This window comes from Gopherus evgoodei, unplaced genomic scaffold, assembly GCF_007399415.2.
Source record: "Gopherus evgoodei ecotype Sinaloan lineage unplaced genomic scaffold, rGopEvg1_v1.p scaffold_35_arrow_ctg1, whole genome shotgun sequence".
NCBI classification, from domain to species: Eukaryota; Metazoa; Chordata; order Testudines; family Testudinidae; genus Gopherus; species Gopherus evgoodei.
The window spans coordinates 1116425-1260603 of NW_022060027.1; the positions used below are offsets into that span (position 1 = coordinate 1116425).

Sequence of the window (144179 nt, forward strand, 5' to 3'; positions counted from 1 at the left end):
AGGACTCCAGTCCTGGGAGCTGATTGGTGGAACTCCAGGCGTCATTATTGATTCGCTGCTTCTATATTAACCAATCAGAGGATGAGGAAGTCACCTGTGCAACTGAGTTTTCCTTGTTTAGTGCTGTGTCCCCTGTGCTATGTGCTCCTACTGCCTGAGTCTGATCTGGTAACCTGACCCTGCTGCCTCTGGACACCTGACTCTCTGTCCACCCTTTGGCACTGTCTCGGATACTGATCTCCTGGTAGACTGACCTGGCCTGGCTTTTGGCTTCTGACCCCTGTTCATACCACTTGACTTGACTGCCCATGTCCTGCCTGTGACAATCTGCATGGGCTATGTGCTGGGAAAATTGACCCAGGTACGCAACTGCTCCCCTCCTGAGCACACTCGAATGGGCTGCAAGCAATCAGGCAGACAACCAAGCCCTGAAGGCCTGCGTTGTCCAAGTGACCTCAGAGAATCAACTATTACAGGACCAAGTAAGACAGCTGAATGCAGAAAATGCCGTAATCCAGAGATGGGCCAAGGAGCCCTGTTCTCCCATACATCTGCCTTAATGGTTTCATGATAACTGCCAGCGATTCCGGGAGTTCATAACCTGGCCGCCTTGGAGCTAATACAGCAGCTTCATCAGGCCCAGCAATGAGGAAACACCTTTAAATGGTAAGAGCAGACTATAAATGGTATACCGACCAGCATCCACAGCAAGCCCCACTTAATCAGTGGGACAAAAGGTATGGCTGTCCATGGAGCATCCCTGTATAGAGAGACCCACTTGGACACTGGACTTTCACTTCAGTTGCCCCTTTAGCCGTGGGGTCAGGTCTTCTCTCAGCTCCTAGTGGAACCATGTGGGTGGTGGGGCCTATCAGAATGCATCTCAGAATCTATATAGAGCATAGTAGTGTTTGGACGCTTAGTTCAGTCAAAGCCCAGTCCTAAATTAGGAGTCGGGAGTGGGAGGAAAGAGGACAGGACTGAGGAGTTGAGGGCTGGAATAGGAGGGAAGCTGTGGTTGGGGACTGAGGGATGCCAACAGAGCTGGTGCTGGGGGTGGAAGCCCAGAGCTGGGAGAGCAGAGGGCTGCAGGCAGTAGTACTGTTTGTCTCACGGGGACCCTCTGCACAGCTCAGTCCCAGGGCCCCTACCAGTCACTTGACATATGTGGTGTGTGCGAGGTCATGCTGTGCAGAGGACACCATTCAGAGCCCTGGGTAACACTGAGCACGATGCAGCAACTGATTCCCAGTGGGCCAGATCTGGCTTTCAGGTGGGCCCTCACTGCCTCAGGGTTCCATGCAATTGTACAGTTTGCAGGTACCTAATGCCACCACTAGCTGCAGGTCAGGATTGAGGCCCACTGGCAGAGAAGTGGGGCTGGAGATCCCATGGATGGCTTAGCAAGAAGTTGTTGGTAGTGACTGAGGGGTCCTGGCAGCACCGTGTTTGTGGGGTCAGAGCTGGATAATAAGCAGCGACAGGTCCAGATAAAATGGTTACTCACCTTCTTTCAGAGTAGCAGCCATGTTAATCTATATCCACAAAAAGAACTTGTGGCACCTTAGAGACTAACAAATTTGTTTGAGCATAAGCTTTCGTGGGCTACAGCCCACTTCATCAGATGGGCTGTAGCCCACAAAAGCTTATGCTCAAATAAATTTGTTAGTCTCTAAGGTGCCACAAGTACTCACCTTCTTGTAACTATTCTTCAAGATGTGTTGTTCACATCCATTGCAATCAGTTATTCACGGTCATTGGAAACTTTTCCCTTCGCAGCTGCTTTCAGTTCGGGTAGGGAGCCCCCTGGAGTGACATCTTCATGGCACTCAATATATGACTCTGCCAACCCAACTTTCCTTCAATTCCCTCTTGCCAGCTATTCCAATAGAGGGGAAGGAGGGTGAGTATTGGAACGTGTGTGACAGTGCACCCCATAAAGCTTTAGGGAATGATGCTTATGAATGTATATATGATATAACTGGAATATGTTTTATGCTACATATGCCATGTAACATGTCTCTGTAAAGGTTATGATCTACTGAATACATTCCTCCTATTTGTAGGCATGTATGATTTTTGTATTCAAAGTTATAATATTGGCTGTGTACTTGCTTGATTTTAAGTAGCCTAGTTAGAGCATTTGGTCAGCTTCTTGAGAAAGGAATGTGCAAATTAAGTGCCCAGTCAAGAACCACTTAAGCCAACAATGAACATGGAGATGCTAATCCACATCTGAGCTTTCCCAGGACTGTGGCTTGCCTGGTAAGGAACTTGGTCATGCATGGACATGTGACTTGCCCATGTGACTCAAATTCCATTTTACACAGAGGAAGCGAGGGATCTTCACCTACTAGAGAAAGTCTATTTAAACCCCTGGAAGACCCGTCTGTTTTGTCTTCAGCTGGCTCAAGAGAGAGCCTCTCCACCCCCAAGGATACCTGAAAGAAACTAGAACAGAGGACAGTAAGTGCAGGGGGTATGAGTGATTGCTGGACCCAAACTAGAGGGAGACTAGTCTGTAAAAGGAAGCTTAATGGAACACCAATGAGGGTGAGATTGTATTTGTATTCAGTTTTATTACTGTATTAGAGATAGATTTGTGTGTTTTATTTTATTTTACTTTGTAATTCGCTTTGTTCTGTCTGTTACTACTTGGAAACACTTAAATCCTACTTCTGTATTTAGTAAAATCACTTTTTACTTAACCTGAGGTATATATTAGTACCTTGGGGGGAGAGAGGGCAAACAGCTGTGCATATCTCTCTATCAGTGTTATAGAGGGTGAACAATCTAAGAGTTTACACTGTATAAGCTTTATACAGGGCAAAACGGATTTCTGTAGGGTTTGGACCCCACTGGGAGTTAGCATCTGAGTATTAAAGATAGGAACACTTCTTAACCTGTTTTCAGTTGGGCCTACAACTGTTAGGAGGCAAGATTCAGACGTGGGTCTGGGTTTGTAGCAGGCTTGTGAGTCTGACTCAAACCAGGCAGGGCTCTGGACTCCCAAGCTGGCAGGGTAAGGAAGCAGGGGTAGAAGTAGTCTTGGCACATCAGTTGGCAGCCTCAAGGAGGTTTCTGTGATCCAACCTGTCACAACATGAACAACACATTTCAAAGAACAGCAGTTACAAGAAGGTAGGTAACCATTTTTTCTTCTCTGAGTGCTTGCTTACGTCGATTCCAATCAGGTGACTCTCAAGCTCTCACCAGAAGTGGGGTTGGAGTTAAGGCACCTGTCAGGGTTCCCTCCCCACTCTGAGGTACAGATATGGGGACCTGCATGAAAGACCCCCTGTAGCAATGCCTTCTCCCAGCCCCTCCACAAACGCCGTCAGAGAACTGGTTGAGCCCCAGCCTCCTCCGCCAGCATTTGCTCTATACCCCTTCCACAGAAGGTACACTGCGGAGGTAGTGGTGGCCCCCCTAGTTCTGCCTCCACCCACAGATCATCACATCAATCACATGGCGGCAGGGGCCCCAACCCCTGTTCCTCCTGTACTTGAGGGACAGGGTCAAAAGGCATAGAAAAAAAAACCCCAAAAACCCAACCTTTGAAGTGATAATTGAGATGACCCATAAAAGGTGTGAGGAGAAATTTGGGTCGTCTCAATTATCACTTCAAAGGCTTTTTTTTTTTCCTGCTGATGATAGCTCATCTCAGTTGATTGGACTCTTCCAGTTGGTATGCATACTTCCACGTTTTCATGTTCTCTGTATGTATAAATATCTTCTGTCTGTGTGTTCCATTCTATGCATCCAAAGAAGTGAGCTGTAGCCCACGAAAGCTTATGCTGAAATAAATTTGTTAGTCTCTAAGGTGCCACAAGTACTCCTATTCTTTTTGCAGATACAGACTAACACGGCTGCTACTCTGAAACCTGTTATAAGGAATGTAGTTGTCTAAAGAATATCCTTTGTGTAAAAGAAGTGTTATCTTCCCCTCTCTTCCTTTCCTGACTACATAAATGAGCTCTGGGTCATGGCCTCTTCCTCCCTCCCCTAAAACAGCTGATTAAGGGAACTTGTAGCAACAATCACCGCAAAGAAATGTATTTTCAAGGTAAAGATGTGTGTATAATATGTGTAATTCTGTAATCAGTCAATAGGGATGGGTATAATCATAATATGGGTATTTCTATGACTTAATAAGGGTTTTGGGGGTGTTGTAGTGGATGTAGGCATTTATATACTAACTTAAATAAAAAGAGTGTGCTGTAACTAATTCAGTGCTTATTCGACAATTGGGTCGAGGGGAACAAGCACCACAATAAAGAAGCCCATCTACTCAATCCACCTCTGGGTCAGCCTGCTTATTCTTCTTCTAACAATACTTAAAGTTGCCTTTGCTCCTGTATTAATTATTGCCAGCAACCACTATATCTTCCCTTCTGTCCCCTCTTTCACATAAGATTTGCCAATGATATGGGGTTTTAATTTGGCTACTAACATTTACCTTTGGGGACAGGGGTTGCTAAGGGCGAGGCATTTTTACTGAAATGTGGAGCCACCTTAACAGGGAGCTGCCAATTTTGTCTGAGCCAATTCTGGGGATAACAAGCCATAAAAACTCACCTGCAGATCTTCTGTACCTGTTCCCATGGTCTCAACAGCCTTAACTTCTGGGTGTAGTGTTGACTGTGATCTAGTCCTTACCATCAAATCACTTAAAGCAGCTAGCAAAGTCTTCAGAGGTTGCTCATCCAAACAGGCCATATTTGCCCCTCTTTCCTGAAGTTTATCCCATACCGGTGCGTGCAGTGATCCCCCACTAAACACTCCACATCTCCTACCATCCCATCCTCGGGCTTATCTTATTTCATGGCAACTACCACGTCCTATCTCGGTGTGGTTAGAGTCATTATAGCCTGCTTGATTGCTGTAGGAAGCCTCAGTAATCACTTTCCCAGAAGAACTACCTGCTCCACTTACTACCCTTTCTGCCTCCCGAGCTGCTTTAATCAATTCAACCTGATCTCAATCCATTCAGGATCCTATGAACACCTTAATAGGTTTCCTGAAACCATCATAGATCAAATCTGCCAGCTGTTTCTTCTTCATACCAACCTAATACAATAACCTTGTACAATAAGCCATAACAGATTCTTTTTCATTCTGATGTGTTAACAAAGCTGTCCTTCTCAATTCAGAGGGGGTCAGAAAGTATCGGGCTACCCTCTGGATAACACCATCTCTGTCACCTTTGTTTAACTCTCCCTCATTTTCTGTCATCAAAGCTGTTCCTTCCATAGAGCCAGCGCAAGTTATTATCAGTTCTCTTAAATCATCAGGTTCTAAATGTTTTCTAACCATATATTCCAACAGCCAAGACAAACACATTCTCTTAGTCAAAGATCCCATTTGTTTAGCCAGTGCCTATTTTTCAGTTTCAGTCAGAGGACAATTTACTTCCTCTTGCATTTGGCGTGAAGGCTGGGGCATTTTTGCTACCACTACTGGCTGGGCTACCGGAGGCCCTGGAAGGGGCTCCTCTTCCTCTTCCATCTGTATATTTATTCTTTCCATACACATATGGGTTAAAGTTGTTATCTGCTGAGCCTTGGTTACATTTGGTGGTACAGCAGTTTGCAAATTTCGTTTCAGGCTTTCATTCTGCAATTTTAGTTTTTCCAATTCCTGTTCCAAACTTTCTTGCACAACATCTCACTCCTTTACAAGCTCATCTGCAGCACAGTACATAGCACAGATGACATGTGCTGCTGTTTGGGCTTTCTTGGGAGTGTAACTCTTTCGATACCCCAACAGTAAGTTGTCCAAAACTTTCTCATGCAGTGTGGGGACTGCATCAGCCAGACATGGATCAGACCTCAAGCTTTTAAACACCGGTATTAACAAACACTCATCAACCACACCCGGAGGCTTCAGGGCATCCCCTTACTCCTCTGGTTTGAAGACCCTTCCCTTTCTGTGTTTGCAAAACATCATCAACTCCAGGAATGACCAATACAACCCCTCTCACCGGTATACTTCCCTCTCTTTGTACTGTAACTAAATATGGCCCTGAATTAGAATTAACATAAGTGAGAACTGATTCAGAAAAAAATATTTAAATTGGTTGTTAAACACCAGTCATTCAGAAAAGCAAGCTCTTAACAGACAACCAGTTCAGAAACAGTTTGTTTCAGTTTAAAGATTTTTTTTTCTTGGACACAACAGTAACCATCCTCTGCTACCAGATCTTGGCACCAGGGGGCTGCTACCCCTGAAATGGATCTTCAATGGCTCCCAGTGGAGCAGATTACTGTCATACCAGTGGAAAAAGGTCCACTCTAATTATCTTGCATATACAGCAGTTTATTGAGAAGGAATTACATAAGTGGTAAAGGGTTACATTAAGCACATAATTCTTGTTAGACATTAAGAACTATACATTAAGAGCTCTACATTCCTCTTAGCCAGCCTCTCCTTCACAAACATACACAAACAGGCCCTGCACTAGCTTCCTGCTTGGCAAACAGAGAAGGTGGTTACTAATTCTATGAACGGCTTCTTCCCTCCAGGTCTGGTCTCCTCATCCCTCTGGTCTGTCTCGGGTTCCCTCGAGGCAAGGTCTTGGCTCCCTGGAGACCCCTCTGGCTCACAGTCCTACTCAAGCCCATGGAGCAGAGTTTTGGCTACTCTGTCTAGCAGCATTGTATCTTAAAGAATTAATTAAGGTATCCCAACAGTAATTTAATTTGCTTGATTTTTATACTCTTTTTCCTCAAAGGAGTCACATGTCTTAAAAGCATGCCCAGTGTAGGGGGGCGTTTATTAATTTTTACCCAATTAATACTTTAGGAGGAGACTGCAGAGTGGTGCCAACTGAACATTACCCCCGATTCTCTCCCTTATCAATTATTCACTTCAGTCTCCTGCATGATGTCCTTCAAGAGGGTGAGATGCCCCAGTCAGCCCATGCTCCACTCAGGATGTTCTACATATGTTGTTTGCTTTGAAGTGGACATATTTGCTGACCCAAAGATCAGTATTGATCATATACACACTATGGAGCCAGTCAGTTTCATCTCTGGCATCTGCTTGATGCTAAGAGAAGGATTCTGCTCCCAGAATCCTCTTTCACAGTTCATTCATGTCAAGCCATGTTCTCACACCATTCATTCAGCATGGTCATACCAATTTGGCACCATCCTAACAGTCTGTGCACTAAAATACACAATTGTATGTATGTACAGATCAAATGAAGAAAGAATACACTAAGGTTTAAGAAAATGAAGAAAAACAGAAGTGAAGGCACTAGCCGACTAAGCGTGCTGGACTGTAAACTAAAGACGGTGGCCTTTCAGCTATTACCAGCCAAGGGGGACACTATACATGAGTTCACTCGTAGGATGAATTACATATGAGTATGAGCTTGTCAGGATTGTTTCACGATACTACCATCTCTGTCCTTGCATTTTTCCTGATTTTTATCAGCAGTGAGATTATTTATTTGTTTAAATAAGTTATGAAGGCATGGTCAGAATTTTACCAATAGCAGCTGGCCAACGAAACGCTGCCCTGGGAGACTGATAACAGACTTACTCATAGAAATACTGATTTTAGAAGTGTAATTGGATTTTTTCCTCTGCCCTGGCCTCCTCCCTGTCAATAATGAACAATTAGTGAAGGGTATGAGTAGGGTAAGGTATTTTTGTAGCCAGATTTATGTATTTTGTCCTGTTTCATAGACTTTAGGACTGGAAGGGACCTTGAAAGGTCATCAAGTCCAGTCCCCTGCCCTTATGGCAGGACCAAATACTGTTTAGACCATCCCTGATAGACATTTATCTAACCTACTCTTAAATATCTCCAGAGATGAAGATTCCACAACCTCCCTAGGCAATTTATTCCAATGTTTAACCACCCTGACAGGAACTTTTCCCCAATGTCCAACCTAAATCTCCCTTGCTGCAGTTTAAGCCCATTGCTTCTTGTTCTATCCTTAGAGGCTAAGATGAACAAGTTTTCTCCCACCTCCTTATGACACTCTTTTAGATACCTGAAAACTGCTATCATGTCCCCTCTCAGTCTTCTCTTGGTTCGGGCGGGGCACCAAACACTGTTTAAACAGCCGTGGCCCTTTGGAGCAGGGCAGAGCAGTGGCAAAATCAGCGGGGGCCCAGCCCTTGGTTCGGGCGGGGCACCAAACACAGTTTAAACAGATACAGGCCTCTCCGACTGGGAAGTGGGGGAATCTGCCACCCGGTTACAGGTGGCAGGGGGAACGCAGGCCCACCCACTCCTCTGCGTTTCAGCCCGGGGCCCTGGTAGCGGTTGTCACTTCTATCGGTGGTCAGTGGGGTCCTGATCGCAACACACTGACATGGGCAACGGTAGCTCTGCAGCCTGACTGGAGTCAGCTGCCCCCGGGCTACTTCCTAATTCCCCCTCTATTCCTACCTGGTCCGGGGCCTCCGTTCCGGAGACGTCCAGGACCATCGGTTCCTCCCAATCCGGGCTGGGCGGCAGGTCGGGTAGGGTTTTGGGGAATATGGGCCACGCCTGGTCTGGGGGCTCCTCGGGGCTGTAGTAGGGGCAAGGCAGCTCTGGCAGCTCCTGGTCTCGACCTCTGGCTTGGGCAGCCTCCCAGTCACGAGTGGCGGCGGGCACGTCTGCTCCTGCCAGTGGCCGACCCGCAACTGAAGGCTGGGGCCCGGCTTTTATTCCTCCGGGTCGCCGCCTGACCCTTTGAGGGGCGGGACTTCCGCCCAGCGGCCCCTCCCCCATGGATGACTGACTGGGCTCGACCCTCTCTGAGTGGGAGGGGAGCCACACCGCCTCGCTACAGTCGGTCAGTGCCATATAAGCATATTAGGTAATCAACTACATTGCTTAGGGGTGTGAAAAATCTACACCCCTGAGCAACATGGTTTAACTGCTTTAATCCCTGATGTAGACAACGCTAGAGTGTTCGAAGAATTCTGTCAACTCAGCTACCACCTCTTTGTGAGGTGCATTAATTGAAGCAATGGGAAAACCCCTCCCATTGTTGTACTGAGTGGCATCTATTCCACTGTAATGGTTTATGTGGAAAAATAGCCTAGACTGAAGACCCCATAACAAAAGCAACCCACAATCAATGGAACAGACATAACTCAGCTGCTTCCCCTTCCTCCTCTGCTTGCTGCTGCTTCGCTTGTTCTAGTCTGTGACAGAGTGTAAGTAGCCTAAGAGTAGCCCATAGAGTTAGCTTAACATTTTACTTTATTTAGCAGTAACATAAGGACCCTACAGGTCTGTATCCTGTAAAACATTGGCTTGAGCAGTTAGCCCAAGGCTCTGAGGCCTGTGAGTTTTGGCACAGCTAAAGGGCCCGGCAGTCTCCCTGAGTTTTGGGGAACTGGGAAAAGTATGTTTAAGGTAAAGTTTGTACCAAGTAACTGCAAAAACATTGAACTGATACTAGGCTTGGATATTTTAGGATGAAATGATGGTAAATGCTTAACCGTGAACTTGCGCTGGTCACAGATTCACGTATCTCGTAATAAGCTCAAATCATTAATATATTAACCTATAGAATAAAGACATCCCAACATAGCTAAGGTGAAGAAGTTGGATATAAACAAACAGAGCTGGGCATTTGAATGAATATTCATGGCAGCCCCAGGCCCTATAATTGGCCAGACCGCCAGGGAAGAAGGGTCAGTCAATCTGGATCTGGACCTTTGGAGTCATTTGGCATGCCAGGGACAGGGCTAGACCTTTGTCGCTTATCACCAGATCCCCAACCAAAGGTGACAGTATGTGAGTATATATGTCAGGAATGGTGCAAATTATCTCCTTGACTCTATTTTGGATGTCTCTTCTTATGGTTTAGAGCATTTATGTCTTTCATAATTGTGCTAATAAAATTGCTTAAAGACGTGTTTTATCCTCAGTATGATATCCTCTGTGGTGCACACCGGGGTTCCCAACCAGATATTGAACTTGGTAACCTTGATTCTGTTGTGCCTGATTCTGGGACTAGAACCCTTCAATCACCCAGCTTTTAAATTCAGTATTAATTCGAAATCATTAATAATCAATAACCACTTAGAATCAGGCAACATAAGGCTGACTCATTACTCTGTGCATGTTGTGTGTCCCCACATGGGCCGAACAAAGAAAGTAATTGGCTGAGGACTGGCTGGTTAACCAACTAGCAGGTGATTTATCTAGGTACATTTAAAAGAGACAAGATGAGATATGTAAGATGGAAAGGCAGGAAGGAAGGGTCAGAGAGGCAAGGTTCCCCAACCTTTTGTGCCTAAGAGGAAGATTTTTATGTTGTATGGGATAAAGGACTTGTATAGCACATTGTAAATAAAGCACTTGGTGGTGAATCTGCACATTTGTGTGTGAGGACTGTTTGCAGAGAAGAATCCAGCATGAGGAAGGTCTGGTTTGTGTCACAGGCCTATTGATGGAAATGGGAGAGCAGCAGAGGCTAAGAGGGCAGGAATTTTCACTTTCTTGACCTGAGTCTCCACTCCTTATAGTACTTGTATGCCGGGTTTACAATAATGAGATAAAGCCCTCACAATTCAGCCAAAGCAAGCTCAGGTTTCCCCTGCACTCTAAAAGAATTGTCATTATGAATGATAATGAATAGTCATTGGGCCAATGGAGGGAGGAGGGAGAAAGAGTTTTCAGCAGATTGGCCAGGCTTCCATAAGGTTTTATGAAGTTATGCTAATAGGTTGTTGTCACGTAGGACTAGGGTTCTCAGCATGCATTACACAGTTTTGTCAAGAAATCAAAAAGGTAACGTGACTGAGTATATGAAGCTTATGCAGTGTATAGACTGGAAATATACGTCCCATTTCCATAACCTATTTTTATAACTGTATACAGTGCTTTTAACCAGATATGTCTTTGTTTATTTAAATAAAAGTAATGATATTATAATGGAAACCACAAGAACGAAACATAATGGAATATTACCGACAGATGAACTTTGTACTATGAAATAAATAATGCATAGAATCTTCTAACTGCAAATGGCACAATGACAGCAACATAATACAGTATTGTCTTTGTTGATTATCAGGACAAATATTATTACCTTCTGTAAGTATGTCATCTTGGAAACCTGGAATTGATACTGTCTAGAGCTTTGATCACAAGAGTCACATTTGCTAATGATTGGACAATGATTATGCACCCACCAGCTGCCAAAAGAGGCATATAATTTATCTATAAAATTCTGTGGAATTGTAAACCAATTTGGACCAGTGTGAGTTGCAGCTGCTGGACCGAGAAATTGGCAAGTGATTGCCTTTCTGTTTGTACTGATTAATCTTAGGTGTCTAATCTTTAATTAATAAACCAAATACATTTGACTATTTGCTATCTCATCAATCAGTATCCTAAATACAACCCATAATTGTAATTACAGACTGTAGAGCCTGGTGCTTACAGCAAGTACATAAGGAGTGGAAGACCCAAGATCCAGTATCTCCGCTTCAATGATTAAGTATTTTATACAAAAGGGAACAAATTCAACAGGAGAGAGTGCGAGGAATCCATAACAGAATGTCCCATAGTCCAGTGGCTAGCAAATTGTGTGCCAAGGTAGAACAAACCAGTGCAAATCTTTCCACCACATGGAGAGAGAGGGGGCACACAGGCAGGAATTGAACAAGGGTCTTCTGTAGTCCAGGTGAGTGCTCTGACCACTTGGCTGAATGTTATACCAGATTGCTTTTTCCTTGGCCATCTTGTGAATCTAGTCCTGCTTCGCTTCTGTCAAAGTGTCCAATATCAAAATGAAAACGTTTTGGGTTGAAACTATTTTTTTTTTGATATTTCAAAAAAGTTTAAATTTTGTTGGTTCATTCAGAACTATTTGGTGAACTCAACATGAATGTAAAAATAGTTTCAGGTTGACCAAAACAGATTTTTTTTTGGCAAATAAACTATTCACAATAAAGAAAAGAAAAAAAGAAAAGAAGCTTGCTCAGATCTATAAACAGTGACTGATGGTCTGGTGTCAAAGGCTGCATACAGGTTCAGTATGACATGGAGTTCATATTTGTGCCCGAGGGAATGAGAAAGTTACCATTTAATGGCACTAGAGCCATCTCGGTGCTGTGCTCTGGTATGAACGCTGATTGTAAGTCATCAAGGATGTAGGCTGATGTCACTTCATGTATGAGTTTGGTGGTTTCTGCTTTCTCAATTATTTTTCTCAGGAATGGGAGGTTGGAGATGGACAATTAGAGAGGTCATCACAGTCAAGTGTTGGCTTCCTGAGGGTTTGGTGAAATGTCATACTTTTTATGGAGATTTGTAGGAGTGCTTCTCTGAAGGAAGTATTGACTATTTCCATTAACAATGGGCACAATTCTTCTGCAGTGGCTTTTACCATCCATGAGGGATATAACCTTGCCTCAGTGCAGGGGACTGGACTAGATGACCCATCGAGATCCCTTCCAGTCATACATTTCTATGATTGCATGTTAAATAGATCTAATATTATGTAAATGATCTGACAGGTGTTTATCTAACCCGTTCTTAAGATCCTGTAATGATGGAGATTCCACAATCTCAATAGGTAATTAGTTCCAGTGTCTAACTTCTTTTAGCGTTAGGAAGTTTTTCCTCATGTCTAAACTAAAACTCTCTTGCTGAAATTTAAGCCCATTACTTCTTACAGTGGTATCAGTGGTTATAGAGAACAGCTTATTATCCTCATTTTTATAAATAACTGTTTTCATACTTGAAGACCATTATCAGCAGAAGTCCTAGTTTTCTGGGATAAAATCCCCCAAAATTATCTGATAAAAAATAAAAAATTCCGAGTTTTTCCTTAATTAAAATGAAATGCTGAACTTCATTTTCCCTAGCCACTTTACCATATCACACCATGCCACTTTTACTTCTGCAATGCTGCTGTTGGCAGTGCTCCTTTTGGAGCTAGGCACTCTCTGCTTGGCCTTCAGAGCTGGGCAGCTGGAATAAAAACTAAAGGTTCTCTGTAAAAATACAAATTCTGTGTATTTCCACATTTCTCCATGGCAAATGTATTTCTAGGATCCCACGTTCTCAGTCTCCCACACTCAGTCTGGTCTTCTCCAGACTAAACAAACCCAATTTTTCAGATTTTTCCTTAGAGGTCATGTTTTCTAGAACTTAAATCATTTATGTTGCTCTCCCCTGGACTTCCTCCAATTTGTCCACATCTTTTCCAAAGTATTGTGCCCAGAGTTTGAAACAGTCTTCCAATTAAGGCCTTATCAGTGCTGAGTAGAGTGGAAGAATTATTTCTTGTGTCCTCCTTATAACATTCCTACTAATACATCCCAGAATGATGTTCCTTTTTTTCCCCCAGCAGTATTTTATTGTTGACTTATGTTTAGTTTTGGGTTCTCCATAACCCTCTGTTTCTTCTCTGCAGTATTCCTTCCTAGGCAGTCATTTCCTGTTTTGTATTTGTGCAACTGATTATTCCTTCCAAAGTGTAGTACTATGCATTTGTCCTTTTTTCAGTTTCATCCTATTTATTTAAAACCACTATTCCAATTTGTCAAGATCATTCTGAATTCTAATGCTGTCCTCCAAAGCACTTGCCACCCCTCCTAGCTTAGTATCATCCATAGACTTTACAAGTGTACTCTCTATGCCATTGTCCAAATCATTTATGAAGCTATTGAATGGAAGTGGATTCTGAACAGATCCCTGTGGGAGCACAACAGGTAATGTCCTTAAATTTTTTCAGCCTTCTTTTGCTGCATTATGTGTGATAGAGACAAATTCAGTAGTACAGTCTGATTGAAGAGGAATTTTCTTTCCCAATTAACTCAATAGATACTTATAAAAACCTGTGAATGGCCATACTGGGTAGACTAATGGTCCATCTAGCCCAGTATGCTCTCTTCTGATAGTGACCAATGCCAGGTGTTTCAGAGGGAATTAACAGATCAGGACAATTATCACGTGATCCGTCCTCTGTCATCCAGTTCCAGCTTTTCATAGTCAGAGGTTTAGGGATATGCAGAGCATGCAACTGCATGTCTGACTGCTTTGGAGAATAGCTATTGATGCACCAATTCCCCATGAACTTATCCAATTATTTCATGAACTCAGTTATGCTTTTGGCCTGCATAATGTCCTCTGCATTGATTGTGTGTTGTGTGAAGAAATAATTCCTTATATGTGTTGTGGAAGAAATGAACTCCACTCTCAGTTTGGAAGCAACAAAATCAGGACATGCAATTTCAAGGGAAGAACACAGCTGACAGAGAGCATCTCTGCCTCAGTTTCTCCAAAGTACAAGCAAAATCACACAAGCATCTTTTGTAATCTTTAAAAACATCTGCATTTTATTTGGGCTATTTGCTATCCCAGTATTTTCTCACTTTCTCTTCTCAAACATCACTATATCAAGGCTGGGTCACACTGACTATCCTGCTGTTTTCCACTCGCTTCTGACGTAAGTCCTGCTTCTACAGGTCTCGCAATATTAGGCTAAAACTTGACAGAACAGTTGCTCTTTCTCTGATACTTAAATGGCTGCACTTAAAACCTTTCTTTCTTTCCCTGCTTCCACAGTGTTTTAAACCAGCTGACTGTTAATTTCATTGGGTGATCCCTGTTTTTTCTGTTATTTGAAAGGGTAAATAGCACTACCTCATTCACTGTCTCTCAGCCATTCCTGATTTTATAGACCTCTGTCATATCCCCTCTTAGCCATGGTCTACACTGGTCTCAGAGTGTAGAACAGCGATAAATGGGTCAACCTAAGATATGTAACTTCAGCTACGAGAATAGAGTAGCTGAAGTCAATGTATTTAAGTCTACTTACTGCAGCATCTTCACAGCGCTGAGTTGACTGCTGCCACTCCCCCATCGACTCCGCTTGCGCCTCTCGCAGCGGTGGAGTACCAGAGTCGACGGGAGAGTGCTTGGAGATCAATTTATCGCATCTAATTGATCCCTGATAGATTGATCACTACTCACCAATCCGGCAGGTAGTGTAGACGTACTCTCAGTCATCTCTTTTCTAAACTGAACACTCTTAATCTTTTTAATCTCTCCTCAGACAAAACGTGTTCCATACCAATAATCATATGTGTTGTCCCTCTGTGCAGCTTTTCCAATTCTAATATATCTTTTTTTTTTCAGATGGGGCAACCAGAACTACATACAGTATTCAAGATGTGGGTGTACCATGGTTTTATATAGGGGGACTATCATAGTTTCTTCCTTATTATCTATCCCATTCCTAATGGTTTGCAACATTTTGCAAGATTTTTGACTGCTGCTTCACACTGAGCAGATGTTTTCAGACAACTATTCACAGTAACCCCAAGGTTTCCCCCCCTTTTTTTTTGAGTGGTAACTGCTAATTTAGATCCTATAATTTTGTTTGTTGGAGTTATGTTTTGCAATGTTCATTGCTTTGCTCTTATCAACATTGAATTTCATCGATCATTTTTAATAGCTTAGTGTAATAAGATGCCTTCATATCTCTTTGCAGTCAGCTTTAGACTTAACTATTTTAAGTAATTTTGTAACCATACTGTTCACCCCCATTTTCATATACTATTATGAAAATGTAGAACTGGACAGGTCACAGTACAGATCCTTGGGAGATCCCCATTATTGACTTCTCTCCATTGTGAAGACTGGCCAGTTATTCCTAACCTTTGTTTCCTATCTTTTAACCGGTTACTGATGCATGAGAAGACCTTCTCTCTTATCTCATGATCACTTATTTTGCTTAAAAGCCTTTGCTGAGAGACTTTGTCAAAGGCTTTCTGAAAGTCTCAGTACACAGCATCAACTGAATCACCCTTATCCATATGCTTGCTGACTCTGTCAAAGACTTCTGACAGATTAGTGATGATTTCACGTTACAAAAATGATATTGATACTTCCCCAAACATATCATGATCACCTATGTGTCTGAAAATTGATTTATTTTACAATGCATCTGGTACTGAAGTTAGTTTTACAAGCCAGGATCATCTCTAGAGCGCTTTTTTTTTTTTTCAAAATCAGCATTACATTAGTCATTTTCCAGTCATTTGGTACAGAGGTTGGTTTAAGCAGTAGGTTTCATACTATAGTTAGCAGTTCTGCAGTTTCATATTTAAGTTCCTTCGGAATTCTTGGGTGAATATCATCTGGTCCCGATGATTTATTCCTGTTTAATTTATCAATTTATTCCAAAATCTCTGATATTGACGCCTAAGTCTGTAGCAGTTCCTCAGATTTGTCACCTAAAAAGAATGTCTTTGGTGTGCGAATCTCTGTCATATTCTCTGCTGTGAAGACTGTTAGAAAGGATTTATTTAGCTTCTCTGCAACCTCTTTGAGTTCCCTTTTAGCACCTGGATCATCCAGTGGCCTCACTTGTTGTTCGGAAGGCTTTCTGCTTCAGATGTACTTAAAACTAAATGTGCTGTTAATTTTTCTGTTTTTTGCTAATTGTTCTTCAAATTCCTTTCTGACCAACCTAGTGATGGTTTTACACTTCCCAGAAATTATGCGCCTTTCTATTTTCCACAATAGGGTTTGACTTCCAATTCTTAAAGGATAGCTTTTGTTATCTTAAATCACCTCTTTTACTCTGTTATTTAGCCATTGTGGCATTTCTTATTTTGGTCCTCTTACTCTTTTATTATTTGGGGTAATAATTTAGTTTGAGTCTTTATTACAGTGTTTTCCGTGCAGCATGCAAGCATTACACTCTTGTGATTCTTCCTTTCATTTCCATTTAGGTAGTTTCCTCATTTTCAGTTAGTTCCCATTCTTGATGTTTAATGCTACTGTGGTAGGTTTCTCTGGTATGTCACCCCCTGAATGGATGTTAAATTTCATTACATTATGGTCACTGTAACTTAGTGGTTCACCTATAGTCAGCTCTTGGACCAGATATCGAGCTCCACTCTAGGACTAAGTGAAGAATTGCCTCTCCCTTTGTGGGTTCCAGGACTGTCATTAAAGGTGTCATGAAATTTATCTCTGCATCCCTTCCTGCGGTGACATATTCACAGTCAATATGGGGATAGTTGAAATCCACCATTATTGTTAATTTTTCTGTTGTTGTAACCTCTATAATCTCCTTGAGCAGTTCACAGCCACATCACCACCCTGGTCAGGTGGTCAATAGTATATTCCTACTACTAGAGTCATTATTCAAGCATGACATTTCTATTCACAGATATTCTATGCTACATTCTGATTAATTTAAGATTGTTACTGTTGTGACAAAGTTCCTCCTCTACCTTGGTGGGTCCTGCGCTTATTGGCAGATTTGCACACCTTAGTGATCTTCCCCTCTGATGGAACCCACAGTCTGGATCAACTCCTCCTGTGTCTGATCAGGAATTAGGAGGTTTGGGGGGAACCCAGGCCCGCCGTCTACTCCGGGCTCCAGCCCAGGGCCCTGTGGATTGCAGCTGTCTATAGTACTTCCTGTAACAGCTGCATGACAGCTACAACTCCCTGGGCTACTTCCCCAAGGCCTCCTCCAAACACCTTCAGGACAGGAACTTCCTCCTGGTGTCTGATAACACTTGTACTCCTTAGTCCTCCAGCAACACACCCTCTCACTCTCAGCTCCTCGTGCCTCTTGGTCCCAGCTCGTCACACGCCCACCACAAACTGAAGTGCTCTCCTTTTTAAACCCAGGTGCCAATTAGTCTGCCTTGATTGGCTACAGGTATTCTAATCAGCCTGTTTGCCTTAATTTGTTCTAGCAGGTTCCTGATTACTCTAGTGCAGCCCCTGCTCTGGTCACTCAGGAAACAGAAAACCACTCATCCAGTGACCGGTATATTTGCCCTCTACCAGACTCCTGTACCCCACTGGCCTGGGTCTGTCACACTGTATATGACTCTATGCTTTCTTTCACATATAGTCCAATACTCACAATACAACCTATTCTTTGATTCCTATATATTTTATACCCTGTTATTACTATGTCCCATTGATTATAATAATTCCACCAAATTTATGTGATTCTCTATTATATCAATAGCCTAATTTCATACCAGGTACTCAAGGTCATTCATCTATTTAGACTTCTAGGGCCTGGTCTACACTACGAGTTCATATCGAATTTAGCAGCATTAAACCAAATTAACCCTGCACCTGTCCACACAGTGAAGCCCTTTATATCGATATAAAGAGCTTTTAAAACCAATATCTGTAATCCTCCCCGATGAGGAGAGTAGTGCTGAAATTGGTATTGCTATTTCGGATTAGGGTTAGTGTGGCCGCAATTTGATGGTATTGGCTCCAGGAGTTATCTCACAGTGCACCATTGTGACCGCTCTGGACAGCAATCTGAACTCACACTGGCCAGGTAGACAGGAAAAGCCCTGTGAACTTTTGAATTTCATTTCCTGTTTGCCGAGCGTGGAGCACCGATGAGCACCGGTGACCATTCAGTCCCAGAAACAAAAAAGAGCTCCAACTTGGACCACACAGGAGATACTGAAGCTGATTTCTGTATGGGGAGATGAATCTGTTCTATCAGAACTCTCTTCCAAAAGACAAAATGCCAAAGCATTTGAAAAAATCTCCAGACAGAGGCCACAGCAGGGACTCAACACAGTGCTGTGTGACAAGCGTAATGGAAAGCCAAAAAATCAAATGGACGCTCATGGAGGGAGGGATGTGGGAGTGAGGACTCAAGCTATCTCACAGTTCCTGCAGTCTCCAAAAACCATTTGCATTCTTGGCTGAGCTCCCAATGCTTGAAGGGTCAAAAACGTTGTCCTGGGTGGTTCAGGGTATATGTCATCAATCCCGCCCCCCCGCCCCCTGTGAAAGAAAAGAGAAAAAAAATTGTTTTTCGCCTTTTTTCAATGTCACCGTATGTCTACTGGATGCTGCAGCAGATGCGGTGCTGCAGCTTTACACAGCAGCATCCCATTGCCTTCCCTTCCTGATGGCAGATGGTACAATATGACTGGTACCTGTCATCATCATCATCCCGTGAGTGCTCCTGGCTGGCCTTGGTGAGGTTGGCCAGGGGAGTCTAGGTTAAGCTTTGTCTCTTGAAGAGTCAGTCCTGCTTGGAATATCATAGCAGCTGGAGGCTGCCTTCCCCGTTTTATCTCAGTAATGTCAGTGTTTCTTATTCATGCATTCTTTATTACTTCATCACACAAATGGGGGGATAACTGCCATAGTAGCCCAGGAGGGGTGGGGGAAGAGGGAAGCAACGGGTGAGGTTGTTGCAGGGGCACCCCATAGAATGACATGCAGCTCATCATTTCTGTGCGATGTCTGGGGCTCTGACCCAGAACGGCTGTCCTCCCTGGTTCTTTAGTAGGCTTGCCTGATATTCTAGGCAGGACTGACTCTACTTTTAGACAAAACGTAAAGAAGGGAATGACCTGGGAAGTCATTCCCATTTTTGTCCATGCGCCCCCAGCTGACCTTACCGAGGCCAGCCAGGAGCACCCCTGATAGCAGCAGATGGTACAATATGACTGGTAACCATCATTGCCAATTTCCAAAGCAGCAGATGGTGCAATAGGGCTGGTAACCATCTCTGCTAACTTGCAAAGGCAAGTGAATGCTGCTGTGTAGCACTGCAGTACCTCATCTGTCAGTAGCATCCAGCAGACATATGGTGACAGTGAAAAAAGGCTGAATGGGCTCCATGGTTGCTGTGCTATGGCGTCTGCCAGGGCAATCCAGGGAAAAGAGTGTGAAATGATTGTCTGCCGTTGCTTTCACGGAGGGAGGATTGACTGACGACATTTACCCAGAATCACCCGTGACACTATTTTTGTGCCATCATGCATTAGGATCTCAACCCAGAATTCTAATGGGTGGGGGAGACTGTGGGAACTATGGGATAGCTATGGGATAGCTACCCACAGTGCAACGCTCCGGAAATCGATGCTAGCCTCGGTACGTGGACGCACACAGGCAAATTAATGTGCTTAGTATGGCCGCGTGCACTCGACTTTATACAATCTGTTTCCAAAAACCGGTTTCTGTAAAATTGGAATAATCCCGTAGTGTAGACACACCCTAGCATTCACATATAAGTGCAACCCACATACCTCCTGGGTGTAGTGTTCTGTACCATCTAGGGGTGGGGGGAGAGAGAGAGAGAGAGTGAGACACAGAGATAGACCGCTCTAAGGCTTTAGTTAGGAGCCAGTTGGCTTTTTCCAGAGGCCTCAGGTTTGATCCTGTCTGCCAATGCTCAGGATTTGTTGGTGTTACATAAGCTTTTATAACATTTCTCAGTATTTATTTGTCTGCCTTCATGTAATGTGATTGAATGAGACTCTTTTTCATTAGTCTGATTCCTCTTCCGTTCCTACCTTTACTTTATCAACATCTATTCTCTCATCTTGTCTGGTATATAGAATATCACTCTTAATAAAGCTTCCCCTAAGGGATATTTCTCTCTGAACCATGTGTCTCTCCACACCTGTAGGCTTTTTCCCAACCTTAGTTTAAAAACTCATCCACTACCTCTTTAATGTTATGTGCCAGAAATCTGGTTCCATATTGGCTTAGGTGGAGGCTCTTCCTTTCCCAAAAGGTTTCCCAATTCCTAATAAATCTAAATCCTTTCTCATCCATGTATTGAGATTTGGCAGTTCTGCCTCTCTAACTGGCCCTGCAAATAGAAATGGAAGCATTTCAGAGATTTGTTTGATCTTATCATCAAAATAAGCTGACAGCTCTTCATGGTGGTTGATGTTTGGGTTGGGTGCCTGGGCTACAAATTCTGGGTTGATTAGCCAAGTGGCTAGGCAGAATAGCTCTGCCAGCCATACCCCTGCTGTCTTCACTGCAGGGGAGTAGAAGGGTCATTTCACCTCTCTTGCTGCAGAGGCCTAGTCCTTTCAGTGTTGTTTATGTTGTTGGCAGAGGGATTCAGAATATTTTTGCACTAATGGCATTTTAATTTTATGCCTGTGCACTTCATCTGTAGCAGTTTATCTGTCAATGACGATGGTCTTACTGGTTGGCATTGGGGGAGGTGACAGCTTGGGACTAAGGCATCTGAGAATGGTCATTAGGTGATTGTACTAAGTTATCAGCACTTTGGCCTTGTAATTGTGGTGCTTGTTCTCTTAGGGTAAGTTGAAAACCTAGAGAGTTCAGGACTCTTCAGGGGTGACCAGCTTTGACTGTTTGCTACCCAGATGTAGGAGGAAAGACTCTGACCTCTGCTTGTATGAGGAGGTGATCAGATTAGGAGAATGGTACATTGGGGACAACTTAAATGTCTAGTCTTAGACTGATGCTTGGATTCACCATATGTCTGGGGCCATGTGTAGGTCCAGAGACTTTCTGGGAGAGTCCCATGTGGACTAGATCACATAGTATGGTGCCATTTGTATTGCGTAAGTTAAGCTAGCTGTCCCTGAGGACAAGAAATATAGGGGATACCACTGCGGTGCTGGGTGGCAGCTCTGTGAGTTCCTCCTAGGTTGACAATGTTTCCATTTGGAGGGCTGTACACCACTATGAGACTCTCACCCTTGATCCTGCAGATTATATGGATGCAGTCACATGTTTGTCTCTTCAGACACGTCACCGTCACCCACCCATTCATCACCACTGGTGGAGGTGTGTAGTGCGCATGTAGCTACATGCCACAGTCACATGCACGTCGCATTCAGTATGCACTGTGAAGCTACATGTCAGAGAAAGGATCTGGCAGTGGGAAAAGTCATCAGTGGCACTTTCATTGCCACAAGAAAAGGCTCAGGGGAAGGGGTCGGAGACACCTTTCTCCTCTGCCTTCTGACTGGCAGAGCCTCTCCCTACTGTCAAACTTGGATTTTTTCCCTGTGGTGAAGAAGTGTTCCAGCAGCAGGGAGCTGGCAGAGCCCTTCCCTGCTAAAAATAGCGATGTAGAAAGGTGGCATGTCTTGGGCAAGTAGAGAGCTGTATACGGTATGTACTTAGATATATACCCTCATCCTTCAGGTGTGTCTTTGCTTCATGTGCCTAAGCCATGCCTCATTAGCTACTATTTATACCTGTCCTAGAACACAATGTAGAAATAAGGGGGAAATGTAGACACATCAATAGTTCAAACATCTTCTATAGCAGAAGAGGAACAAGACCGCTACCCCACCTCCTCTGTGCTGCACTTACCTGTGAAGGGTGAAATTGTTTTCAAAGACTCCTGAATGCTGCTGGTGGCAGCTGAGCTCCTGTTATCCCTGCTGGCAGGGGGTGAGGTGTACATTCAGTTGAATATAGACCCAGATTATAGTTATTAATCAGACATGAATCTGGTCCATTCATTGTACAGAAATATGTTGAAATTAAGTTAGTAATAAACGATGTTATTTTGTTTCCAAAGACAATGTTAACCAATGATGGTATGAGACAGTTCCGGGTTTTCCTCAGTAAAATCCTCAAAGTCTGTATCAGAAACTTCATGTTCTTTAATGGCTATGCAGATATCAGTATTTGCCAAGAAGCTGAACACTTATTTTATGGAAAACATACAGATAAGATGGCACCACAAACAGTAAACAGCTCATCTTTTTTTTTCTCCCCCAAAGAAACAGCTCATCTCTTTTTTTCTTCCGTTACTTTGGTTCAGTTTGGTCAACAGTGCTATAATGTACAGGGGGCTTTAAATTAGACTGATCAACAAAATTGAACCTCACTGCCATTATAAATTTATTCCTATTCAATTGAACAAATTTTCATTGATGTTTCTTTGTGGGAATTTTTAAAGAACGGATAAACATCACCTGAGAATGAACAATTGCAAAATGTGAACACAGATCTGCCAGTTTCATTGAAAAATGTCACCTGCCCTTCTTCGTAACTAATGTAAACTACAATTTTCTCCAGCTTTTTCTGCACCGTTACCTGGGTCCATGGGTCTGTTTTTGCCCAGTAATCATTCCCACTCAGACCCAGAGCCCAGAATCCCTCTTTAGGGGACAGGGAAAGTTTTCCTTTTCTCTCTATGGATTTTCTGGCCACTCCCAAGTCCCAGTCAGTGCTGCTCCCGACATCCACCACCCAGGAGTGCTCTCCAGAGGAGAATCTTTCAGATCCCAGCACACAGACAGTTGAATCGAACCTCTCTGGGTTTGGTGGAACATTTTGAGGCTGGGCTTCATGTTTCAAACTGTTCTTGTCATCAGAAATGGAGAGGTTGGGATGGGCTGTTCCTGCATCAAGAGTGATGTTTTCTGAAAAGAGAGATTGGGTTTTTAAAAGCACTGGTCTAATATCAGTCTGAGTGGGGATAAGGGGATGTTTACAGGGTGGACTCCATCCTGCACTCTCTTCAAGGTAGGAGTTTTGCCTAATTGACCCCTGCTTGACAATGTTTTTGTTGTATGGAAATATTTCAGATATATGAGCATTGTGTGAGGTTCACATAAAACTGAAAGTGATTCTGAATTATTTAGGTGACATTGAAATTCACAAAATAATGCCTAACTCTGCATGTATCTAAATTACCTAGGAATCTAGGTTTCCATCACTGAAGTGCCCAAAGCGCCTTAACTTTGTCAGCTGGCCATGTACTCAACCAGCTAAGTCCTGGCAATGCCTAGCAGTTTGGTACCTAACTCATGCTCACGTCCCAGCAGGATTAACAAAAAAAGGGGGCTTCCCTGCCTAAACTGCCCCTGTAGCCTGATCCAGTAGATGAGTGCTGATTCTGATCTCACATCTGTGTAAATTAGGAGAGACTCTACATAGATCTATGAACTTACACTGGTGTGAAATTGGTATGTGGACAGCATTAGTTCTTGGAAGAAAAGTGGAGTTTGTTACCTATTTTATTGCGAACCTTTCTCCATTCTGGAATCAGAGTGAGAGAAAACAGACATTGAATTAAAAGAAATCCATACTAAAGATTTTTGTGAATCTCAAAATATAATATTAAAATGAACATAAAAAATCTCCCTAGAATGCACACACAGACAGATGTAGTACACCATATGTACATGTGGGCGTTGCTGAACTCCTATGATTAGAACCTGAACAGGGATCTTGGTCTGCCTAAGAATGGCTTTGTCTGTCTTCCACCTCAAGCCAATGCCTCATCTCATCATGTAACCCACTCTTTTTTGGGTGTGACTCATAGACTGTACGGTCAGAAGGGACCATCGTGATCATCTAGTCTGACCTCCTGCACACTGCAGGCCACAGAACCTCACCCACCCACTCCTGTTACAGACCCCTAAACTCTGGCTGAGTCACGGAAGTCCTCAAATCCTGGATTAAAGTATTCAAGTTACAGAGAATCCACCATTTACATTAGTTTAAAATGGCAAGTGACCCCATGCCCAGGTCCCATACTGCATAGGAAGGGAGGGGGGGAGCCCAATAAAACAAAAAAGAGGGTTTCTGCCAATCTGAACCAGGGGGTAAATTGCTTCCCATTCCCAAATATATCAATCAGTTAGATCCTGAGCATGGGGGCGAGACCCACCAGCCAAACACCTGGGAAAGAATTCTGTGTAGTAACTCAGAGCCTTTTATCTAGTGATAATTGAGTGTTGGAGATATTTGCTATTTCCAGGTAAAGATCGGCTGCATGTTATCAAAGATAGTTTCATCATACCATCCCCTCCATAAACTTATCAAGCTCAGTATTAAAGTCAGTTAAAAATTTTTACACCCACTGCTTCGCTTGGAAGGCTGCTCCGGAGCTTCAAACGTCTGATAGTTAGAAACCTTCATCTAATTACACATCTTAACTTGTTGATGGCCAGTTTATATCATTTTTTCCTTGTGTCCATATAGGTGCTTAACTTTAAAAAACTCTTCTCCCTCCCCAATTGTCAAAGACAAGGTGACACCTGTTTGTCTATACAGACATAAGAGCTGATAAAGTTACTGACCTTTTGTAACTGTTCTTGAATATCTGTTGCACATGTGCATTCCATGCTTGGTACATGCATGCCATGCGCAGAGTTGCTGGAAAATTTTCCCCCAATGATACCCATTGGGGAAACTTGAGCATCCTCTATTGCAACATGCTGGTAGCTCTAGTATGAAGCATCCATTCAACCCCAGACCCTCTCAGTTCCTCTTACTGCAAACTCTGAGGTAGAGGGCTATAAGGGCGGGTCATGGAATGGTCATGTGCAACACATCTCAAAAGACAACAATTACGAAAGATTAGTGTCCTCTGTTTCTTCTATGATTGCTTGCACATGTGAATTACACTTCTGGTGACTCCCCAGTGGTAATAAAGGTGGAGTGATAGGACTTCACATACATACAATCTATAGTACAGCTCAACCGCATCTGGCATTGTCCATAGAATAATGGGTGATTACCTAGTGGGAGGAGAAAGTGTGCCCCAATGACCAGGTTGCTGCTTTACAAATGCCCCGGATAGGGATTTGTGTTAAAAACACCATTTAGGATGTATGGTATCTTGTGGAATGAGCCGTCAGGTTCTTTGGCGGAAAAATACCTGTCTGTTCATAACAAGCATGGCTACATGAAGTTACCTAAGACAAAATTCTCTGTGAGGCGATTGGGAAACCTTTCATTCTGTTTGCCATAGTATTTTTGTGGACCACTGAAATGGTTTAGCCCTGTCTATATAGAATGCTAGTCTCATCTAACGTCCAAAGTGAATAGTCATTCTTCATTCTTATTTGCATGAAGTTTTGGGTACACGGATAAGTAAATTGCTTCATTGCTATAAAAATTTGAAACTCCTTCAGGTAGGAAATTTGGATGAGGGCACAAGTATTCCTTATCCTTAAAGAAGTCTGTATATGGTGGCTCTGATGTAAGGGCATGGAATTCAGAGCCTCTCCTGGCAGAAGAGATGGCAATTAGAAAAGTCATCTTCCAGGAGAGAGGTATAGGAAGGAGTACATTTGCAAAGGCTCAAACAGTGAATACAAGACAGTGTAGACAAGAACAGGTTTTCTCTTAATTGAGGGTACAACCTTTCCAGGCTTTTAAGGAATCTGGTTGCCATGTCATTTAAAAAAAAACACAACAGAATGGTTATCCATGAGGGTGGAATGCTGATATTGCTGCCTGATGGCCCTTTAAGAGGAAAGCTAGACTTGTCTGCATTGATCTGTAGGCCTAGGGCCTTGAATGTTGACTCAATGAGTCAAACACTGGACACAGCCTGAGCTTTAAACCTGCCCTTGACTAGCCAGTTATCCAGGTAATGGTAGACCTGCACTCCTAATCTCCTCAGGAATGTTGCTACAAAAGCCATACATTTTGTGAACACCTGAGGAGCTGCAGACAGGCCAGATGGAAGCACCATGAACTGTTTATGTGAATGTTTCACTATGAACCTGAGGAATCTTCTGTGCCCTTGGCATATTGACTCATGGAAGTAGGCATTCTTTAATAGAGGGTGGCATACCACTCCCAGGGATTCAGAGTGGGAATAAAGGATGCCAGGGTGACCATGCAGAACTTTATCTTTTTGAGATATCTGTTGAGATGACACAGGTCTAAAATAGATATGAGACTTCCCTTGGCTTTTTGGAATAGGATATAATGGGAGTAGAAACCCTTCCCTCTTCAGTTCTGTGAACCTCGTCTATGGCTCCCACCTGAAGGAGAGATTGAACCCTCTGGACCAGAAGTTCTTCATGAGAGGGGTCCCTGAAGACGAACAAGGAGGGAAGGTGGAAAGGGGGGATAGAAATAACCTGGTAGATGTATCCGACTTCTATATTTCTCAGCACCCAAAGGTCCATGGTGATATGGGACCAAGCACTGAGGAAGTGGGAAAGGCAGTTTGAAAGCAAGGGAAAAATGGGGTCTCCCATCATGGGAATGAGCGTACAGCATCCTTGAGAGTCCAATAAAATACCTTATTTGAATTCCCTGAATGTCAGGTAGAAGGTGGAGGTGGTCTATTCCTATAACCTGTATTTCTTTTTATCTGCAGATCCTGATGGACAGTCCGGGCAGAATACCAGAGGGGTTGTTGAGGCCCGTAGTGTTTCCTGGAAGGGGCTGGAATGTACAACAGAAGAGACTTTAGGGTCGCACTTTAGACCATGGTGCGTTGTATCCATAAGCACCAAAAAGCGCAAGGATTCCTCAAAGGGCAGGTCCTGAACAGTCTGTTGGACCTCATGCAGAAGCCCAGAGGATAGCAACCAGGAACTCCTATGGATGGTCACACTGCCGAAGCCATGGACCTGGCAGTCAGATCAGCCATATCCAGAGCAGCTTCAAAAGAGGCCTTCGCCACTGATTTCCCCTCAGCCACTAGTGAGGAAAACTTTTGCCAATCATCTTGCGGCAGCAAGTCTTTACATTTCTGCATGGAGTTCCACATGTTAAAGTCACAGAAGCCCAACAATGCCTGCTGCTTTTCAGTCTTGAATTGTAACCCCTCAGTAGAATAAACTTTCCTAACAAAGAGGTCTGAACTTTTTGAGTCCATTGATTTTAGGGTTGTGTCCTAATGTTCCTACCTTTCTCTCTCATTGGCAGCAGATACCACTAGAAACCTGAGGGGGATGGGGAGGAGGAATAGGTGTAAAGGAACTCAGAACCTGGGGCAGGCACATAATACTTTCACTAACCCCTTAATGAAGTGGTGGGAAGGGATGCAGGATCTTCCACAACCCCTTAACTGGGTCCATAATGGCCTCACTGAATGGCAGGGTTACTTTAGAAGGACCTGCAGAGGCAAAATATTGACCAGGCTGTGGGAGAACTCTTTTACTGCCTCCATTTGTTCACCCAGACTTAAGTCCACCTCCTTTAACAACTCATGGTGAGCCTTATAGTCATCTGGGTGAGATGACAATGCCCCCTCCTGAAAGGGCCTTCCCAAGAGAGGAGGATGAGGATTCCCTTTCTCCCCTACTTGATTTACAGGATAATGTTGAGCTTGCCCTTGGAGCCCAGTCTCAGGCTTGGTACCAGAGTCAGAAGCACCTGGAATACACCTTGGACATTAGGAGAAAACCACATAGATTCCAAAAGGGCCACTGGAGTGGCATAGGACTCCAGTGGCCTCCTGGCCAACCACTCAGTGGTACTCCTGTGACTGGATCCATGGAAGGGTGGAAAGGTCCTGGAGGAGTAACAAGAGTGGCTTAGAAATGGAAAGAGTAGGACCCAATCTCCGACGCAGAAGAGGATGACTCTTCTCCCTCTGAACACAGGGTCCAGTTCCTGAGGGTGCCAGCGATCGCCGCAGAGGTGGAGAGGTCCGCCACAAGGCAAGCATTGCAGGTTTTCCCTTTGACAGTACGGAAGCGTGAGCTGTCATGGGTATGTGAGGATGGTCTGGTACCGAGCACTGTAACCATCCAGCTGCTTTCCCCATCCCCCCCAGCACAAATAGCAACGAGTCTTGTACTGCTGGAAACACTGGTAATGACATCAAGGGGAGATGTCTGGCAGCCACAAATGCCTCCGGCATAGACTCTTCTGTCTCCAGATTCAGTGGTAACTGCCAGAGTCGGTACCGGCTTCTGTAGTACTAAGGCAGAGATGTGCTTGAGTTTAGGCTGGCAGACATCGGTGCCGGGGTTCATCCTCATTTGGCAGTCTGCCTTTTATGCCCCCTCCTAGACACAGGGGATGGGGATTGGAGTGCCGGAAGTCTAATACAGTAAAAGAAACACTCTTTACTGATGGCGGGACACTCGATACGGAGTCTGACAGGCCTGGGTCATGTGGAGGTCTCAGTGCCACCTCCGTGAGCTGAAATTGTAGCTGGGCTGCCTGATCTTTATTCGTGCAACACTTAAAGTCCTTGCAAATTTGTCAACAGTCCCTGATATGAGCTTCCCCAAGGCACTCCAAGCAACTTGAGTGCGGGTATCTCGGGGCATAGCTTTATTACTAGAAATGCAGGGCTTGAAGCCCAATGACCAAGGCATCCCTCAGCATCAGGGAAGGATGGAAAAACAGATAAACACAGAAAATCTAACTAACAAACGAAACACTAGTAATTTTACTAATACTAACTTTTTACAATATATAAAGAACTAATTCCACTGAAAGAACTTGTGAATGCAATGAGAGCAGTTCCAATGACTGTCACAGGTGGTAAGAAGGAACAGAGAGGGAGTGGGGTCAGCGGGGTGCTTTATACTAGCACTATCAGCATGTGGTAGCAGATGGCACTTGAGTTGCCCCAAAGGGTATCAGGCATGAGAAAATTTCTGGAGACTGTAGGTGCGGCATGCATACACCAGGAGTGGAATGCACATATGCAAGCCCTTGAAGAAGAACCCTGTGTTGCTGCAGAGAGAGCACAGTGCTGTGATGGGATGGTGACTAATGTGACTCTGATTTCAGCCCAAACTGTTCACTCAGCCCTGCCCTGCACTGTTGGTGCCTCTGGATCTGCTCAACACCATGTGTGGCTGGGAGTCTCTGCCCAGGGACTCAACTGGGGGTGGATGTTCTTACCAAGCTTCTCATGCAGCTCCTGGCCTTCTGGAGCTAGAAGAAAAGGAGACCATTGTGGGTTCAGTATTGTCATTCTAAGCATAGTGACATGGGGTTATTCTCTGGGTACATCTACACTGCAGCTGGGAATGAGCATCCCAGTTTGGGCAGGAAGACAAGTGACAGCTCTGCTTGAGCCAGTGCTCTAAAAGTAGTTGGGTAGCCAGGGGTAGCATGTACAGTGGCCTGGGCTAGCTACTCATGTACCACTCAGACCACCTGAGTACATAGCCGGGCAGCTTCCCTGATCCACTGCCTCTGCCCCTCCAGCCACACTGCTTTTGTTATTGCACAAGTTCAATCTAACACGTGTCTGGCTACCCCAGCCGGGAAGCTCCACCCAGCGGCAGTGTAGACGTACCCACTGATCCAAGGGTCTCAGACCTGACAGGACGTGTCAGAATAAACTGTTCTTAATGAACAAAGACAAAGTCTCAGATCAGCCCTTAAACAAAGCCCACAAATTGCCCTGGTGCCAGTACCCACAGCTGATGCCACTGCCAGGAATGAAGGGAGGGAGCATCACACCCGAACATGTATCCCATAGAGAAAGACCTGCCCTGTTGCAGTCTGTCACCTGGCTTCCAACTTCTTATTCTGTGCCATGGAATCCCTTTGTGGTGCTGATCTGCTGATCTGTAACTCTAGGGTTAGTAGTGGGCAGCAGCTTAGCTGGGGAAGGGCTCCAGGAGGCTGTGTGGCACTGGACTCACCATCCATCCCTAGAGACATGGGGTCAGGTTCTGTCCTGGCTCTTGTGAGAATAATGTGAGTGATGGGTCCTCACAAAGCCCATACAGAGCATAATAGAGTTTGGAGTCTCTGTTCATTTGAACCCCAGGACTAGACTAGGAATGGCAGAAACAGGACAGGACTGAGGAACTGAGGGCTGGAATAGCTGGGAAGTGGTGGGTGGGAACTGAGGGATGCCAACAAAGCTGGGGCCAGGGAGGAACCCCAGGGCTGGGATAGCAGGGGGCTTCAGGCAGTGGGAATCCCTGCACAGCTCAGTTCCAGTGCCTTGACATGTATGGTCTGTGCAAGGTAGGGCAGGGAAGGGAGCAGGACTGGACAGGACTGTGGAGCTCAAGTCTGTATAAAAGGGAGGCAGTGAGTGAGCATTGAGGGGCACTGGCAGAGCCGTGTGCAAATGGGGAGCCCAGCACTGGCATAGCAGAGATTTTGCAGGTCAGAACTGAGATGTATCCACACACCTGCATGGAGGAAGTTTGCCTAGCACCTAACTTAGGGCTTGTCTAACTAGCTCCAGAATTCGTCATATGGGGATGTGATTTGCTTTATGCACCAAAGCGCTGCACGGTAACTGCCCACTAAACGGTACCTAGTTTGGCCTGAAGGGGTGAAACTGCCCCACATGGATGCTGCTGGTGCACACTAAATGGTACCTAGATCACACTGACATAGTCCTCTTCAAATATGACTATATAAACTAGGAACCTTTCAGTTCACGCCCCACAGTAGCCACACAGGATTGTTAAAGTGCAGCACTTTGGTGTGTGCTGCTGTTCACACCCTGTATTCTGAACCACTGGGCAATGTAAACCTAGCCTGAGTCCTGCCATTCCATATGCATTAAATGCACTCTCTGTTGTTAAGTACAATAGTGAAATGTGACCTGCAAACACTGCCACGTTTCCTTATTTCCAGGGCAGGGGGAGATGATCATGAAGGTGACAGTGCATGTGGTGATATTTCTATCACATTAGAGTAGAAAAGCGCAGATACACAGTTACTGGTGCTTAGTCAAGTACCTGCATCCAAGGTCTTCTCAGTCTCTGAAATGGGGAAGAAAAAAGGTTTAGAGCCAGAGACACATACTGGGTGGTGCTGTACACTCCCTAATGACTAGGATTAGTCACAGACATCCCACACCTACACTCCCAGCCCCAGTGCAGGAGCCGGCAGGTTTGTCAGGAGCAGGTCTGGTGGTTTGTGATATGCATCAAGAGGGCAGAGACATGGGGACTTTCTCACTCCTTAGCCCCTGTCTACACACACACTGGCACCAGTTTATCTAATTAGATTACAAAACATGCCTTGAGTTAAACTGGTGCAGGGCTGTGTGTACAACAGGGCTTAGGCTGGTACAGCAGGGCCAGTAGAACCATCAGGCGGGGTCAGTTACTCTACAGTGACCCCTCTGACTAGTTATGGAACAGAACTGATTGCTAGAGGAAACTCATCCGGCCCTCCCCAGCTGGAGGAATGGTGGCTGCAAGGGAGCATGGCAGAGGGGAAAGGAGATAAGAGGGGGATCCTCAGGGCTCCTCTAGGCTGTGATTGCCAGGAGAACCCCAGTCACTGTGCTGGCATGTTGTATCCATTCTCTGCACCTGTCATCTGTATTTCCCTGCATGTGTGTGCAGTGCCCAGCAGAACGGGACAGCACCTCTCAGCCCCATCACAATGCAAATCAATATTGTTACTAAATATTAACAAGTTCACAGTGAAATAAATTAGTTTTGTGGAGCTGCAAACCAGTGCTGCTGCATCTATTAGCACAGCTCAAGAGAGCAAAGGTCACAGATTCATAGAGTTTCAGGCCAGAAGGGACCATCAGATCATCCAGTTCGACCTGCTGTGCATCACAGGCCAGAGAATCTCACCCAGTTTCCCCTGCACTGAGACCAATAACTTGAGCTTAGCTACAGAAGCTTCCAGAAAGGTGCCCAGTCTGGAGCTGAAGTCATCAAGAGATGGAGAATTCACCACTGGCCTTGGGAGCTTGTGCCAGGGGTTAATCACCCTCCCTCTGTCCTGTGCATTCGACAGTCACAGGAATGGAATCGTCTCACATAGTGTCATCGACTTGCTTTTTTTTTCTCCTTTAAGGAGAAAGAGCCACTGAGCAATTGCCTAGGGTGGCAGAATCTGACCCAGAATTGTCACTGCAAACCCATCTCTCTGCTGCACCCATGTGCAGGGAATCTCACAAGCACTGACGGTTGGGTTTCCACTGCAAAATACACATTTGCCAACCTGTTACCATCAGTGTGTATGAGAACATGGGGGAGCTGAGGAACCACTAGATAGAGACCTCCCGGCTCCATCCCTTTCATTTCACTGAGCCCACAGATAACACCAAGCAGTCCCAGAGCTAACACATCTCAGTAGACAGAGCAAGAGATAGAGCAAGAAACCTACCATGTATGAACACAGGTGCCTTTTTAGAGAGTTTCTTCTTAAATGCCTTTTGCTTCACTGTGAGACAGAGACAGTTACAGGGGTGGAATCATCTCACATAGTGTCCTTGACTTTGCTTTTTTTTTTCCTTTACAGAGAAAGAACCACTGAGCAATTGCTCAGCATGACAGAATCTGACCCAGATTTGTCACGGCAAACCCATCTCTCTGCCACACCCATGTGCAGGGAATCTCACAAGCAATGACTGTTGAGTTTTCACTGCAAAATACAAATTTGCCAACCTGTTCCCATCAGTGTGTGTGAGATTTTGGGGGAGATGAGGAACCACTAGACAGAGACTCCTCCGGCTCCATCCCTTTCATTGCACTGAGCCCACAGATAACACCAACCAGTCACAGAGATCACACTACATTACAGGAGAGGGGGAGATGATCATAAAAGTGACTGAAGTCCATATATTGTTTGTGGTGATTTTCCTATTGCATCATAGTGTGAAAGCGCAGTCCTACCTTTACTAAGGGTTCTCCAATTACCTGATATCAGACTCTTTTCATTTGTCTCTGAAGTGGAGAAGAGAACAGAATTAGACACAAAGACGCACTGTGTGGTGCTGTGTGTCCTATAACTACTGGAGTTAGTTACAGACACCCCACAGCCACACTTCTAGCCCCAGTTCAGGAGCCAGCAGCTTTGATTGGAGCCAGGCTGGTGGTTAGTGATACACACCAACACACAGGGGCCCTGGGATTTGCAAAGCATCTAACCTTGATGGAAGACGTGGATCTGGATCCTGATACAGCTCTGACATTCTCAACCGCTCTGACTAAGGGAAATTTCTTTTCTGTATTACTAACAGCCCTTTGGAGCATTCAAGCTCCGTCCTCCAGGTGTAACTAGGGGATGGACGTGCAGAGGATTGGGGCTCACATATGGGATCTGACCTTGGCAACAAAGCATGGGACCATGAGACACTTTCTAGGAAGTGGGCCAGAAGAGCCTGCACTCCAGCAGTCATCCACAGAAAGTGGCTGGCCCCCTCTGCAGCATCAGAACAATGTGATTGGCATTAGATTGTCAAAGGATTGTCTGTTGATTTAGATATAAGAGCAGTTAACTCTGCTTCTGCTGCAGAGAGCTCAGTGCTGTAGTGGGACTATGGTGACTTTAATTGACTCCTATTATCTGTCACTCAGCCCTTCCTTGCTGTGCTTTCATTTCTTCTCAGCACTCCAGTCCGAGGCTGTAATGCGGTGGTGGATGATCTTACCATTCTTTTGGGGCAGGTCCTGGCATTCTAGGAAGTGAAGAAAAGGAGATCAGCATCTATCATTCCAAGCACAGTGACATAGGGCTCTTCCAAACTTTGGGGACATCACCATTACAGCTGGGAGTGAGCTTTCCAGTTTGGGCAGACAGACGTGCTAGTTTTGCTCAAACTAGTGTGCTAAAAGAGTAGCACGTGAAATATCTTGGGCTAGCTACCCAAGTACAAATCTGTTGGGACCTGTTGGGTACATAGTCAGGTGACTATCCTGGTCTGCTGCCCACAACTACACTACTATTATTGGCACACTATGTCAACAGCAGGGACCATGAGTATCGAATGCTCATCTACATGACTTATAGGAGCCAGTATCTTTCAACCTCATCCCTGTGACTTGTGCACAGTCCCCAGATTGTGAAGCTCGGCTCTGACAGAGGATTCCAGTCCTGAGTGCTGATTAGTGGAACTCCAAGAGCCCTGATTTGTTCCCTGCTTCTATTTAAACCAAGCACAGGGCCAGGAAGTTGCTTGTGCAGCTGGGTTCCCCTGCTTAGTGCTGCCTCCCCTGCGCTAGCTGATCCTACTGCCTGACTCTGACTCTTGGTAGTCTGCCCTGGCCTGGCTCCTGGCCGCTGACCCCTGTTCTTACCATTAGGCATGACTGCCCAGGTCCCAGTTGTGATGACCTGCACAGACCACATATGCCACTGGAGTGGGCCCAGTGTTGGCAGAATGGATCCAACTACCCAACTCCTGCCCTCTAGAGCATCAGACAATCTTGAGTGGTCACCCTCCTTCAGGCAGACAACTACATGCAGAAAACACCACACTCCAGACACTGCCCATGGAGCCCTGTTTTTCGATACATCAGCCTGAATAGTTAGATGGCAACTGCCAGCGATTCCAGGGGTTTATAACCAATGTTACCTTCTGTTCTTGAAGTGTCTTCAGTCTAGTGTGACCAGATGTCCCAATTTTATAGGGTCAATCCTGATATAAACCCAGCACCAGCCCAAATCTTGCAGAATCCTCTTCAATCCAAAGCCACTTCCAATCTCATAGAGAATATTAATGGTTTTCCTTTGTATTCTGGTCCAGTAAGCGAGGAAACCACCCCCCTGGAGGGCATGATTCAGGGACATGTGCTCACCCTCACCTTTTCACATAATACCTCACAGTGGTATTGTCAATAAATATATGAACCACTGAGTCACTGGTACAGTCCTGAAAATCATAACATGCATTGTAGATGGCCCGAAGCTCCAACACATCGATATGCAGAGATAACTTCTGCTCTGACTGTAAACCTTGGACTTTCAGCAATACCAGATGTGCTCCCCAACCCATAAAATAGGTGTTGGTGAAAACCGTTCTGGTTGGTAAGGGCCAGACAAAGGGAACACCCTGAAAAACATTCTTGAGATGCATCCAGCACTGCAACGAGTCCAAGGCCAGTGGAGGGAGATGGAACAATCTGTGTAAGATGTGAAGAGTTGGACAATAAACTGTGCTGAGCCACGCGTGAAGGGGGAGAATCTGCAGCCTAGTGAATTGGACCACCTGCATGCAAGCAGGCATGTGGCCCATGAGCCTAACGCAGATCTGAGCTGTCATGGAAGGCTGAGACTGCAGACTGAGGCAAAGGTGGCAAATCACCTGAAGGTGGTTGGTCGGCAGAAATGCTTTCAAACTTATACACTCTATTAGTCCAACTAATCCATAGGGACTAAATTCACTCTCCATTAGTAAGGATGATACTGAAATGTTAGCTAAAACATTGCAGTGTTTGTACATTTCTAGGGGAAGAAGAGATAATCATGAAGTTGACGTAAGTCCATATATTCCGCGTGGTAATTATCCTATCTTGTTATAGTATGGAAGAACGGACACAGTTTACTATCAGTCTTCCAATTACCTGACTTAGGGGCCTGCTTCTCTTTCTCCACAGTCTCTGAAATGGGAAGAGAAAAGAATAATAGAATCATAGAGTCATAGGAATGGAAGTAACCTCGAGAGGTAACCTAGTCCAGTCCCCTGCACTCATGACAGGACTAAGTATTATCTAGACCATCCCTGACTGGTGTTTCTCTAATCTGCTCTTAAAAGTCTCCAGTGAAGAAGATTCCACAACCTCCCTAGGCAAGTTATTCCAGTGCTTAATCACCCTGACACCTAGGAATGTCACTAGGAATGACATTAATGTCAGAGGTTATGGAGAACAAATCTGCTCCTTCCTCCTTGTAAACACTTTTATTTATTTGAAAACCCTTGCCATGTCCCCTCTCAGTTTTCTCTTCTTCACATTAAATAAACCCATATTTTTCAATCTTCCCTCATAGGTTATGTTTTCTAGACCTTTAATTATTTTAGTCGCTCTTCTCTAGACTTTCTCCAATTTGTCCAACTCTTTCCTGAAATGTGACACCCAGAATTGGACAGAATCCTCCATTTGAGGCTTAATCAGCATAGAGTAGAGCGTAAGATTTTCTTCTTGTTTCTTGCTTACAACACTCTTGCTAATACATCCCAGAATGATGTTTGATTTTTTTGGAACAGTGTTACACTGTTGACTCATATTTAGCTTGTGATCCACTATGACAAGATCTCTTTTTGCAGTGTTCCTTCCTCAGCAGTGATTTCCCATTTTGTTGTGTGCAACTCATTGTTCCTTCCTTAGTGGAGTACTTTGCATTTGTCCTTATTGAATTTCATCCTACCTACTTCAGACCATTTCTCCAGTTTGTAAAGTTCATTTTGAATTTAATCTTATCCTCCAAAGCTCTTGCAATGCCTCCCAGATTAGTTATGTCTCCAAACATTATAAGTGTACTATCTATGGCATTATCTAAATCAATGATGAAGATATTGAACAGAACAGGACCCAGAACTGATCCCCAGAAACCCTACTGGATCTGTTCTTCCAGTTTGAGAGTGAACAGCTGATAACTACTCTCTTAGCACAGTTTTACAAACAGTTATGGACCCACCTTATAGTAGTTCCATCTAGGTTGGAATTCCCTAGTTTGTTTGTAAGAAGTTCATGTGAGACAGTATTAAAAACTTTATTAAATTCAAGATACACCGAATTTACTACTTAGCCCCAGCCACAAGGCTTGTTACCCTGTCAAAGAAAGCTATCAGGTTGGTTTCACATCATTTGTTCTTGACAAATCCATGATGACTGTACTTTATCAGTTTATTATCTTCTAGGCATTTGCAGATTGATTACTTAATTCTTTGCTCCATTATCCTTCCAGGTACTGAAGTTAGGCTGACTGCTCTGTAATTCCCTGGGTTGTTCTTATTCCCATTTTTATAGATTGGCCCAATATTTGCCCTTTTCCAATACTCTGGAATCTCTCCTGTCTTCCATGACTCTTCAAAGATAATCGCTAAAGACTCAGATATCCCCTCAGTCAGCTTTCTGAGTCTTCTAGGATGTCTTTCATCAGGCCCTGGTGACATGAAAACATCTAACTTCTCTATGTAAATTTTAACTTCTTTTCCCACTATTTTAGCCTCTGTTCCTACCTCATTTTCACTGGCATTCATAGACTCATAGACTTTAAGGTCAAAAGGGACCATTATGATCATCTAGTCTGACCTCCTGCACAACGCAGGCCACACAATCTCACCCATCCATTCCTATAGCAAACCCTTACCCTATATCTGAGCTATGGAAGTCCTCAAATTGTAGTTTGAAGGCCTCAAGCTGCAGAGAATCCTCCAGCAAGTGACCCGTGCCCCATGCTGCAGAGGAAGGCAAAAAACCTCCAGGGTCTCTGCCAATCTGCCCTGGAAGAAAATTCTTTCCCGATCCCAAATATGGTGATCAGTTAAACCCTGAGCATGTGGGCAAGACTCACCAGCCAGCAACCAGGAAGGAATTCTCTGTAGTAACTCAGATCCCCACCCCATCTAACACCCCATCACAGACCACTGGACATACTCACTATGATAGACGACCAATCACAACTAACCTTTTAGGTGAAAACTGAAACAAAAAAATTCACTCAGCTCTTCTGCCATTTCCACATTTTCTTCAGAATTAGACAGAGAGATGTGCTGAATGATGCTGTGTACCCCAACATGACTGGGGTTACTTACAGACACCTGCAAAGCCACAGTCCCAGCCCCAGTGCAGGACCCAGCAGCTTGGATAGCAATGGGGCTGGTGGTTAGTGATATGTAGCAGCACGCAGGACATCTGGGATTTGCAAAGCATCTGACCTTGATGGAAGATGTGAGTCTGGATTCTGATACAGCTCTGACATTCTCAACATTCTGTCTAAGGGGAATTCCTTTTCTGTGTTACCAACAGCACTTTCCAGCTTCATAGCTACGCACTCCAGGTGTACCTAGGGGATGGACGAGCCGATGATCGGGGCTCAGAGCTGGGATCTGGCCTTGGCAACAAAGCATGGAAACGTGAGTCTGAGTCTGGTCTCTTGATCATCTCCATGTTTTAGGAAATGTCCCAGAAGAGCCTGCACTCCAGCAGTCATCTATAGAAAGTGGCTGGCCCCCTTCTCCTCCATCAGAACTATGTGTGCTTCTGTGGGACTGGGATGACTCAGATTTTGGCCCAAACTCTTCACTCAGCCCTGCCCTGCGGTGTTGCTGCTTCTGTATCTTCTCAGCACCATGTGTGGCTGAGATCCTCTGCCCAGGGGCTCTAATAAGGGTGGATGTTCTTACCAAGTTTCTCACACAGCTTCTGACATTCTGGGGAGAGAAGAAAAGGAGATCATAAAGAGTTTAGTGTCATCCTTCTAAACACAGTGACGTGGTGTTATTCCAAACTCTAGGTACATCTACACTGCAGTTGGGTGGGTGATACCCATTCGGACAGTCAGATGAGTGCTAGCTCTGCTCAGGCTAGTGCACTAAAAGCAGCTGGGTAGCCAGGGGTAGCACGTTCAGTGGCCTTCACTAGCTACTCAAGTACAAACCCACTCAGACCATCTGAGTACATAGTTGGGAAGCTACTCTGAGCCACAGACCCTTCTACTCCAGCCACACTGCTATTGTTAATGCACAAGCTCAATCTAACATGTGTCTGGCTACCCCATGTGGGAAGCTCTTCCCAGCTGCAGTGTAGAAGTACTCAATAAGCCAAATGTCTCAGAACTGACAGAACATGTCAGACAAAACTAGCAAAAAGTTCTGTGGCACCTTATAAACTAATAGATGTATTGGAGCATGAGCTTTCATGGTTGAATACCCACTTCATTGGATGCATGAAATGATCCATACTAACACGGCTACCCCTCTGATATCAGAAAAAACAGTTCTTAATGAAAAAAGACAAGGTCCCAGATCAGTCTTTAAATAGAGGCAACAAATTGCCCTGAGGGCAGCACCTGCAGCTGATGACACTGCCAGGAATGAGGGGAGGGAGCATCACACCAGACCATGTATCACATAGAGAGAGGCCTGCATTGCTGCAGCCTGTGACCTGGCCTCAGACCACCCATTTCTGTGCCATCCAACCCCTTTATGGTGCTGATTTACAAAACAGTGTAACTCTGGGGTCAATGGTTGAAAGACGCTTAACTGGAGAAGGGCTCAGTCGGGCTGTGTGGGCCTGGATTTATTGTTCACCCTCAGAAATGTGGCATCGTCTCCTGTCCTGGCTCTTTCACCTATAATGTTGGTGATGGGTTCCATCAGAGTAAACCTCACACAGCCTGTAGTAGGGTTTAGAATTTGTTCATTTAAGGCCCAGGGCTAGCCTAGGAGGGCGGCATGTGGAGGAAGAGCAATGCACAGGGAGCTCCGGGTGGGCATAGAAGGAATTTTACAGGTCAGAATTGAGATATATCCACAGAACTGCATTGAGGAATTTTGCCCAGACCCTCATTACGTCCCACTAATCCATATGCACTAAATTCACTCTCCATCATTAAGGACGATACTGAAATGTGAGCTGCAAACACTGCAATGTTTGGATATTTGCAGGAGAGAGGGAGATGATCATACAGGTGACTGAAGTCCATATATTGTTTGTGTTGATTTTCCTAGCTCACCATAGTGTGAAAGTGCAGTCATACATTTACTAAGGATTCTCCAGTTACCTGATTTCAGACTCTTCTCATTCTTCTCAGTCTCTGAAATGGAGAAAAGAACAGAATTAGACACAGAGACCCATTGTGTTATGCTCTGTGCCCCATAATTACTGGTGTTAGTTACAGACACCCGCAGCCACACTTCTAGCCCCAGTGCAGGAGCCAGTCGCATTGATAGCAGTGAGGCTGGTGGTTAGTGATATGTACCAAAACTCAGGAGCTGTGGGATTTGCAAAGCATCTAACCTTCATGGAAGATGTGGGTCTGGATCCTGACACAGCTCCGACGTTCTCAACCCTTCTGTCTAAGGACAATTACTTTTCTGTATTGTAACAGCCCTTTGGAGCATCAAAAGAACATAAGTATGACCCTACTGGGTCAAACCAAAGGTCCATCTAGCCAAGTATCCTGTCTTCAGACATTGGCCAGTTCCCAGAGTGAATGAACAGAACAGGTAATCATCAAATGATCCATCCCTTGTTGCTCTTTCCCAGCTTCTGGCAAACAGAGGCTAGGGACATCATTCCTGCCCATCCTGGTTAATATCAAAGGTACGCACTTCAGCTACAACTAGGGGATGGACATGCAGATGATTGAGGCTCACATCTGGGATCTAACCTCAGCAACACAGCATGAAAACGTGAGCCACATTTTGAGGAGTGGCCCAGAAGACCTGCACTGCAGCAGTCATCTATAGAAAGTAGCTGGCGCACTCTGCAGCATCAGAGCAATGGGATTGGCATTGGATTGTCTAAGGATCGTCAGACGATGTTGACATAAGAACTGGGAACTGTATCTACTGCAAGGAGCCCAGTAATGCAGTTAGACTGCAGTGACTTTAATTGAACCGATTATGGCCCAATGGTTCACTCAGCCCTGACCTCAGAAAAAACAGCCCCCCCACACCTCAGTCTTGACTGGAACACACTTTGAGCTCTTCTGGAGGACACCCTGCTTGCAGGTTCCAGTCCCAGAAATGCCCAGCAATATCTGTCACGCTGGCCCTCATTGACTCACGCACACCTGACTGCTTTATAAACCCAGCAGAGTCCCCTGCAATCCCAAGCCACTTCCAATCTCATAGAGTCTAATGATGGTTTTCCTTTGTCTTCTGGTCAAGTACACGTGAAAACCACTCTCCTGGAGGGCATGATTCAGGGACACCAACAACTTTACAATTCTGTGTGATTCCCTCCCCACCGTTTTCCCTGATCCACACGATTTCCTGGCTGACCCTCCACAATCCTTTCATTTGGTGGCAAGCATAAAGACCACCTTTGAAGAATGGTGGCACTACCTGGAAGGAACTTGTCATCCAGTCTAGATATTCAAAAAAAGAAACTTTTTTTCCTCTTAGGTGTGTGTGTGCACAGCACACCAGAGCTGGATAATTTTGCCTAGAAGTACCATAGAGGGATGATGCTTGCACCTCATGGCAGTAGCTCCTCCCCTGGCTATATGAGGTCTCACTAATGTGCCCCTCGCAATTCCTTTGCACCAGATGGCCAGAGATTAGTTTGATACAGAGTGTGTATTGTGGAATATATGTCTACATCATGTCTCAAAGAACCACTGTTAAAATAAGTAACCTTTTCTTCCTTGAGTAGATGCAGTTGTTCGTTCTACTTAGGTGACTTACAAGCAGTAAACCCCCTCTAAGAGGCAGAGCTTTGAATCTACCTAAACAAGGAGCACAGGGCCGCCCTACCAAAACGTGCATCCACCCTGGAAGATGCTGTAATGGCATATGGTTCATAAATGAATACATGGATGACCATATGGCAGCCTTCCAAATGTCCAATATGGAGACATCACTGACAAATACTATTGACATAGTCTTCACTCTCATTGAATAAGCTCTCACCTGGTGAGGGGCCACAGTCAAAGCTATTTCATAAACAGTCTTAATACAAGCTGTTATCCATTTGGAGATAGTCTGGGAAGAGACCACTTGACCTTTCATACAATTTGCATATGACACAAACAGGCAAGGCAAAGCATAAAATTATTTAGTCCTGTCCAGATAGAAATCTAGATATCATTTTACATCCAATGTGTGGAAACTCTGCTCCTCCAGAGATGAAGGCAGCTGAAGATAGAACAAAAGTAAATATACCACCTTGTTCAGATGAAACTGAGAAACAACTTTAGAGAAAAACGTTGGGTGTGGTTGTAGAGTCGTTTTGTTTTGGAAGGATTGTGTATAAGGAGGCTATGACATCAGAGGCTGTAACTCACAGACTCACCTTGACCTTGCACATGTTATAGCTACCAGGAACACAGTTTTCTGACACAAAAGTTGAAAGAGACAAGATGCTAGGGGCTTGAATGGAGGTCCCATCAAAGCTGCTAGGACCATATTAAGATACCATAGAGGAACTGGGTCTCAGACCAAAGGATAGAGATGAAAAATCCCTTTTAAGAAACTTGCTGCCATGGTATTAGCCATGCAGCAGCCATGTCGTGAGATGCAGGGAGCTGAGCACAGAATGGAAGATGCAGTAATGATTCTGTGTTAGTAGGTTGGGATGCAGAGGAAGGGGTATTGGAGGCTGAATTGACAATGCAAGAAGGTCAGAGAACGAATACAGCCTCGGCCATGCTGGGGAAATGAGGATCAGCTTGGTTTGGTCCACCACAGTTTGAACTTGACCTGTGGGATCATCAGGATCAGAGGGAAAGCGTACAGGAAAGCCAAGTTCCAGCTGAGATGGAACGCATTCAGTGGGGAACCTGGACTGAGGCCTCCTCAAGAGCAGAATAGATGGCATTTCCTGATGTCCCTTATAGCAAACAGTTGATCATTGGAATGCCCCAAGCTGTGACTCAGTGAAAACCTCCTGCTGAAATGGTCCATGAGCTGATTCTGGACCCCAGGCAAGTGGTTGACATCAGAGTGATCCTCTTCTTGATGTAGAACTGCCACAACCTGATTGCCTCTTGGCAGAGCACCTTGGAGTGTGCTCCCTCTTTCTATTCATATAATACCTCAAGGTGGTATTGTCAATAAGTATGTGAACCACTGAGTCACTGGTATGGTCCCGAAAAGCATAATATGCATTGTAGATGGCCCCAAGCTCCAGCACATCGATATGCAGAGAGGACTTCTGCTCTGACTATAAACCTTGGACTTTCAGCAACCCCAGATGTGCTCCCCAGCCCATAAGATAGGTGTTGGTGAAAACATTTCTGGTTGGTAAGGGCTAGACAAAGGGAACACCCCGACAAACATTCTTGAGAACATTCAGCACTGCAACGAGTCTAAGACCAGTGGAGGAAAATGGAACAATCTGTGTAAGGTGTGAAGAGCTGGACAATAAACTGTGCTGAGCCACGTGAGAAGGGGGTGAAACTTCAGCCTTGTGAATTGGACCACCTGCATGCAAGCAGACATGTGGCCCAAGAGCCTCAAGGACTTCTGAGCTGTCTTGGAAGTCTGAGACTGCAGACTTGAGGTAAAGGTGGCAATTCTCCTGAAGGTGGTTGGTCAGCAGAAATTCTATCAAACTCATAGGCACAATTAGGGCCCCATTGAATTCTATTTTCTGAGTGGGAACCAAAGCTGACTTCCCAGTATTTAGAATGAGATCCAAAGACTTGAGCAAGCACAGTGTAGTCTGGATGTGAGAAAGGACTTCGTCTCTGGACTTGCCCCAAGTAACAAGTTGTCTCGATACAGGAAGATGGGTATCCCTTTCTTTCTGAGATAGTCCATGACAATAGCAATAAATTTGCTAAAAATCCGAGGGGCAGAAGAGAGTTCGAAGGGAAGAACTGTGTACTGAAAATGGTACTCCCCCATGATGAACAGAAGGAATTTTCTGTGGCTGGGAAAAATTGGCACATAAGAGTAGGCATCCTGAAGGTCCAGGGCAGCAAACCAGTCGTTCTGAGACAACACAGAGAGGACAGTTGATAGAGTGACCATTCAGAACCTCATACACCTGATATATTTGTTCTGGTTACCAACATTGAGAATGGGCCTTACCCTTCCCTTGAATTTGGGCACCAGAAAGTACTGGGAATAGAAACATTGACACTGGTGTTCCAGCAGAGCCTCCTGCACCGCTTCCAACACTCACAAAGAGCAAACCTGCTTGAGAAAGAGTATATGGTGAGAGACGTCCTTGAAGAGGGGATGGAGAGCACCTGGATGTCATGACTTGATTTGACTGCACTTAGGACCCAGCTGTTGGTGGTGATGAGCCCTTACCATGTAAAAGCAGGCCAGATGGTCCCCAAACAGAGGGCGCAGGAGGAGCGAACAAGACCTACTCATGGTCATTGCCAATGACATCACTCTCACTGAAATATCCACGACATCCAGCCCGGACTGCAAAGAACTATTAGCTACCAAACAGCCTTCAGTGACATATGCTCAAAATTCCTCCCTCGAAGCCGCAGGCAGCTGGTCCGTGAATTTAGACATAGCCAAGTAGTTGATAAAGTCATACTTGGACAACAGCATCTGCTGACCGGCAATTCACAACTGCAAGGAAGAGGAGGTGTAGATCTTCCTGCTCCTTGTGATTCTGTATAAAAATGACTAATACACTAATGCAGTCACCATGGGTACAAAGTTGCAATAAATCTTATACAAAGTTTGTCATGTAAGGTATCACTATAATAGTTATTAATTGCTAAGTATGATTATCTCGTTTATATGCATGTATTATCTTTGTATCTGAAGTTATGAATATTTTCTAGGTATTTGTATCCCAAACACGTGTTTTGTTCTTCAGTGACACCCTCCAGATGGGTTTACATCAGGGCTAGTGTGTTGATGGCCCATCAAGGACTCTCCACTCTCACAATTGGCCATTGAAGAAAGCCATCTCGCCCAGTAGGCCTTTCCTGTGGATGCCTAGGACAGTGAGGTCCAATGGCCGCCTGCCTTCTGTGATTCAGCAGAACATGTAGGGGCATGTGATATGCTCATGTGAATCTGGACTCCATCATTGGCCAGTAACTTTCCACACACAGGAGTTGTGGCCTTTGTTTGGGACAGTAAATTTCCATGCACATAGCAGAGGATATAAAAGATATCTGAGACATCTCCATTTTGGCCTTCTTCTGCTCCAATTCTCTGGACTGTGGATTTATAAAAAAGGAGCATCTTGAACTATGGACTGAGGACCTTCCAATCATTTGGAAGTTACCAGAGAGACTTTTGCAAGCCAGCAGTCTAGTCCAACACTGTTACAAACCTCATACAAGGACTTTGCACTCATTTGTATGTATATGATCTTTTAATCATTTATAACTCTCTTCTCTCCTTTTATTAGTAATTCTTTAATTAGTTTACTAAGGATTGATTGACAACATGATATTTGGGTAAGATCTGAGATGCATATTGACCTGGGGGTAAGTGTTTGGTTCTTTGGGATTGCTAAGAACCTCACATCTGGTGAACTGGATTTTCAGTAATTTCTCACTATATTAGACCTTTTTCTCTGGATAGGAGCCAAGGGCTGGAATGTCTAAAGGGGACTGTGTTTAGTTTTTGGTTAACCAGAGTGGTACAGCAGAAGCTCTTTTGATACTGGCTTGGTGAGTCTAATTATAGAACTAACCATCAGTTTGGGAGGATTTTTCTGCCCTGATTCTTGCAGTCTGCCCTGAGTGTGGCATTCTCAGTGTGGTACATCCCAGGCATCTGGTCACACCCCTCAGGTCCATTTCAATAGATTCCTTCTCACTGGAGTGGACTTAAACCTCTTCTACAGGGCTTTATCATTCATCACAATTATGACCAGGGACTTTGAGGATGGATGGGAGTAAAAATCGCCAACCCCGGCAGCGGAAGGAAGTACTTTTCCATGCATTTTGCTGCAGGCAGCACCGAAGCTGGCATGCTCCAAAGAACCTTAGCAGGTTCAAGGAGCCCATCTTCAATAGGGAGGGCTACTCTCTCAGGATTGGCCAACCAAGGGGTCCCTGTCCCCGCGGTCTGAGTGAGTGAAATCTGTACAATCGTAGCCGCACTGCACCGTGGGTAAAACCCTTGGTGTGAGAGCAAGGGTGATTGAGGCAGTAGCCTGTGGGCTCCTTTTGTGTGTTGCACATCACTCTGATGAACCCGAATTTCCTTCTTGTGCAATTGGTGTGTGTAAAGTTCTCCTGTATGGGTAACCAGACGTCTAAGTCGGGACTGTTTCCTAAAGGAACACCGGCTAATTTTATGCATTTTAGGAATGGTCCAGACTCCTGTAAATTTCTGGAAAAATGGTCTAGGTTAACTCAGGGGAATCCCAAAACTCAGTGGCCACTGTTAGGATCTTGGGGCAAAGACTGAAGGGACGTCTTAAGAGACAAACTCGGACAACCTAAAACTAAATTGGCTAGAGGAGAGGTTGATTGTTTCATGCAGTGGTGGGAAGAGGCAAATCATAGGTGAACAGAATCAAAACTCTCCTCTCTCAAAGATTCAAATGATAAGTTAAAAGTTTTATTGGAATCCTCCTCTCCCACCACCAAACTGAGAGCTCCCCTTTACCCCGTTCTCCAAGAAGACTCGGATAGATCCAAACCCCTGCATCGCCTGTCTCAATACCCTTTAAATCCTGAAGCAGAGGCTGGCATTGCTACGGTCATGACTGCCATGCGGGAACAAGGCATTATTGTCCCCTGTTCCAGCCCCTGTAACACCCCTATCCTCTCAGTTCAAAAAACTGATGGCAAATCGTGGCAGTTTGTTCAGGATCTTTGAGCCATTAACTGCGTTGTTATATCCACCTTTCCTGTTGTCCCTAACCAAGCAATTATTTTGGCTTCTATCCAGCCAGGTGCAGCTCATTTTACAGTTGTTGATTTGTGCTCTGCTTTCTTTTCTGTCCCGGTTCACTTTGACTCCCAGTATCTTTTTGCCTTTTCTTACCAGGGGCAGCAGTACACACAGACCACGCTCCCCCAGAGGTATATTGAAAGCCCATCTTATTTTTCCCAAGCATTAGCCCCAGACCTTGCTGACCTTGTTTTCCCATCCGAATCCACACTAGTCCAATATGTAGCTGATATATTCCTCTGTTCCTCTTTATTGTCTGCTTCAGAAACTGATTCTTCAGTACTCCTTACTGCCCTACCAAACCAGAGTCACAAGACTTCTCACTCTAAGCTACATCTCTGTCAAGCCTCTGTCACATACCTTAGCTTTCTCCTCTCCCAGGGTTCCCGTACACTTTCTCCTGCCCACGCCCAAGTTATCTTTAGCTTTCCCCGATCTTGCTCCCCATGCCAGGTCTGAAAGCTTTTGGGCATGGCTGGATTTTGCAGGCAATGAATTCCCCAATATGCCTTCCTTGCAAAACCTCTCCAGGAACTCACTTGATTCTCTGTGCCTGACCCCATGCCGGGGCCTCCTGAGGCCGACTCTGCCTTTGTTTCCCTCAAACAAGGTTTGGCTTCTGCCCCTGCTTTAGGGTTGCCTAACTATTCTAAGCCTTTTACCCTTTTCTGCCATGAACAATCTGGGTGTGCACATGGAGTTCTCATTCAGATGCACTGAGACAAAAACTCCTAGTGGCTTATTTCTCTGCCACTTTGGACTCTGTTGCCCAAGGTTGCTCTCTACATCCTGATTCCCTTTGGTGTTTGCCTATTGGCACCTTTGTGGCCCCCTTTTCACTCTACCCATCTCTGGCTGCCCTGCTACATGGTGTTTTGCATGTTGGAAAGGAGGGGACGGTCTCTGCTGTAACTAAGGGAGGATGGTGGACCCCACACTTCAGCTCTTTTTCAGCTTGCCACTGTGCCGCCTGTACCACTTGCCAAAGCCACGATATTGGTAAATCTGTAAAAGTGGCCCAGGGGTTCTGGATCCTACCCCAAGCACCCTTCTTGCATTGGCAACTTGATTTTGTACAAATGTCTAAGTGTCAACAATATGAATTTATATTGGTTATGGTATGTTTATTTTCTGGTTGGACTGAAGCCTTTCCTTGAAGCAAGGCTGACTCACTGTCTGTTGCCAAATGTTTGTTAAATCATATTATGCCTGCCAAGGGAATTCCTGCCACTCTGTCCAGTGATCAGGGTACACATTTTACAGGACCACTTCTTCAGCACCTGGATTGTATATTATATATCACATACCTGTTGCACTGTCCCTACCACCCACAGAGCACAGGTGTACTTAAGATGAAATGGTGTACTTAAGAATAAGTTTGCTAAAATTTGTGACTCTACAGGGTTAAGCTGGCCAGCAGCCTTACCGTTGGCCCGTATGGAAATGCGATTTACTCCATCCCAAAGGCATAAACTGAGTCCTTTTGAAATTATTATGGGATGCCCCATGTGAGCTGTGGCTACCATTACTCCAGTCCTAGACTTGAACTTGACTCACAGTACGCTCCTTTAATATTGCAAAGAATTAATGCAAGCTGTAAGTCACTTCCATTCACAGGTTCGAGCCGCCTGGCCGACGGAGCCCACCTCTGATACTTGCCATGACCTCAAGCCATGTGATTGGGTCTATGTATGACACCATCATCAAAAACACACCTTAGAACCCCGGTGGAAGGATCCTCATCAGGCACTGCTTACTACCCAGACAGCTGTTAAACTATCTGGCTTCACAGCATGGATACATGCTTCGCAGTGTAAGAAGGCACCATCTCCAGTGAACCAATCATCACCTTAGGACCATGCAGAGTCAATTTTGACTCCAGAGGAAGACATAGAGGAACAGCCTGCAATACCTTACAATCTATGCTCTCGTAACGGTTGCCAGAAGCAGACAATGACCTAAAGCAAGGCCCCCCAAAAAAGCAGTAGTGACCTTAGCGCCTGCTGCCTGGTGGATGTAAAACCATGACTGCGGTTCCCTCAGTTGAGGCTGTCAGAACCAAAAGGGCCCTGCCTTCAACATGCGCCTCTGGTGGTGCCTATTCCTTGGCTGCTTTTATCCAGCAGCAAGTGTGGATAGCTCAGACACTTAATATCTCTAATTTCTGGGTCTGCAGCCACATACCAGCCCATTCTCAAGCTGGTGTTCCTGTCCTGGCAATCCCACTCAATTCCCCAGACCTCACTGGAGAACCTTGTCCATTTAACAAAACATGGAACAGCAATGATACTTGGGAAGTGGTGGGAATAAATATATCTAAAAGGATAAATGTGGTGGAGGGAAAAGGTCATTGGTGTTGGGTGTGTAATGGGACAGGGCTGGATCTGGGAAGGAGCAGTTGCCTTCAGCATATTGTGGCCAATAGTGTATGGAATTATTCAAACAAAACTAAAAAGTGGCAGGCCGGGTATGAAGATATGATTTTTTTTGTTAACCTAGACTCAAACAGAGAAATCAATCTCATGTTCCCCCTATAGTAACCTTAGTGAGAACAATACAGCCTTTCAATGCCATGTGAATAACATCACTCCTCATAAGAAGAATTACCTTGTGCCCTTTGGGGAATATTATTCCTCCTTTGCAGGGACCTACATGGCAAATGGGTGCAACTGACCCTTTCCAGCCTTGATAGGGCATCATTTGGTTTGTGGGACCAAAGCTTATACTGCATTACTAGCTAACAGGTCAGTTATCTGTTATCCCACCCGACTCTTCCCACAATTCCGAGTGCTAGAGTGCTTCCCACGAGAACGCCTCTGTAATTTCAGATGGAAAAGAAGGGATTTATCAGATGCCCAATGCTATGTAAGTAACATAAGCTCCTTAATCTGGGAAGAGGCCACTGGTGGTTTCTTTATCCCACATGGGGGAGTAATACACCACGCAAAAAGGCTCCTGAGGTTTCAAGCAGTAGTTGAAATAATAGCAAATGAAACCGGAGAAAGTTTAAGAGCCCTGGCCAAAGAAACAGGGGCGACCCAACAGATAGCCCTCCAAAACCATCAGGCATTGGACATAGCGCTGGCAGCCAAAGGAAGGACCAATGCTCTCATTGGAAAAGAATGTTGTGTGAATATACCTGACAACACCAATGAGGTAATAGATCACGCTAGCCACTTAGAACAGATCTCCTATCTTCCCCATGAAGAGCCAAGTTCTTTATGGAGGTGGCTAAGTAATCTGTTCAATTTATCTGACATAGGAAATTGGTTGTTTCAGGGAGCCCTGACTATCCTGTTTGGAATCCTAATAATTTTTGTTTGTTTTCAGTTAATCTCCTGTTGTATGCAAAATTGTGTAAGACATGCCACACAGATAGCTGCCCAAAACCAGAGTCCTAATATGATGATTTTAAATATTGCTGATGAACAAAGAGACAAAGAACAGTTGATATGTGGAACCCAGTAATTGTTGGTCATTGTGTAGCTTGACCAAAAGGAGGGATTGCGAAAGTAGAATGAATTAGATTGTAAAAGTAGACTGGATCAAAGAAATGCTATATGTTCCTTAAAGCAGGAATGGGGAATGTTGAAATAAAGTTGTCAGGAATAGAAACATTAAGGTAGGGAACCATGGGTCCACTTAAGCTAATGGTGGGACATTAGCAGGAGATAGGTAAGAGTTAATAAGGAAATAAGATATGTGTGTCTAGCCCCAGGTAAACTTATCAGTTCTGTTCCCTTTGTTCTCTCGTTAAGCTCCTTCCCTTTTTATCTGTATAAATAAAGTAGTTTAAGCCTGGCATGTCACTCACACATTATCTTGGTGTATTAGCAGAGCGCTTTGCTAATAAAACACAGTGATCTGACAAATTGTAAGTCCAGAGTCTAACTTTGACACTGTGCCAGAGCCAGATCCTACTCCAGGACTGATGGTCCCAGATATGATGTCTCCGGAGGCTCCTTGAGGGGAAGGCCAACTAGTACCTGGACCTACAATGGAGCACCAAGAAACCCCAGCAAAACTGTGTACATGTAGTGGCCCAGCACTGAGATAGCAGGGATTTTGAAGGTCATAATTGAGATATAGTCACAGAATTACATAGAGGAAGTTAGCCCAGTCTCTGATTAAGTCCAACTAATCCGTATGCACTAAATTCACTCTCTGTTAGTAAGTATGACACTAAGAGTGGTAATCATGAAGTTGACTCAAGTCCATATATTCCGCGTGTAATTTTCCTATCTTTTTATAGTGTGGAAGAACAGATACAGTTTACTATCAATTGTCCAATTACCTGACTTCAGGGTCTGCTTCTCTTTCTCTGCAGTCTCTGAAACGGGGAAGAGAAAAGAATAATAGAATCATAGAGTTGCAGGACTGTCATCTAGTCCAGTCCCCTGCACTCATGACAGGACTAAGTATTATCTATACCATCCCTGACAAGTGTTTCCCTAATCTGCTCTTAAAAGTCTCCAATGAAGGAGATTCCACAACCTCCCTAGGCAAGTTATTCCAGTGCTTAACCACCCTGACACTTAGGAATGTCACTAGAAATGACACTAATGTCAGAGGTTATGGAGAACAATTCTGCTCCCTGCTCCTTGTAAACATTTTGTATTTATTTGAAACTGTTGTCATGTCTCCTCTCAGTCTTCTTATTTCCATATTAAATAAACCCATTTTTTTCAATCTTCCTCATAGGTCATGTTTTCTAGATCTTTGATCATTTTAGTGGCTCTTCTCTGGACCTTCTCCAATTTGTCCACCTCTTTCCTGAAACGTAGCATCCAGAACTGGACACAATCCTCCATTTGAGGCTTAATCAGCACAGAGTAGAGCGTAAGATTTTCTTCTTATGTCTTGCTTACAAACACTCCTGCTAATATGTCCCAGAATGATGTTTGCCTTTTTTGGAACAGTGTTACACTGTTGACTCATATTTAGCTTGTGATCAACTATTACCCCCAGATCCCTTTCCGCAGTACTCCTTCCTAGACAATCACTTCCCATTTTGTATGTGTGAAACTGATTGTTCCTTTCTAAGTGGAGTACTTTGCATTTATCCTTATTGAATTTCATCCTATTTACTTCAGACCATTTCTCCAGCTTGTCCAGATCATTTTGAACTTTAACTCTATTCTCCAAAGCTCTTGCAATGCCTCCAAGATTAGTTTTGTCTCCAAACTTTATCAGTGTACTTTCTATGCTATTACCTATTTCACTGATGGAGATATTGAACAGAACTGGACCCAGAACCGATCCCCGGAGACCTTACTTGATATGCCCGTCCAGTTTGATTGTGAACAGCTGATAACTACTCTCTTAGAACAATTTTCCAACCAGTTATGGACCCATCTTACAGTAGCTCCATATAAGTTGGAATTCCCTAGTTTGTTTGTAAGAAGTGCATGTGAGAGTTTCAAAAGCCTTATTAAATTCAAGATTTACCACATTTACTACTTAGCCCCAGCCACAAGACTTGTTACTCTGTCAAAGAAAGCTGTCAGGTTGGTTTCACATCATTTGAGGCTTAATCAGCACAGAGTAGAGCGTAAGATTTTCTTCTTATGTCTTGCTTACAAACACTCCTGCTAATATGTCCCAGAATGATGTTTGCCTTTTTTGGAACAGTGTTACACTGTTGACTCATATTTAGCTTGTGATCAACTATTACCCCCAGATCCCTTTCCGCAGTACTCCTTCCTAGACAATCACTTCCCATTTTGTATGTGTGAAACTGATTGTTTCTTTCTAAGTGGAGTACTTTGCATTTATCCTTATTGAATTTCGTCCTATTTACTTCAGACCATTTCTCCAGCTTGTCCAGATCATTTTGAATTTTAACTCTATTCTCCAAAGCTCTTGCAATGACTCCAAGATTAGTTTTGTCTCCAAACTTTATCAGTGTACTTTCTATGTCATTACCTATTTCACTGATGGAGATATTGAACAGAACTGGACCCAGAACCGATCCCCGGAGACCTTACTTGATATGCCCGTCCAGTTTGATTGTGAACAGCTGATAACTAATCTCTTAGAACAATTTTCCAACCAGTTATGGACCCATCTTACAGTAGCTCCATATAAGTTGGAATTCCCTAGTTTGTTTGTAAGAAGTGCATGTGAGAGTTTCAAAAGCCTTATTAAATTCAAGATTTACCACATTTACTACTTAGCCCCAGCCACAAGACTTGTTACTCTGTCAAAGAAAGCTGTCAGGTTGGTTTCACATCATTTGTTCTTGACAAATCCATGATGACTCTAATTTATCACTTTATTATCTTCTAGGTGTTTGCAGTTTGATTATTTAATGCTTTGCTCCATTATCTTTCCAGGTACTGAAGTTAGGCTGACTGCTCTGTAATTCCCTGGGTTGTTCGGATTCCAACTTTTATAGAATGGTCCAATATTTGCCCTTTTCCAATACTCTGGAATCTCTCCTGTCTTCCATGACTTTTCAAAGATAATCGCTAAAGGCTCAGATATCTCCTCAGTCAGCTTTCTGAGTCTTCTAGGATGTCTTTCATCAGGCCCTGGTGACACGAAAACATCTAACTTCTCTATGTAAATTTTAATTTCTTTTCCTCCTATTTTAGCCTCTGGTCCTACCTCATTTTCACTGGCATTCACTATGATAGACGACCAATCGCAACTAACTTTTTAGGTGAAAACCGAAAAAAAAATTCACTCAGCACTTCAGCCATTTCCACATGTTCTGTTATTCAGAATTAGACAGAGAGATATGCTGAATGATGATGTGTACCTCAAAATGACGGGTTAGTTACAGACTCCCCCACAGCCACACTTCAAGCCCCAGTGCAGGAACCAGCAGCTTGAATAGAAGTGGGGCTGGTGGTTAGTGATATGTAGAAACACACAGGAGCCCTGGGATTTGCAAAGCATCTAACCTTGATGGAAGACGTGGGTCTGGATCCCTATACAGCTCTGACATTCTAAACATTCTCTGTCTAGGAGGAATTCCTTTTCTGTGTTACTAACAGCCCTTTTGAGCATCATAGCTACTACCTCCAGGCGTACCTAGGGGACAGATGAGTCGATGATCGGGGCTCAGAGCTGGGATGTGGCCTTGACAACAAAGCATGGAAACATGAGTCTGAAGTCTGGTCTTTTGCTCATATCCACATTCTCAGAAATGGCCGAAAAGAGCCTGCACTCTCGCAATCATCTAGAGAAAGTGGCTGCCCCCGCTTCTCCTCCATCAGAACAATGTGATTGGCATTGGATTGTCAAAGGCCAGGTGACACGTGTTTGTCTATCCAGACATGAGAGCAGAGAGTTCACAGTGCTTCTGTGGGACTGGGATGACTCAGATTTTGGCCCAAACTGTTCATTCAGCCCTGCCCTGCGGTGTTGCTGCTTCTATATTTGCTCTGCACCGTGTGTGTCTGAGATCCCGTGCCCAGGGGCTCTAATGGGGGTGGATGTTCTTACCAAGCTTCTTACGCAGCTCCTCGCAATCTGAGGAGAGAAGAAAAGGAGACCATAATGAGTTCAATGTTGTCATTCTAAGCACAGTGATATGAGGTTATTCCAAACTCTGGGTACATCTACACTGCAGCTGGGAGGGTGACACCAGTTCGGGCAGGCACAGGAGTGCTAGCTCTGATTGAGCCAGTGCACCAAAAGCAGCCAGGTGACCAGGGGTAGCACGTTCAGTGGCCTGCACTAGCTACTCAAGTATAAACCCACTCAGACCATTGAGGACATAGTTGGGCAGCTACCCTGAGCTGCAGGTCCTGTTACTCCAGCCACACTGCTATTGTTAGTGCACAAGCTCAATCTAACATGTGTCTGGCTACCCCATGTGGGAAGCTCCTCCCAGCTACAGTGTAGACGTATCCACTGAGCCAAGGGTCTCAGAACTGACAGGACAAGTCAGACAAAACTGTTTTTAATTAACAAAAACAAGGTCCCAGATCAGTTCTTAAATGGAGCCCAAAAATTGCCCTGGGGTCAGCACCCACAGCTGATGGCACTGCCAGGAATGAGGAGAGGGAGCGTCACACCAGACCATGTATCTCATAGAGAGATCCCTGCATTGCTGCAGTCTGTCACCCAGCTTCAGACCTCCCATTTCTGTGCCATGCAATCCTGTTGTGGTGCTGATTTACAAAACAGTGTAACTTTAGGGTCAATGGCTGAAAGATGCTTAACTGGGGAAGGGCTCTGTTTTTAGTTTCTGGTTAATCACAGAGGTACCGCAGAAGCTTTTTTGATACTGGCTTGGTGAGTCTAATTACAGAATAACCATCAGTTTGGGAGGATTTTTCTGCCCTGATTCTTGCAGTCTGCCCTGAGTGTGGCATTCTCAGTGTGGTACATCCCAGGCACCTGGTCACACCTCTCAGGTCCGTATGCATAGAGTCCTTCTCACTGGAGTGGACTTAAATCTATCCTACTGGGATTTAAAATTCATCACAATTATGACCAGGGACTTTGAAGCTGGATGGGAGTAAAAAAACCCAAACACCTGCATTGGAATGAAGCACTTTTCTATGCACTTATCTGTAGGCAGCACCAAAGCTGACATGCTCCAGAGAACCTTAGCAGGATCAAGGATCCCATCTTTAATAGGGAGGGTGACCGTTCTAGGGGAGAGAGCTGCTGGATTTCCACTAACTTGTGGGTGTTCTGCTGAAGGAATCCTTCTTGAACACCTAGGGAAGCAGCCATATGCTGTAAAAGGTCCTGGAATGCCTTGAAATCCACTGGTACCAAAGGGGAGTAAGAGCCCAAAACCACAGAATCTTCTGGGACTGAAGATGAAGCAGTTAACTGTGCCAGAGCCAGATCCTGCTCCAGGACTGCTGGTACCAGGATGTCTCTAGAGTCTTCTTGAGGGGAAAGTTCATTGGTATCTAGACCTGCAGTGGATTGATGGGGCACCAAGTGGGCCCAGCAGACCTGTGTGCATGTAGGGGCCCAGCACTGGGATAGCAGGGATTTTGAAGGTTGGAATTGAGATATAGCCACAGAATTACATAGAGGAAGTTTGCCCAGCTCCTGATTAAGTCCAACTAATTCATATGCACTAAATTCACTCTCCATTAGTAAGGATGATACTGAAATGTTAGCTAAAAACCCTGCAGTGTTTGTAGATTTCTAGGGAAAGAGGAAATAATCGTGAAGTTGACTCAAGTCCATATATTCCGCGTGGTAATTTTCCTATCTTGTTATAGTGTGAAAGAACAGACACAGTTTACTATAAATTGTCCAATTACCTGACTTCAGGGCCTGCTTCTCTTTCTCTGAAGTCTCTGAAATGGGGAAGAGAAAAGAATAATAGAATCATAGAGTCATAGAACTGGAAGGGCCCTCGAGAGGTCATCTAGTCCAGTCCTCTGCACTCATGGCAGAACTAAGTATTATCTAGGCCATTCCTGACAAGTGTTTGTCTAACCTGTTCTTAAAAGTCTCCAGTGATGAAGATTCCACAACCTCCCCAGACAATTTATTCTCATGCTTAACTACCCTGTCACTTAGAAAGATTTTCCTAATGTCCAACCTAAAATGCCCTTGGTGCAATCTGCTACTAACCTTTTTGGTGAAAATTGAAACAAAAAAATAATTCAGCACTTCTGCCATTTACACATTTTCTGTTATACAGATTTAGACACAGTGCCATGTGATGCTGTGTGCCCCATAATGAACGGGGTTACTTATAGACTTCCCATAGCCACAGTCCCAGCCCCAGTGCATGAACCAGCAGCTTGGATAGCAGAAGGGCTGCAGTTAGTGATTTGCACAAACACACAGGAGCCCTAGCATTTGCAGAGCATCTAACTTGATGGAAGACTTGGGTGTGGATCCCAATACAGCTCTGACATTCTCAGCCCTTTTGTCAAAGAGTAATTCCTTTTCTGTGTTACTAACAGCCCTTTGCACCATCAAAGGTACGCACTCCATGTGTACCTAGGGGATGGTCGTGCATATGATCGGGGCTCAGATCTGGGTGAGCAACAAAGCACAGAACCATGAGTCTGAGTCTCGTCTCTTGCTCATCTCCACATTCTCAGAAATGGCCCAGAAGAGCCTACACTGCTGCAGTCATCTATAGAAAGTGGCTGCCCCCCATCTCCTGCATCAGCACAATGTGATTGGCACTGGCTTGTCAAAGGCCAGGTGACAAGTGTCTGTCGATCCAGAAATGAGAGCAGAGAGTTCACAGTGCTTCTGTGGGACTGGGGTGACCCAGATTTTGGCCCAAACTGTTCATTCAGCCCTGCCCTGCGGTGTTGCTGCTTCTATATTTGCTCTGCACCGTGTGTGTCTGAGATCCCGTGCCCAGGGGCTCTTATGGGGGTGGATGTTCTTACCAAGCTTCTTATGCAGCTCCTCGCAATCTGGGGAGAGAAGAAAAGGAGACCATAATGAGTTCAATGTTGTCATTCTAAGCACAGTGATATGAGGTTATTCCAAACTCTGGGTACATCTACACTGCAGCTGGGAGGGTGACACCAGTTCGGGCAGGCACAGGAGTGCTAGCTCTGATTGAGCCAGTGCACTAAAAGCAGCCAGGTGGACAGAGGTAGCACGTTCAGTGGCCTGCACTAGCTACTCAAGTATAAACCCACTCAGACCATTGAGGACATAGTTGGGCAGTTACTCTGAGCCGGAGCCCCTGCTACCCAGCCACACTGCTATTGTTAGTGCACAAGCTCAATCTAACATGTGTCTGGCTACCCCATGTGGGAAGCTCCTCCCAGCTGCAGTGTAACGTACCCACTGAGCCAAGGGTCTCAGAACTGACAGAACAAGTCAGACAAAACTGTTGTTAACAACAACAGACACAATCCCAGATCAGCCCTTAAGCAGAGCCCACAAATTGCATGAGAGGCACACCTCCAGCTGTTAGCATTTCTAGGAATGAGAGAAGGGAGCGTCACACCAGAACACTTGCCACCTAGAGAGAGGCCTGCACTGCTGCAGCCTGTTACCCGGCCTCAGACCTCCTATTTCTGTGCCGTACAATCCCTTTGTGGTGCTGATTTGCAAAAGTGGGTAACTCTAGGTTTAGTGGTTGGCAAGAGCTTAGCTGGATAAGGGTCCGTGGGGGTGTGTGGCACTGGATTTACTGTCGGCCCCTAGAGATGTGAGGTCAGGTCCTGTCCCGGCTCTTGTGAGAAAAATGTGAGTGGGTGGTCCCATCAGAATGCACCTCATAAAGCCCGCATAGTGGAGTTTGGAGGCTTTGTTCATTTGAGTCCCAGGCACAAAGTAGGATGTGGGGAAACAGGAAAGGTCTGAGAAGCTGAGGCCTGGATAGCAGGGAAGCAATGGGTGGAGACTGAGGGACACCAACAGAGCTGTGGCTGGAGGAGGAAGCCTTGGGCGGGAAAGCACAGGGCTGCAAACAGTAGCACCCACTGAACAGCTCTGTTCCAGGTCCCCTACTAGTTACTTTGCACGTATGGTGTGAGTGAGGGCAGGCAGGATGGGTGGGCAATGGGACTGGACAGCACTGTGGAGCACAAGTCTGGACAACAGGGAGGCAGTGAGTGGGGACTGAGAGGCACTGGTGGTGCACAGGTGCTATGGGGAGGCAGGGAGGCAGTGGGTGAGCATAGAGGGGCAGTGGCAGAGCTGGGTGCAAATGGGGAGACCAATATTGGAATAGCAACTACTTTGCATGTCAGAACTGAGATACACCCACACACCCGCATGAAGGAAGTTTGCCCAGCACCTAACTCAGGGCTTATCTAACCAACTCTGTAGTTCAGCATATGGGGCTGTGATTTTCAGAATGTACCAAAGTGCTGCGCTGTAACTACCCACTAAATGGTCCCTCCTTCGGCCTGAGGGGGAGTAGATGCCCCATGTGGATGTTACTGGTGCACACTAAATGGTACCTAGATCACACTGATATAGTCCTCTTGAAATACGACTATGTAAATATAAACTAGGAAGCTTTCAGTTCACACCCAGAGCATCCAAACAGGAGCATTACAGAGCAGCACTTTGGTGTGTGCTGTTATTCACACCCCTGTAATCTGAACCACTGGACAATGTAGACCTAGCCTGAGCCCTGCCATTTTATATGCATTAAATTCACTCTCTGTTGTTAAGGACAATATTGAAATAGGGAGCTGCAAACGCTGCCATGTTTCCTTATTTCTCAGGCAGGAGGAGATGGTCATGAAGGAGACTCAAGTACATAAATGGTATATGAGGATTTTTCTATCTCGTTACAATATGAAAGCACAGACACACTTTTACTACAGGTTTAGACAAGTACCTGATTCATGAGCCTTCCTCTGCGCATCTGAAATAGGGGGGAGGATAGAAGAGTTAGACACAGAGACAGGCACTGTGTGATGCTGTGTTGCCCATAACAACTAGGGTTAGTTACAGATTCCCCACCGCCACATGCCCAGCCCTAGTGCAGGAACCAGCAGCTTGGATAGAAGTGAGGCTGGCAGTTAATGATTTGCACAAACATGCATTAGTCCTGTAATTTGCAAACCATCTAACATTGATGGAAGATGTGAGTCTGGATCCGGATACAGCTCTGACATTCTAAACATTCTCTGTCTAAGGGGAATTCCTTTTCTGTTACTAACAGCCCTTTGGAGCATCAAAGTTACGCACTCCAGGACTTGGACATGCAGATGATCGGGACTCAAATCTGGGATCTGGCCTTGGAAACAAAGCATGAAATAGTGAGTCTGAGTCTGGTCTCTTACTCATCTCCACATTCTCAGAAATGACCCAGAAGAGCTTTCACTGCAGCAGTCATCTATAGAAAGTGACATCTCCCCTTCTCCTGTGTCAGAACAATGTGATTGGCATTGGATTGCCAAAGGCCAGGTGACACGTGTTTCTCTATCCAGACATGAGAGCAGAAGGCTCACAGTGATGCTGTGGGACTGAGGTGACTCAGATTTTGGACAAAACTCTTCACTCAGCCCTGACCTGTGGTATCGTTGCTTTTATATCTGTTCAGCACCATGTGTGGCTGGGAACCTCTGCTCAGGGGCTCTAATGGGGGTGGACGTTCTTTTCTTACCAAGCGTCTCACGCAGCTCCTGGCATTCTGGGGAGAGAGGAAAAGGAAACCATCATGGGTTCAGTGTTGTCCCTCTAAGCACAATGACGTGGGGTTATTCCAAACTCTGGGTACATCCACACTGCAGCTGGGAGTGAGTGTCCCAGCTCAGGCAGGCAGACAAGTGTTAGCTTTGCTTGAGCCAGTGTGCTAAAAGTAGACAGGTAGCTGGGGGTAGCATGTGCAGCAGCTTGGTCTAATTACTCAAGTACAAAATGGCCCAGACCCTCTGGGTAAGTATTTGGGCAGCTTCCCTGAGCTGCTGCCCCTGCTGCTCCCAGCCACACTGCTATTGTCAGTGCATTGATTCAAGCAGAGCCAGCATGTTCCTGGATATCCGAGCTGGGAAGCTCACTCCCAGCTGTAGTGTAGATGTACTTGATGAGCCAAGGGTCTCAGGACTGACAGGACACGTCAGACAAAACTGTTGCTAATGAACAACAGACATGGTCCCAGAGCAACCCCTAAACAGGGCCCACAAATTGCCCTGGGGGAGCATCTCCAGCTGATGGCACTGCAGGGAATGAGGGGAGGCAGCGTCACACCAGAACATGTATCAGGTGGAGAGAGGCCTGCACTGCTGCAGCCTATCACTTGGCCTCAGACCTCCTATTTCTGCGATGGGCAATTCCTTTGTGGTGCTGATCTTCAAAAGTGTGTAACTCTATAGTCAGTGGTGGGCAGAAGCTTAGCTGCAGAAGGGCTCCATGGGACTGTTGGGCACTGGATTTCCCATCCATCCCTAGAGACATGGGGTCAGGTCCTGTCCTGGCTCTTGTGAGAATAATGCAAGTGATGGGTCCTCACAAAGCCTATACAGAGCATAGTAGACTTTGGAGTCACTGTTCATTTGAGATCCAGGTCCATATAGCATGTGTGGTCATTCTTCTATTTCATTATAGTGCGAAAATAGAGACAGGTTTTTACTAGGGGTTTAGCCAAGTACCTGCATCCAGTGTCTTCTTCTCAGTCTCTGAAATGGGTAAGAGGAAATAATCAGACCCAGAGACACACACTGTGTGTGGTGCTGTACACTCCCTTATCACTGGGGTTAGCCACAGACATCGCACACCTGCACTCCCAGCCCCAGTACAGGAGCCGGCAGGTTTATCAGGAGCAGGGGAAGAGGTTAGAGATGTGCACCAACACACAGGTGACCTGGGGGACTTTCTCACTCCTTAGCCCTTGTCTACACACACACATGAACCAGTTTATCTAATTAGGTTCCAAAACACACCTTGAGTTAAACTGTTGCTGGGCTGTGTGGAGAGCAAGTCTTGGGCTGGTGCAGCAAGACCAGTACAACCATGTGGTGGGGTCAGTTACTCCACAGCGACCCCTCTGGTTGGTTACAGAACAGCAATGATTGCTAGGGGAGCCCCATCCAGCTCTCCCCAGCTGGAGGAATGGTGGCTGCAAGGGAGCATGGCAGAGGGCAAAGGAGATGGAAGAGGGGAAGCCTCAGGGCTCTTCCAGGCTGTGATTGCCAGAGAACTCCAGTCATGGTGCTGGCATGTTGTATCCATTCTCTGCATCATTCATCTGTATTTCCCTGCATGTGTGTGCAGTGCACAGCAGAATGGGTCAGCACTACTCAGCACCAACACAATGGAAACCAATATTGTTACAAAATATTGAAAAGGTCACAGTGGAATAAATTAGCTGTATGGAGTTACATACCGTTGTTGTTGCATTTATTACCACAGCTCAAGAGAGTGAATGTCACAGATTCATAGAGTTTCAGGCCAGAAGGGACCATCAGAGCATCTAGTTCGACCTACTGTGCATCACAGGTAGAGTTCGACCTACTGTGCATCACAGGCCAGAGAATCTTACCCAGTTTCCCCTACACTGAGTCCAATAACTTGGGTTTGGCTACAGGAGCTTCCAGAATGGTGTCCAGTCTGGAGCTGAAGCCATCAAGAAATGAAGAATTAACCACTGCCCTTGGGAGCTTGTTCCAGTGGTTAATCACCCACCCTCTGTCCTGTGCATTTGACAGCCACAGGGATGAAATCATCTCACAAAGTGTCAATGACCATGGTGTGTCATTTCCTTTAAGGAGAAAGAGCCACTTAACAGTTACCTAGGGTGGCAGAATCTGACCCAGATTTCTCATGGCAAACCCAACTCTCTGCTGCACCCACATGCAGGGAATCTCACAAGCACTGACTGTTGGGTTTCCATGGCAAAATACACATTTGTCAACCTGTTCTCAGCACCATGTGTGAGAACATGGGGGAGATGAGGAACCATTAGGCAGAGACTTCCCAGCTCCATCCCTTTTGCTGCATTGAGCCCACAGATAACACCAACCAGTCACAGAGCTCACACATTTCAACAGACAGAGCAAGAGACCTACCATGGATAAACAGAGCCTCCTCTTTAGAGGGTTTCTTCTGAGAGGCCTTTTGCTTTGCTGTGAGACAGAGAATCAGACATTGCAGTGAGACAGGGAAGGAAGGGGAAACACTGAGCAATACACTAATACGAGTGGGGCTGGGGACCCAGGTGTGATTGTTTGGTTTATTTCCTAAAACCAACACAGGGTAAATATCTGAACAATAAGACTCTCCCCTGCCCCAGCCCAGTGCCCTTTAAGGCCAGGCTCTAAACATGCAAATAACACATCCCCATTACCTGTGTATCCAAGATATGCACACGCTCCAGTAGCAACGAGAACCAGCATGAACAATACCCAGAATGCAGCCAGCCAGGGAGACACACGGGGGAAAATGTCACCTGGCAAACAGAGAGTGCAGAGTGTGATGAGCATGGTCCCATCCTGGAGATGGAGAATGGGGTTTGCCACTTGGCTTGAGAGCTGAATCTGGTCCAGGGACCCCAGATAATCACAGGAATGAAGGGAACATCCCTTCCATGTTGAAATCATAACCACAAATGGGAGCCATTGAAACCGGAGAAGACAGCACAATGTTAGTTCCAAGAACCAGGACTCTGCTCTTGCCAAATCTCTCCCACTGCTACAAGCCAACAGCCAGCAGCTGCATGTCCAGCTTGCCCAGCCCTGCCTGCACCAGCTGGCTGTTCAGATGGTCCCTGTCACACAGCTCCCAGTTCTCAGTCACAATGTCCAGTCCACATAAGTTCAGCAGAGAACAATTGTTTTCCTAGCTTGCCCCAGTATGTTATCAGTTCATGGATTCATAGATGTCAAGGCCAGAAAGGGCCATTATGACCAACTAGTCAGAACTCCTCTATTCATGGGCCAGAGTCCCTCCTCCATTGATCCTTGCATCCAGCCCAGAACTTCTGTTGCAGCTGGAGCGGATGTTATAGAAAGAGACGCTCAGTTTGGGTTTAAGATTTCAACTGCTGGAGAATCCACCACGTCCCTACGGCAGTTGTTCCAATGGTAAATTCCCCTCACTGTTAAAGTCTGCATCTTGTTTCTAGTCTGAATTTGTCTAGCTTCAACTTTCAGCCATCAGATCTTGTTCTGCTTTTGTCAGCTGGATTAGAGACCTATCGACTGTCAGAAATCTCCTCCCTGTGTACAGACTTACAGACTGTGATCAAGTCACCTTCCATCCTTCCCTTGGATAAGCTACATAAATTGAGCTGTTATGTTTCTGGTTGTGAGGCAGGTTTCCAGACCTCTGATAGTTCCTGTAGCTATTTTCTGAGCAATTTCCAGCATGCCAACATCGCATTTGAAAGTGTGGACGTGGGAACTGGACACAGAATACCACAGTGGTCTAACACCTTATACAGAGGAAATGTCACCTCCTTTCTGCTGCTAGATATTCTCATTACACATTCAAGCAGAGGTGCTGACTTTCTGAGTTCCCGGGTCGTGCTCGACCCCACTCTGTCCTAGGCCCCACCCCCACTCCACCCCTTCCCCCAAGCCCCCACCCCTGCCCTGCCCCTGTTCCACCTCTTTCTGTCCTGCTCTGCCCCCTCCCCCTGCCTCTTCCGGTCACCGCTCTTCCCCCTCCACCCCAAGTGCCTCCTGCATGCTGCTGAACAGCTGACCACTGGTGGGTGGGAGGTGCTGGGGGGAGGAGCTGTTCCATGGGGCTGCCAGTGGGTGCTGAGCACCCACTATTTTTTTTCCCTGGGTGCTTCAGCCCTATAGCACCCACAGAATCAGTGCCTATTCATTAAAGGGTGGTGCCTTATCTGCAGCATTGCTCTGGGAGCTCATGTTCGAGTCCCTTCCAGAATCACTGCTTTCCAATATACAGTCTCCCATCCTGTAACTGTGACCTATGCTTGTATTGTAGAGGTGTGATCTTGCATTTGGCCATGTTGAAATTCATGTGTGACAAAGTGGGAAATGTTTGTAATATTTTGAAGGCTATATGTGCCTCAGTTTCCCCGGCATGCTGTATTGTTACTTATTGGGGGGAAAGGTCTGCTTTCTGGGCAGGCTAAAACACGTGTGAATGGTGTGTAGCTGTCTGCAGCCCTAGGTCTGATATCTGTGAATCATCTGAGAAGACAATGGCAAATCCAGTCACAGGGACTTTGATACCTAGCAACCAATGACCATGGATGACCCACATCTCGGCAGGAAGCCAAGCAGTGTTTGCCCCGCTGGGGAACAAAGGACTGAGGTGTGTGAGGTGGAAGCTAAGTGTGGACTGTAGGAAGCAGCGGGGCACACCTGAACTGGGACAGAGAGGTAAGAAGTCTAACTCTTTGATAAAGCTATTGAATAACATTGGCCCAGAACAGATCCCAGTGAGACCCCACTAGAAACATCCCCATTGGAGGATGATTCCCCACTACAATTACTTTGAAAGTTATCAGTTAGCCAGTTTTTAATCCATATAACATGGACTACATTGATTTTGTACAGTGTTAATTTTTCATCAGAGTTTCATGCAGGACAAAATCAAAACCTTTTCAGAGTCTGAGATCTGGTCTACAATACAGAGTTAGGTTGGTTTAAATGATTCACTCAGAGCTGGGAAAAGTTCCACATCCTCTGCGATGTATTTAAGACAAACTAAGCCCAGTGTAGACACCATTAGGTTGATGGAAGAATTCGTCTGTCACTCTAGCTACCACCTCCCAGAGAGGTGAATTTACTATCTCACAGAAGAACCTGTTCTGTCCTTTTAGTAAGTGTTTAAACCACAGCATTGCAGCTATAGCATTTCTAGTGTAGACACACCCTTAGTCTATTACTTCAGCCTAGTTACCTTTATCAACCAAACGCGTCATCTCCTCAAAGAATGATATCAGGTTCATTTCACAAGACTCAGCCCAACTCCTGACAGCCAGTTTGTCCAGATCACAGAAACCTCCATCACTAATGGCCCCACAATCACATAAGAAGGACATTTCTTGTCTCAGTACTAGAAACAGGTCCTAGCTGAACGAAACTACCAAGTGACCCAGCCCCCAACTCCCATGGTGACCCCTTCTGAATGGAGGGACTCACCTGAGAGGTGAATGGCTGATTGCCGCTCGGTCTCCAGCAGGCCATTCTGCACTATGCAGGTGATGTCTCCATTGTCTTCCCCTTCTGTGACAGTGACGTAACTCACAACACTATACAGGTTCTCCCTGTCCTGAGTTACGTTGGTCACAATCTCCATTGTCAGGTTCTGCCAGTTTCCAACCCACTGGAGTTCGGGTTTGGGGAACCAGCCTGTGGTTCTACAGGCCAGTCCGATCCCCTGGCCTCGGGGGCCCAGCACATCAATGAACACTGGAGCCATAACTACAGGGAGAGACAGAGACTGTGTGTCAGGAAATTGTGACTTTGGTAGCACCCATGTGATTCCCCAGATACCACTGGGTATAGGGAATTGTGACTGGAAAGCTACATTCCCTCATGTGCAAAGCGTCCCTGGGATCCCTCATTCTTATGACTGGGGAAATTAAATAATGCCATCTTGCATTTCCATAGAGCACTGTGCCCTGCAGGCTCACTGAGGAACATGCAGGGTGAAACTGCTACACAGAGATCACTGCACCTGCTGCTAAAATTCAACCGCTTCTGGAGTGAAGCCAAACAACTGTCAGGATCTTGAGCACAGAGCATGAGGTGTGGGTTGGTGACCCTGCCTACATAACTGCTCTCAATCCTCCTGCACCACTGTCCCTTAAATACTGTCTCCTCTGGAGTCCTTATCCCACACTGATAACGGTGCCAGACCACGCCATCACCCATGGTTGGATTTCCTTCTCCCTGTTCTGCACACAACCACCTTCCCCTCATTTCAATCTCTCCCTAAAAGCAGACATCTTCTGTGGAGCCTTTGGATTAGAAGCCACCGAAGATGGGAGATGATTTAAAACATTTAAAGAATTATCACATGAAGACCTCTCACCTAGCGCTCCATGTTTCTGAACTGCATTGTCTGGGACTAGGTTACTCAGTGAAGTAAATGGTCCCGTCCATTGGCCTTGTGCAGCACTGAACATGTGGTTGGTGCCCAGAGAATAACAAACAATATCCCAGCCCTTGGAAACTGCAGGGGGAGTTTTAGGGAGGCCAAATATAATTATCACCTGAGCTAGGATTTGGGCAGAACATAGGGGTAAAGGTCCCACTCCTTCAAACAGCACCACAATGAGCATGAGAGCTGAGGACTGTGGCTTTACATCTCTTTAAAAAGAGGTCGTTTAATGCAGCACTGACCCTGCTAGCACCACAGTAGGGTCAGCGCTGAGTGCAAGTGGAAAGCGCCCCCTACTGAGTCCTGTACAACAGTCTCTGCAGCACAGGACCCTACTGCTATGCTGGGCTCAGTCTGGGGGCACCCCCCGTCTTACAGGAGGCTCTGGCTGCCCAGGTACAGTGTTCCCTAGTGCTGCATCTCACCTGCAATCCCTAGCTCAGTGGTGGCTTCCTGGCTCCATTCTGGGTTCTTCACAAAGCAATGGTAAGTCCCAGCATCTGCCTCTTGGAGCGCTTTCAGCTTCAAGGAGACATTCCCAGTGCTGAATTCCTGCAGGAATAGCTCCGTCCGATTCTGGTAACTCTCCCCTGGCAGGTTCTGGGAACCCTCATCCAAGTACTCATGAACAGGGATAAATCTTGTTCCAATTTTCCTCCACAGCACATCCATGCTGGGCAGCCGGGCCGGAGGTGAGAGCTGGCAGGGTAACACCACATCCTGGCCAACTACCCCCACCACAGGGCTTGGGGAACCAGCCAGGGAGAACTTCTCTGGAAGAGACAAACCCAGAAGAAGATTCAGTGTGAGCAAAGAGGAGAGGGTATCTGTCATGGGGTATACCTGCCCTGCAATGGAAGGGAAGAGGTTAACCCCATACTGTGGGCTGAGGAAGCCACGCACTCCCACCTCTGCTGGGCATGCTCCAACTTGAACTACAGTATAAAAGGGAGCAGCACAGCTCAGTCTGCCATGACTGAGGAGAAAGGATGTGTGTTGCAAGCTCCCACCTAGGAACTGTTGTAGCCCTGGGGCACAAAGGCCAGGCTACCGAGACCCAGGCTAATACCTGGCTGACCATAGCTGCCCATTAGAGGAAGGAGTCATTGGGAACGTCACCTGACAACTACCCCAGAGGTCTCATAGATTATGGAGCAAGAAGACTGGATAGGAAGTAGCCCAGGGGAACCAGACATTGAACTGGTTATGGAGCTAGGAACAAAGTCAGCATGTTTCAGAGGGATTCACGCTGATTCTCTGGTGGTTACACTTGCTGCTGACAGGGCCCTGACTGGGACCTGGTGGAGCAGGGGCTTGGGTCCCTCTACCCCAGCTGCAAATCCACTCCTGGGGGTGGCAACCTAACCTCTGCCTGGCTGCTAGGCCATACTGACCTACTCAGAAGGGTTGTCCTATTGACTTCAGCCCCTAGGCAATTCTGCCCTGTACTTTTCACAGCACAGCACATTTAGCACCCCAATGCCACCCTGCCTTCAGAGCTGGGCACCTGCCATCAGCCGCCACTCTCCGGCTGCTCTGCTTGGGCTCTGACACCTCTTTCATTAGAAATTAAGCATTGCCCCCATTTCCCCTAGTTCCCTTTGCTTCCTGGGCTCCCCACCAACTGTCCCATCACCCATGAGCCCTGCTGCCTCCTCCTCCTTGTCCCCAGGTCTCTTCTGCGGCCTCACACCCCAGGTCTGCCCTGCTCCTTGCCTCTTGACCATGGTGCTCCTCCCACTACAGCACCATGGGTGGTTGCCCATATTGCCGCCCATATTGCCACCCATACGGCCCTGGTTAAATCCACAATATAGAAGTTAAAATACTCCTGTGCACCAGAGCACTACAACAATTACCTTGATGGAAAGTTTTAAAGTTGCCTTGTAAACTCCATAAACCATAATGCACTCTCATTCCCTTGTCAATATTATTACAGTGCAGGCAGAACTGAATTATGTAGTTGTGGTTTCCTTTCAAATCACAAAACATATTCACACTGTGTTTACATCTCCCACTACCGTAGCTCTGTAAGCAGCTATTGGTCAATGTCATCATCGGCAAGATCACTGCATGGTATTTGACTAGGCTGAGATTGTTTGTGGCAAAAGGCAAAAGAGTTAAAGACATGAATGGATATCAGAAGATTTTACAAAAAAAAAATCAGTATGAGAAAGTGCCCTGAATGTGTTACAAAGATGGTCCTACAGGAGCCACCTCCTGCTAAGAAAAGCAGAACATGGAAGGAAGAAAAATGAACATTTCAAGACCAGTGGGAAAGGCAGTTTCTTGTTTTTCTGAAGCCATCTGATTCGGTTTCCAAGCAAGTTGCAGTGTGTGCTGTTTGTAAGAGAAAAATTAATCAAATCAAAATTTGTGCAATGCAACGTCACTATAGCACTCATGCAGGGGTACTTGAAGAGAATTACCATGATAAGTTTCAGAGGTGCAAGCTGTTACATGATGCAAACACTGAATTCAAAAGACACCAGAAGCATCTCAAAGATTTTTTTAATAAAGCAGATCAGACTGGAGTGGCTACTTTTAAAGTTGCACTACTTTTGGGGAAAGCAAGGACACTCAGTGATGGAGAACTCCTGAAGAAAATGTTTCTGGACGTAGAATCAGAAAGTAAGCTTTTCAGAGGGATACCACTTGGGTAATGATACTTTACAGAGGAGCAAAAGAGAGCTGGCAAAATTTCTACAAAATGAAATAGCTGGAAAAATTTCAGCAAGCCCTTTCTACAGTCTGTGCATGGATAAGAGCCTTGATGTCACGAGGAATCGAAGGTAATCGTATGGGTTCGCTTTTTGAACTGTGATTGCCCTTGTTTTTCTGAAGGTGTTTTATGTCAGGTGAGCCTCAGAGATCGGCCTACTGGCAAACACATGTTTTGAATATGTAAAGGCGAGAATGCAAGAGCGCAATCTTAGCTTTGACAATCTCTGCGGTTTGACAGCTGATGGGGCAGCAGCTAAGCGAAGTGCATGAGTAGGGGTGCTGAACTGATTCCAAGAAAGGTGCACTCTGAAACTTTTTCTGTTTCACTGTTCTGCCCACCAAGAGGTACTTGCCAGCAAAGCTTCAATGAAAAGTATAGATAAGGTTGAATCCATAGTGAAAAAATGCATCAGTGCTGTCAACACCAGCAGTGTCAATAAAGGGAGATTCACAACTCTGTGTGAAATGGATTGTGAGATACACAAGGTGCTGCTGATTTACAACTCAGTCCACTCGGTTAGTTTTAATGACAGTGTACAGAGTGTTTGAGCTCTGGGAAGGGCTCATTGAGGTTTTGTAAAAAGTTTCACCATAACTGTTTCAAAAACTACAAGATCCAGAAGTACATGGATGTCTGCTCTTTTTGAAAGGATTTTTATTGAATCTTGCTTCCCTGAATCTGGAGCTTCAGTAACCTCAGCTAACAATATTTGAAAGCATTGAACTAATTAATACATTCAGAATGAAAATCACCAACATCATCCAGCACCTACAAGCGGAATGGGACTTTTAATTTTAATTTGAGCTTAGTGAGTTTCTCAGCTGTCAGGATGAGAATGTGCAGCAAAAAGTCAGTTTAGCTGTAACCGAACACCAGAATATTCTCTTGGAGAATCTTGAAAATCATTTCAGTAAAGGAAACTTTTTCCATCAGTACACCTTTGTTTGCAGTCAAAAAATCTGAACCAGAATTGTTGAATGGGTCAGTGACAAACTAACTGGGTTGCAAGACTGATTAGCTTCCTATGATTCTTTCGAGTTAAGCAATCTCAATTTCCTCATCCTGAAAATGTGCAATGATTCAAGGATGAAAACATACTTTAGTCAGCCCAGTGTAATAGTAGAGGAATTCTGGAGTAATGTATATCTGTTTGAGGACATCTACAAGCCCCTCTCTAAAGTTGCTTTGCTTTTCCTAGCCCTGTTTTCTACTACTGTGCTGTGTGAGAGGGCATTCAGTGCACTGCATTGTCTGACGAACAAGTACCAAAACTGCCTCACTGATGCTAACCTGCAGACTTTCCATTCAAAGAGCTCCTGAACTTTTGCAAGTAGTCTGATACACACAGTGGATGTGTTAAAACCCATAACTTTAATTTCATTATCACACTGTATTACTAATGTACAATATAATAGGATTATGTTTGTTATAACTATTATCATTATTATTGGATTAGATTGATTTTTTGTCTGTTTCTGAAAGAAAAAATAGGCATATTTGCAGATATATTTTGTCATTGCTATTTGGACTTCTTTTATGTCAAAGCATTTTTAAATTTACTTCCGAATTGTTGTACACATAACCACTTTTTACCAAAAAAGCAAAAGAAACAACAAAAATGACAAGAACATGCCAATAACCTTATTTGTGTTTCTATTCTATTAGAACCAGTAAAGAATAGAGGTAACTGTGCATTGTTTTTATTACTGTCTGAAAAAAAAACCCTACATAAATAAATTGCAATGGTTTGGATGTATATCCGTGCAAATTACTTTATTAACTTTAGGAAAAATAAATAATTTTGGAAAAAAGTGTCAGTGCGGCTATCAGCAAGAGTTGGTGGCCACACTGTGAGGCCACCAAAAAATTTGTTGTGAGAACCTCTACCCTAGAACATTTCACCCAAATCCTCCCAGGAATGGGGTCAGGGCCAGGGGGGAGAAATGGATACAGCAACAATGGCCAGCAACACTTGCTGAGACCCTAGAGTTGATGGAGGATTACTTGGCTGCCAAAGGGTCAGAACTGTGACCCCATAAACTGGAAATCTCAGGCAGCCAAGAGAGACAGACCAAACTGGTCCCCTGCCAAACTGATGGATGAGGCCTGTGACACCTGCCCAGACCACTGGCCTTCATTTCAAACTCCAACAGAGGCAACCAGCCCCCAATCTGGAGGGAAGAAGACTCACTGAGAGGACTCACCCCAACAAAAGCAGCCCCTTTGGTCAGAGGAGGGCAAGACTACTGTTACAAGTGTGGACAAGAGAGATGCTTCCAATGGGCATGCCCGTACATGGAGTGTAACTATGGCCAGCTGTGGGTGGTGGGTTCCCTGGCCCACAAGAGGGGTCTGGAGAAACTCTGAGTCCCCATAAGGGTGAATGGAACTTCTGTGACAGCCCTAGTTGACTTGGGGTGTAGCCAGACCCTTATCTGAGCTGGCCTGATAGAAAACCCTGAACCAGTGGGAACAGAGATCCACCTGGAGTGAATCCAGGTCTGGCTGGAGATTGTCAGACATGAAGAGGTCTGCCAGGTCTGCCTGGGCTCCAGCTACCAAGTTGTCATGCCCCATGGTGCTAGGGTGCGACTGGCCATAGTTCTCCAAAATCTTACAAGAATGTGGCAGCCAATCCCCAAATGGGAGGAAGGGAGGGCCAGTGAAGAGGGGGTTACTAGGGCACCAGCCAAACCCTGATCAGGGGGAAGGGCCCTCTAACCTGCCCAAGGTGCCAGACTACCAATGACTCACTATAGGGACATCCTTGTGGGAAGCCCAGGCAGAACTGGAATGTGACAGGAATTTCCTCCAAGAGCAGAGGATGGACCTGACCCTAAACTGGACCTGGAAGTAGGCGGTGGCCCCAAATCAGGAGAGAAGTGAGGCTCCTTGGCTGCCATATGGACCCTGATTCGAGATCCAAAATGTCTGCCTCTACCAAGTGGTTAAAGACCCATAGATCCAGAAAGATTTCACACCACTGCTAGAAGAAACATGGTGGAAGAGTAGTCATGACTGGAGTACAGGTATTGAAGGCTATGTGCTGTTTAGGAAAGACAGAAATAAAGACAAAGGTAGTGGAGTACCATTGTATATCGATGAGGTTAACTGTAAAGAAATAAGAAGTGATGGAATGGATAAGACAGAGTCTGTCTGGTCAAAAATCACGTTGGGAAAGAAAGCTAATAGAGCCTCCCCTGAGATAGTGCTTGGGGTGTGCTATAGACTGCCAGGATCTGATCTGGATAGAGACCTCTTTAATGTTTTTAATGAAGTAAACACTAATAGTAATGATATGATCATGGGAGACTTTAAGTTCCCAGATATAGACTGGAGGACAAGTGCTAGTAACAACAATAGGGCTCAGATTTTTCTGGATGTGATAGCTGATGGATTTATTCACCAAGTAGCTGAAGAACCAACAAGAGAGGATGCCATTTTAGATTTGGTTTTGATGAGTAATGAGGACCTCATAGAAGAAATGGTTGTAGGGGACAACCTTGATTTGAGTGAAAATGAACTAATTCAGTTCAAACTAGATGGAAGGATAAACAAAAATAGATCTGGGACTAGGATTTTTTATTTCAAAAGGGCTAACTTTAAAGAATTAAGGAAATTAGTTAGGGAAGTAGTTTGGACTGATGAACTTGTGGATCTAAAGGCGGAGGAGGCCTGGAATTACTTCAAGTCCAAGTTGCAGAAACTATCAGAAGCCTGCATCCTAAGAAAGGGGAAAAAATCATAGGCAGGAGTTGTAGACCAAGCTGGATGAGCAAGCATGTCAGAGAGGTGATTAAGAAAAAGCAGAAAGCCTACAAGAAGTGGAAGATGAGAGGGATTAGCAAGGAAAGCTACCTTATTGAGGTCAGAACATGTAATGATAAAGTGAGAAAGGCCAAAAGCCATGTAGAGTTGGACCTTGCAAAGGGAATTAAAACCAATAGTAAAAGACTCGATAGCTATATAAATAAGAAGAAAACAAAGAAAGAAGAAGTGGGACCGCTAAACACTGAGGATAGAATGGAGGGTAAGGATAATCTAGGAATGGCCCAATATCTAACAAATACTTTGCTTCAGTATTTAATGAGGCTAATGAGGAGCTTAGGGATAATGGTAGGATGACAAATGAGAATGAGGATATGGAGGTAGATATTACCACATCCGAGGTAGAAGCCAAACTCGAAAAGCTTAATGGGACAAAATTGAAGGGCCCAGATAGTCTTCATCCAAGAATATTAAAGGAACTGGCACATGAAATTGCAAGCCCATTAGCAAGAATTTTTAATGAATCAGTAAACTCAGGGGTTGTACCGTACAACTGGAGAATTGCTAACATAGTTCCTATTTTTAAGAAAGGGGAAAAAAGTGATCCAAGTAACTATAGGCCTGTTAGTTTGACATCTAGAGTATGCAAGAGCTTGGAAAAAAATTGAAGGAGAAAGTAGTTAAGGACATTGAGGTCAATGGTAATTGGGACAAAATACAACATGGTTTTACAAAAGGTAGACCATGCCAAACCACCCTGATCTCCTTCTTGAGAAGGTAACAGATTTTTTAGACAAAGGAAACACAGTGGATCTAATTTACCTCGATTTCAGTAAGGCATTTGATATGGTTCCACATAGGCAATTATTAGTTAAAGTGGAAAAGATGGAGATCAATATGAAAATTGAAAGGTGGATAAGGAACTGGTTAAAGGGGAAACTACAACGGGGCATACTGAAAGGTGAACTGTCAGGCTGGAAGGAAGTTACTAGTGGAGTTCCTCAGGGATCAATTTTGGGATCAATCTTATTTAATCTTTTTATTACTGACCTTGGCACAAAAAGCAGGAATGTGCTAATAAAGTTTGTGGATGACACAAAGCTGAGAGGTATTGCTAACACAGAGAAGGACCAGGATATCATACAGGAAGATCTGGATGACCTTATAAACTGGAGTAAAAGTAATAGGATAAAATTTAATAGTGAAAAGTGCAAGGTCATGCATTTAGGGATTAATAACAAGAATTCTAGTTTTAAATTGGGGGCACATCAGTTGGAAGTAATAGAGGAGGAGAAGGACCTTGGAGTATTGGTTGATCACAGGATGACTATGAGCCACCAAGGTGATATGGCCGTTAAAAAAGCTAATGAGGTTTTAGGATGCATTAGGCGAGGTATTTCCAGCAAAGATAAGGAGGTGTTAGTACTGTTATACAAGGCACTGGGAAGACCTCATCTGGAATACTGTGTGCAGTTCTGGTCTCCCATGTTTAAGAAGGATGAATTCAAACTGGAACAGGTTCAGAGAAGGGCTACTAGGATGATCCAAGGAATGGAAAACCTGCCTTATGAAAGGAGACTCAAAGAGCTTGGCTTGTTTAGCCTAACCAAAAGAAGACTGAGGGGGATATGATTGCTCTTTATAAATATATCAGAGGAATAAATATTAGGGAGAGAGAGGAATTATTTAAGCTTAATACCAATGTGGACACAAGAACAAATGGATATAAACTGGAAACTAGGAAGTTTAGACTCGAAATTAGACAAAGGTTTCTAACTATTAGAGGAGTGATGTTCTGGAACATCCTTACCAGGGGAGTAGTGGGGGCAAAAGACATATCTGGCTTCAAGACTAAGATTGATAAATTTATGGAGGGAATGGAATGATGGGATAGCCTAGTTTTGGCAATTGATCTGTGATTATCAGTAGGTAAGTATGCCCAGTAGTCTATGATGGGATGTTAGATGGGGTGGGAGCTGAGTTACTACAGAGAATTCCTTCCTGGGTGCTGGCTGGTGAGTCTTGCCCACATGCTCAGGGTTTAACTGATCGCGATATTTGGGGTCGAGAAGGAATTTTCCTCCAGGGCAGATTGGCAGAGGTCCTGGAGGTTTTTTGCCTTCCTCTGCAGCATGGGGCACAGGTCCCTTGCTGGAGGATTGTCTGCAGCTTGAGGTCTTCAAACCACAATTTGAAGACTTCAGTAACTCAGACATAGGTTAGGAGTTTGTTACAGGAGTCGGTGGGTGAGATTCTGTGGCCTGCATTGTGTGGGAGGTTAGACTAGATGATCATAATGGTCCCTTCTGACCGTAAGTCTATGAGTCTATGAGTCTAGTTCCACAGCGATTGTGGTGGGGCCTCTTTCACCTAGGAAGAGGTGCCCTAGGCAGGGCATCTAGGAAGGGAGAAGACCCTTCAGTGGGTGGAATGAAGATTCTTTTCACCAGGCATACATCGTTAGGTAAAGGACTACTGCACCACCTGCTCCGAGGGCTAATGAGCTGGGCCAAAGAGGATACCAAAGGTACCGCAAACCCCCTTCCTTTGTTTAGGATGCCCTTTCAACACACTGACATAGACCTAGTGTGACCATTGGAAAAAAGGATATCATTACATACTCGTGGTTGTCGAATACATGACTTGGTATCCCAAGGCTGTCCCCTTACTCACTATCATAAACAGATAGCTAAGGGTTAATGTCTCTTTCACCTGTAAAGGGGTAACACCAGTAACCTGAAACACCTGACCAGAGGACCAATCAGGAAACAAGACTTTTTCAAATCTGGGTGGAGGGAAGTTTTGGGTGTGAGTTCTTTGTCCTTGTCTTGTGTCTGACCCTCTTGGCTATGAGAGTGATTTTTCTATCTCCTGGCTTTCTAATCTTCTGTTTCCAAGTTGTAAGTACAAAGATAGTAAGACAATAAGGTTTATATTGTTTTCTTTTGTATTTACATGTGTGTAGCTGCTGGAATGTGTTAAATTGTATTCTTTTTGGATAAGGCTGTTTATTCATTTTTTTCTTTTAAGCAAATGACCCTGTATTTGTCACCTTAATACAGAGAGACCATTTTTATGTCCTTTTCTTTCTTTTTATATAAAGCTTTCTTTTTAAGACCTGTTGGAGTTTTTCTTTAGTGGGGACTCCAGGGAATTGAGTCTGCAGCTCACCAGGGAATTGGTGGGAGAAAGAAGTCAGGGGGAAAATCTCTTTGTGTTAGATTTACTAAGCCTGACTTTGCATACCCTCTGGGTGAAGGGGGGGTGGGGGAGAGATTGGCTCTCTCGGTACTTGTGTTTTCCAGGACTGGAAACAGGGAGGGGGGAGTCCCTCTGTTTAGATTCACGAAGCTTGCTTCTGTATATCTCTCCAGGAACCCAGGGAGGGAACACCTGGAGGGGAGGAGGGGGAAGGGAAATGGTTTATTCCCCTTTGTTGTGAGACTCAAGGAATTTGAGTCTTGGGGTCCCCCAGGGAAGGTTTTGGGGAGACCACAGTGAGCTAGGCACTGTATAAAATACCTGGCTGGTGGCAGCATTATCAGGTCCAAGCTGGTAACTAAGCTTGGAGGTTTTCATGCTAACACCCATATTTTGGACGCTAAGGTCCAGATTTGGGAAAAATGTTATGACACTCACAACCAGGGCACTCAACAATCCCCACAGAACTCATGAAGATCTTTGGCAGGATGGGAATACCACAGGAAATACTGACAGACCAGGGCATGAATGTGGCATCATGGTTAATGGCTGAATTATGCTGCCTATTGAACAGTCTTATGTGTAGTGCTGGGGAGGAGCCGGTGGTTGTGGTACATGTAGGTACCAATGACAGAAGGAAAGGTAGGAGAGAGGTCCTGGAGGCCAAATTTAGGCTCCTAGGTAAGAGACTGAAGCCCAGAACCTCCATGGGAGCATTCTCTGAAATGCTTCCAGTTCCACGCGCAGGGCCCGTTAGACAGGCACAACTGCAGGGTCTCAATGCGTGAATGAGATGATGGCTTAGGGAGGAGGGGTTTAGATTTATTAGGAACAGGGGAAGCTTTTGGGAGAGAGGAAGCCTATACAGGAAGGACGGGCTCCACCTAATCCAAAATGGAACCAGATTTCTGGTGCTTAAAATTAAAAAGGTCATAGAACAGTTTTTAAACTAAGGCTGGGGGAAAGACGACAGGTGCGGAGGAGCATTTGGTTCAGACATCCTGTAGGGGAGGAGCTACAAATGGAGATTCTCTATATCCCAATAAGGAAAGAGGATGGAAAATGATAAAATACAGGGAGGAGCTGATGAGAAACAGTCACATGAAAAAAAGTCTCATTCAATTATGCCATGCAATAGGGGATAACCAAAAAATGACAAGTTTTTAAAATGCTTATATACCAATGCTAATAATGCTAATAAGATGGGTGAACTAGAGTGCCTAGTTTTAAATGAGAATATTGATATAACAGACATCACAGAAACCTGGTGGAATGAGGATAATCAATGGGACACAGTAATATCAGGGTACAAAATATACCACAAGGACAGAACAGGTTGTGCTGGTGGGGGAGTGGCACTATATGTGAAAGAAAGCACAGAATCAAATGAAATCAAAATCTTCAATGAACTAAATTGTACTATAGAATCTCTACGGATAGAAATTCCATGCTTGAAAAATAAGAATATAGCAGCAGGGATATATAGACCACCTGACCAGGATGGTGTTTGTGACTGTGAGATGCTCAGGGAGATTAGAGAGGCTATTAAAATAAAAAACTCAATACTAATAATGGGGAATTTCAATTATCCCCATATTGACTGGGTACATATCACCTCAGGAAGGGATGCTGAGATAAAGTTTGTTGACACCTTAAATGACTGCTTCTTGGAGCAGCTGGTCCTGGAACCCACAAGAGGAGAGATAATTCTTGATTTAGTCCTAAGTGAAGCACAGGATCAGGTCCTAGAGGTGAATATAGCTGGACCGATTGATAATAGTGACCATAATATGATTAAATATAACATCCCTGTAGTGGGGAAAACTCCACAGTGGCCCAGTACGGTAGCATTTAATTTCAGAAAGGGGAACTACACAAAAATGAGGAGGTTAGTGAAACAGAAGTTAAAAGGTACAGCACCAAAAGTAAAATCCCTGCAAGCTGTGTGGAAACTTTTTAAAGACACCAAAATAGAGGCTCAACTTAAATGTATACCCCAAATTAAAAAAAAAAAAACATCATAAGAGAACCAAGAAAGAGCCACCATGGTTAAACAACAAAGTAAAAGAAGCAGTGAGAGGCAAAAAGGCATCCTTTAAATAGTGGAAGATAAATCCTAATGAGGAAAATAGAAAAGAGCATAAACTCTGGCAAATGAAGTGTAAAAATATAATTAGAAAGACCAAAAAAGAATTTGAAGAACAGCTAGCCAAAGACTCCAAAAGTAATAGCAATTTTTTTAAAAAATACATCAGAAGCAGAAAGCCTGCTAACCAACCAGTGGGGCCACTGGACGATTGAGATGCTAAAGGAGCACTCAAAGATTAATTGCAGAGAAACTAAGTGAATTCTTTGCGTCGATCTTCACTGTTGAGGATGCGAAGGAGACTCCCAAACCTGAACCATTCTTTTTGGGTGACAGATCTGGGGAACTGTCCCAAATTGAGGTGTTATTAGAAGAGGTCTTGGAACAAATTGATAAACTAAACCAGGGGTCAGCAACCTTTCAGAAGTGATGTGCCAAGTCTTCATTTATTCACTCTAATTTAAGGTTTTGTGTGCCAGGGTATGGCTACACTTGCAGCTGTACAGCGCTGAGAGTTAAAAACCTGTCTTCGGACAGCTGTGTAGGGAAAGCGCTGCAATCTGTCCACACTGACAGCTGCCAGCGCACCGTCGTGGTCACATTTGCAGCATCTGCAGCGGTGTTGGGAGCGGTGCATTATGAGCGTTCAAGTGGCTGCAATGTGCTTTTCAAAAAAGGGGGGTGGGGTGGAGTGTGACAGGGAGCGTGGGGGAGAGAGCGAGGATTTTTAGAGCCGACACTATGTCAGCTCCCTGCCTTGCAAGTTCCGACCCTTCCCCCACCCCTCTCTCATTCACTAAATGCAAATAGCCCTCTTTGTTTTTTTCCTCATAAACCAGATAAACAGCTGCTCCAAAACGGACTCCCCCTCATTCACAGCAAACAGGATATGTGTTTGTTTTTTAGATAAGCAACTCCAGGAGCCCTGAGTTCACAACAAAACAAACAGAGGCATCATAACAAAACAAAGAGATTTCTTCACTTAAAATCATTATGGAAAACTTCCGGAGGTCAGTTACAGCGTAGTAAGATTAATCACTGCTTACATTGGCACCCCAGCGCTGCAGCAGCAGCTCTGTTCTCTTTATTCCTCTCGTCGAGGTGGGGTACATGCAGCGCTGTAGCCAGGGAAATACAGCGCTGTATGTGCCTTGCCAGTGTGGATGGGGAATGAGTTACAGCGCTGTAAAGACACCACCAGCGCTATAACTCTCAAGTTTAGCCAAGGCCTTGCCAGTAAAAAGTTTTAACATTTTTAGAAGGTCTCTTTCTATAAGTCTGTAATATGTAACTAAACTATTGTTGTATGTAAAGTAAATAAGGTTTTTAAAATGTTTAAGAAGCTTTATTTAAAATAAATTAAAACAGAGAGCCCCCCCGACTGGTGGCCAGGACTCGGGCAGTGTGAGTGCCACTGAAAATCAGCTCACATGCCTACCCCTGAACTAAACAGTAATAAGTGTCCAGGACCTGATTGTATTCACCCAAGAGTTCTGAAGAAACTCACATGTGAATTTGCCTGACTACTAACTGTCATCTATAACCTATCCTTTAAATCAGCTTCTGTACCAAATAACTGGAGGATAGCTAATGTTATGCCGATTTTTAAAAAGGATTCCAGAGGTGACCTAGGCAACTACAGGCCAGTAAGCCTCACCTCAGTACCGGGAAACTATTGTAAACAACAAAATTGTCAGACACATAGATTAATGTAATTTGTTGGGAAATAGTCAACATAGTTTTTGTAGAGGGAAATCATGCCTCACCAATTCACTAGAATTCTTTGAGGGGGTCAACAAGCAACAATGGACATGCAATGGATATAGTGTATTTAGATTTTCAGAAAGCCTTTGACAAGGTCCCTCACCAAAGGCTCTTAAGCAAAATAAGCAGTCATGGGATAAGAGGGAAGGTCCTCTCATGGATCGGTAACTGGTTAAAAGATGGAAACAAAGGGTAGGAATAAATGGTCAGTTTTCAGAATGGAGAGAGGTAAATAGTAGTGTCCTTCAGGGATCTGTACTAGGCCCAGTCCTATTTAACATATTCATAAACAGTCTGGGAAAATGGGTAAACAGTGAGGTGGCCAAATTTGCAGATGATACAAAACTATTCAAGATAATTAAGTCCTAGGCGAAGAGCTACAAAAGGATCTCACAAAACTGGGTAACTGGGCAACAAAATGTCAGATGAAATTTAATGGTGATAAATGCAAAGTAATGCACATTGGAAAACATAATCCTAACTATACATATACAATGTTGGGGTCTAAATTAGCTGTTACCATGAAAGAAAGAGATATTGGAGTCATTGTGGATAGTTCTCTGAAATCATTCACTCAATTTGCAGTGACAGTCAAAAAAGTGAACAGAATGTTGGGAATCATCAAGAAAGGGATAGGTAATAAGACAGAAAATATCATATTGCCTCTCTATAAATCCATGATACACCTACACCTTGAATACTGTGTGCAGATGTGGTCGTCCCATCTCAAAAAAGATATATTGGAATTGGAAAAGATTCATAAAAGGGCAACAAAAATGATTACGGGTATGGAACGGCTTCCATATGAGGAGAGATTAATGAGACTGGGACTTTTCAGCTTAGAAAAGAGGCAACTAAGGGGGATATGATAGAGGTATAGAGAAAGTAAATAAGGAAGTGTTATTTACTTCTCATAATACAGGAACAAGGGCCCACCAAATGAAATTAATAGGTATCAGGTTTAAAAACACAAGAAAGCATTTTTTTTCATGCAACGCACTGTCAACCTCTCGAACTCCCTGCCAGAGGGTGTTGTGAAGGCCAATACTATAACGGGGTTCAAAAGAGAGCTAGATAGATTCATGGAAGAGAGGTCCATCAATGGCTATTAGCCAGGATGGGAGATAATGATGTCCCTAGCCTCTGTTTGGCAGAAGCTGGGATTGGGTGTGTCATAAACAGATAGCTAAGGGTTAACGTCTCTTTCACCTGAAAAGAAGTAATCTGAACCACCTGACCAGAGGACCAATCAGGAAACAAGACTTTTTCAAATCTGTGTGGAGGGTTTGTTGTGTGTGTGTCTTTTGTTCTTGGGTTTTCTGCCTAAATCTCTCAGCTAGAGAAGGATTTTTCTATTTCCTGCTTTCTAATCTTCTGTTTCCAAGTTGTGAGTACAAAGTGGGTTTTTTCTTTTGTATTTACATGTCTATAGTGGCTGGAGTGCTTTGCATTGTATTCTTTTTGAATAAGGCTGTTTATTCAATATTCTTTTAAGCAATTGACCCTGTATTTGTCACCTTAATACAAAGAGACCATTTGTATGTATTTTTCTTTCTTTTTTATATAAAGCTTTCTTTTAAGACCTGTTGGAGTTTTTCTTTAGTGAGAAACTCCGGGGAATTGGGTCTGCAGCTCACCAGGGAATTGGTGGAAGGAAGAAGTCAGGGGGAGATCTGTGTGTGTTAAATTTACTAGCCTGCCTTTGCATTCCCTCTGGGTGAAGAGGGAAGTAATTCTGTTTTCCAGGACTGGGAATGGGGAGGGTGGAGTCCCTCTGCTTAGATTCACGGAGGTTGCTTCTGTGTAGCTCTCCAGGAGCACCTGGAGGGGGGAAGGGAAAAAGGATTATTTCCCTTTGTTGTGAGACTCAAGGGATTTGGGTCTTGGGGTCCCCAGGGAAGGTTTTTGGGGGGACCAGAGTGCCCCAAAACACTCTAATTTTTTGGGTGGTGGCAGCAGTACCAGGTCCAAGCTGGTAACTAAGCTTGGAGGTTTTCATGCTAACCCCCATATTTTGGACGCTAAGGTCCAAATCTGGGACTAGGTTATTGACAGGGTGACAGGGCATGGATCACTTGAGAATAACCTGCCTGTTCATTCCCTTTGGGGAACCTGCCATTGGCCACTGTCAGAGGACAGGATACTGGGCTTGATGGACCATTGGTCTGACCTCGTATGGCCATTGTTATGTTGTTATGTTCTTATTCAGACCCACAAGATTTCAGTGTACCACCCTCAGGTGGATGGGTGGGTGGAGAAGTTCAACGGAACCCAGAAGGCGATGCTATGCAAATTGGTGGAGGACAACCTATGGGATACATTAGCCTGGCCTTGTTGTTCTCAGTGCGGGAAGTCCCCCAAGCATCCTCAGACTTCTCCAACTTTGAGCTCCTCTACAGGTGCATCTCCGATCTCATGAGGGAGAAATGGGAGGAACAAGAAACCTGGGTCATGGGGTTAGTCCACTATATATTACAACTGCTCAAACAACTCCAAACACTGGGGACCTACACCCAAGAGAACCTACTACTAGCACAACATTAACAAGAGCAACAGCACAATGTTAGTCTATAAGGTGCCACAGGATTCTTTGCTGCTAGCACAATAGAGGTACTTTGACTCTAGACTTTGAACTTTGAACCTAGAGACCTGCTGTTACTCTTCTTACCATTCGCTGAATCCAAACCAGGCAAGGTCTGTTTGAGGTGATGTGATAGGTAGGGACAGTGAATTATGAGATCTGGTTACCTGGACTGTGAAAAGAGGTACACATATACCATATAAACCTCCTAAAAAAAGCAACAAAGAGTCCTGTGGCACCTTATAGACTAACAGACGTACTGGAGGATAAGCTTTCGTGGGTGAACACCCCCTTCATCAGACGCAACATGGAAACCTCCTGAAAGCCTGGAAGGCCAAAGAAGGCCTACTGATTGCCACTTAGCCCCTGGAAACAGAACTGACTTCCCTAGTTGGGGCCCAATGTACAGAAAGAATAGCAAATATGGCAGGCGACCAGCTCAGCTTAACAGAGAAATCTTTGGTCAGCTAACCACAAAAAGGAAGCTTACAAGAAGTGGAAACTTGGACAGATGACTAGGGAAAAGAATAAAAATATTGCTTGAGCATGCAGGGGTGTAATCAGGAAGGCTAAAGCACAATTGGAGTTGCAGCTAGCAAGGGACATGAAAGGTAACAAGAAGGGTTTCTACAGGTATGTTAGTAACAAGAAGAAGGCCAGGGAAAATGTAGGACCCTTACTGAATGGGGGAGGCAACCTAGTGACAGAGGATGTGGAAAAAGCTTTTTTTGCCTCGGTCTTCACAGACAAGGTCAGCTCCCATACTGCTGCCCTGAGCAGCACAGTATGTGATGAGGTGAACAACCCTCAGTGGTGAAAGAACAGGTTAAGAACTATTTAGAAAAGCTGGACATGCACAAGTCCATGAATCCGGATCTAATCGAGGGTGCTGAGGTAGTTGGCTGATGTGACTGCAGAGCCATTGGCCATTATCTCTGAAAACTCGTGGCGATCGGGAGAGGTCCCGCATGACTGGAAAAAGGCAAATATAGTGCCCATCTTTTAAAAAGGGAAGAAGAAGAATCCAGAGAACTACAAAATTTAATATCTGGCAGACTGCTTACACCCAATCTCCACTGCAGCCATGAACTCAGCTGCATGCAAATCCATCCCAGGCTGGGAAGAAAGGGAAAGGGTTGCTTTTGCACTGACATTTAAAAAGTAATCTGTTGCAGATTCAAAATAGCCTTATTTCTTCTTGGTAGCTCTCTTTCCTCACCTCAGGCCCTGGAAAAATCATGGAGCAGGTCTTCAAGGAATCAATTCTGAAGCACTTCAAGGAGAGGAAAGTGATCAGAAACAGTGAGCATGGATTCATCAAGGGCAAGTCATGCTTGTCCAACCTGATTGCCTTCTATGATGAGCTAAATAGTGCTGTGGATATAAAGAAAGCAGTGGACATGATATATCTTGACTTTAGCAAAGCTTTTGATTCGGTCTCCCACAGTATTCTTGCCAGCAAGTTAAAAAGATATGGATCGGATGAATGGACTATAGGGTGGATAGAAAGCTGGGCAGATAATAGGGCTCAACAGGTAGTAACCAATGGGTCCATGCCTAGTTAGCAGCTGGTATCAAGAGGAGTGACCCAGTGGTCAGTCCTGGGTCCTGTTTTGTTCAACATCTTTATTAATGATCTGGATGATGGGATGGATTGCACCCTCAGCAAGTTTGAGGATGCCAGTAAGATGAGGGTAGAGGTAGATATGCTGGAGCATAGAGATAAGGTCCTGAGAGACCTAGACAAACTGGAGAATTGGGCCAAAAGAAATCTAGTGAGGTTCAACAAGGACAAGTGCAGAGTCCTGCACTGAGAATATAAGAATCCCATGCATTGCTACAGGCTGGGGACCGACTGGCTAAGCAGCAGTTCTGCAGAAAAGTACCTGAAGATTACAGTGGACGCGAAGCTGGATATGAGTCAACAGTATATCCTTGTTGCCAAGGAGGGTAATGGCATATTGGACTGCATTAGTAGGAGCATTGCCAGCAGATTAAGGGAAGTGATTATTCCCTTCTATTTGGCACTGGTGAGCCAACATCTGGAGTATTATGTCTAGTTTTGGGCCCACCACTACAGGAAGGATGTGGACAAATTGGAGAGAGTCCAATGGAGAGCAACGAAAATGATTGTTGATTGCAGCACATGACTTACAAGGAGAGGCTGAGGGAACTGGGCTTATTTGATCTGCAGAGGAGAAAAGGGAGGGGGGTTGGAACTCAGCTGTTCTCAGTGGTGGCAGATGACAGAACAAGGAGCAATGGTCTCAAGTCTCAGTGGAAGAGGTCTAGGCTGGATATTAGGGAAAGCTATTTCACTAGGAGGGTGGTGAAGCACTGGAATGGGTTACCTAGGGAGGTGGTAGAATCTCCATCCTTAGAGGTTTTTGAGGTTTTTAAGTTCAGGCTTGACAGGCTGGGATGATTGAGTTGGGATTGGTCCTGCTTTGAGTACAGCCTTGGACTAGATGACCTCCTGAGGTCTCTTCCAACCCTAATCTTCTATGATTCTATGATTCTATAACCTCTGGATATGAGGCCTGTGACAATTGGCCAAGAACTCAGCCCTGAGCAGCAGGAGCAGTTGTGACATCTAGTGAAGGCCTTCCCAGAAGGCTTGTTATCTCAGCTGGGATGGACTAATGCAACGAGCCACCACATTGCCACTATCCCAGGTCAGAAGGTATGTGACAACTACCAGCCACTCCACAAGAAAATGTGGGGAGCTATCCAGAAAAATCTAGAGACAATGCTGGCTCTGGAGGTCATGGAGTAATCATGAATTGAATGACGGAACATGATAGGCTTGGTCCCGATACCAGATGAGTCATCCAATTCTGTATTGTATTTCAGAAAGTCAACACCATCTCCCAATTTGATTCCTACTCAACACCCCAGGTAGAAAAGCTCCTGGAGCAGCAGGGGTGGCTAAGTTCCTTTCCACCCTTGATCTCATAAAAAGGTATTGGCAAATACCCCTGATGCCAGACTCATGGGCAAAGACAATCTTCCCTACGCCATTTGACCTTTTCCAATTCTTGACAATGCTGTTTGGGCTGCACAAGACAGTCACCATATTCCAGGGCTGGTGAACCAGATCCTGCGGCCACACAATCAGTACACAGAAGCATACATTGAAGATACTGTGATACACAGTGCGAGTTTGAAAGACCACCCCCTGCACTTCTGTTAGGAGCGTTAGTAACAATGTAGGATTCAGGCCCGTATTTTTGCCAGATAGAATTTTGCGTCTTGTTTGCCCATTTGATTTTTGATACTTTCATAAGAGAAAGTTACTCACCCTGCAGTAACTGAAGTTCTTCTAGATGTGTGTCCCTGTGGGTGCTCCACTGTAGGTAACAGTGCGTCCTGGCACCGTTGATGGGAGATTGTTGGTAGCAGTGCCTGGTTGGGATGCACGCACTCAGTTGGTATCTCCCGTATCATTGGAATCTTCCTGAGCGCGTGCACCCCACATCCTCCTCATTTCCTTCTCTACTGTGGAGAAATCTTACTAGTACTCCAAAGTAGAGGAGAGAAGAGCAGGGAGTGGAGCACCCACAGGGACACACATCTCAAAGAACTTCAGTTACTGCAAGGTGAGTAACTTTCTCTTCTTCTTCCAGTGCTGTCCCTGTGGGTGCTCCACTGTAGTTGAATGTGAAGCAATACCCACTATGGTTGGTGGGATTTTGGACTTGTGTGAAGAACAAAGGTAGACAGTACCATATGGCCAACTCTGGTGTCTGCCGTGGTATCCCATGTAACAGCATAATGTTTGGCAAATGTGTGATCGAATGTCCACATGGCCACCTTGCATATGTCTGTAACAGTAAAAACTCGTCCTATTTTAGTTCAAAAAGATAGTCTAAGACGTCAGGGAGAGTTGCAGTCTGGGGTATTAGGCATCTGTGGGAGCACCAGATGGAGAAGCATTTCCACTTTTGCAGGTAAATCTTAGGAGTGCAGGAGGACAGATCAGGCTAATTCATGGGATTGAAACCATGAAAGAACATCACAGTCAGATGGAGTTTCCAGAGCTGTGGATGAAGAAGCCGACCGCAGTTCTGGGAGAGGAGATGAGGTCTGTCGGGGAGAGGACGGGGACGACAGATGGGCATGCGTAGCTTGGGCCATGCTGGGGCAATAAGTATGACCTGGGCCTTGTCCTCTGTGATGTTGCATAGAACCCTGTATATGACTGGAATCAGTGGAAAAGCGTACATGAGGGAGTTGTTCCAAGGAATGAGGTGTGTTTCTGAGTCCTGCTCTGGAGCAAAATAGATGGCATTTGCAGTTTTGAGGAATGGAAAACAGGTCTATCGACAGAGTGCCCCAGTGGGAGGAGAGCTGTCAGGGTATCGAGGGATGTAATTCTCATTCGTGTTTCTCAGAGAAGTGTCTGCTGAGTGTGTTGGCAGTAGTGTTGTGACACGTGGGCAGTTAGGAATCAGTGACTTTTATGTGATGATGTATGCACCAATTCCATAGTTTAATGGACCTTGGGCATAGGAAGTGAGATTGTGCTCCTCCCTGCCTGACAGCTCGGTGTTCTAGGAGATTGATGTGCAGATCCATCTCTGACAGGGACCAGCAGCTCCGTTGCTTGTGGTCACCTTAGTGTGCTTCGCAATCTATCTAGGAAGTGACCATGGTCAGCATGAGTACAGGGGAGTGTGGATGGAAGGGAACATCCGTGCATAGATTCTCTGATTTTGTCTACCAATGTAGGGAGGCCAATACATTCAGTAGTGGAGTCAGTGTTATGAAGAAACTATGTCTGTGGGGTTGGATGAATGTATATATGGAAATAGGCATCTTGTAAGGTGAGGGCTGTGATCCAATCCCCTTGTGCAATGTGGGTATTATTGTGCTCAATGTGTCCATCTTGAATTTTTGTACATGTACAAACTTGTTCAGTTGGTATAGGTCCAATATAGGTCTCCACCTCCCACTTTTCTTTTGGGAGTAGAATCCTTTTCCCCGACATTGCGTCAGCACATGTTCAACTGCATTTAGGTGGAGAAGATGAGCCACCTCCATGCAGAGAAGGTGCTCATAAGCGGGGTCCCTAAGAGGGACAGGGAAGGAGAAAGGGTGGGCTGGGAATATAGAAAGGTATAGAGTAAACTGACTGTGCTATTTCCAGGACCCAGAGGTCCTACATGATCTGTTGCCAGACATGGTGGAAAGTCTGGAGGCGGTAGCCAAATGGGCAAATAGGCAGCGGAATCAAGGAATAGCTGCATATATCCCTAACCAGCACTTCAAAACTGTTTATTACCCAATGGTGGGACGTAGTAGACTGCGCCTGGTTTTGCTTGCGTCTAGGAGGTCTGTTGCGGTTTTTCCTAGTGTCATATGGTCTGGACTGGGGTTGGTGATATTGTTATGTGCTGGGCCTTTGCTGAAGTTGATACCCTTGTCTCCAGGGGAGGGACGGGTATATGCCCAACGTGCGCAAAGTGACTCTAAAGTCTTTCATAGTGTAAAAGATTTTTTTTTTTGAAAAGAGGTTATCTTTGTCAAAGGGGAGACTCTCCACTTTGGACTGCAAATATTTGGGGATACTGGATGGCAAGAGCCGACATGACCAGCGCATCACCACTGTAATGGTGCAAACTGCTGGATCAGTCATGTCCATGGATCCTTGTAGTGCCATCCTAGACACCAACTGACCTTTGACGAGGACTAACTGGAAGTCCGCTCTCCTGTTCTCCGGTATATGGGAGGCAAATCAAAGAGCTTCTTGTAGTTGTCATATCACAGCTTGCAAGGAGAGTGGAATAAGTTTGCAATTCTAAATTGCAAAGTAGAAAACTATAAACCTTGCGGTCCAGAACGTCAAGACATTTGAGGTCCTTTTCCTGTGGAGTGGACCGGTAGCATGGCTGCTTTGTTCTGTGCGTCGCTGCATCAACCACAATAAAATTGGGTTGTGGGTGGGAAAATAAGAAATCGATGTCCCTCGCAGGCACGTAGTATTTATGTTGAGCTTTCTTGCATGTTGGTGAATGGAGGCGTGGTCTGTGAGAGAGCACCAGCTGGTTCTAGGAGAGCTTTCTCTATGGGTAGTGCTATCTTTGAAGGTGCAGAGGGCTGGAGGATTTTGAGAAGCCTATGTTGTGTCTCCTGGACTTCCTCCAAAGGGATGTCCTGGCTAAGTGCCATTCTCTTAAAAAAGTTCCTGAGGGTATGGCTACATTTGACATTTGACATTTCAAAGCGCTGCCACGAGTGTGGTCGGAGTGCCAGCGCTGGGAGAGAGCTCTCCCAGCGCTGCACGTAAACCACATCCCTTATGGGTGTAGCTTGCAGCACTGGGAGCCGCGCTCCCAGCTCTGCAGCACTGTTTACACTGGAGCTTTACAGCGCTGTATCTTGCAGCGCTCAGGGGGGTGTTTTTTCACACCCCTGAGCGCGAAAGTTGCAGCTCTGTAAAGCGCCGGTGTAGCCATGGCCTGGAATTGCATAAAGTCGTCCATGTTTCGTGGAGGTGGAGGCATAAGGACGAGTTCTATGGCTGATGACGAGGCAGGAGCCAGTAAAACAGGGAAGAGTTCATAGCTCACGTCTTCAGGAAGGGGTTCAGGAGCTCTAGATGTTGATAGAGCTGGGGATATAGGCGTAGGACAAGCTTGCAGTCCAGTAGAAGGGGCTCAAAGAGAAGCAGTGGCAGGAGCCGACTACGGGTACCACGGAGGCCAGGGCACCAGGTATGAAAAAAATGGGTCCCGGCCACTGGGGGACAAAGTAGGGAAACTGAGGCTGATTCTTATGATGCCCCATGTCTTAGGGGATGTATGGTTCCAGTGGTGGGGGGAAGACTCAGTCAGGGAGAACTCTGCCTGGCTGCTGTGTGCCTTTCTCATTGTCAGGTCATGTGGGGAGAGTTGCTGTTCAAACAATGAGTGCTCCCTGGCCCAAGCAGAGAGTCAAGATTAGGGGCCACAGAGATATCCTGCTTATGCAGGAATTGTTGCTGCTCCCTAGGCTGGTGTGCTGCAGAGTGTGAAGTTTGAGCGGCAGACTGGATTGATTTTAGTTTCACTTTTGCAGGAGCTGACAGCCCTTTGTGAGAGCCCTGCAGGAGGTCTGAATCTGCTAGGGGGTAGTAGGCAGGCTCGTTGTCCATAACAGGTCCACTGTCGGTGCCGGGGGAACCGAGGCCGAGGAGAGCTTTCCTCTGCAGGAAGTCAGGTCCCTGCTTTTGAGCCCAGTGAGAGTTGCTTGTAAAGTGCATGGGCGGTCAGAGTTGCCTGCTCACAGAGCTGACAGCACCAAGGGTAAAGGCCCTGCAGGAGATCCTTTACCCTCTTGAGTGTCTCTGAGAGGAGACATTAGGGCTTCCTGCCTCTTCACATGAGAGGGTGAAGCCAGGCTCCCGGTCGGTTCTGACCTGGCAAGGGAGCAGGTTTACTGCCCTGCTCCATAGGCAGCTCCAGAGTTTCTTGCCTCTGCTCCGGAGAGAGTGAAGCCATGCTCCCAGTCGGTTCGGACCTGGCCGGGGAGCATGAGGGAGAGGGTTTACCATTGCCCGTCTCCAGAGGCGGCTGCAGCGATTTCTGCATGAGAAGTAGTTTCAACTGCAGGTCCCTGTCAGGACCAGCCCTGGTTTTGAGGCTTGTGCAGTGGACACACTTGGCAGGGGCATGTGTCTCGCCAAGGCACTTCACACAGCGTGAGTATCCATAGGACATTGGCATAAAGTCCTGACAGAAAGCACATTTCTTGAATCCTGAAGCCCCTGGCATTATTGCACTAGTAATATCAGGGGACAGTGTCTCAGTGGGAGACAAACTTGACGGGATTTTTTTAAAACTAAGTAATTATTCTAAAGGAAGGGAAACAACTGGGATCGGGGCGGCTCCAGGCACCATCACATCAAGCACGGCGGCAGGCAAGATTGTCTTCGGCGGCTTGCCTGTGGAGGGTCTGCTGGTCCCATGGCTTCAGCAGTCCTCCCACAGGCGGGCCTCCGAATCCGCGGGACCGGGAGCCTCCCGCAAGCAAGCCGCCGAAGACAACCTGCCTGCCGTGCTTGGGGTGGCAAAATATCTAAAGCCAATCCTGGCTGGGATGTTACTAACTAACTATTTCTAGGTTCTTTGTAATTGTTTCCTTCAAAAACCAGGGAAGAGGATCAGCACTGCTCTGAGCCCCGTCTTCGGCCGAGGACGGTTGAGAAGGAACTGAGGAGGGTGAGGGGACACACACGCTCAGGAAGATTCCAACAAGATGGGAGATCCTAACTGAGTGCGTGCGTCTTTACCAGGCACTGCTACCGAAAATCTCCGACAAACGGAGCTGGGACACACCCTCACCTACAGTGGAGCACCCACAGGGACAGCACTCGAAGAAAAACTATATATTCTTATATCTTATACTAATGTGTGAGGACAAATGTCAAAGACTCTGTGTGTTGCTTCTGCCCAGTCAGATGTGTTTGTTAGTAAAATGAGAAAGGGATAAGAAACAGAGCAGAGCTAAAGTGCTACAGGGTATGGTGGGAGTATAATATATGAACATACACTGGAGGCTGCCTGGCTCCTCTCTCAAGCCCAGGTCAAGCAACCAGTTAGGAAGCTTTATCCCTTGCTTGGCCACAAGGATTCACTGCCCTACTCAGAACAGTATTCCTATTTATTTAGTCCCATAGACCATGCTGCCCTGCACTGGAGTTCTTGTGACTCTGGCCAATAGGGCATGCTGACCTGCACAGGAGGGCAGCCCTATTGGTGCTGTACCATTGACTCTAGCCATTAGGTCATACTGCCCTGTGCTGAAGGGCAATCCTATTGACTCCAGCCACTAGGCCAGATGGTTCTGAACCTAAGGACGGCCCCTCCTTAACCCTCACAATTATGCTATACTGCCCCAAGAGGAGGTGCAGTCCATTGGACTTGGCCGCAGGGCCATAATGCCACCAATAATGTGTGATGGGCATATCTTTCCCTCCAAAGCATGACTGAGTCAGGGCTCAGCTGGTACAGACATGCAGTGAGTGACAGGAAAGAAGACAGGGCATCACTGAGCTAAACAAAATTCCCTAAGTCATACGTAGCTCATAACAGAAGGTTCCTGAGGCTGAGTCATGTGTAGCTCAATTGAGTTACTCTCAGTATGGAAGCAGTGCAGTCATACCACAGTTGACACAAGCTAGTCCTCCAATGCACTGCCCCATGGCACCCAGTTACAAGTTCTTTCCACTGCAAGCAATTCTTTGATGACCAAGTTTCAGATTCACATCGACCCACAATGGTTGCTGAGGGGCTACCTCGGAGGGCTTCTACCTGGCCTGAGGTATCGAATCTTTGATGGACCTTTGGGCCGATGCACGTCCCTTCCATGGATTCAATACCTCAAACAGAAACTGACTCAGATGGGGATTCACCATTCCGGTAATCTGCGTCTGCAGGAAATTAAGCATCTGAAGGTGATTTATGTCTGCGGAATAGCTGTGTCTGAAGGGTCTCCAGGCTTGTCCATCCCACCATGGGGCATGTAGAGTAATTACTGCCGAGCTGCAGCACTGTGTGGTTACTGTTGGGGAGGGATAAAGGTCAGATTTTCAAAGTCACAAAGGAGATTTTTGATACCAGTGTAGCCAGCTCTTGGACAACCGTGTGTTATTCATAAAGCTCCAGCTCCTGGAGCCACATGATCCTGCGAGAATGTCAGCTTCATTTAAAAAGAAAAAAGTCAGCATCTAGCTCTAGTGGTTGCAGAGAAAAGCTTGCCAATCTGACCCAAGTGTGACCAAAGCCTCAAAAACAAGGGAAACGAGAACACCCTGAAAGGTAATGTTGGTTTGGCTTGGCTTTAAAATCTGATGATTTTTTCAGACAATCTCCTAATTTTTGAGGCCTGAGTCATGGTGGTTAAAGACTTGGGGTTGGTGACACTGCAGCTCCCATTCATCCTAGTGGGAACTGGGCACTCCAATCCCTCAGGCAGCTGAGAAGGTCTCAGCCTTGCAGGCCATGAGAATATAGGTTCCCAGTGGGGAAGGTGGAGCAGCACAGTGCCTTCAGGTCCCACGGCAGGACAGGAAAGGATCCAGAGGCAGCAGGAGCTGGGTGACTTGCTGTAAGATCTGACAATCCTGCTACCCAGAGCTAGGACACACCGCGGTCACCCCAATGTCATCCCCTCCCCACAGCCTCCTGGGCCTGACCATTTTACTCTGCAGGACTCAGAATGGGGGAAAAGTCAGTGGTCCTCAGATGCCCCTACCTCAGCCCTGCAGGGGGCAGCGTACATGGGGGGACAGGGAGGGAAATAATTGGGATTCAAACATTTTTACCAGAGAGAGAACATGGCGTCAGGAGCAGGATCCCCAGGTTACACACACAGAGCTGCCACCACGTCACCATGGGGACACTTCGGGCAGGGACCTGCAAGGAGAGAACAGGGATGGTTAACACTCCCCAGACTATGTGAAGGGCCGGCAGTGCAGGGAACATGCCCCATCCATCGTCTGACCTGACTCACTCTGTTCCTAGCCAGAGCAGCTCCCCAGGGACAGGAGAGGATTTCACCCCTCCCAGGCTGCTCTGCCGCCTGCCAGGCCTGGCACTAGGAATTTCTATCATTGTGATATTCCGTGTATCCACCCTCATTTCCTCCCCTTGTCGGTTCTCTGACCATACATTGGTGCAAGTGCCCCCGATACCAGTGCAGGGTGAGCCTGCAGCAGAGCAGGGCCACTTCTGAGGTAACCCCACTGGTATCCACATTGCTTTCCCGACTGCAGAAGAGGCCTTGATTTTGTGCCTGCCACCACCTTGGAAAACACAGCCAATGCGTGATCCAGGGCTCTCTACAACTAACTGCATGAGGCTCTACAGCATGAGCTAAAGAGCCAGGCTGTGCAGCTGGGGCTGTAACAGACTCGTGTTGTATGGATCAGGTCCAAAGGGGCCTGTCTCACATCCTGGCCAGTGGGTGACATCTAGGCACCTTCCTACAGGGTCAGCTTGGCCAGATGTCACCCACCTCTGTAAGTGACGTTGCCCACGGACAGGGATGGAGTTGGCAATGACTGTGACAGACACCAGGGGGCGCTGTAAGATACCTGCTCCCCCCTCCCCTGACATCAATTGGAGACTATCACATCAGTAGACATTACAGCAAGATACACAGTGAGAGGTCAGGAAGCACCATCTCAGCTCTGCACAGAGTGTCAGGTATCATCCTGCCCCCAGTTCTCCAATCCGTATACAGTGTCAGACTGGATGGACACAATGGGCTTTTCTGACCTTAACATCTGTGAATCTATTTCTGTTTCACTTCCAGCTCTCTCCAAAATGATCCATCATGTGCATGGTGCATTGAAAACTGTATTGGAATTGTAAGCTGTCACTGTAAATGAGGGTTTTCCTGGTCCTGCAGGCAGGCAGGGGGCTCTGTAGAGAAGTGTGTGATCTGGGTCCAGCAGCAGACAGATGTACAGAGAACAGCCTAGAGCAAAGTGGGTTGACCTGGGCATCTCTGCTTTAGGGAGCAGTCTGTTTTGTCTCTCTCTGTTTTGGGTCCTTGTGTGTTATCATTCTAGATTCTAAACATTAAAGCTGTGTTAAGCTGCAACCTTCCAGCCAAAGGATTTATTCTTATATCTAACTCCTCTGTGTGTGCCAGGAGCATAAGAATGGGCACCTTCCCCCCAAAGAGACCTCCCTTCTGAGCGGGGGAATGACATGAACAGCAGGAGTGCAGGATTGAGGCTTAGGCACTATTGGCCCATGCTCAGTGCAGTGTTAAAGCCTAAGTACTGTAGGCCCATGACGTGGGCATGGTTAAGGCCTAGGCACTATGAGCTTGTGCTCAGGGCCCCAGGAGACTCTTGTCTTGCATTTAGAAGAAAACATAAGTTTATCAGTTGTGTGTGTGAGGAGAAAAGCTCAGAATCACGCTCTGGATTTAATGGTGTGACAGTCTGTATCCCTATATGCATCCCTTTCATAAGACCATGATAAATCTTGTACAAACTATGCCTTCAGAGCTATCGTTTAAAAACTCAAGGTTTGCTGATCATTATCATCCTGGTAAAATATGTGTGGCAACACTGTATGTAAAATTATAAGCTTCTACGATATAAAACATGTTCCAAGTCTGGGGAAGCAGCCTCAAACCTGTTCCTCAGAGAAAAGGTTAAACAACACTTCAACTAAATGACAACAAGATCAAGTGGACCATCACCTAGTTAAATGGCCACTCCCCACACTCCACCCTGCCCCCAGGTTAGGATGCAGCTGTTCTCTAATGGTACCAAGTATAAGAGATGTGATTCCTCAGGCACACTCCATCAACTGGATGAAGAGATGGGAGAACATAGGCCTTTTCTCAAAATAATATTTCGGCTTCCACTTCTCATTTTCTTTCATCATCCATATGGTTTCATTGTCGTGAGATTTCAGCAAGTTTTCAGTGACTGGCAAATTAGATCTGCTCCTTTTTCCCATTAACAGCTGAGCTGGAGAAGAGCCATTCTCCGGAGCTGTACTTTGGTAAATCAATAAAGCTTTATGAAAATCATTCCCACAGTCAAATATCTTTTTCATAAGGTTCTTTACTGTCTATACAGACCTTTCCATGGATTGATTCAATTGGGCGTAATTTAGATTTGATGTTTTGTGATTAAAATCCCAGTCTAAAAAAAATTGACTAAAATGTGCACAGGAAAATTGCAGCTGATTATCACTAAAGACTTCATCTGGAAATCCATATCTGGAAAAGATTCCCTTCTTGCCAGCTATCACTGACTTACTATTAGTACTATGCAGTGTGCAAATTTTTGGATACAGAGAATAATAGAATGTGATTATTAAATAGTCTTTTGATTGCCAGGTAAATCAGTCACTGCCGACCTTCTCATAAGGCCTTTGTGGAACTAGATGAGGTCTCAGTGGCTCTGCTTGTTGGCATGTATTGTATTTGAATCATGAAAAGCAGTTTCCTACTTCATTAGTAATGCTGTGTATTGACCACTGTTGGAAGACAGGCTACTGGGCTAGATGGATCCTTGGTCTGATGCAGTATGGCTATTCTTATGTTCTTATGTGATTGATCTGCAGCCAAATATCACCTCTCATGCTCATTGTTTGCATTTCTCAATTCCTCCGTAACCCTCCTGGATCTTCTATAGCAGGGCAGAAAAGGTGGGGGAGTTGGATTGTATGTAAGAGAGCAGTATGACTGCTCAGAACTCTGGTATGAAACTGCAGAAAAACCTGAGAGTCTCTGGATTAAGTTTAGAAGTGTGAGCAACAAGGGTGATATCATGGTGGGAGTCTGCTATAGACCACCAAACCAGGGGGATGAGGTGGACAAGGCTTTCTTCCAGCAGCTAACAGAATTTACTAGATCACAGGCCCTGGTTCTCATGGGAGATGTTAATCACCGTGATATCTGCTGGGAGAGCAAGACAGCGGTGCAAAGACAATCCAGGAAGTTTTTGGAAAGTGTAGGGGACAATTTCCTGGTGCAAGTGCTGGAGGAACCAACTAGGGGCAAAGCTCTTCTAGATCGGCTGCTCACAAACAGGGAAGAATTAGTAGGGGAAGCAAAAGTGAATGGGAGCCTGGGAGCCAGTGACCATAAGATGGTTGAGTTCAAGATCCTGACACAAGGAAGAAGGAAGAGCAGCAGAATACGAACCTTGGACTTCAGAAAAGCAGACTTTGACTCCCTCAGGGAACTGAAGGGCAGGATCCCATGGGAAAATAACATGAGGGGGAAAGGAGTCCAGGAGAGCTGGCTGTATTTTAAAGAATCCTTATTGAGGTTTCAGGAAAAAAACATCCCGATGTGTAGAAAGAATAGTAAACATGGCAGGCGACCACTTTGGCTTAACAGTGAAATCCTTGCTGATCTTAAATGCAAATAAGAAGCTTACAAGAAGTAGAAGATTGGACAAATGACAAGTGAGGAGTATAAAACTATTGCTTAGGCATGCAGGAGTGAAATCAGGAAGGCCAAATCACACTTTGGAGTTGCAGCTAGCAAGAGATGTTAAGAGTAACAAGAAGGGTCTCTTCAGGTATGTTAGCAACAAGAAGAAAGTCAAGGAAAGTGTGGGCCCCTTACTGAATGGGAGAGGCAACCTAGTGACAGAGGATGTGGAAAAAGCTAATGTACTCAATGATTTTTTTACCTCTGTCTTCACAAACAAGGTCAGCTCCCAGACTGCTGCACTGGGCAGCACAGTATGGGGAGAAGGTGACCAGCCCTCTGTCGAGAAAGAAGTATTCAGGATTATTTAGAAAAACTGGACGAGCACAAGTCCATGGGGCTGGATGTGCTGCATCCGAGAGTGCTAAAGGAGTTGGCAAATGTGATTGCAGAGCCATTGGCCATTATCTTTGAAAACTCGTGGCGATCGGGGGAGGCTCCGGATGACTGGAAAAAGGCTAATGTGGTGCCCATTTTTTAAAAAAAAAGAAGAAGGAGGATCCGGGGAACTACAGGCCAGTCAGCCTCACCTCGGTCCTTGGAAAAATCATCGCTTTTGATACGGTCTCCCACAGTATTCTTGCCGGTAAGTTAAAGAAGTATGGGCTGGATGAATGGACTATAAGGTGGATAGAAAGCTGGCTAGATCATCGGGCTCAACGGGTAGTGATCAACGGCTTCATGTCTAGTTGGCAACCATTTTCAAGTGGAATGTCCCAAGGGTTGGTCCTGGGGCCGGTTTTGTTCAATATCTTCATTAATGATCTGAAGGATGGCGTGCACTGCACTCTCAGCAAGTTTGCAGATGACACTAAATTGGGAGAAGTAGTAGTTACGCTGGAGGGTAGGGATAGGATACAGAGGGACCTAGATAAATTAGAGGACTGGGCCAAAAGAAACCTGATGAAGTTCAAGAAGGAGAAGTGCAGAATCCTGCACTTTGGACGGAAGAATTCCATTCACGGTTACAGACTAGTGACCAAATGGCTAAGAAGCAGTTCTGCAGAAAAGGATCTAGGGGTTACAGTGGACGAGAAGCTGGATATGAGTCAACAGTGTGCCCTTTTTGCCAAGAAGGACAATGGCATTTTGGGCTGTATAAGTAGGGGCATTGCCAGCAGATTGAGGGATGTGATCATTCCCTTCTATTCAACATTGATGAGGCCTTATCTGGAGTACTGTGTCCAGTTTTTGGCCCCACACTACAAGAAGGATGTGGAAAAATTGGAAAGATTCCAGCAGACTTTCCCACTCCAAACTGGTTCGCGACCAGTCAGTCGCTGTCTGGAGTTGCCAGCTTCCAGATTGCAATAGCCACCCGCTTCTCCTCTGGCAGGGCAGCTCTCAATCTCTTTTCCTTGCACCGCAGGGTAGGGGTGAGCTCCTCACACGTCCCATGAAAGTGGCTTTTCTCATCTGAAAGTTCTGCAGCCACTGCTCGTCATCCCAGACTTGCATGACAATGTGATCCCACCACTGAGTGCTTGTTTTCTGAGCCCAAAAGCGACGTTCCACGGTGCTGAGTATGTCTGTGAATGTCACAAGCAATTTTGTGTTGTACGTGTTACGCGACTCGCTGTCATCGTCGGACTCCTCATTGTCACTTTGGATCTTGAGGAATAGCTCAACTGCCAAATGTGATGAGATGGCGAGACTTGTCAGCATACTCCTCAGCAGTTTGGGCTCCATTTCCTGCAGACCGAAATGGAACACAGATCACGCTGCACAGAAACCGTTGAAAGATGGTGCCAAACGTGGATGGAAACAGAGAGATTGCTGGGACGTGAAGTGATGCATCATGGGTCATTGGGAGAGGAACCAGAATGTCCCGCACCCTCCGCCCCCTTCCCACAACCCACGGTGCCAGAATGGGAAGAGGTGCTCTGTGGGATAGCTGCCCATAATGCACCACTCCGAACACCACTGCAAATGCTGCAAATGTGGCCACGACAGTGAGCTGGTAGCTGTCAGTGTGGCCAGACTGCAGCGCTTTCCCTACTCAGCTGTACGAAGACAGGTTTAACTCCCAGTACTGCATAGCTGCAAGTGTAGCCATACTCTCCATTCTTCTCTTATTTTTTGCAATTTCCTGTTAATTACTACGGGAATTGACTTTACAGTCCGATCTACATAGGCTTGCATCTCTATCACCAAGGTCTTCTCTGATTTTGTAGCAGGAGTCACTATTCTAGAAAGTGCATCTGCCGTGAACATGAATTTACTGGACATGTAGGTCACAGCCAAACCATATTGCTCCTGCTTTATCATCGTTCTATGAATCATTAAGGTACAGTCATTTAATGGTTTTCTAAATAACGCTATCTAGGGTATATGGTCCACTGCAAGTTCCACAGTCTGGCCATAAATATATTGATTGAATGTCTCACAGGCAAACAATATTCCTAAAAGCTCTTCGTGTGTATCTGGTTTCTGCCTCAGTCAGTGATTTGGATGTCACTGGTTGCCAAAAGTCCTCATTTGTCTGTAGAATCACTGCACCTAACACAGACTGCTGAAATTTTAAAGGCCTGCCTGGTGTGTGGAATTGCAGCACTGGCTCTTGTATTAGTTGTTGTTTCAAATTGTGCCATGATTCCTCCTGTACCCAGTACCATTCACGTTTATTCTCTTGCAATTACTCCAAAGACGCTACTTTTGTAGGTAGATTAGGTATGAATTTTCCAAGACAACTAACCATTTCCAGGAACCTTTGGACATCTTTCTTTGCCTGGTGACATTGCATCATTTCAATAGCTGAAACTTTTGTCTCATCAGGTCTTACACCTTCCTTCAAAATAATATCTCCAACAAAAGTCAATTCTGTAACCCCTAAAACACATTTCTCCGTATTTAGTGTCAAATTTCAGCACTGCTTGCATCCAAGACTTCCTAAAGTCTACCCCAGGTGGTGATGTCATCCATTTAATTTTGAAACTGTTAATATGTTCATAGATCATATTAGGCTTTGTGGTACACTTCTGATGCTGGAGCTATGCCGAAGAGTAAGTGTACAAATCTGAATCTTCCAAATGAGGTATTAAATGTAATAGCTTTGAGGTTTCTTGAATAATTTTAGCTGCCAAAATACTGAGGATGCATAAAATATTGTGCATTCACAAGTTGAGCCATAATCTCTTCTCCAGCTGGCAGTCTAAAGTGTTCTTTTCTTATAACCATGCTGTGGTCTCTAGGATCTAATCATATGCGTAGCTGGCCATTGTTTTTTTTCACAATGACTAGCGAGCTCACCCATTCCATTGATGCCTCAATTTTTTGTTTTACTTGCATTGCTTCCATCCTTGTGAGCTTAACCTTCAGTTAATCACAGAGTGCAAATGGCACCTTTCTACATGGATGGATAAATGAAGGGACCTGTTTGTTTATCCGGATTGTATGCTCACCCTATAATCAACCCACCAGATCATGATTTTCCCGAATGAGTGCCTCATAGCCACATTCAGTATGAACTTTTAGTGAGAGCATCAGTTGTACGAACCTGAGTTTTTCACAGGCAGCCAGGCCTAAAATTGGTGTCACCTCCTTTGGTATCACAGTGAAGGGAACCTTTATGTGGTGTTTTTATAGTTGATACTAGCAGTGAACCTCCGTTTCACTGGTACATTTATTCCAGAAAAAATGGTTAATTTTATTTTTGTTGATCCCAGTTTTGGTCTTTTTTCAGTCCCTCATAATCTTGTTCAGTCAGAATATTAACCTGAGCTCCTATGTCCAGTCTGGGTGGAATAACTGTTTCATTCACTTTCATAAGCAGTATCCAGTCCCTCTCATCAAGTTTGTTTGATTCCAGTACATCTCTTCAACACGGTTGTCTTCAGCTGCAGACACTTGACTTTTCTGTCTTTGGGATCTGCAGCATTTTGCAAAATGATTCCCTGCACCCCCCATATGTGTCACAGTTTCCCAAAGTCAAACACTGTTTGGGGCCATGCTGTGATCCACACCTTGGACATAACAGTCTGTACCCTATCTCCCCACTAGCAGAGATTTTCATAGTGAGTGGTTGCACTCTTTGATTTGACCTATTCTGGCTGTATTCTTTTGTGCTTAGTACATAGATAGCCCCTTCTGGTGAATTCAGCTATATCTGGCTTGTACTTTCACAGTTTCTGCTGCCCTGCGGATCTGGAGAGCGTTTTCTAAAGTTAAATCAGCTTCACGGAGCAGGCTCTCTCTTAATACATTGTCTTTAATACCGCAAATGATTCTATCTCTGACCAGAGATTCTGTCAGTGTGATGCTGTGGTTAAGAAAGGTGACCATTTATATCACTGATGTTACCACACTTCCATAACTCTTATACAGAGTATATCATGGAAGGTGTCAATGGAAAAGTTACGGTTCGCTAACTATGATTATCCTGTTTATATTCATGTATCATCTTTGTATCTGAAGATGTGAATATTGGCCATGTATTTTGTTAGAGTGCTTATTCCTTCACTCTCACCCTTCCCTGGTCCTTCTCGCATGAACAGAGAGCAACAATACCCGAAGTCTGAAGGTGCTACAGGCACACTCTTTTGGCTCCCAGGGCCATGGGGGTGCCTCTGTTGCAACCCGCTTGACTTCTGCATCGGCCAGATTATTCCCTTTGCTTAGGGGTCCTGTTTCCTTGTGTGTCTTTACCTTTATGACATTGATCCATGTAAAACGATGACTGAGCTCCTCCACTCGCTTCCACCAGTTAGCATGCTTGATTGTAGAGCCATTTGTTGCCCTGAAATGATTATCTGCCCACCATCTCAGCATTAATGTGGCCCCACGAAATACATAATCGGAATCTACCACCACCCAACATTCTGGCTCAAATTTGGGATTCACTGCATTTAAAGCTGTTAGCAAGGCTGCCAGTTCTGCCTCCTGAGCTGACCTTGCTTCCAGTGAGAAACCAATGGTGCTGACTGTCTCATTTCCTCTGATTCCCATAACAGCTAAACCTGCAGTTTTCTGTACCCCCTGATACCTACATCTTCCATCTAAAAAACATACCAGTGTCCCCTCCTTTACCTGATTGGGGTTAGCTGCCCGAAACACCTGATGTTGGGTTTTACCTGGGCTGGCTTTACATTGGTGTGGGGTGCCAGCCAGATGTAATCCAGCTACCCAGACTATGGGTTCCTTTAACACTTCTGCTATTATGTTTTCTGTCTGTAGCGCCAGCAACCATTTGGCAATACGCTGCCCACTTACTTGTCCCTGTAAGATAGTATGCATGTTTAACAGCCTCAGGGGGTCATGATGAGATTGGACTATTAGTTTCTGCATCCTTGTGAGGTATTTGAATTTTCCTACCCCCCAGTAGGTGCACAACAGCACCTTTTCACACCATCCATACTTCAGTTCCACAGCACTTAAAAGTCGAGAGGCAAAGGCCACAGGTCGGTCCTTTGCTCCATTCTCCTGTGTTAATGCACAACCAATGGTATTGTCAGATACCAAAGGGTACAAATAAAAAAGTTTCTCCCCATCCGGGGAGACCAGCACTGGAGCACTGGCCAGGTTTTCTTTAGTGCTCTCACTGCCTCAGTACACTCTTCCGACCATTCCCAAGTTGAGGCTTGGGTTAGGTCAAGTAGAGGCTGGGCTATTTTTGCATAATTGGCCACAAAATCCCTGCAAAATCCAGTTAGACCCAGAAAACTTTGCAAGCTTTTAACATCCGTAGGCAGTGGTAGGGACTGGATCAGTTGCACCCGTCCCTTATTGATTTCCCTTCCCATTTGGGACACTTCCACTCCTAGGTAGGTCCATCTTGTCTGTCTTATCTGAGGGTATGGCTACACTCGAAACTTCAAAGCGCTGCCGTGGGAGCGCTGCTGCAGCAGCGCTTCGAAGTGTGAGTGTAGTGCCAGCACTGCACGTACTCCACATCCTCATGGGGTTTAGCTTGCAGCGCTGGGAGCCGGGCACTGTTTACACTGATGCTGTACTGCACTGAATCCTGCAGCACTAAAGGGGTGTTTTTTTCACACCCCTGAGAGAGAAAGTTGCAGGGCTGTAAAGCGCCAGTGTAGCCATGGTCTGAGCCTTTTTCCCATTGACCTTTAACCCTGCTTTTGCCAAAGCTTGCAGGACCTGCTTGGTTAGTTTCCTGTCTTCCTCCTCTGTCTTTGACATTAGCAACAGATCATTTACATATTGTATGCACCTTGCTGAATCCACCCCCTCCAGAGCCTGTCTCATGTATTTGTGAAAAATTGCAGGGGAGTCCCGATATCTCTGGGGTAGGACTGTCTAGCAGAATTGTCTGCCCTCCCACGTGAATGCAGTTTTATACTGACACGGGGTAGCTAGTGGCAGAGACCAAAACCCATTTGCTATGTCCAACACAGTGAAAATTCGGAATTGGGGGCCAATGCAGGCTAGCATTTCAGGGTATGCTGCCACTGGAACATTTAGTGCCCTGTAATCCACAGTGAGGCTCCAGGTGCCGTTCGGCTTTCTCACTGGCCAAACAGCAGCATTACAAGGGGATGCAACCGCTTTAATTAGTCCCCTCTGTTTTAATTTCCCAATAGTTGCCCCCACACCTGCCAATATCTCCTGAGGAATAGGGTATTGTTTCTGTGGGGGAGGGTCCTCTCCCTCTAGCATTACCTCCATGCTGCCTCTACCACAATTCAGGTTATCCGTGGCCCACACAGGGATGTGTTCCCACCCAGCCGGGGGTGGTGGGAGGGCATGTGCTGCTTTAATGGTCATAGTGGCTATCCCCAAAGGAATAGTATAGCCCTGACCGTCCTGCGTCTGCCCCAATAAACACACCCAATTGGCTAAGTCCAGTACAAGTTCCAGCTTATGTAAATCTCCTGCCCCCAACAGATTTAGCACATTATTACAACCCCACGTAATCTCCCCTTCCCCCCAGACTCCTTTGATCTGTCCCCGCCTCAGGGTTAACTGTGTCTCCCCTCCTGTTGCCCCTACAGTTGTCACAGTTCCTTCTGAGGGCCTCCCTTGCCCCCATGTGGTTAAGCTGATGGCTGCTCCAGTGTCTATCAAAAAATCCCTCATGGGATTCCCTTCGATAGCCCCCTGGAGCGTGGGGTGACCAGATGCATCCCGTCCTAAACTGATAACATGGACAGGATGCCTCCCAGGGCACCCTTACATCGCAGCACCCACCTCTGTCCCTCCCACTGGTTCACAGGGGAGGCGGGGGTCCTGGCACCAAAGACATTCCTGTCTACAAGCAAGATTGTGTGTCTGGCATTTCAGGCAGTTCCAGTCCCCTGGCCTCCGGGGCCACGTTCCCCCTGATCTGGTAAGATCCTGGGTAGTCAGTCTAGCCTGCAGTCTCTGAATCTGTTGCTCTATAGCTGCCCGCTCGTCCCTGACTATCCCCCCAAAGCCACGACCTCACCCTCTACCTCCTCCCCTCCAGGCTGACCCACCCCTTTCCACCTTGTACTGATCCCCTTCAGTAATAACATGGACCGGCTCTCCCCCCTGATACATCTGCCTCCACATATCTGCCTGTTCCAGAAACTGGGGGAGCTGTTTGGGAGCAAGTTGATGATACTGCAGCCTTAAATGTCCCACGAACTGAGGATCGCTCAGCTCCAACCATTTTTCCAGCAATTCCACACCCCTACCATGCTCCACACCCCCACCAGGTCCTGGTGCCCCTGTCTGGGGTATTACCCATGGACCATATAGGGGATCCACCCAGCACCGTGCCCTGCCTGTATGCGATTAAGTGTATCTTGCCCTGTTTCCCCAGGGATTCGCTTCATCTTATGCATCCCCGCAGTACCAGAGTACACCCCAAACAACTGTTTTGCCACCTGTCCAGGAATTAGAAATGGGTGTGCCACTCCTGCCACATCAATTCCTAAGGTGCCCCGTCCCAAAAGACTACACCATATGATCACCTGGTCATCACGCGTTAGACCCTCCATCTCCCTGCCCACCTCCACTAGTCACAGCACAAACTGATCCCAGTTCTCCTGGGGTACCTTTCCCAAACGGCCCAGTACTGCCTCCCGGTCCTTCAGGGACAAGGGGCGGATTTCTGCCTGTTCTACTACTTATGGGGCATGATCCCCCCACCTGCAACTGGAGCCACTATTCCTGCCTCCTGTAGTTCCTCCCAGGTAGCCTCTGTCACAGGGGCTGTAACAGTGGATCGCTGGCTTACAACGTCCACTGGCAGTGGTGGGTACAGTGTTTTTTCAGGATAGGATGGTGGAGGTGTCTCCTTCAGCTCCATTAGTGGGGCGGATGGTCTTGGGTCCCCAAGTCCATTGCCCCCATGTTTACATTGATACAAGTCTCCTACTCTCCCCAGCAGTTCATCCCTCTCTCTCTGGATTGCCTCACAAGACTCCTCTGTCCGTGCAGCATCCTGTGCCTTCAAATCTGCCACCTCTACTGCTAACACAGATTTGTCTGTTAAAATCTGCTGCTGATCCACAATCCCCTCCAAATCCTTAATGTGTTGGAGGAGACTGGCTTCCCTTTTTACCCAGTATGTCATCCCAGCACACAAACCTTGTAATACCATTTCCTTTTTCCAACATTCCTTTCCCTTGGAGTCTCCCAAAACCTCCCCTATCTCCTTCTCAATCTCATCTCAGGTGGATCCCTGCACCTGGTATGGGCCGTGGTTCTTCCTTATCCATTTGTTCAAAAAATCTGTCACCCCAGCTTGCCAGAACCTGCAACTACCATCACGAGAGTTCGCCATGCTCCCTCCAAGCAGCTGCGCGGACTGCTGGAGAAGGGGACTCACAGGCTGCCACTCACCTATCCAATGCGATGCATCTGAGTCACCGGCACCAAGATGTTAGAGAGCTTATTCCTTCACTCTCACCCTTCCCTGGTCCTTCTCGCATGAACAGAGAGCAACAATACCCAAAGTCCAAAGGTGCAAACAATTCAATGTTTATTGGGGTGAACTTCCAGCAAACTTAAATTCAAGTTCCTTTTCCTTATTTTCGAATCCCAACTTGCTTCCTGTTTGCCCCTAATTTATACAGTAATATTTTCAGCTATACCTTACCCAATCATTCTACTGAAATTTACCTAACCAATCCTAACGTATTGTAACATGATTAGCTAACCAATTATATCCCACCACCTTAATTAGTTTACACCTAGCAAAATTAATTATATAGCAAACAGAAACAATCACAGAACCAGACAGAGACCATGCAGATAACCATACAAAACAATACAGAACTGAGGATTTCAAAACTACATCTATACAGACATAAGGGTTCTCCAGCTGTGTCTATTGCTAAGTAAGTTCTTACCAGACAAAAAACTATCAAACTAAGTTTCTAGCCTCTTCCCTTTCTCTGGAGGTGATAGATCAAATCACCTTCCTAACAGTCCCAGATTGCCTTATTTTAAAATAACTAGTTTGAAATGTGAGGATGTGACCATACATTTCCCAGTTTATGGCTGCTAAAGAACCAGACCTCAGACTGTCCCAGTAAGAGAAGGCCACTACAGATATAGTAATTTTTGATTCTTTCTTTTATACCTCTATAACTAGCTAAGTGATAAAAATACACCTAAATTCTTAAAGTATAGGCCTTTGTAAACAGGCCTGAATATCTATATCCTAACATATTTGTATCTCCGATCTGTTCTTGGGGTGACACCCTCCAGATGGATTTGCATCAGGGCTAGACATCTCTGTGTTGAGAGCCCATCAAGGACTCCCCACTCTCACAATGGACCATAGAAGAAACTCATCTGATCCAGACAGCTCTTCCTGAGGATGCCTCAGAGAACGAGGAGCCAGTGGTCACCCCCTGCGAGTCAGCAAACCATGTAAAGACATGAGATGTGCTCATGTGACCTTGGACTCCATCTTGGGCCAGTAACTTTTCACAGACAGAGACTCTGGGACTTGTTTGGGACAGTAATTTTCCATGCACATGGCAGAGAATATAAAAGACACCTAAGACCTTTCCATTTTGCTTCTTTCCTGCACTGATTCTCTGGACTGTGGATTTACAACTAAAAGGAGCATCTTGAACTTAGGACTGAGGGCCTTCCAATCTTTTGGAAGTTACCAGAGGAACATTACAAGCCAGCAGTCTATTCCAGCATTGCTACTTGCCTGATATAAGGACTCTGCAATCATTTGTATGTGTATGATCTAGTAACCATTTATAACTCTCTTCTTGTCTTTTATTAATAAATCTTTAGTTGGTTTACTAAGGATTGACAGATCGTGTGATATTTGGGTAAGATCTGAAATATGTATTGACCCGAGTGTATGTGTCTGATCCTCTGGAATTAGTAAGCACCTGTGTGACTGGGGAGAGTGACCGCACGGGTTAACCCTTCTTTCCTAGCAGAGGAAGCCACGCCCCAGAAGCTCTGCTGGGCATGCTCCAGCTGGAGGACAGGTATAAAAGCATGCAGAACAGCTCGGTCTGGGCTGACTGCCGGAGGAGAAGGAGGCATGCTGCTAGCTCCTGAGGAGGGAGAGCCTGCGCACCAGGATCCAGAGGCCAGCCAAGCTGAGATACTCCCTCAGATCCTGATGGAGGACATCACAGGAGAACAGCATGGAGGACCCCTTGCAGCAGAGAAGCTGGCATTCATGGTAGGAAGTGACCCAGAGGAATCTTAGGGGCAAACAGCATTAGAGTTGCATAGCCGCTCAGCGTGTTATGGGCAGATCCTCACCGAGCGAGTGGCAAGGGGAGCTTGCCACTACCAGGGCCCTGGGCTGGGAGTGGCAAGGGGAGCTTGCCACTACCAGGACCCTGGGCTGGGACCTGGTGGAGAGGGTGGGCCTGAGTCCCCCTACCACTTCACCCCCAAACCGTGAGGAATCCTAGAGACTCATGCCATTAGGTAATGCTGCTCCCACGTGTGTGGAGGGAGTGAATTGTATGGACTCTGGCTGCTAGGCTGCACTATCCTGCTTACGAGGGGGTTTGCATGGACTCTGGCCATTAGGAAGCACTGCTCCCATGTGGGGGAGCAAGTGGCATGGACTCCAGGTGCTTGGCCGTGCTACCCCGCTTGCGAGGGGGACTGTATAGACTCTGGCTGCTGGGCCACCCTACCCTACCTATGAGGGGGACTGTATAGACTGCAGCCATTAAGCGGCACCACTCTCACATGGAGAGCGATTTATATGGACCCTGGCCTTTTGGCCACACTACCCGGGTTCTTGGGGCAAGGTACATGGACTCTGGCCGATCAGTCGCACGACCTCACCGGCCAGGAGTGATTGGGTGGAAGGAGGCCATTAGGCCGTAACTGGCTGCCCACAGAGAGACAGACGTGGGAACGTAAGAGTGGCGAGGTGACAACACCACCTCTCACCCCTGCCACAAAGGGGTGCTGCGGTGCCAGGCCTGCCACAACCTCACATATGGTGAACTAGGTTTTCAATAACCCCTCACCATATTAGACCTGTTTATCTGGATGGGAACCAAGGGCTGGAATGCTTAAGAGAGACTGTGTGTAGATCCTGGTTAACCACTGTGGTACTGCAGAAGCTATTCTGTTACTGGCTTAGTGAAGCTAATTGTACAATAAACACCAGTTTGGGGATTGTGTCCCTACTTCTTGCTGTCTGCCCCTCAGTGTGGTATTTTCAATGTGACTCATCCCAGCTACACAGTCACAGTCAGCTCACCAAAGTCACAAGTTTTACTGACTCTCCTTAATCCTCTGATATATTGATCCATGATGTCATCAGTTTTTTGCATGCATATAAAAATGTTGTATCTCTCAATGTTCTCATTTCTTTTTGGTATGCAATATTCCTCAAATTTAGTCAGTATTTTACTTAACTTCATGCTTTCACCTTCTTCAAACTTAAAGTTGTTATAATTATCCAATGCTTCCTCCCCAACAACATGCAAAAAGACTGATGATTTCACTTTCTCATTTTTCTCTTCTTCCCTGTAGCTGCTAAATACAATTCAAATCTCTGTTGGAATTTCTTCCAATTCTCTGCAACATTGTGGGACAATGGCAGACTGGATGGCATTTGCAACACATCCGTGTTTGGCTTTCTTCTCTTCTTCAGCTAGTCAAGCTGCTATTGTGCTCATAAAATACATACAAAAGCTTTTGTTTGTTCTCTGGATGCTGCTCCACCTGCTCCCCTTTCCTTTGCTTTCAGTTTCACATACAGAAATTGACCTCAAAATGACTTTGTCAGTCTCTTTCTCATTCAGCCCTTCTGACACCATGGAATGATTTCGGGGTTCATCAAACAACGACTCAGTGAGTGAGAAGGGAATCAAACCTTCATTAAAAACAAACTAGAGCGTATCTGTGGCGAACTGTCATGCACAGTTACATGGTATTATCCAACTTTGTTTCCAAGGTGCAGCTCAAAATTAATATATTCATAATACCACCCTTTTGCAGGAGCCTGTCTAACTTATACTCTTGCACAAATGTATCTCTACAACTGGCACCTCATTGCTAAGGGAAGCAGTTGGACTAGGGGGCAAATCCTTGTTAATGCCACAACCTTTCTTGGGCAGGGGAGGGGACCCATGTGCTGGCCCTATCTCTGTATGAGGGGAAGGGGGGACCCTGTTACTCCCACTAGTAGTGGATAGGCCTATGTTGGGCCCCATTTCAGGGAGACCATAGGGCCCTGCATTGCCTCAATCCAGCCCCACTCTCTGCAGAGCTCCCAGGTGGCCCAGGGAAGAGGGATTGGAGTCTGTCCCCCATCCAAGTGCTCTCTGTTATCAATGCATCTCTGGCCCAGCCCCAGAGCAACGGGTGAGCGTAGGTTTCTGGGCAAAGGGGTTCTCTGAGAGTCGCAGAGCTGGGGCACAGCAGGTGCTGGGCATTCTGGGAGGCTGGTAACAATGGTTGGTTGGGGGGTTTTTGAGGAATTTTTTTTTCATTGAAAAGTTTTCCTGAAATCTTCCAATATTCTGACAAAATGACTCAAACCAAAACAATAATGGTTTGAAACAGGTTGGAAATTCAGTTGAAATGAAATCATAATTTTTTTATTTCAATTATTAGTTTTTTCCTTCTTAAAAGACAAACATTTTTCATTTTTATTCCTGTAGACTGGAATCAAAATTAACATTTTTGCTGTGACTCATTTTATTGAAAATTTTCAAATGAAATGAAATTTTTTGGTGAAAATATTCATACACTATTGAATGCCATTTTTTCATTACAAACATTATTGATGAAACATTCTTGACTAACTCTAGTTTCCAGCTTCTTTACAGGGCTCTTATTCAGCCTAATAACACAGGATAAAACACTGAAAAAGCACCTAAGTCCCATTGGTTTTCAATAGGAGTTAAGGGCCAGATACACAATGGGCAGGGCCGGTGCAACCATTTAGGCAGTTGCCTAGGGCGCCAAGATTTGGGGGCGCCAAAAAGCAGAGCCCCCCAATTTTTTTTAAAATGGTTGAGCAGCCGCTGCTGCTGGGACAGAGAGGGAGTCTGAGCTGCCTCCGGCAGCGGCAGCCGGCAGCCCAGGGCCCGCCCTGGGTCAGGGGGCTGCCGCGGCAGCCAGCAGCCCAGGGGGTCCCCTGGGTCAGGGCGCCGCTGCAGCAGCCCAGAGGTTTGGGCTGCCTGCGGCACGTTGACCCAAGGGAATCCCTGGGCTGCAGGCAGAGGTTCAGAATCCCTCTCCCTCCCAGGGGCTCCAGCCTATGCCATTTTTCTCATTGCTGGCGGGGGCGCCGGCGGCTGGGCAGAGCTGCGCAGCTCTGCTTAGGGCACGTGGTAGGAGCCCTGCGAGGGCTGCATGACACCAGGGCTTCTGGAGGAAAGGAGGGGCTGCCCCCTGGCTCAGCCTCCACCTCAGCCCCAGCAAGGGGCATGGAGAAGAAAAGAGCCTCAGCGGTGGTCTGGTGGAGCGAAGGAAGAAAGAGGACCCCGATGCTCATGTGTTGGGCAAGGTAAGCAAGTGCTTCCCCACAGCTTGGCCTCAGGTACCTGTGCTCCTGCCCCCTTGGTCCTTGGCTGGTCCCTGCTCCTGCTCCCCTTGTGCCTGGATGGCTGGAGAGAACAGCAGCCTGCAGAGCTGAGCTGCCCCAGTGCCCCCAGGCACCTCCCTGACCCCATTCCTCCCACAGCCCTGACCCCCAGCTCCTAGTCCAGTCCCTCTGAGCTGGAAACCCTGTGACCCCATCCTCCCCACAGCCCTGACCCCCAGCTGACAGATAGACCCCCACAGCAGACCCCCAGCTGTCCCTAACACAGTTATTGCTCTTCGCATCCTCTTGACTCTCCCAGTTTCTGTGGCCAGTGGTGAGCAAAGCTTCTCGAAGCCCAAGTTGATAAAAACATACATGCGAACATCAATGTTGCAACAAAGACTTGTTGGGCTATCTACCTTGTCACTAGAACATGACATTGCTCACAGCATTGACTTGGAGGAACTTGTTTCTAAATTTGCTAAACTTAAAGCGCGGAAACATAAATTCTAAATTATAACATGTTATAACATGACTGTGTATTGTGTACAATGTATGTGATTTTTTTTTGGGAGGGGGACGCAAGATGGAAGTTTCGCCTAGGGCGCAAAATATCCTTGCACTGGCCCTGACAATGGGACATAGATAGTTAAAGGTCTAACTGTTCTGACAGCATCTACCAGTTCAGGCTCTGCTTTAAGGACATCTGGGGTCAAAGAGAGAGAGACACACAAACTGTGGACATGTAGCCAGAATACCTAAGAATCTTTGGCTGGAGCACCCACCTGGGTGTTGGAGAACCAGGTGTAATTTTCCCCCACCATCCTGATTTGGGGTAGATATTTGACCTCTGGTCTTTCCCATCCCAGGTGAGTTTCCTAGTAACAGGCTGTGGAGTGAATCTATCCTGTTGGAGCTGGCCCACTTTGGATAAGTAATTAAATAATTATTGGAGTAGGGCTTTTGTAGTCTGTATCCCAATGTTCTCCATTTTTACAAAACTGTAATGGATTTTGTACAATGTGTGCCTTGTGAGGTATCATTTGAAGACTTTCTGATCATTATTGTCCTGGTAAAATGTGTGGCAATATTGTTTGTAAAGTTAAAAGATTCTACTGTATGACATTACTGAGACATGTTCCAAGTTTAGACAAGCAGGCAAAACTAGTTCCTCAAAGACACAAGGCAAACTGATTCCTCAGCCAGGGGTCAACAAAATTAAATGGACTATCACCTGGTAAAGTGGCCAGGAAAAAAAGATTGTGAGCAAAAAATCTATATTTTGGCAAAGAAACAACTGGAGGTTCCCATTCCTCCCCCCACCCTCACCCCTCATCCAATCTTCTATCTCCTGCTGCAGATGATTTTCAAAGAAAGAGTGCTATAAGAAAGGGGAACAGATGACCTCAAAATATTCCTCCCTTTTTCTCTACCCATGGCATGAACAAAACCTGAAGGACAAGAAAATTAACATTGAATTGGGGGAGGGATCCTGGTGAAAGGATTCCAGCCAGTAAGATGCTGAAGTATGTGATGAGAGAAACCTTTGCCTTGAATTCATTTAGCTTGTTAAGTTAGATATTAATTGTTTTATCCTTTTTTTTTTAACTTTTATGCCTCATTACTTGCAATCACTCAATCTTTCTTTCTATAGTTAATAAACTTGTTTTAGTGTTTTATCTAACCCAATGTGTTTGGACTGAAGTGTCTGGGAAACTCCATTGGAGATAACAGAATTTGTGTATTTCATTTTCTATTAATAAAATGCCAGACTTTATATGAGTTTGTATTGTCCAGGAGGGTGCCATGCAGTACAAGATACACATTGCTGGGGAGAAAGTCTGGGACTTGAAGGTGGGGGTGTTGCCCTGCAGTGTAATTCTTAGGTGGGTGGCCATAGCACTCATACACTATAGCTGGGAGAGACTGACATGCTGGAGGCTGTGTGAGGGATGACCAAGAGTGGCTGCTTTCACTGTAAAACAGTGTAAAAGACACCCCCAGGCTGTAGAATTCAGGGGACTCAGCTGTCGATAAGTCCAGATTGTACCTTCGGGAATGTCACAAGGGCTTTAACTCTGGGTCCCTCACATTCCAGCTGAGTGCGCTGACCCCTGGGCTATTGGCTATAATGCAAGGGGAGGGGTTTATCACTCTGGCTCTGCACAAGGAAGGGCTGAACCTGGCTTAGGTGCCTAACTCCAGGTGAGGGTTTACTGTTGAGAATCTCAGCTGGAGGGAGGTGTCTGGGTCTGTGCATTCCCAGAATAGTGGAGCCTAATCTCATGTGGGGTCTCTGCAGCAGCTGACTCAATAGGGACCCTGATATTATCTGTAATACATATAATAATAACAACCATGGGGTGCCTTCCATTTAGATCTCTGACCCAAAGGACACGCCCCTACACACATGCTCTGGCCTGGCAGCCTCTCTTCCTAGGGTATCAGTGGGGCAGGGCTGTGAGGACCTTTTGAAGAGGCACCAAATCACCTGTGAGCCCCATCACACCCTCCAGGGAAAGGCCACAAGGAACCCTAGATGGCCACACCCTGCAGTGAGGGGATAATGGGGCTGAGCAGTGAATGATACCCACCATTGGGGTTTGCCCAGCACTGATGGGGGGTGGGAACAGAACATGGCAGTGGGTACATGCTCTCAGGGGGCAGGAGTGCAGGCAGCCCCCAAGAGCAAAGGAATGGGGGTAATAACGGGGCAGAACTTACCTTAAGGATTCAGCATGTTCCAGGAGTCGCCATGCAGCAAGGCAGAATCCCAATCCCACACACAGCACCTAAGGCACTGAACTGCTGTGCTGGTGCTGAAAGGGAAATGGGTCCCGGAGCTGGTGTGAACTCTGACCAGGGGAAAGTGAAAGCACTTGGGCACTTGTCACACATTAACCTGGCAGAGGTATGATCTGGCCAGGATCCAGGACAGGAGTTCAGTTACCTGCAGAGACATGGGGAAAAGTGAGGAGTTTATATGCCAATGGGTTCTTGTTTCCATTCCAGGGGAGGCCCTTTGGAGGTCAGTTCTGAGAGCTGTTACACCCCTGCACTGGATCCACTCCCCACTCTCATCCTATCATTAAGGTGGCCCGGTTCCTGGTTTTGAACAGGAAAGTCTAGTCAAAAAGGGGACCTGACAGTGTCTGGTAAGATCTACTGACCGGACACCAGAAGTCCAGTTACTGCGGGCAGAGGAGGCACCAGGTTATCACCCACACCAGCTTCTGCTGAGCTGGGGCCAACTCCTACCTCTGTTGGGCAGCTGCAGTTCCCAGCCCTGGCTCCACAGGCAAGTCTCTCCTGACCAGGGTGAGTGGGTGGGCAGGGGAAGAGCAACGAGCAACACGGGGAGTGGGGAGAAAGTGTGAATGGAGGATGGGGCCTTGGGGGAAAAGGTGGGGCAGGGGCAGTACATCAGAGAGAAGAGGGAGGCATAGGAGGTTCCAGAACTCCTGCTGGAGTGTCCAGTTTTTAAATATCACAAAGTTGGCAATGCTAGGGGTAGGAAGGGCACAAGGACTGGGGGGAATGGTAGAGCAGACACTGAAGGGACTAGGCACTGGAAACAGCTCCTTGGCTGTTCCCCGGTGAACTCCACGGGGCAGCGACTGTCCTTCACTGAATGGGCTGTTGGGGCAGGACATGTTGTTGGCTATGCCCTAGACAGCCCTCAATAGCCAGTGGCTGGCCTCACTGAGGGGTCATCTGTCTGCCAGCCATACTGCCCAAGCCAGGCTGGAATCAGAGCTTCCATACTCGAGATGGCACAGATCCACCCACCATTTACCTCCTGTTCCACTGATAGCCCCATGGACAGCTGTGACCCATTTTCCTTCCCAGGCTCTCTCCCTGCCCCCACCCTCTACCTGAGCCAGATGTCTGCCTGGCTGGAGGTCTCCATGCAGCTCTAGAGCTGCACATTCTCTCAGCTCCAGCCCCCTGGGTCATCTTCTGTAAAGACGAGGAGGAAGTTTTGCCCCATAAGGACTTACTGGGGAAACTCATCTATGACAATGATCATGGCACATTGTGTCCGGGGTCAGCTCCAGGAATTACTCCTGTGGGTACGACCTCAAGGGGAGTGACAACCTGGTAACCAGATCCCAGCTCTGCCTTGCCAAAAAACTCACCATCATGAGAAGAGCAGGGGGACAGTTAACAGACAATTAAATTAAAAAAAACTGAAATTCCAAATGCTGAAATTCATCCTTTTTCAAAATCTGAAATGAAAAATTTCTAACAAAACATCGTTGTTCAAAATTTGTCACAGGGAACCCCATCCCCTATTTTTCATCTATTCTGTTCAAATGTCCCAGCCCAGGCAGGTGGGGCACAGGGATATCACAGAAATATCAGGCTGGAAGGGATCTCAAGATTTCGTCATGTACAGCCCCATGGCTGAGGAAGGATCGAGAAAACCTAGACCATCCCTGACAGAGATTTGTCCAACTTGTTCCTAATAACCTCTGAAGACGGGGATTCCACAACTTCCCTTGGAAACTGTTCCAGTGATACCTCATTAGAAAGTTTTTTCCCAACATCTACCGTAAATTGCCCTTGCTGCAGATTAAGCCCATTACTTCTTGTCCTACCTTCAGTGGACATGGAGAACAATTGATCCCTGTCCTCTTTATGGGCCTGGAATGGGGTTGTGGTCTGCTATGGTCTCTTATTTATTGACTAGGTAGTGACTCCATCAGTGGTTCCCGCTTCCCCCAAGATAAATGCTTCTGAAGTGTTTCTTTATTCAGGGGTCTCTATTTGGGGAAAGTCAGGTCCTGGGCTGGGCAACTCCCAGTCTGAGTGTGATTGCCATGACGATGGATATAGAGGAAACAATCAGTGGCACAACAGGGTGATAGGTTCATCCAATGCAGCACTCTCTCTCCCTGCAGCTCTCTCCGGCCTTAACCAGCATCGCTGAGCTGGGCAACATCTTTGCAGGGCAGGAAAATGGCTCTTTCAAAGGGGGAATCCCAAACCCTTCTGATGGTTAAGTTTCATCTAGAGTTCACTGGCCCACTCTGCTAAACAGACACTTAGTGAATTATTTCCTCCCTCTGCACTCACTGTATTTGTTGTTGTTCTGGCAGGAGGCACCAGACACATCATGACGCCTGAGCTCACAGGTTCTTTCTCTCCATGTAATTAGTTATTTATGCTCTGTGCTCCAGTCCTGGAACAGAAGTGTCATAAAAAGCATGCAGGCAAAACCCTCTTTCAGGGTCTCAGCCTAGGTTTATTTCCACAGAAAATTGTGAACAAAATCGTTTCATTCAGAACTTGTTATGGAAAATTTCAGTGTTTTGATGAAAAAATATTCATGAAACTCAACAAAAAATTTCCTTCGGTCTCATTTTTATTTGACAGTTTCATTCATTTTGGGTTTTCAGAACCAAAATGAGACAAAAATATCAGTTGGAAACACAGTTTTGCTTTATTTAGTTTCCTTCCATTTCTGGACTTTCAAAACAAAAATGAAACAAAACTGTCAATTCAAAACAAAACCGAATATTGTCTTTCATTTCAAAATTATTTTTGTGGAAAGACTAAGAAGGTCTTTGCACTGGAACTGTTTGTGAGAAAGATTTTGTCAGTTCAGTTAAACTATGTTTGGATTAAAAAAAATGGTGGAAAAACTTCAACTGACTTTACTCACAAAGAACAGCCAATAACGTCGCCCTGCAGATAACCGCAGGGTGAGCTCCCCGGGTATGTTCATGAGAACATTAGGGGTCACTTACCATGGGACTCAGCCAGTTCCAGCCAGTGGGGACTTGCCAGTGGCTGCTTGGAGAGGCCATTCACTGCAAGGTTTTTTTCCTAGGGCTGGATCTAAAGCTCCTGTTGAGAATTACAATCCCTGCTGTCGTGTTTCTGACTGCGGTGCTTTATCTGCTGGGAAAGAAAGGTGAGTATAACAGTGAGGCCAAGCAGTGTTAGCAAATGTACAGACAGACATGGCAGAGAAAACCCCTTAAATCCCTTGTACCCAGTGTGTCTGGGATGGGGGGAGAGAGATGATCAAAGACACAGTGAAATCGATCATTCATTTTTGGGAGGCTGGCTGGGGAGGAAGGTCAAAGGGATGATTAAAGGGATTATTATTGTCATTAATTATTTGTACTGCAGTAGCATCTTGTAGCCCCAGTCAGGGATCAGAGCCCCACTGTGCTTGGTGCTGTACATTATTTATTAGGTACTTTACTGTAGTGCCCAGGAGCCACAGTCAGGGATCAGGACCCCACTGCATCCAGCACTGAATAGATCAGTAATGAAAGGGAGGCACAGGTATAACGGCCCTTCCTAACTAGGAGATGCCTTCCTGAACTGCAGCCTTATTTACCTGCTTGTTGATATTCCATCCACACACATGCCCCAGGCTGAGTCCTAGATTGTGACTTTCCTGAAGTGCTTTCCTGAACAACTCCTGATACTCACAGGCAATTCTCTGTTATTCACACTTCAGGGGCACCCACCTTTACCCTGTTCCTAGGGCTCAGCTGTAACCCTGTCAATTTAAATATCCACCCATATCCACTGCCCTGATGATCCTGTCTTTGTGCCTCTTGCTGCCAGGTGAGTATGTGGGAATCCTGTGCTAATTTGTAGCAGATTAGGAGGAAACAGAACTGAGAGCAGCCCCTGGCCCAGACCGTCAGCAAATCCTTTTCAGTGGGAGAGAAATGGGAACCAGTGTAAATACTGAGTATGAGAGTTATTGAGCCAGATCCCCAGTTGGTGTAAATCTGTGTAGCTCCATTTGAGGCAATGCTGGTTTATGGAAGCAGAGGATCTGGCCTTCTAGAGAGGTGAAGGGAAAGTTGATCCCAATTCAGCCAAGGTCTGTGTGTGCGAGGAACCTGCCATGCCCCAGATCTAATATCCTGCCTGGTTTGCTTCTTCACCAAAACTTGAATCAGGAATTTCTTTTCCTGTCTATTAATGGGAGTTTTTGTCTCTCAAGAGACTTAGAAAAGGGGGAGATTTTATCTCCAGCACTAACCACACGGCACCTTTCTGTTCCCAGTGCTGAGTCCCAGTAGATCTGCACAGCTCCAGGTGAGTCCATCTGTCTGTTTGTCCCCAGACAAATTCACTCTCTAGTTAACTGTCATACCAGAGGAGTTTGTACTGACAAAAAAAGCTTCCAGCTGCAGAAGATTATTATTAATTATTATCATTACTGTGGCTCCCAGATGGCTCCCCCCAGGGATCAGGGCCCCATAGCGCCAGGTGCTGCACACCCCTATTTGTGGCTCTGGACTCTGACCCCGAAGACCTTCGAGTCTCAGATCTGACATTATCCCCCATTACCCATCTGTGTTGAAATAAGAGGCTGCTCCAGAGCCGTTGCGCAGACCCCACAGCCCTTGAGCAGGGAGAGCTCCTCCTGCTCTGCCCCATGGAGTGGTGTCAGTGCTACGGAGCTACCCACATTGAGCTCTGTTCACATGGGCTATCCCGGCCATCGCTCAGACAGAGCCATACATCCCACATGGCGTTCATACCGCACTCAGCATGGTCCCCTCTACACCCTTCCTGCACTCAGTCACGTTAGCGGCCGTGGGGATTGTGAGTGATTGCACAGTGACCTCGTAGGCACCCTGGAGATTATGGGAAGAGAGGCCAAACTCTCCAGACTGCCACAGTCCCCAGGTGGATCATCCCATGCTCCCTAGGGGGCTATTCAGCAACTTGTCCATGGCCCGGGAACCACCTAACAGCTGCAAGCTGCTCTCACAGCAACCAAATTCCTTTGGCAAACTGCTCCCTTGGCTCCCCCTGAAATAGGCACCACCGACAGCCCCATTAATGGCTTTCACCCATCTCCCCTTGCCAGGAGTTCTCCCTGCCACAATCTTTTACCTGGACCAGACCTCCATCTGGGAGGGAGGCTCCGAGATGCTCCAGTGCTCCGTGTTCTCCGGGACCCCAGCCACCCACATCATCTTCTGTAAGGGCGGGGAGGAGATTTCATCCCCGAGGTGCTTGAAGAAAAGGTTACCTATAACTATGTCCATGAGGTGTCCAGAGATAGCTCTGGGAATTACTCCTGCGGGTATGAGATCAAGGACAGCGATAACTGGATGAACGGATCCTAGCTCAACTCTGCCCAGCACCTCGGAGTCACTGGTATGGGGAATGAATGGCAGGGCAAGTACAATTGTCCATGCAATGGCAGAGAGAGAATCCAGAGACACATAGTTGAATGACAGGTGTGACAAGCAGAAGAAGTAGATCATTATCCTCTGTGTGCACCAGCCCCTCTATGGAGACACAACACTCACTATTTGCAGCAGTGGCAGATAGTGGGGAGGGATACCTTTGTGCATTGGACTGATTAAACCCAGGGTTGTGAGTTCAATCCTTAAGAAGCCATTCAGGAAAGTAGAGTAAAAATATGTTTTGGAATTGGTCCTTCTTTGAGCAGGAGGTTAGACTGGATGAACTTCTGAGGTCCCTTTTAACCCTGATATTCTAAGATAGTGGTTAGAGTTACAGGCAGCATAACCAAGTACATGAATCTGGTACATTCCCTCTGCCAGGCAATGAGACAATGTGGATGAGACTGGGGCTTCCCAGAATAGAGACCTCTGGTACATTCCCTCTGCCAGGCAATGAGACAATGTGGATGAGACTGGGGCTTCCCAGAATAAAGACCTGTGCTCTATTCCTAGCTCTGCCTCAAGTGACTTTGTGCAACCCTTCGTTGTCCCCACAAAGGATGAACGGCAGGTGTCACCTGTACTGCAAAGAGTTACAAAGGGACCTCACTATACTGGATCACTGAGCAACAAAATTGCAGATGAAATTCAATGTTGATAAATACAAAGTAATGCACAATGAAAATTTTGGCTTTTGTTTAAAAAATTAAATTTCTAGCCCTCCTGGTTGAGACAAAAAGCTGGAAAACCTGACCCCTAAAGGCTTAAACACCAGAAGGCAAATCAAAGGATCCAAAAATCATATTGTTTTTTAGAAAAAAGGCATGAATTCTTAAGGCAATATTGGCATTTGGGGGGGGGGTGTCTTTCATGATTTTTGTACACTTTGGGATGGTAGTGGAATTGTTAAACAGAGCTGAGATGACTTGGGGACTGAGTTGTCAAGATAAAGGCCTGGTCTACACTGGGTGAGGGGACGGATCGATAAGATATGCAACTTCAGCTACAAGAATAGTGTAGCTGAAGTCAATGTATCTTAGATTGACTTACCTCCCGTCCTCATGGCGTGGGATCGATGGCAGCAGCTCCCCCATCAAGTCCATTTCTGCCTCTCACTCTGGTGGAGTTCCGGAGTCGACGGGAAGTGCATTTGGGGATCAATTTATCGCAATCCGGCGGATAGTGTGGACATACCCAAAGAGTCGGGGGTACTAATAGAGAGTTTGGGTGTTTTTCCCAATTTTATTCAGAAGAAACATTTTTTTCCAAAAGGCAAACATGGTCCATGTGCCCTGAGAATATTTCAATGTTCTACCATACTTCAGGTCACTGAGCATGGTCCAGCTGTGGCTCCAGAGACAGTCCCTCATGTCCTTGCTGCACAGCCTGGGCTACAGTTGCCTCTGATTTTGGGAGGGTTCTGTGATGTGGCTGTGCATGGATGAGTTCTGCATTACAGCAATTGGAGCATTAATGACATGTCTCCCGCTGCAGTGTCGTGTTCATGTATATGGACGTCTCTTCTCTCTGGGGTGGAGGATGCTTTAAGATAAAATCACAGTAATGTTACTTTTCTGCTAAGCCAGAAAATGTCCACCTGACAGCACTGCTGAACATACATCAAGAGCAGTTCTAATCAGCATCTAGGCTGGTAGAAACCAATGGCCCCACTTCCTACATAACCTCCCCCCCTCCACAGTCTTGGTCTGGCCCTTTTCTGCTCCACCCAGTTAGGAGTTATGACACCCTCTTCTCACAGATGTATGCCAATCCTAACCCATAGAAATTCAAGAGTAAACCTATAAACAATTGTCATTGTTAAATACTAATTACTGTCTTTTTGCTTTCTCCAGGAATTTACCTGTTGGGCAACCAAGAGAGCTGCTACCTCATTCTCCTGGACCCCAAAATTAGGATTTAACTGATACACTTTAGCAGAAATAGTTTAAGGTAATTACCTGTGTGTTAGCAATATGTTAATTTGAACAATGACGGAGCCATTATGTAATCTTTTAGACCATTGGTTTATTGTGCTTATCTTGTCTTGCTGTAGAACCTATTCAGGGACTTGGGAAATCCCATCCCCGTTGCTTCTCTTCGCCCAATGAGCACCCTATATAATCTCTTGTAATCCATTGACTGCAGCATCTCTGAGCCTAATAAGCAAAGTGACACTCCGTCAGCACTGTGCGTAATGAACTCCTGTGCTTAACTCTGTCTGGTGCCTATTTCTGATCCTTCAGATAGGGGCTCTGCTAGGATACAAGCTTGTGAACTGAGTGGGAGCTGAGACTGACATCTGAAGGTGGTATTTTTAATTTACCACCTCATTAGGGTAGGGATGGAAGTCTCTCATCCCCTTCAGACACATCTTGTTCACACTTTTTAAAATTTAAGTCAGAAGGAACCTAGACAGGTGTAGTCCAAGCATAGGGGTAAAATAAGGGTACCAACTGGAGAGAGGAGGCAAGTACAAGAGGATTATGTACTGTTTAAACTAAGGAGTGTGTTACGGAGGACTTGGACAAACCACCAGCAAGCGGTTGGTCGTGAGTTAAGCCCAGAACTGGCTGGGTGCGAGAGCGGTAGGCAGTGCCAACTGGTGGTCCCACTTCCTCATTGCATATAGCATTGCAAGTCCTGGCGGAGCCTGCCCACCAGGCACGTGATGTGTATACACTTGTACAGTATGAGTCTACAAACCAGGGCCTGCAATAGTGTGTAACTTAAGACCATGGTATTTAAGAGTGGGGAGACCTAAATCCCTATCCAGGCTGACAGCCCTGGGAGCTGAGATCACAATATTTAAGGGGGGAAATGTACATTCCCAATAAGGTCAGCAGCCAGGGTGATTAAAAGCCATAGCATCAAAGGTGGAGGCGAAAGTCAGCCCTAGGAAATAATTAGAGTATAAACACGTAAAAACTCGGCAGGCAGCAGTTAAAAAAGCAAACTATGCTGCAGCCGGAACAGAGCAAGAATTATCAGAAAGGTGACAAAGCAAACAAAGCAGTAATAGTTATACTGGACATACTTAACATAAAAGAAAGAGAAAATATGACTTTAAAAGCTGAGAATAAAGCACTAAGAGATAAAAGCCTGTGTCCATGAAAAGGGACAGTTCAGCGAGGAAAGCAGGACTGAGCCCAGACAAGCAGGCAGGCAACAGACAAAAAATTGAAAAACAGGTTGGAAGCCCTGAGGGCATAGTGGCAGCAGTTTAAAAACAAAACAAAACAAAAAAAACCCTGGTACCAGATGAAGAGCAACCATGAATCTGCTGTCAAAACAAAAATGGTGTTTTGTGTTTTATGTTTTGTCTTGTGGTGTTTGGGTTGTTGCTAACATTATTGTGTATTAAAAACTATTGCATTAGGGGAAAAAAAAGTATAGGAATGGAACATTCAAATCCCTGGAACAATACTTGGAATAGTGAAATCTGAGTTAATGAAGGTGTCATTTTGAGAGATAAGCAAGTGATTTAATTTAAAAAAGTGTTATAAAAAGAATTCTTGGTTTCTTTGCAACCATTCTAAAGGAAAATGAGCACTTTTCCAAAGGAATGTCTATAAATAATTCAGGTAAAGAGACAATCTGATTGAAATAATTTGACTATGGACAATTTAGTCAAATTCGCTTAAAAAAAACATAGGAGGTTTCTATTGGAATTTAACTGCCTCCAAATGTATACAAATGTAATCTACGAACAGCTGTGTAAAATTTGTATATTAAGTACCGGTAAATAGGTAAGGTCTTAAGGACCTAAACAACACTCCTGATTTTAAAAACTCTGTTTTGTAGGTTTAAAATAAATTGGGTTTTTGTTTTGTTTTATTTTAAAATAATACCACTAAAATCCATTTAAATCTTTCATTCAAAGTTACAAAACTAAAAAAAAAAATACACTTTTGCCAGATACAGGTCATTAGTGTTGTTTAGCTTTGGTATTTAGCATTTAACCCTTAAGGTACCTCAATGCTTTATAACATTCAATCAACTCTCTCCCTCCCCTGCCAAAATAAATGTAAATTTATTTTTTGATTACAAAATAGGAAATAAAAGCTGCAGTAAAAATTTTTTAAAAAAAATTAAAAAACAGTGCCCCTTTAAAGCAACAGTAGGGGTGAGGTGCACAAAACAAAAAAGAAGTAATGTTAGAAACACTGAGCCTTAAAATGGCTCTGTGTAATCAGACTGTCATAATAATAAGGGTACATAAAAACTCTGTAAGCACAAAAGAAACAGTTACACCTTATGTAAACAAAAATATGGTTAATATAATGTTATAAAAGTTAAACTATAAAAACTATGTGCATTTCCCCCAAAACATGTGCATTGTACCAGGGGGGGATAGCTCAGTGGTTTGAGCATTGGCCTGCTAAATCCATCATGGGTTCAATCCTTGAGGGGGCCATTTAGGGATTTGGGACAAAAATCTGTCTGGGGATTGGTCCTGCTTTGAGCAAAGGGTTGGACTACACAGCCTTTTGATGTCCCTTCCAACTCTGATATTCCATATTGTAGAAGGGGTAAAAGAAATGCAAACAAAACACGCTACTTCATTAAAATCCTATTAAGACTCCAAAAGGAGCCACAATAGATTGTGTCTTCTTTTTCAAAATGCTGTGTGTTTTGGAAGCAGGAGTTAAAAGTTAAAAGTAATCAAAACTCTGGTGAAAGTGTATTGTGTCCCTTTTAAGGCAACAAGGAGTCCAGTGGCACCTTAAAGACTAACAGATTATATGGGCATAAGCTTTCTTGGGTAAAAAACCTCACTTCAGTCTCTGAGCTGCTAATGGCTTTGAATCCAAAAGCAAGCCAGAAAGCATCTTCATTAATGCATATTACCTAACTAGTAAAAAAAAAGGAGAGAACTGCTCATAAATGGCAGCCAGGGGTGGTTCCAGGCCCCAGCACGCCAAGTGCGTGCTTGGGGCGGCAAGCCGCGGGGGGTGCTCTGCCGTCGCTGCGAGGTCGAAGGTAGCAGCCTGTGGGAGGTCCGCTGGTCCTGTGGCTTCGGTGGACCTCCCACGGGCATGGCTGAGGGAGGTCCACCGAAGCCACGGGACCAGCAACCCTCTGCAGGCAAGCTGCCAAGTGTAGCCTGCCTGCCGTGCTTGGGACGCCGAAATGCCTAGAGCCACTCCTGATGGCAGCATCACAAAGGAGCTGCAAATAAAGGACCTACCTGGTCTACTGTATTAAAAGGAAAACTGAGGTACACCACTCCATACATTTAATAACTGAACAGTAAACTAATTCCCCTTAAAAGGTAAAAGCCATTAAAACCTGGCCTGCCTATAAAAAGCACAGGAAAGTATGGGGGTAATTCCTCTGTTTTGCCTGCAATCAGCAAAAATATTCATAAAGGGAAGGGATATTTTAAGCAGTAATCTTCTACCCCAAAAAGAGTAAAAAAATGTTATTTTTGTCTTTCAGAAAATTAAAAAATAATAATAAGCATTTTAAAGGTATTTACAAAAACCAATTTTGCAGAAGGGTAAAGGTCAGAGAATGCTAATCTGTTAACAGAAAAAAACATCCTCAGGTAGAAAAAAACATATTAAAAAGAATTATTTTGAGGCAAAAATCAAAATAGTCTCATTCACAAGCAGGCAATTTGAGAGTTAAAAAGAGCACAGACAGTTAAAGAAATCCAGAAAGTGCTGGGACTCCTTAGTTACTGCAGGACATATATACCAGAGTACTCAGAGATGGTGGAACCAAACCAAAAACTTACTAGAGGGGGAAAACCTACAAATGAGTCAGTAATATGGGAGACAGAACAAGAGGAGGCATTTATAAAAGTAAAGCAAGCTCTATCCACTGCCCCTAGCCTGGGCTTACCCAATATGGGAAAGTGGTTCCGCCTGTATTGTAATCACAGTATAGGGTGACCAGATGTCCCGATTTTATAGGGACAGTCCTGGTAGTTGGGGCTTTTTTTTTTATATGGTCTCCTATTACCCCCACCCCCATCCCGATTTTTCATACTTGCTATCTGGTCACCTTATCACAGTAAAATCCAATGTGCTGCAGTGCTGACACATCTCAGACAGTGCCTGGTCGCATACATGTCTACCTTAAGACCCCCTGTATTACAAGGGCTACCGGAATGCATGGCAGCTTTGGACTGTGCAACCTAGGCTGTAAAAGCCGGTAAGCCATACACCCTCACGAGCATGCTGGTATTGCACACCCCATACATGCTCATTGACCTCCTTAATACCAGGTGGCTATAATCCATAACAGATGCCTGCAGGAGTCAGTGGGAGTAAACACTGTGCTTGCAAAACCCTAATTTCTCCATAGTAAGGGACAAAAAACTAAATGTGGCTAAATACCTGAACATAAATAGAAAGGTACATGAATGTCTCATAGATAGGGGAGAGAAAGTGTTGGGAAGAGTTTTAAAAAAAGGCATTAAAAATCCAGACATAATTTTGTATGTAAATAGGTCAAGGAAGTATAAAAATAAAGTGCCGTATACAGAATGAGCAGCAGTAGTTGGTAATGGAACAGTAACAGTGTCAGGTCAGCTGGATGGTTCAAAATCAGCTCAAAAAGCAGAGCTGGCAGCCCTCACTGAAGCTGTAAGAGTGGGGGAGGGTGAAAGGCTCATAGTGTAAACAGACAGCAGGTACACATTCGGAACAGTGCGTGACTACATGGACGTGTGGTCACACAGTGGTTTTATAACAACAGCCAGCAAACCCATTAATAATACAGATGCAGTTAAAAGACTAACAGAAGCTGTCAAAGTACCCTCAGAACTGGCAGTAGTCATCATACAATCTCAAGCAAGGAACAGAAGGAAAACTATTGGGCAGATAAACAGGCTGAAGAGGCTGCGCAGGCAAACCCTGTCAGGCTTTGTGGAACTGCAGGGGGCTGAGGAGGAGGTGAATTTAAACAGGCTGTATGCAGCCATAAGCCTGAAAAAGAAAAAGAAATTAGAAGGACCAGGCTGTGTATATAAAAATCACTTTGATATGGACTTGGGGGAGAGGAGCTGGTAGCCCCTGAATGCACATGGGCTCTGCTGCTCCATGCCATCCACTCCTCAGCTCACCTGGGATGGAGGCAAATAAAAGCTGCCCTAAAGCTCTGGTGGGGGCCAGCTATGAACAAAAGATGCCAATTTCTTTAAAAATGTGTAACGTGCACAAGTGAATGTGAGTAGGAGGAAGAACGTACCCCTGAACCATCAACCACAGCCAGAGGGACCACAGCAGAATCTGCAAAATGATTTTACTGCGTCCTTGCCACAAAGCAAGGGATAAGTATATTTTGGTAATTATTGACACTTTTACCCAATGGGTAGAGGCATTCCCCACTAAAAACTATACTGCCACAACAGTGGCTCCTATCTTAGCAAAGGAAATAATACTCAGATGGGGCCTGCCACTGTTAATAGGCTGGGACCAAGGAACTCACTTTATGGGGCATGTAATGAAAGATGCATGTAAGGCATTAGGAATAAAGCAAAGGTTCCATATACCGTACCACCCTGAATGCTCAGGGATGGTAAAAGGAATAAGTAGGACAATGAAAGCAGCCTCAACAAAAGCAGTTCTGGATACAGGAGACCAAAGCACCAAAGCACAGGCAGCCTAAACAAACTGACCCTGCTAACACCCTTTGAACTAATAACAGGAAGAGCAGTGAGAATGCCTAGTGATGCAGTCCTGCCTGCAGAAGGGTCAGGGCCCTTTGCAGACAGGTTACAAACTACATTAAGGTATTGGACAATAAATTGAAAAAAACCTATATAACCAAGTTAAAAAAAAATCAAACCCAGCTGGATAATAAGAGTACTCTAAGCAAACCTTCATTTAAAGTCAGAAATCTGGCAATGTGTTGCATTTATCCGGAGGTCAATGGAATTCTGAAGCCAAGGTAGCCATGCGGGTCCTCTTGACTATTAACACCACGTGTGCAAAGGTTGGAGGGAAAACGGGAATGTTTTGGAGGTACCAAAATCAGTTCAAACTGTTTAAACCAGCACATGCCATACTAACACTGTCTCCACAGGTGAACAATAAGAAGGACTGAAGGGTGACCAGGAGGGGATTCCTTCTGGGGCTCTTGCTGCCCCTGTGGTGCATGATGCAAGACACAAGTAGTGTGCCATGTGAAAGGGAGGACTGGATACTAATAGGGCCAGTCCACTGATCCTAGACAGCTTAAAGGATCTGTCAAACTCTGTATCCACCTCATTGGATATAACAAAATAACTGGGTCAGGAATTCACAAGCCTATTAATAAATGGTATCAAAATAAAACAACTGGAGGAAAGTTGTTGGAGAGACTGGAGACTGGCTGGCTCCCTAAAAGTGTGCCATTAATCTATGAAAGCAGCAAAGAGTCTTGTGGCACCTTATAGACTAACAGACGTTTTGGAGCATGAGCTTTCGTGGGTGAATACCCACTTCGTCAGGTGCATGTGACGATGCATGCAAATGCATATCAGATGCATTAATCTATGAGCAATTGCGGCACATTGTTGAATTTGGTGGCTGTGATAAGCACCTTCCATTCAGGCTAAACACAGGAACCATTAAATGCCCTTTTCTTTAGTTCCAACTGAAGCAATGGGAAACCACCCCACAAGGACAAGACCGCAGGCAAGGCTGGGCGTGGCAGGGCCATGTAGTCCAATGGGGTTCCTCATGGTCTGATCATAAATGCAGGGGCTTTTGAGCAGAGTGCTGGCTGGAAAGACACGTGGAGTCAGGAGCAAATAAAGTGCCTCCTGTTGTCTGGTTACTGTTGTGCTCAGGGCCATACAGGACTTTGTGGATTCTATGTAAATAAATGGGGCTGCATCAATGAACATACCTGACCCTGTCATCACTTTCTCCTCTCAACCAAACATTGCACAAGACCTCAAATACTGGCTAACTCCTTGGATCAAAAGGAGGGCCAATATCTATAATGCTAATAATGGCTCTATGCACTTTTTATTATCATAGAGTCATAGAAGAATATCAGGATTGCAAGGGACCTCAGGAGGTCATCTAGTCCAATCCCCTGCTCAAAGCAGGACCAATCTCCAACTAAATCATCCCAGCCAGGGCTTTGTCAAGCCTGACCTTAAAAACCTCTAAGGAAGGAGATTCCACCACCTCCCTAGGTAACTTATACCCTCCTAGTGAAATAGTGTTTCCTAATATCCAACCTAAACCTCCCACACTGGAACTTCAGACCATTACTCCTTGTTCTGTCATCTGCTACCACTGAGAACAGCCTAGACCCATCCTTTTTGGAATCCCCTTTCAGGTAGTTGAAAGCAGCCATCAAATCCCACCCTCGTTCATCTCTCCTGCAGACTAAATAATCCCAGTTCCCTTAGCCTCTTCTCATAAGTCATGTGCTCCAGCCTCCTAATCATTTTTGTTGCCCTCTGCTGGACTCTTTTCAATTTTCCCACATCCTTCTTGTACTGTGGGGCCCAAAACTGGACACAGTACTCCAGGTGAGGCCTCACCAATGTCAAATAGAGGGAAATGATCACATCCCTCGATCTGCTGGCAATGCCCCTACATAAAGAGCCCAAAATGCCGTTAGCCTTCTTGGCAACAAGGGCACACTGTCGACTCATATCCAGTTTCTCGTCCACTGTAACCTGTAGGTCTTTTTCTGCAGAACTGCTTCCTAGCCATTCAGTCCCTAGTCTGTAACAGTGAATGGTCACTGCCTCCCAGGTTCCCATCCACTTTTGCTTCCCCTACTAATTTTTCCGTCTTTGTGAGCAGCAGGTTTAGAAGAGCTCTGCCCCTAGCTGGTTCCTCCAGCACTTGCACCAGGAAATTGTCCCTTACACTTTCCAAAAACTTCCTGGATTGTTGGTGTTCTGCTGTATTGCTCTCCAGCAAATATCAGGGTTATTGAAGTCTCCCACATGAACCTGGGCCTGTGATCTAGTAACTTCTGTTTGTTGTCGCAAGAAAGGTTTGTCCACCTCATCGCCCTGGTCTGGTGGTCTATAGCAGACTCACATCACAACATCACCCTTCTTGTTCACACTTCTAAACTTAATTCAGAGACTCTCAGGTTTTTCTGCAGTTTCATACTGGAGCTCTGAGCAGTCGTACTCCTCTCTTACATTCAATACAACTCCTCCATCTTTCCTGGCCTTCGGAACAGTTTATATCCATCCATGACAGTACTCCAGCCATGTGGGTTATCCCACCAAGTCTCTGTTATTCCAATCACATCATAGTTCCTTAACTGTGCCAGGACTTCCAGTTCTCCCTGCTTGTTTCCCAGGCTTCTTGCATTTGTGTATAGCCACTTAAGATAACTCGCTGATTGTCCTGCTTTCTCAGTCTGAGACAGGAGTCCTCCCCTCTTGTGCTCTCCTGCTTGTGCTTCCTTCCGGTATCCAATTTCCCCACTTACCTCAGGGCTTTGGTCTCCTTCCCCCGGTGAACCTAGTTTAAAGCCCTCCTTACTAGGTTAGCCAGCCTGCTTGCGAAGATGCTCTTCCCTCTCTTCGTTAGATGGAACCCATCTCTGCCTAGCAGTCCTCCTTCTCGGAACACCATCCCATGGTCAAAGAATCCAAAGCCTTCTCTCCAACACCACCTGCATAGCCATTCATTGACTTCCACAATTTGACGGTCTCTACCCAGGCCTTTTCCTTCCACAGGGAGGATGGACGAGAACACCACTTGCGCCTTGAACTCCTTTATCCTTCTTCCTAGAGCCACGTAATCTGCAGTGGTCCACTCAAGGTCATTCTTGGCAGTATCATTGGTGCCCACGTGGAGAAGCAGGAAGGGGTAGAAATCTGATGGCTTGATGAGTCTCGGCAGTCTCTCCATTACATTGTGCATCCTAGCTCCTGGCAAGCAGCAGACCTCTCGGTTTTCCTGGTTGAGGCGGCAGATAGATGATTCAGTCCACTTGAGGAGGGAGTCTCCAACCACCACCACCCACCTCCTCTTGGAAGCAGTGAACGGGGAACCACCATCCCTGGGACAGTGCATCTATGCCTTCCAATCTGTGGAGTTTCCTTCTGCTCCCTTCCCTCAGATGTATTATCTATTCCACTCTCCACATTAGGACCTGTGGAGAGAACATGAAAATGATTGCTCATCTGTATCTGCATTGCTGGTACATGGATGCTCTTCTTTCTTCTTCTGGAGGTCACATGATGCCAAGTTTCTTCACGTTCCTTCTATCCCCACTGTGCAATCTGCTCTGATTCTTCAGAATTATACTGTTATGCTGATTGGGTGGCTCCCACCAAGTGTGTCTTTTCTCTATTGGCAATCATAGCACCTTGTTGCAGCTGGTGGCTGTGATAGCCACCAATCATTCAGGTTAAATAAGGGAACTATTAAATGCCCTTTTGTTTAGTTTCAGTTGAAGCAATGGGAAACCATCATCCAAGAACTAGACTGCAGGAAACCTGGGCATGGCAGGGCCATGCTGTCCAAGGGGCTTCTGCAAGGTCTGATAAGAAATGCAGGGGCTGGTTGTGTGACAGAAGCAGCAGAAACACCTTAGAAGCAAACAAAGAAAGCAACAAAAAATCAGACACAACCAGGGAGCACTTGGAGCAGAACTCTGAGAAAAAGCTGAGAGGGAGAGAGAGCTTTTGGGCAGAGTGCTGGCTGGAAAGAGGCTTGGAGCCAGGAGCACAGAAAGTGCCTCCCGTTGTTTGGTTCCTGCTGTGTCCAAGGAAACATGACTCTGAGTCTTTGTAAATATGTGGGGTTGAATCAACCAACATATCTGACTCTGTCATCACTTTCTCCTCTCAACAGAACAACTTACAACTTGAAATATTGACCAACTGCATAGGTTAAAAGGGAAACCAATAGGCATACTTTTGATAGGGTTCAACCAACTTCTGAATTTACATGAAATGAGTTATAAATATCTCTGTAAATAGTATCCTGTCCTAGAGTCATTTCCTAAAAGCTCTAAGAGATAAATCAGTGTTTGTTAGTATAAGATCAGCCAGTGTAATACTAGGAAAGTCTCTGGAACATAATATAAGAACATAAATGGCCATACAGGGTCAGACCAGTGGTCTATCTAGCCCAGTATCCTGTCTCCCAACAGTGGCCAAAGCCAGATGCTTCAAAGGGAATTAATAGAACAAGGCAATCATTAAGTGATTCATCCTGTGTTTTCACTCTCAGCATCTGGCAGTCAGAGGCCTAGGGACATCTAGAATAGAGGGTTGCATCTCCAAGTTAAACATCTTGGCTAATAGCCATTGTTGAACCTATCCTCCATGAACGTATCTCATTCTTCTTTTAATCCAATTATAGTTTTGGCCTTCACAACATATCCTGGCAAAGAGTTCCACAAGTTGAATGTGCACTGTGTGAAGAAGTAATTTCTTTTGTTTGTTTTAAACCTGCTACCTAATAATTTCATTGGGTAGAACTGGTTCTTATGTTAAGTTAACACTGCCGTATTAATGTTCTCCACACCATTCATGATTTTATAGATCTCTATATCCTTGATTATCTCTTTTCCAAGATGAACAATCCCAGTCTTTTTAATTTCTCCTCATACAGTAGCTGTTCCATACCCTTAATTGTTTCATTGTCCCCTTCAGTATCCTTTTCATTTCTAATCTATCTTTTATGAGTTGGGGTGACCAGAACTGCACACAGTGTCAAGATGTGGGTATGAGACTCCATCTCTCTGAGATCCTTTAGGTTGTTTGCCTGAAGCTTTCAGAAGAAAATTTCCCCAGTGATAAGATGTGACAATGGAACTTTGATGTCTGCAGGGCTGGTTTTGTAGCTGAGAGGATGTTTATGTAAATCAAGTTGATAACCGGATGCAAACTTCAACCTTAACTCCAGGGAAATCAGCGATCCCTCCCTGATAGCAATGCAGAGCTCTTCTCTTTGTGGCATTGCTTTAGATGCTCAATAAAATGTTACATTTAAAAATAATAATAAAAGGACAGAACTTCAGTGATTCAAATTCCCTCCATAAGAGAACGAGGAATAAAAATCCAAGGTTGCTGTTCATTGCCAATGTAAGCAGGTCTGAATGAACTCTTTCCTCACAGCTAGTAACGAGCTGCAGAGGGGAAAAGGCTTCAGGCTCACACTGTGTTTACATGAACACACCCGCTTGCCCAAGATATGAGCAGATAGAACTGTATTGGCAAGGTGACCAACTTTGACTGGTGTTGGGTTACAAATCACTTTAGTACTGAATACAGGGGTGATGAAATGTTCTTATCCTTATTGTAGGAGGGAAGCAGAGCCTGCCCTGTCTGATGGGATCACTCTCAACTTAACTGAACTTGATAAACAGGGGGTTGGATGCAAAATGCCAGTGAGGAGCAAGAGGGAGTGTGGATAGGTGGGTGGGGGACTCTGTTTAAGAGCCCTAGGCATGGTTTGACATAATCCTCCCCAGTGTTCAAAGATGGAGCTAATCAAGGCTGCATTAAGAGTCTGTTTGTTTTGTTCAGTGATCCTTAGAGCTGAAATCATCTGTTGTGGGACAGCTTTCTGCCCAGCCTGCTTCAGCAGTGAGGTTCCTTTACTAAGAGCTGTCATCACTGGGAGCTGGGTAGAGTGTCAAGAGACAGACCTCTCTAGAGATCACAGTAGAGATGCAGGTAGCAGCAAGAGGTGATGATGTGCATTGGTGATGTCTGGTGGAGCTGTGAGCCGGTAGGCAGTGGAGTCAGGCAGCTGTGGAGCAGTGAGTGGCTGACACTCCGGTTGGTTGAGCGGCACCAGAGCACGTGCCCCAATGATGAAGCGAGCAAGGTGCTTTTCCCTCAACCCCTATGGTGGGAGGTGAATTCACATAGACACATCTCTGAATGCTGTTTCTTCACTGACCAAGGACAACCACTGTGAGTGGAGTGTGGTGAAGGGAGGGGCACGTTAAAGGAACTTTTCATTGTTGGACTCAAGAACCTGAGGCAAAAGACACAGCCCAATGTACCCTGGAAAAGGTGTTTTGCTCATGGTTTTATGTTTATGAATCTTGCTTGCAGCATTTTCCCAAGCTAATGCCGGGTTACTTTCCCCCTTTTCATTAAAAGTTTCTTTTCTACACTCAGACTCTGTGCTTGGGAGAGGAGAGGTTTTGCCTCCTAGAGGCACCCAGGGGTGGTGTGTAATTTTACCAGGTTCCTGGGGGGATTGAGCTGGTTCTGTGTTGTATTGTTGAAAAGGAACCTCTAGATATTGAGTCTGGCCCTGGTTGCTGCTGACTCCACCTGGCAGAAGGGTTACATCAATACCAGCTGGAGTATTGATAAATAATTATTGTAAGGAAGCAAATGGAGGAAGGAAGCTCTGTGTTAGCAGCTTTCCCTGCCACTAACATGGTACCCAGGGTGTGTGCACCACTGCACAGCCACTGCTAGCAGTGTAAGCCTGTGCATGCCCCACTGACACCTACATCACATGGAGACCCATTGGAGGAAATCCTGCCCCCACTGGAGTCAATGGGAAACTCCCAGGATTTCACCCCTTTCCTGTCTTCCTTTCCCTTTGGGAGGCCCGTGATGGAGTGTTACCAGCAACTGGTGCTGGAACTTCATTAATAGGGTCAGTCTCTCTAGAGCCAATTCCCACTTGAGTAACATTCCAGAGGAAGTTTTCAAACCCACCTGTGGAATTTGACTGTCCAGTTCCCAGGAGTTTTAATGGGAACTTTGAAACCTTGAATATCTCTGCCTTGGTTGTTTGTCTGACTGCAGAGGCTGGAGGGGAAAGCCCCTCTGTAGCTGGATAGATTTTGAGAGCATAGATTCTCCCCTGTTGCTGTGGTGTGGAGTTTGGGAAAGATGTTTTCTTCTTGCCTGGATGCCTGTTTGTGTGTTTGGGGGGGGGGGGCAGGGCCTCACTGGCGGGGCTAACAGCACTTATGGGAGCCAGCTACCTACTCCTGGATGGAGATCTGGGTCATCAGCAGTGAGACCAGGGTAACAGACACAACCTTAACCCTGGGAATTCTGAGTAAATCCATGTTCCAAGCCCATCAGTAACTGCCGAGCTGGAACAGGCAAACAAATCGCTCTTTTCTATCACTTCATTTTGTCATTATTAAAAGCCATGACTCACCTTGGAGCTTCCCAGCCAATTCACTGAGGCACCTGGGGAGAGAATGACAGTTACACATTGTCACATGGCGGTAAATGATCTTCAGGGAAGGCACCTCAATGGGCATAAAATTATAACCACGCGGTTCCCACCTCTCCCCCAGCCAGGGCCAGACTCCCCAGTGGACAGCACTGAACACAATGAAACCTGATCCTAATCCGGGTTGCTAGAGGGTACCGTAGAAGAAGGATTTAATATGGCTGATGAAGATGTTCAGTGGAAACTGTTTGTCTGGGTTTTCAACAGAGCTATTTTGTCACAAACAGAATCAGCTTTTGGCAGAAAATTTCAATATATTCTCAAAAAAACCAAATGCCCCAAACTGAAATATTTTGACCAACCCAAGAAACACCTGAAATATTGTGATTAAAAAAACCACCATGGTGCTGTGTGGGAGCAGCATTTAGGGTCAAGTGCCCCCAAGATTGGCCTGTCCACATCCTTCTCCCGCTGTGCCTGTCCCCCGGCACGCTCACCCCTGTCCCCGGCAGTTGGGCCCAGGCGGGGAGTGGAAGGGTGGGACCAAACACTTCTCATACTGGCCGCTCCAGGTCACTGCTCTGTGCGGCGTGATGGTTGCCTGCAAGAACCTTTCTGGGAAGGTGGTGGCAGCACCCCTCCACCCTCCTATTATATATTTGGTTGTCATGGTAATAGAATCTTGTGTTGCTATGGCAACTGAGTTAGATTATTAGGGGATAGTCCAGCCAGTTTGGGTGGCTGTTGGTTAGTTCTGTGTGTAGCAATACATGGCTGCTCCAAGGTTTACAGCTCTCTGTGTCTCCAGTGATTTCTTCCTAAAACTGTTGCCCCCATGGATATAACAACGTGGTGACGAGGATGGGATCTCTGTGCTGCCCCAGCAACAGAAGGAAGTAGAAGTTAGGGTGCAAAAACAAACAAACAAACCTTGTTTGATGCTGGAAGGGGGTGAAAACTGGCTTGTTTGCACTGACTGTGCAAACTGAAACTAAAACCATGGCTACACTTACAGGGCCACTGGAAACTTTTGAGGAGACTATAGTGCAGTGGGTGGCATGTGTATGCTGAGTATTTTGAGCGTTTTGTTATTGCAAATGACATTACAGAAGAGAAGAAGGTGCCAATATTCTTAAGTGTTGTAGGAGCTAAGACCTACTCCCTCCTACGCAACTTACTACACTCTGTTAAGCCAGAGACTAAATCTTACAGTGACACTGTGGTAATCCTGCGGTCCCATTTTTCTCCAAAACCACCGGTAATTGCTGAAAGATATCGGTTCCACAAAAGAGAACAGAAAGATGAAATGGTTGTACAATTTGTAGCAACATTGAGAAAGTTTGCAGAACATTGTTAATTTAAGATGTTAAATGAGGCCCTACGTGACAAATTAGTGTGTGGCCTGCACAGTGAAGTAATAAGGAAGCGCCTATTGACAGAGACGCAGCTTACCTTACAGAAGGCCACTGATATTGCTGTCTCCATGGAACTGGCTACAAAGGAGGCACAATCCATCAGTGCATACCCTAGGGTGCCTAAGGTGTCGCAAGAACCTACCCACAAAACTGTGTGGAGTCAGGAATGGTAAGTCGGGTCACCAGGCATCAGAATGCTGGTGTAAGGACCTGGTGTGTCCACACTGTTGCAAAAAGGGACACATTGAGTGTGCCTGTAAACAAAAGAAAAAGAGGCCTGTGGTATGGCTGACAAAAAGGGAAATCTGCATACCCTAGAGCAGACCCAGGGTGACCAAGGATATGCCTCCTCACAAGAAGAAGAGCCACTCCTGTTATAACCTTAGTCCCAGATCTGGACCTTAGCGTCCAAAATATGGGGGTTAGCATGAAAACCTCCAAGCTTAGTTACCACTGGCAGAGTCACTGAACTGGGAACCCAGGCTGGGTCGGACACTGGCAGAGCCTTGAAACTGCCTCTAGCCTCCCCATGTGCCTTTCCTGCTCTGTGTCCAGCTGGTAACCCCATGGACTCCCTGGCTGCTCCCCTCATCATGCCCATCTGGGCCGGGGCTGTGTAAATTTCCTGAAGTCCCTGTTGGGGCAATGTGCAGCTGATGAATTGTCTTGAAGCTCTGGGGCTGTGAGGCCGTCATGGGCCAGGCAGGGTTTAGAACAAGCATATGGGCCTAGTGGCCCTCAAAAGGGCTGCAGTGGGCCTGACAGGCTGCAAAGTGGCAGAAGGGGAAAGGAGCAGGAGTCAGAGGGAGTCTTGAGTGGCAGGTTGTGCCTGCAGAGCAATGGAGAGTGACCCTTAGAAACTCTCTAGCTGGTCCCTGCAGGGTCTCTGTGTGTGGAGGGAGAGGAAGGATGCCACAGAACCCCCTCATGGGGTGGTGGGCAGACAGTGAGTCAGAAATGCTGAGCAGCTCCCTGGGGGCCCCAGTGAGCTGGTCTCCTGGTCAGTGCTGCAGAAGTGACCAGCTCAGAGCCCCTTCTACACAGCATGTTGTTCACATATATGATTGACTCTGAATCCCCACAGGCATCCCTGCTGTCCAGCTCTGCCCAGTGTTATGGCCGCCCCCAGACCTGCACCGAAATCAAAGCCACTGTGAGTGAACCCTATGTGAGTGTTTTGGGGTGAGTCTGTGTGTGGATGCGTAGAGCTTGACACTAAATCAGCTGCAGCTGATGGAGCTAATGTTGGATGTTACCCACTACAGCTGGATGGACTGGAGACCCTTGCTTCCCAGCCAGGCCTGGCCACTCCCAGCCCTGCTCCAGAAGAACAGACCCAGTTCTAGGGAACTGGCTGGCTCGGTCGGTGTTGCTTTGTGGGACACCAACCTTGACACCCCAAGTGTAAAACAGGGTCACTTTCATTCTTTCACACACATGGGGCAACTTTCACATGTGCTCACTCTGCTGCCAGTGAAATAGATGGGACTACGTCACTGGCAAAGCCTTTCCTTAAACTGTCTCCTCATAACCCCAGATCCCATCCTGAGCAAGGCGTTCATCCTGCCCTGGTCTTTTCAAAAATTCCTCCAGAACAAACAGACTGAAACACCCCCAGCCCCACCCTACTCCCATCGCAGGAAAGCTGAGCTCAGTCTAGATGATGAACTGACCAGCTCTTCCATGAGGCAGAGAGAAGGGACCCAGAAAGAAAACTAGATGAGAGAGGGAATAATCTCCTCCTACCTTTGATCTCTCAATAGAGAAGCAAGTGGAAGGCAGTGAGACAATGTGGTCAGATACGTTGACACATTTCCTCCTGGGCAGAGAAAGAGAGAGAAACTGAGTGACACGGCCCCAAGCCATCATGGCGCAGAGTCCCATCCCCATGGCCCAGCCCAGCACTCTCCTCCACCAGACCCACTGACTGCCCTGGGGAATGCTGTTCCCAAGTCTCATGATTTTAGTTTCTCTCACATGGCATTTGATGTTCTACATAAAGCCCCAGGTCTGATAGCCAGGGGAGTTAGTACAAAAACTCAGCTTTCATTAAAAGGAAAAAAAATGGAAATTTATAACCCTTATGTTTGGGAAGAAAAGCCTGAAAATGTGACTTGAGACACCCACTCTAAGATCAATCCCCCAGGCAAATAGACAGACCCCACACTGGTGACTTGTTGGAAATCCCATGAGTTTTAAGCCAGTCTCAAGATTGTTGGGGTGACTGGAGTGTTGTGAAAGCTTGGGGCTGGGGATGCTGTGTGAGGAAAGGTTGGCAGGGCAGAGCTGTGTCCAGAGCTCTGTTTTCAGAGTTGTTAGATCCTGATTCAGGAAACCACTTACACACGGGCATAGGCATAAGGGCCCTTCCTGACTAGCGGATACCTTTCTGAACTGCAGCCTTAGTTACCTGTGTGTTGATATTCCATCTATACACATGCCCCTGGCTGAGTCCTAGATTGTGACCATTTATGGGGTAGGGACTATCCCCTTCATTACTGATCTGTGCAGTGCCTGGCACAGTGGGGTCCTGATCCCTGACTGGGTTTCCAGGGAACTACAGTAACATACTGTGATAGGATCAGGCCAGATGGCTACAGAAGAGTGGTGGAAGATAGATACGTTAGCCCCAGATTAAGTGGGTCCATTTTCCCTGGGCAAAATAACAGGGACTATTCCAGAACAATCAGGAACCTTCTAGAACTGATTAAGAAAAGCAGCTAATTAAGAGACATGGAACCAATTAGGAAGCTACTAGAACCAATTAAGGCAGGTAGACTAACCAGGACACCAGGTTAAAAAGAAAGAACTCCCTTCAGTTGGGCACAGGCACATAAGGAGCTGGGAATGAGAGGACATGCTGCTGGAGGACTGAGGAATACAAACACCATCAGACATCAGGAAGAAGGTCCTGAGGTGAGAACAAAGAAGGTGCTGGGGGAAGGTCATGGGGAAGTGGTCCAGGGAGTTGCAGTTGTCACATAGGTGTTACAGGAGACATAGTAGACCGCTGCAATCCACAGGGCCCTGGGCTGGAACCAGGAGTAGAGGGCAGGCCCGAGTTCCCCCCAATCTCCCAACTCCTTATTTGACACAAGAGAAGTTGACCTGGATTGTGGGTCCCACCAGAGGGGAAGGTCTATCGCCTGTCCCTGACCCAGTAGGTGGACCAGCAGAGACTGTGGCGATTGTTCTTCCTTCCTCTCATGCTGGCCAGGAAGGAGGTTAGCTGAGTGAATGGCAGGTTCGAGTCAGTGGCAAAAGTGGCCAATCTGAGGGCTGCCGTGAACCTCTAAGGTAAGCAAATCTGATGGAAGCACAGGACCCACCAAGGCAGAGGAGGAACTTTGTCACAATACCTAATGAAAAATGTACAACACCTAGCACAATGGGGCTCTGATCCCTGACTGGGGCGTCAGAGTGCTACTGTAATACAAATAATTAATCACAATGATAATTCCTTTCATCATCTCTTTGATCTTTCTCCCCGGCCAGCCTCGCAATAATGAATGATTGATTTCACTGTGTCTTTGATCATCTCTTTCTCCCCATCCCAGACATACTGGGTACAGAGAATCTAAGGGGTTGTCTCTGCCACGTCTGTCTGTAAATTTGCTAACACTGCTTGGTGTAACTGTCATACTCACCTTTCTTTCCCAGCAGATAAAGCACCACAGCCAGAACCAGGACAGCAGGAATTGTAATTCCCAACAGGAGATTTAGATCCAACCCTAGGAAAGAACCTTGCTGTTAATGGCCTCCCCAAGCAGCCACCGGCGAGTCCCGACTGGCTGGAACTGGCTGAATCCCATGGTAAGTGACCCCCCATGTCCTCACGAACATACCCAGGGAGCTCACCCCAAAGTTATCTGCAGGGCAAGGTTATTGGCTGTTCTTTGTAAGTAAAGTTTTCCACAAATTATTTTGACCCAACATTTTAAAATCCAAATGCAGTCTAATTGAATTAAATGTTTCACCACAAATGTGCACATGCAATGATCTTCTTAGTCATTCCAGAGAAACAATTTTGAAATTGTTGGAAATTTAGGGGGCAGGATAGCTCAGTGGTTTGAGCATTGATCTTCTAAACTAAGAATTATGAGTTCAATTCTGGAAGAGGCCATTTAGGGATCAGGGCAAAAATCTGTGCTGGGAATTGGTCCTGCTTTGAGCAGGGGGTTGGACTAAATGGCCTTCTAAGATCCCTTCCAACCCTGATATTCTATGAAATGAAAGACATTTTCTTTTGTTTTGAACTGACAGTTTTGTTTCATTTTGGTTTTCCAAATCCAGAAATAGAAGGAAAACGTCCCTTTGAAAGGAAACAAAGCAAAACACTCTGTGTTTCTAACTAACATTTTGTCTCATTTTTGTTCTGAAAACCCACAACAAAGGAAAATGTCTAGTCAAAATGAAATCAAAGGAAATTTTTTGTTGAATTTTATGCATATTTTTTTCATCAAAACATTCATATTTCCCATCACAAGTTTTGAATGATATACTTTGTTCAATTTTTTTTTGTGGAAATAAATCTGGATTCCCCCCAGCTCTCAGGGTGAGCTCCTCAAGGCAGGAGACATCCCTGTGGGAACTGCTCTGCTTCAGGGAAGCATCACGATTCAGGACAGCACCAGGTACAACTTAACTTCAAACAACCACTTTAGTTCCATCAATGGGACTTTAGCAGGAACTTAAAGATATCCACCTATATAGAAGGTGTTGTCCTGGATAGGGTTGGGCTAGAGCATGTGTTCAGAGGTTTCCTGGGTTGGGGCCAGAGATCTATAGGGCATGTAGATGTGTGTGGAGACAGTCAACAAATCTCTAGTGGAACAGTTTTCCATCCAAAAATGCTGTTTCTGCAAAATACAAACATTTTGACAAGACGCTTCGATGTAAAAATATTACTGAATTTCTCTTCCATCAAATATATCAAATTTCGACTTTTCATCCTGATTCCATATGAAAATAAAATTTGAAATGTCAGAATTTCCTGCAGGAGAAAAATTACTTTTCCCTCCTTCCCCCCCTGTTACTGGCCAGGGCTGAGCTGGGATAGAGTCTGTGAAGTTGCACCCCATATGTTTTATGGAAGTATGCTAATGAGTGTGAATATAATGTAACTGGAATATGCTTCATGCAAAAGATCTCTTGTAAAACATCATTACAAAGTTTATAATCTAAGGAGTGTGTTCATCCTCTTTGTATGAATGTATCATTCTTGTATATAAAACTAGAAACATGAAATATAACTTTGAAGTCCTACTGTAATTATGCAAAGTGTGGGCAATTAATGGCAGTTTAGAATCTTGAGGGCTCCCATTGACTAGGACAATTGGTTGTATATGGCTCTGTTTACTTACAAGCCTTCCTGTCTTCCTGTGAGTGAGGCCTGGAAGAATGAAGGCTGGGATCTCACAGGACATGTGACCAGGTCACATGATACTGAAATCTATTTTAAACCTGATGCTTTTCCATTTAGAAGGAGGTGTGGGGACCCAGAGAAAGACAAAAGATTCCTGCCTTGTGTCAAAGATATAAAAGGAGGTGGAACAGAACAAAAGTGGCTGCCACTCATGAGAAATCCCCTAGTTATCACTGGAGCTGGAACTAACAAGGGCTGAACCAGGGGAAAGGATTGGGCCCAGACTAGAAAGGAGTCTAGTCTGTGAAAGAAGCTTATCAGACCATCTCTGAGGGTGAGATTTACCTGTATTCACTTTCTTAATGTATTAGGCTTAGACTTGCATGTTTAGTTTTATTTTGCTTGGTGACTTACTTTGTTCTGTCTGTTACTACTTGAAACCACTTAAATCCTCCTTTTTTACACATAATAAAGTCACTTTTGTTTATTATTAAACCCAGAGTAATTGATTAATACCTTGGTGAGCAAACAGCTGTGCACAACTCTCTATCAGTGTATAGAGCTTTTTACAGTATAAAATGGATTTATTTGAGGGCTTGGATCCCATTGGGAACTGGGTATCTGGGTGCTGGAGACAGGTGATCTGCTGAGTGGTTTACAGTTAAAGCGTGCAGCTTTGGGGGCATAGTTCAGACCCTGGGTCTATGTTGAAGCATGCTAGTGTGTCTGGATCAACAAGGCAGGGTTCTGGAGCCCCAAGCCATCAGGGAAAATGGGCTCAGAGATAATCTCAGCACGTTAGGTGGCAGTTCCAAGGGAGTCTCTGTTACTTAACCCATCAGCATCTTTCTCTCTCTCTCTCTCTCACCCTCACCCCCCTACTCACCGGTTATGCTAAGATGCTTAGCAGGGCTGAGCTGGGATTTGGTCACCCGTTTGTCGCTGTTCTTCATCTCATATACACAGGCATAATTCCCGGAGCTGCCACTGGACACCGTATGGTTATAGCCATAGGTGACCTTGTCCTCCAAACCCGTTCGGAATGAAATCTCCTCACTGTCCTTACAGAAGATGATGCTAGTGACTGGTGCCTGGGAAATCACAGAGCACTGGAGCTGAACGGAATCCCCCTGTTGGGCTGACATCTGGCTCAGGTAGAGGGTTGGGGCAGGTAGATCACCTGAGAAGGGGAATGGGTCACAGCTGTCAGTGGGGTTGTCAGTGGCTCCCATTTTAGGGGGATCCCAGGGAACATATTGCTGTGGCTATGAGGGACTGGGAGCTGGTGCTGTGGGAATGTGAATCCCTTGGGGTCAGAGCCAGGGTGTTCTCTGCTTCCCAGTGCCCGTGCCCTGTGGGGTGAGATTGGCTGTGGATGTGACTCTCTTCTTACCAGAATGTCACATTGGCCCCAGGTCACAGGAGTGAGGCAATGGTACTGGGAGGGGTCGGCCAGGAGACCCGCGCGCCCCTCTTGGATCCAACACAGTCCCATCTGCCCTGTGCCACTGCCACCACGCTAAGAAGGGAACGGCCCAAGGGGTGGTGGCTGGATACTGTGGAGGGGGAGGAGTAAATGCCCTGGGCAGATTGGGGACAGACAGACAGACGGATTCACCAGGCGCTGAGCAGATCTCTCTTGCTGGGACTCAGCACTGGGAACAGAAAGGTGACGTATGTTCAGTGCCGGGCTAGAATTTCCCCTGCTGTGAGATGCCCTGACTAACAGATGGGGTCTGTGCTCCTGCCATGAGCACAGGCCCCAGTTCCAGCCCCACTCGTCCCACCAGGGGCATCCCCGCCTGCTCCATGAGGCTGTGCAGAGCCCTGACACACCCCTCCCCCCGCAGGCTCCCTCTGGCTGATAACGCCCCTGGCGGTGGCCTGGGGGATTCCCATGTCATCACCAGTGAGCAGCACCTACTTTCATCCCCAGCCCCATTAACTGAGTTCAGTCCCTCACTTCACCAGCAGATCCTGCAGCAGAGAACGTGTTACAGACACACAGAGGGATAGGACCGAGACCTTATATGGACGTTTGAAACACAGGCCCAAAACAGAACCCCTGATCCCAGCTCTCAGCCCCCGACATGTGACCTGGGCCCAGCCCTATAACGAGTCTGACCCCGAGCCCCAGACCCAGAACCCCTTAATTTTGGAGAATCCAGAACCGGAGCCCAGCCTGGACCCCCTGCTCAGTGTCTCTGGCCCATCAGTAACAGAGGGCCCTGTGGGGCTGGACCCCAATAATCCCACATCCCCCAATGGCAATGGCCCTCCCTGCTCTCTCTGCCTCCAGGCTGAGCTGACACCCCATGAGCATCCTCCCCCAAGCCTAGTCCATCCTGACTCCATGTGCCTGGCATGGGGAACTGGGCCTAGTGACAAACCAGGTGTTTGAATACAGCCAAATGCCAGGTCACAACTCCTAACAAGGAACGTTGGCCAGACCTGCAACCTGGGGCCTGGGCTGGAGAGCAGGGACTCCGGGAAAGGACTTAGGGGTCCTAGGGAACAAGTAACTCAACATGAGCTCCCAGGACACCACAGAAGAACAGGGCTGATGCACTCTCGAGCAGTGTAACAAAGGGAGCAAGAGCAGAGAGGGGATTTTCCCGAGTGTGTGAACGTGGTGAGGCCAATACTAGATCCTGCATCCTGTTCTGGGGGCTCCAGTTTAAAAGGCTGTTGGAAAAGTGCAGCAGGGGCAGAACAGAGCCAGAAAAATGCAAGAGTGGGAGAAGAGGTAATCAAACAGCTGGGCTGGTCATGGTGTCCAAGTTCCTTTCTGGGAAGAAAATCCCTGGTGCTGACAGGCTCCTCAGTGCAGCAGATACAAGCAGAAACAGACCCAAGGGCTGGACACTGAGCCTGGGCAAATGCCAGTGAGAAAGGAGGCAGCAGTTTCTAACCATGCTGGGGATTAACCCCCGGCGCCAGGTCCCCAGGGAAGTGGGGGAGTCACAGCCAGGCCACAGGCCTTTCCAGGGGATGCTTTAGTCAAACAAAAATTACTGGGATCAGTGCAGGGGAGCTGGGGGAAGTTTTCTGCTCTCGACTATCAGGGGGTCAGACTGGATGGGCTAATGGTGCCTCCTGGCCTTAAACTCTGGGAAGCTGCGACTTTAATGGCAGCCTGGGCCACCTGCTAGCCCCGGCCCCTCCCCAGCACCGAGCGCTGGCCCTGTGCTGGTTTGGGACAGTCCCACTCTCTTGAACATTGCAAGAATGCAACCCTCTCTGCCACTAGAGGGGACTTGCCAAGTCCCTGGGCCAGGGGCTGCTCTCAATTCTGTTTCCTCTCAACCTGTTATAACTTTCCTACTCAGATCTGAACCTTAGAGTTCAGAACATGAGAAGCTAGCATGAGACCTCCAAACTTAATTACCAGCTTGGATCTGATATCGCTGCCACCAGCCAGAAAATTCCAGTGTCTGGCTCACTGTGGTCTCCCCAAAACCTTCCCTGGGGGACTCCAAGACTCAGATTCCTTGAGTCTCACAACAAAGGGGAATGAACCATTTCCCTTCCCCCGCCTCCCCTCCAGGTGTTCCCTCCTTAGGTTCCTGGAGAGATATACAGATTCAAGCTCCGTGAATCTAAACAAAGGGATTCCACCCTTCCTCCTCCTTCTGTATTCCTGTTAAGTACAGACTCAGTTCCCTCGAGCCTCAACAAGCGGGGGGGGAACCAAACAGGTCTTCAAAAGCAACACTTTATATAAAAAGAAAGAAAAAGACATAAAAATGGTCTCTGTATCAAGGTGACAATCTACAGGGTCAATTGCTTAAAAGAAAAAAATGAATAAACAGCCTTATCCAAAAAGAATACAATTTAAAACATTCCAGCAACTACACACATGTACATACAAAAAAACAATATAAACCTATTGTCTTACTATCCTTGTACTCACAACTTGGAAACAGAAGATTAGAAAGCCTGGAGATAGAGAGATCACTCTCAGAGCCGAGAGGGTCACCGAACCAAGACAAAGAACAAAGAACTCACCCCCAAACTTCCCTCCACCCAGTTTTGAAAGTATT

At 45.8% G+C, this 144179-nt stretch overlaps 1 protein-coding gene across 1 annotated transcript; it reads right to left on the reverse strand.

Moving 5' to 3' along the window:
- Positions 1–22462: 22462 nt before the first annotated feature.
- LOC115641515 (butyrophilin subfamily 3 member A1-like) lies at positions 22463–112934 on the reverse strand. Its single transcript, XM_030544720.1, has 23 exons — positions 112815–112934; positions 92535–92625; positions 66529–66876; positions 65140–65421; positions 62364–62465; positions 62086–62142; positions 60670–60696; positions 59685–59711; positions 58914–58940; positions 56995–57021; positions 55900–55935; positions 54110–54136; positions 50952–50987; positions 39883–39915; positions 38504–38530; positions 35721–35756; positions 33809–33835; positions 33075–33101; positions 32542–32598; positions 31149–31172; positions 29338–29370; positions 23734–23760; positions 22463–23141 (listed from the first exon to the last, which is right to left on the reverse strand). The coding sequence occupies exons 2-23, from the start codon at positions 92602–92604 to the stop codon at positions 22624–22626; spliced, it is 1875 nt and encodes a 624-aa protein (XP_030400580.1). The 5' UTR covers positions 92605–92625; positions 112815–112934; the 3' UTR covers positions 22463–22623.
- Positions 112935–144179: the final 31245 nt, after the last annotated feature.

Bases quoted from the DNA above. Each gene is read 5' to 3' on its own strand.
- LOC115641515 (XM_030544720.1), bottom strand. From the start codon at position 92,604: ATGGTGACGTGGTGGCAGCTCTGTGTGTGTAACCTGGGGATCCTGCTC. The intron at 55,936-56,994 runs GTAAGAACATCC...TCCCCATTTCAG, and splicing joins GGAGCTGCATAAGAAGCTTG to AGACTTCAGAGAAAGAGAAG. The intron at 29,371-31,148 runs GTACTTGACTAA...CTTTTCTTCTAG, and splicing joins TGAGAAGACCTTGGATGCAG to CTCCAGAAGGCCAGGAGCTG.